Here is a 141095-nt window from a genome sequence, read left to right as displayed (position 1 = left end):
CTGGGAGGTCCCAAGAGATGACACGCAAACCTCAACACACCTCAGACTGGAAATATACAGCAAGAAAACCTTGTTTTCCACGGTTTGAAAACACCTGCTAGAAATTAATGATTCAGCTCATACCTACAATTAAAGGCACGGAAGAAAAGAGATTGGCTGAGCATCCCACTGCTCGCACGGGTCGCTAAAGCTACTCCTGCAGCAATGTTTCTGCCTCCGGTGGAGCAAACCTTGGCAGCCACTCACCCGTTGGCCCGGAGCTGAAGGTGTCCCTGAGCTGCAGCCCTCCTGTCTGCCAGGCTCCGTGCTGCAGAGTGCAGCCAAGGGAGCACTTACAGGAAACGTCTCCAGGAGTTTGCCAAAGCAGAAGCGTCAAGTGCCTTATAAATAAACGTGCATTATTGTTGTTGTTTACTAATCCAGCACAGCATCCTTGGATACTGTGCACCCATTAAGCTTCTCGCACATCTCCTGTGGTCGCAGGGAGACAAGTGGTTCTTCATTGCTAAACGCTCGCAGCAAAACTCCGGGGGGAAACTCCATCTCCAGGGCCTCGTATCACACAGTGTCTGATTCTGCTTGAGCTGCTGCAGACCCTCTCAGTTCACCACGTGCAGAAGCAAGGCGCAGCCCAGCCTCTCCATCCCTGCAAATACAGAGACCCTCAGTCCCAGGCTCCCCGTTTGTGAGGCTGCAGGGAGGGGGGCTCAGACCCACAGCCCCAAGAAGCAGCATTGCCAGGCAGCAGTTTTCTTTCTGGATGGATCTCGCAGCAGCGTGCCTTTCAGTAATTTCCTCCCTCGTTTAATAGGAATTTATTTAATTTTGTTTTGAAGATATGCAGTGCCGTTAATTGCTGTTCTAACATGTCTCTAATGATATATCCCTTCTAATTGTTTATTGCTACCCTACCTCTTAAGTGCTTGAATGCATTCACAAATACTAATCTGTTCTCTGCACAATCAGCTATCCCACTCAGCAAAGTACAGCGAAGCACATTTAAAATAAAGACTTGCATTTGTTTTGCTGAACTCTATAGCAATCTCCTTGCTAGCCACATTTCTTTGCAACTGTCTTTTAGCAGAGTGTAGCCTGACTTTGCAGATTTAGGCAGGCAAAAATAAAGCAAGCAACATTGCAAGTGACATCATTTACAGCATAATGTAAAAGCAAAAAAACACTCTTTTGAGTTCTGACTTTTCAGAGAGGTGCTTTGAAGGCTCGTGTACCCACTTCACAGGAGAACAGCTGAAGCCACGGGTGTGAGAGGCACCGATGGAGCATCACAACCCACCCGTGATGAACAAAGAGCATCCTACCTCATAGTGAGCCACGCGCTGGGACTCGGATATCAGCTGCGCGCTGCACACTCTGCAGTAACTTTCAGTGAACAACTCCTGGTCAATGTCAGAAGATTTCATCTGTTCACGGCAACAAAGAGAAGAGACAACAAACAGATTTAGTTCCAAAGCAGAAGAAGTTGTGTTCGATGGAGGTCCCTGTGGGCCAGAGGTCCTTGGCAGTGCAGGATGCACGCAGGAACCTTCAGCTTTCTGCCCACCATGCAGGCACCCACGGGTGTCAAACCCTGCTTTACAGCCACGCTGAGCCCCGGCAGAGCGAAAACCACCATTAGGAACTTCAGAGAGAGGAAATTCAAACCAAACCAAAACAAACAATTTGCAATTCAAGAGGGAGATAGAGGCCAATGCTTTCTGACTAATGCCAAGATAAAGCGTCTATTAATTCATAATCATAACAAACCCAGGCGCAATGAAGACTGATAATGTGGTTTTTATAGCATTTATTCTGCTGATTGGGAAGGAAAACAACACGACAATAACCGAGTTATGAGCTCTCATAGCAGGAGGCAGGCGGGGGAGGCCCTGCCAGCTGCAGGAAAAGCTCCTTTTGGTGCTCTGGATCTGCCAGACAAAAGGTGCAAACCCCGGAGCTCCCCTGCTGCCCTCACTCACTGATTCTGCAAATCACTGCTGGTTTTCCCCTCTTTCTTCCTGGATTTAATCTTCATTTACTCTGTCTGGAGTACTGCTGTATTGGGAAACTTTCAAAGACGCCAGAAGAACCTTTTAGGAGTACAAGTAGTGCTGCAAAATTGCATCAAAGGCAAAATAAAGTGGGAGAAACAACCTCTGAAACACAACAGATTGACACGAGGCAAACCAAAGAATCTCATTAAATCTTAATCCAGCAGCCAAACAGAGGCGTATCGCCTTCATCTGCATGCAGTCTGCAGCACTCACAGTATAAACTCTCACTGCGAAAATCAGAGTGAGTCAAAACTGCTCAGTGTTAGCTCAGCCCTTCCTGCTCTGATAACAGATCCCAGGTCTATTTTGCCTCTGAATTACAGCCATGTGAGTGGAGCTGTATCAACACCCCCCCCCCCCATCCCCTTTATTGCAGCACGGGCTAAACAGGCTTATCCAAGAACAAGATTTAATGTCTTTTCTCTAAGCAGTTAACTTCTGACTCGGAGATAGGATTTGTTAGCTTCAATATTGTCTGCTCGGTTTTATGCACCATTGTTACAACAGAAGGATGAAATGCATCCCAACAGGTGAATGCAGTGATTATGCTGACAACGTGAAAGCTCTGCAGCTTTGTGGAGTGATTCATGTGTCACTACTCAAGTTCCCTAATAAAGTCTCGCTGGAACAACAGACTCTAAAGTAATGCATCAGGAGCCCATGGCAGACTGTGCGAGACAATTAAATTAGTGTTAAAAGGTAACCGATCTGGAAGTCTTCTCCCTCAGTCACCATCCCCAGTATTTACACGATGTTTGGAAGTGCTGGAAATGAGGAATTACCACCACGAGATCACACGTGTCTGGCCCTGGTTCAGACCTCTGCTGTTTTCCCATGCACAAGCAAAGCCACAGCTTGAGGAGCGTCGCTTTCACCCAAAAAGCCAACCTCTGTGGCTGGCTTCCTGCTCAGCCTACAGCAGCATTCCCCTACCAGCACCCACCTGAACACACCGCCCTTGCAGAGCTACCACTAAATCCCAGATACCTCGAGGCTAAGTTTGAACTCAATGCCTGTTCAGAAAACAGACTCTTACCTGTCCTACATCAGCATAACAGGAAGGCAAAAATCCCCTTCTCTTTTCAATGTGCTTCTTCACTGCCTCTCTGCTGCCTGAGAGCATCTCCACGGAGCCTGGAGTGCCACTCTGAGCGCTGACACTTGTGCACACGGCAGTGTGAGCTGCTGGCTCTGGACACAGCTTTTGTGTTCATTGATTCGTTCACATTCCCCAAATATTTCTTTGATTTTCCATTCCAGGATAACAACTGCTGCTATGGCAGTTGTTATGTAGAAAGGTGCTAAGGGAACCTGCAGCCAAACAAATGAACACACACACACTTCTACATCACATAAACCACGCTGCCACTGCTGGAGGACACCGGGGACCCTGCACAGCAACTGCAGGACTACGCCAGCATCAGCTGGGACCCACCTGTCCCCTGCAGAGGGGTCTGCACTGCAGGCAGCCCCACTGGTGGCATCTGCTGCAAGGGCTCCGTCTGCAGCAAAGGCAGATCCCAGACACGAAGCCTGGGGGTAAAGAAAACAGTTCTGTTGTGTCACTCCCTGACCTAAAAACAGTGCTTGCATGTGCTCCAGAAAGGCCTTTCCCCCTCCCTCCCCTCGCTGTGTCTCAGACACATTCTGTATTGTTTTGTGGGTCAGTGCCAGCAGTGATTTATTAACTTCCTCTACCTGAGAGTGTCATAAAGGGAGTCCATCAGCAATTAATATTTATGCATTTCTAATCACTTAATTCCTTTTTAACTCTCCCTGCCTACCAGCACCTTACAGCTTGCAGAATTGCTGGGTTGGGACAATCCCCACCTGCACCCTTTGCCAGAAGGGATCCAGGCTGTGCCCCACCAGCACCGTGCTGGAGAAGTGCAGATGCTGAGCAAGGAGAGATCTGTTCCCTGCATGTTCCCAGAGGTTTTCTTGCTGAGAGCTGAGGAATTAATGTGCAATTTACACCCTGCCAGCCAGACTCAGCGAGCAGAAGCATCGGGCTGCACTGCATGGTGTGAGCACCCAAAACTCCTTGTCTGCTCCTCCTCAGGTGCAGATATGGGTGACGGGGCTCCCACCACAACCATCACCTCTCCTCCTCTCCCCACAGCGGGGTTTATGACTCGCTATTTCCTCATGTTGGCACTCAGGTTTTGGTGTTCCTCTCCTGCTCCGTAACCCCTGCACATATCAGAATGGCAAACTGTCATGAGAGCCCTCATTTTAAATACCTTCTGCCATATGGCCACGATTCTTCTCAGCAGTTTCAGTGACTATAACAGCTTAATGAAAATCAATTTGATGGGGCTGACTCCAGCTTTTGGCAACCACCAGGAAGATGCTAAGTTGCATTCAATTTTTAGAGGAGAGAAATCAACATCTTGACACCAGAGACATCTCAGTGCTCTTTTCCAAACGCAACGGTTCTACAATTCTACGACGTACCCAAAGCCACATTGCTTCTTTATGGAGGTGTGCTGCAGCTGCAACCCAGCAGATGTGGACACGTGCTGTGCCACGCTGGGATGTGAGCACCCAGCTCTGAGCCATGGATGTGGTGCTCCATCACTGCTCAGCGTGAATTTCTGCAGAGGCTCGTTTTTCATGTTGCACAGCCAAGCACAGGGAAGGCTGTACTACAGAGCACTGAATTCAGCAACTCCATTTCTTGCAGTCAAGAGGAGAAAAATGTTGTCCTTCATACCATTTACTCTCAAGGGCCTTAATCACCTTTCCCAAAATTAACTGCTTCCGAAACCCCTGCACTGAAGCACCAGAGAAGTGACAACTGAGCATGTGCACGAATGCCAGAAGCAAGCAAGCCAAAAATTAAATGCCCTGATTTTCATTTTATGAATTATTGGTGCCTGTCACTCTCTCTTGGATTAACATCTCATGTAACACTTCCTGTTATCTTCAGTTGTTTAATTTGTCTTGCAACAACAACAAAAAAGTCTATGCTAATAATTAATGTGCTTTCAGCAACTGTGTCACCGCACTTACAAGAAAGCATCTGAAGAAATGCAAAACACTGCCTTTTGAAGTGCTGTATTTCAACACTAGGACGGATGGCTGAGCCTGTTCCATGAGTTCAGTTCTCCTCGGGCTGCATGCTTTGGGGTTCAGCTTGCTCTGCTCCAAACCAAGCTGCTCTGTGCTCCTCCAGCTGTGCTGCACATCTGTCTGCACCCCTTCCGTGCTTCACTTCCCCTGCATCTCTTCCCTGGTTCAGGGTTCATCCACCACCTCCTTCCTTCTCTCCTCTCCAGCGTCAATTTGCCTCACTCCTGCCTTCAGTCTTTGATGCATTTTGACACGCTTTATTGGAGCTTTGAAAATCAGAACAAGATTGTGTGTGGCGTGAGCTGGAGAGCAGGAGAAATGCTGCACGTGTCTGCTGCATGTGTCAAAACACAGAGGAAAGGCTGAGGGGAGTGACACGGAGGAGATGGAACACGGACACAATCTCTGCCAGCCAAAAACCAGCGCTGCACAACTTCCCCATCCCCAGCAGCTCCGTGCTAGGAGCCACCTCAGCACAGACTCAGACAGCAATGGAGAGAGGGCGCATGCAGCAGAGAGCACGACCCAGTGCCATGGACTGCTGCATGGGTGGCAGAGGTGGGATGCTGCAAGGTTTAAAGGGAGGAACGTTGCAATTTGGAGAGCAGCTCGGTCCCTACAATGCGTGCAGCTGGTTATACCTACAAATTCTTTTGATTACTCACACTGCTACGGTGCGGCAGAATTTAATTGCGAACATGCTGACTTGAATAAAAACGTATTTAAAGAGAAGATTGATCTATTGTGACTGATTTAATAAAGTTGGTGGGAACAGCACTAAGAGCAATCGTATTTCGTGCCTCACTGTGTGCCCAGCACACCTCAAGGACGAGGCTTTGGCACCCGCCCCAGAGCAGCCTGGCTGTGCAGCTCAGGCCTTTTCTCAGCAGGGATGTGCCCAAAAGAAGGGGCCAAAGCAGCCCTCGTGCAGGGGCTCTGGGGACAAAGGGGCTGACGCAGCCAAAGGCAGCAGAAGGACTCACTCATATTGGGATGCAGGAGCGGATGGGGGCAGGAAAGCGCAGCCCTGGGGCTGCGTGCTGCACGGCGGGCATCGCGGGGCTGGCACTGGGTGCCCAGCAGGCTGGCACACTGCAGAGCCAGGGTTACCATGTGATGCTCGTGGTTGCTATGGAAACAGTAGTTTCTCATGGAAAACACGCATCAATAGTCCCTGTGCCTCCCAGAGCAGAGCGCAGTCAGCGCTGCCAGGGTGCGGGCACACAGGTCACGGGCTGCCCAGTGCTGGGTGCCAGGGCTGTGCTGCAGAGTGCTGTGCTGCTCAGCCCCCACGTGCAGTGCCTGGGTACCACCTCAGTCTCTGGGTAAGCAGGACCTACTTTTTTCCCTAATGATGTACAAAGCGGCAGGAAACGAGTCAAGCTGAATCCCGTGCCTGCAGCTCGCAGCCTCTGGTGCTTTGCATAATCAGTGCTTGTCATTCCCCATCAGCTTCAGCTCAGCAACCCAGGAGGCAAAGCCCTGTAAGGTGCCAATGAGCTTAGAAGGATCCTTTGGAGAACAAATCTGTCCATCACTGATGGGGATTATTTTAATACTGCATTCCTCGATAAAAGTCTGCGCGCCGGCCTCGCTGGCTGAGCTAAAGCACCTCTACAGAAAACAGCTTCAGCCTCAACAGCACAAACTCCACATCAGTTTAATGCCACCGTTTGTTTGAAGCCCAGCTGCTCAAGAAGCCCAGTGGCTCTGCCCAGAGCCCCCCCCCCCCATTGCTCTGACCCATGGACTCCGCTCCCTCCAGTTCCAGTCCACTGCTGTAGCAGAGCTTTTCATGATCAGTGAAGTGATTTAGAAACCAGACACCAGGAATGCAAATGCTGTGCATCTCAGTTCCCTCGTTAGCATGGGGTAGCTAAACCTCTGGCCTAATTTAATTGCACTTGCAAATTCCATGGCCTCTAAAGGGTATCAGCAGATTTCATTAAACTTCTTCCTATTATCATGTAATCTGTCAATTAACTTTGCATGCAACTGCAAACAGCAAGGAGATTTACCTTAAGTAAAACATAAAACATTCGAGTTCCCCCTAAAGCCTTTTCTTTTGCTTTGTCCACCATTGATTTTTGGAAAAGAAATCCCTGTATTTGCATTTGTGTTATTTAAAGAAGCCAGATCATCTCACACTCATCCATTAAAAAAAAACCCACAACACACCTCTATTCTCTCCCTCATCACCAGATGAGCAATGAGAAATGGTTAATCAATGCCCATTGTAGTATTCCTGGTGTGAAAGGGTCTGCAGAAATGCAAACTGTTCTGGTTTTGGCTGGGAGAAATAAGCTGCAGTTGCAGAAGGGCCGTAGCCAGGTGGGCTGCAGGTTGGCAATGCCTCCTGCAGACAAACCCAACACAGGGGCTGGGAGAGCCTCAGCTCTCTGCGCTGCCCAAGGACTCCCATTCCTATGTGATTTATCAGTGGCACCGAGAAACAGTGGAAAGGTATTAAAACAAGGTGATGTATTTTATGCAATTTTAGTTTTCAAAGCAGGGTTTGTAAATTCTCACAGCAGAGCGGCAACAGAACTCACTCAGCTTCAGAACAAAAAGCCCCAAACGCCAACCAGCCTGCATTACAGAAGGAGATTATGAAAATGCTGAAGAGTTTCGTAAATGTGGAACAGTGACGATACCTGCAGATGGCACTGAGCTGCTGATGGCACTGAGCTGCTGATGGCACTGAGCTGCCTGCACCCTGCTTTGCAGAGTTCTTCCTCGCTGTGCAGCAGAGCAGCGCCCTGCAAAGCAGCACCACGCACCACTCCAGCACCAAGGATGCCTGGTGGTCCCAGAGAGAAAGCAGCAGGCCCTGTGCATCAGCACACACTGATGCAAAGCCAAAGCAGGAGCAGCCCTGCTGCCAGCACAGGGGCTGCGTGCATGCACAAGACCACTTAGACATTTTTTGCATGGTGGGAAGCAACTGCCCCCCCTGATTGCTCTGATCCCTGCTGCTTGCAAAGAGAGCACGGATGCATCCAGGCATGGAGCAATGCACATGGAGCAGTGCACAGTACTCAGCCATGCTGCACTGAGCAGCACAGCATGCAGTGCAGCACAGCACGGAGGGCAGAGCTGCGTGGCTCCTGCTCACACCATCACTTCACATGTGCTTATTATATTTCTAATAATAGAGGAGCTCACCCAACATCCTGTACAACAGGGGGTTTGAGCTGATTAATTTATGGCTTTGGAAGTCGTGGGTGTTTCATTTCATCCCATTCTGGAGTTTCTGACAAGCTGCTCTGGGTGCTGCAGATCCAGCCTCAGAGCCTTTCCCATTTGCTTTATGTAATATTGAAACCAGTGTGCTCTGAATATTTGTGGGTCTGTAGCCGTGCCCTTTACGACAGCCTTAAATACCCACGTCTCACTTTTGCCACAAGTCCACCCCACTGGTTTTAAACAGCTGGATCAAACCGAGGAGCACTTTCAAGTTCACACTGCAGCTCTCTGCTTCTCCAGCGTTGGTATCGCCTTCCACATGCAGCTCCATTGCACCCAGGCCCATGGGCAGGTATGTGCTCTGACACAGATCATGCATGTGATCTATAGGTGGAGAGCCTGACAGCCAGGCACATCTCCCACGGGCGCATGGAGGCGCAAAGCCATCAGGCACTGCACAACAGGCCAGCTGTAATATTGAGGATATTCATCTCCAGCCATTCCCGGTTAATGGCACAAAACAAACTGTCAAGAAAAATGGGAACATGACAGTAAAAAGAACAACAAATGAAATCCTAATGCAATTAGAGAGCAATTAGGGATCTGTCCTCCGGGAGCATTTTGGAACTTGGGGTCTTTCTCAAAATCTGATCTCTCTGCAACTTTCTTCCTTTCTAATTAATAAAACACAACACGAGTGTCACAGCTCTCCCCAGCCCCCACAAAATGCCATCCTCCTGCTCTGTAGGAGCAGATGGTGGTGCAGGTAGAAGTGTTCACACCTCTGAGCACGAGGGAAACGCAGCTGTCAGCAGAATGAGGAGCAAAGGCAGTGGGAACAGAAATCTCACCCTGCAGCTGCTGCAAGGTGACCAAGGATCACACAGACCCAGCCATTCTCCTGTAAGGGCCAGGTGAGAGGCATGAGCAGAGAGCACAGCATGAGTGACCGCAGATAAAACATATTTCTCCTATGCACGACTTCTATAAAGGCCACAATCCATACAAGTATTTATTTAATTCCTCTTGATTTTTTAAACTGCCTAGAAATAAGCACCCTCAAATTGCTCCAGTATGTTGCAAAAGGAGCAGGACGGCCTTTGGGTATCAGTCTCTGCTCCATCCTGGCGTGGGGGACTTCCAGCATCCCCAGTGCCACACAACTGGCAAGTCTGGAGAGAGCAATCTGCATGCCCTTCATCTGGGGACAAGGGACACTGAGCTTGGTGTCCCCAAGAAATCACAACAGAACTGACAGGAAGGGGCAAAGATGCAGCATCCCCCTGAGCCCGCATCTCTCCAGGCTCATCCACAGGCTGCCTGAAGGTCAAAGCTGCTGAACTAACACAGCAACACCTGGCTCTGCTAAACCTCCCTCAGCAGATGCAAATACAGTCAATCCCACTGCAGAGGTGGCAGCGTAGCATGAGGGGAAACCTTTCCTTTGTTTCCTGAAGCTGCTGCTGTTCCCAGGATGGCTCCTTCCACGCCACGCAGCTCCTGCCAGCAAAGGGCATTTTGCACAAGTTGTAAGGAATCGCTGAACTTCCATATGGTGCCTTCAGGAAGGCAACTGCCTCTGCACTCAGCACCGTGCAATGGAGAGAGAGATGGATCCCCTGAAATGTATTCATTTCTGTACCCAAATTCACCTTTGGGAGCATCTGTGGCCAGGTTTTGGCCTAGAAATTGGCCCAGTTCTGATCCCTCGATGTGGTTCTGGGTTTCACATCCCACTGTGCACCTCGGGAGTTTAACCCAGATGTGGCACAGCACTCAGACAAAACCTGGCAATGCTGGCCTCTCTGTGCTCCTCAGTCCCAAAGCAGAAGGAAGGTAAAACCCACAACGAGACCAGCTTGGCCACCAATGCTCCCAAGGAAATCTCTGTGCACGGAGTGCTGTGCTGGTACCAGAGCGAGGTGTCGCATCAGCAGTGATCAGCAGCTGCAATAAACCCACTGCAAATGGGTATCAACAGGCAGGTATCAGCAAAACATCTCCCTACACAGAGGAAAGCTTTTCCAGAATGGTTAGTGGTCATTCAGCAACGATAGTAAGAAAACCTGTTGGGTGGATGTGCTCTGCAGCACACCTGAGGAAGCAGAGGTGCAGCACTACAGCTCTTCTGGGTTCCCCGTGGCTCCAGCACAGCAGGAAGAGCAGAAGAGGGCAGGAAAACTCGAGGGAGGATTGAGAGGAAAGCCACAACAGAGCAGCACAGAGCAAAGCGAAGTGACTTCTGAAAACACGCACACCCAGGTCGGGCAGGTAGAGATAGAAGAACTAAACTGTTATGCAGGAGCAAGGATTAATTACTTGGGGTGACTCAGAAGTGACTAAGACTGATCAGAAGAAATCAATCTGGGGGGAGGTAGAAAATCAAATCGTGTTTTGGGCAACATCCACCCCAGGGAGAGGGATGCAGAAGGCAGCGGGGCAGCTGCAGGGACAGCAAGAACAAGAGCTTTCTGACTGAAGGGTTTTTTGCTCTGGGGGGCAGAGAGCTCCGCTCTCACCGCTTCTGATCAAATATTGGGGGAAGACCCATTTTCCAGTTTCACCCTAAAAAGCTCCTGCACTTCCCTTCCCTCCTGTCCCTTCCTATGGGAGATGAGTCACTGTCTAGCAACCTTTATCAAAATACCTCTTACGGAATTGTCTATTGCAGTAGCAGGGATAGCAGAAGGAGACCCCCCACTCACCGCCCCTTTTCCCTGCACTGAATCCCTCCTGCCCTGCACCCCGTGGCTCAGAGCTGCTTATGTGTTTGCACAAGCACAAACACAGCACGTGCTTGTGTGAGAGCCAACGGCACAACCTGCAGAAAATGCAAACCGGGGATTTTTAACTGCCTACTCCAGGCTTTGCAAATCTTGTTCTGCACTCAGTCATGCACGCTAAGGTCATTCCAGTACTATGGGATGAAAAAGGAGCATGTGGCCGCCTGAAGGGCAGCACTAGGGCACGTTCCTGGTCAGGTGCTACCTACCAGTCCATGGATAGGGATCACCAACAATTCATACGTCCCAGGAGTCATCAGAGGAGAGCTCTCAGGCAGCTCAAATGGCAGTGCTCATGGTGCATGAGGACAGCTGTTCTGAGGCTCAGACCTGCAGACGGCTCCGGTGCAACACGTGGGGTCAGCTGACCCCAGGAGCACACCGAGCCCCCCCTGCCAGCAGCTGCTTCAAGTTTGCTGCTGCTTTTCCTGCAGGTTCTTCAACAGTGCCCGGCTCAGGGCTGGCCAGGAGCGGCCGTCCTGCTGCTCAGCTACCTCCCCAAAACCTGCTTTTGCTCTCAGAGCACTGCTGGCCTGGGAAGTTCTCCAAACTTTAAGAACAGCAGAGGCAATACGTTGGATTCCTGCATCTGCAGACATCGAGTCTGCAGTCGAAGGAACTTGTTTTTAGGGCTGTGCTGGGGAAAAGCCTGCACAAAGCACCCCTCATTTCTGCTGACCAACCAATGCAGGACAAAATCCCCACCGAGGCACCAAGTCGACTCTGGTCACCTCTGAACAGGTGGATGTTGCACTCCATAGCACCACTGGAGAGCATCCTGGCACCTGACAGGCTCTGGGTCACACACAATGCATGCCGGCCACTTCCAACCTCTGGCACAGCATGAGGGAAGCAAGCATTGCCAGCGGGCCCTGCATGCAGGCTATGCCATAGCAGCAGCATCAAAACAGCCCCAGCTGCCCCGTACACCTGGCACCGCATCCCAGCATCACCGCCCATCCCTCCCACTGCCTTCAGACGGGCGCTGTCACTGCACACAGCTCATTTCCCCATAAACTTTCTTCCAACTCTAAGCAGCAATCGAGCAACAAGCAGCACAAGAGCCGAGAGGAGGGGCAGTACCTTCGCGTCTCCGATGTGCAGAGGGTAACGGCCGCTCCTGCGGTGCTGCTGGGATAGGAGCGCGTCGGAGCCGCAGTCCCGGCTTTCCTCTCCCCACGAACAGATCTCTCAGTCGCCCAGACCAACTGTGCTGGAAAGGCACTCGGTTTCATCTGCTGGAGCTCCAGCTCCACCCCTAGCAGCAGCGATTGGCTCCGTGGTGCTCTGCAAGGCTGCGCTGGCCCCGGCAGCCTCCCTCCGGCTCCAGCTCCTGAGACCATCGGGAGCTTCCCTGAGCAGTAAGCAGAGGAGAGCAAGGGGATTGGGTTCATCCTCAGACCAACAGCTGACACGGGTTCCTTCAGGCAGGGCCCACACGATGCAGAAGCCAAGGAGCATTTGCTCGAGGCCAGCAGCAGATGAGAGCACGGCAACAAATGGGGGATGGAGAAACAAAGGGGATGCAGAGACCTGCAAACCACATGCAACGAGGGGACAACACCTACTGCAGCACCACGCACACAAGTCTGGGAGTCTGTAATGCACAGCCAGGTTTACACTGAACAGAGCTTTCTGAACCAGGCAATCTGGAAAGCAGAGCAGGCATTCATTCTTTTGTGAGGAGCATCTTCCAGGCACGCCCAGCTCACAGCTCAGGCTGAAAAACCTGGGCACCACAAGGCAAACACAGGCACAACCTCCTGCGTCTTTCCTCTGCCAGCACAAAGCCTCAGAGGCGCCGTCTCTCCTCCCTCCATTCTGCTCCTAACAAAAAAAAAAGATGCTGAGGACTGGCTGGGTTCCACCGAGCGTTTCTGTCCCTGTTTGGCAGTCTTGGCAGCACCGCCTGTGCCTGCACGTGAGTCTCAGCTGAAGCAGCTGCAACAGGGGCCAGGAGCTGCATTTTGCCCTGCCAGGACCTGCAGGCCATGCCTGGTGGGTGAGCAGCAGCGCTGGATGCTCCCAGCCCCTTCCTGCAGCTCCGTCTGACTGAGCCCCACCTGTTTGGTTTGGGAGACGATCAGAGAGCCCAGGATAGTCCTCAAAACAGCTGCTTATCCCTCTGCCTTCTCAGCAGCTCATAAATATTCTCTTTGATGCTGTGATAATCCCTTTTGTGTTTCGTAGGCCAATTAATTTGGAGACTTAGAAAACGCACACAAAAAATATCAGAAATCTGTTACTATTTTGATTTATATTTAAAACCAGATCTTCTCTGGTGCACAACAACATTACAGTGACACTCAGAGAGCACAGTGATTCTCATTTCTACACGAAGTGCCTCAAGAAGCTCAAAGCACCTTCTGCTGGCACATTAGGATGGGATCACTCACAAAGGTGGAGCAGAGGTGTTCCAAACCAATGGATTTGGGTTGTGCAAGAATCAGGCTGAGCCACGCTGCTGCATTTCTGCTGCTGGGTGTCTGGAACATTCACTTCAGTGTCTTTAAATCACCTAGAGGACCTCAGCACCAGTTTTTTTTCCATTCTGTCTGACAGTAACACTTTCACAAAGTGTTTGAATGCTTGCTGATCCCGCCTGGCTCTTTAGCTGCAAATGCTCCTCAGCATTTTTAAGCTTTAGAAAGTAAGCATGCTTAGTTTTTAAGCCATGTATCTAAGCATCCAAAACTGACACAAACTCCTCAGAACTGCCACCTGCTGAGAGGTGCAGGTCAGACACTGCTTGCAATGATGCAGCTGCCATTCAGCGAAGGGAGAATCCTTAAATCTCTTCCTTACCTCCTAACCCATTCCTCCAACAAAGCTGCCTCCAAGCAGAATTCCCTTTGCAGATGATAACAACGAATGTGAGTGATGCTGCACTGCCCTTCTAGGTGCCAGCCAAAGAGGCAGAGCTCTCCATAGCTCTCCCTGATAGGTTTGGACAGTCCTGGCTCAGACCAAAGCACAGCACTGGATAATTCAGTTTTTCTCCATCCCAGTGCACTGCCAGGACTGAGGAATATGTTTACTGGCCCTGAACTGGACTAATTACAGAACAACCTGAAATGCCTCAAAATACAGAGCAGGAAAACAACGGCTGTGATTGATTAATCGCAGTAGTGAAGCTGAAAGGTTTGATCATTCCCAAAAACACTTTAATATCTCATTCTCCAAAGAGGGAGAGGCTACTGCAGGCACAGAACAAAGCAGAGCTCGAGCCGGGTTCTCTTCCCCCCAGTGGCTCCGAGCAGACTGCGGTGCCTGCAGCAAGAGGAGAGCACAGCACTGCATGAGCAAGCACAAGGGCACTTTGCCCCTCGGAGCAGCCCATCTGGCCAGAGCCAGCCTATCCCTTCATCATGAGATGATCCCAGTGGGCATCATCTCCTTCTTCCCATTTCTCCTTGCTGCACACTTAAAGCAGCACCCTGCTGGTGCCACTGAATGGTGATGGGTCGGACATGTGTCCACTGCTCCATAGGCACCAGGACCCAGCAGCACCCAGCACAGCAGGGCACGTGCAGAGATCCCAACTGCAAGGCACATCTGACACTGCCAGGCTCGAGGTACAAAGCTCCCTTTGCTCACAGAGAGAAGCCAACAACCTCATGGGTGAATAACGTCATTTCCCTTCAAATCATCCTGCCCAGAGGATCTCACCCTTCCTCCTGCATGCATTACAACCATGAGGATATGAAATCCTCAGACTCCTTGCAAATGCTTCCCTCCTCTAGGACAAGATCCTTGCTCTGAGGAACCCTCTGAGCAGATCTTGTGCACACAGAGACCAAAGGTGCAGAGCACAGCTGACCTGGAATCCCAGCTCAGGGCCGTTAGCACTGCAGTGATCGAATTTTGGGTACCCAATGTCCTCTGCTCTCAGTGCCACTGAGAAAAATCTCCAGAAATAGATTTTTGTCACAGTTATAAGCACAGCCTCCTGTTGCTTTCATAGAATCACAACATAGCCCAGGTTGGAAGGGACCTCAAGGATCACAAATCTCCAACCCCCTGCCGCACGCAGGGCCACCAACCTCCACATTTCACAGCAGCCCAGGCTGCCCAGGGCCCCATCCAACCTGGCCTCCAACACCTCCAGGGATGGACGGGGCATCACAGCCTCTCTGGCAGCTGTTCCAGCACCTCACCACTCTCACAGCACAGAACTTCCCCTGACATCCAACCTCCAGCTGCCCTCCCTCCATTCAAACTGTTTCCCCTCGTCCTGCTGCCATCTCCCCTTGCACAGAGCTGACTCCCCTCCTGCCTGCAGGCTCCCTTCAGGCCCTGCAGGCTGCACTGAGGTCACCCCCAGCCTTCTTTTCTCCATGCTGAACAAGCCCAGCTCCTTCAGCCTGTCTTCGTGGTGGAGGTGCTGCAGCCCCTGCTCATCTCTGCGGCTCCTCTGCACCCTCTCCAGCAGCTCCCTGTCCTTCTTGTCCTGGGGGCTCCAGCCCTGGACGCAGTGCTGCAGATGGGGCCTCACAGGAGCAGAGCAGAGGGGGACGATCGCCTCCCTGTCCTTGCTGGCCACCCCTTTGCTGATGGTCTTTCTGCCCAGGAGAACAAAACCAACCCATTGTTCTGCTTCTCCTTCACACTGGGATTGCACATCAGCATTATGGCAACCAAGCAGACGTAACTCACAGCACCTCATAGCCACACCATCAATCTGTCCCCACTGCCACATGCCCCATAGCTCAGTTCTTCCCCCTTTCCCCAACGGTGAAAAAAATAAAAAGAAACCATCTCTTTTCAAAGTCATTTTGTTAATAAGCAACAGTGCCCAGATGAAGGGGCGAGGCAGAGGCACTAGATGGAAGGGAAACAGCCAAAATAGCAGCACCTGTTTTGTTTTATTTCAGAAGACCCAGCTCACAGCGCACTCACAGCTCAATGCCTGCACAGCAGAGCGTGTCAAAGGACACTGCACAGCCTGCCTGAGCACATCACAGCCAGGGCCAGCGAGGTGTGGGTCACCTTGTCAGGCAGAGGGGGAACATCTGAAAGTAGATTTATGCTGCACTTTAAAAATCTCTCGTATTGCAGTGAAACAATTGAGGTGTGGGAATGCTCTGCTGTCTGGGGAACTCAGAGCAAAGGCTGGAGAGAAGATAGATGGTGCTCCGCCGTGCATTGCAGCAACATCTGCTGCTCTTCTCAGTGCTCACTGCTTACCTTCCCTTCTTTGGGCTGTTCTGTATTGTCCACGCTTAGTTTTCTGAGCTGGCAAGCATGGAGGAGTTAAGAGGAGAAGAAATTTTAGGCAGAGGCACCATCATCTGTGCACTGGTTTGAGAGAACCTTGCAGCAAACTCTGCCTGAACTGGCAACTCATCTCCAGCAAGACAGGGCACAAATAAAGCAGCTGGCCCTCGCTCCAACACTGTCCAACAGTGGGATGTCCCTGGATAGCTTGCTCTGGTTTTGTTAGCTCATCCTCAACCACAGTTTTTAATCCAGGAGAAAAAAAAAAGGCTGAGCCCTGACTCTGGCAGAGCATTCTCAGCTCTGTGCATGAGAACTGCAGCGCCCAGGGAGCTTAAACAAAGAACCCCAAGGCAGTCCCAGCCTGAACCACTGGGAACAGTGCCATCCTCCTCAGACAGGAGATGGTTATTTGGAAATGTAATTTCCGAGGTCACCTTTCATCATCCAGGCAAACTGTGTGAGCAGCACAGAGCACAGGCACTGTTTTGCTGAGCTGAAGGCAGCGCAGGGACTTCCCACAGGGCACCGTCAGTCTCTGATGTGGGTTCTGCACTACGTTTGGCACCACGAGCCATTTCCCTGGCCCTGTATTGCAGGGCACTGCATGTCTACCTGGTTATAAATAGTTCGTAGCACTACTGAGCAAGAATTAATGACTTTTCTAATTACACCACATCAGTTGGTGACAGTGGGCTTAGCATTCCGAGCCCACTCTGCGTTGCTGTCTGCAGAGCATACCTGTGCATCACCTCGTAGATCCAAGGAATCTCAAGTCAGAAGAGCAGCGGATGAAGAAGGACGTGCTTTAGTATTAAAGAGGACAGCAGGAATCCATGCCTGCTCTAAGTTAACGAAAAGGAGCCTTAACAGCTTTGAGAGGCACCTCAGAGCTGTGCTCCCACAAACATCATCTGTGATTCTTTCCATCTCACATGGCTCTCTCTGCATATGCAGGAGAGCTGTTCCATATCAGCTTCCCAATTAACCCTAGGGTTTAAATTGGCCTTCCTTGTTTACAAGGCAGCTGCTCGCTTTGACCTCCTGGAAAGGAGCATTTTCCACATCTTGCACTGCCACAACTGATCCCTGTGCTGCTGCACAGCTGCTCACGTTTCAGCAGCTCACGGCAGACGCTGCATTTCTCTGCAAGAGCTATCAGAAGGGAAGGGATCAGGCAAGTTATTTTGTCCAGCCATCTGGAAACAATACAAGGCAATCCTTGCAACACAGATCCTGGTCTTTGTCAGGTTTCATTTAAGGTCTCCCAGGATAACAATTCTATCAGCTCCACAGGCAGCACCTTGGGCTGCTCTGTTACGGATGGGGACCAGAGCCATAGGAGTGGCTTTCCAGCTGATGACTTACATCTCCTCCAGCCAAAGCGACCCGACACGAGGAAACAACCAACCTCTGTTTCGTTGCCAAGGTTTCTCATTTTTATGTCTAAGGATGTATATTTATTTATAGTGCCCCATGCTATCAAAAAAGAGCAAAGGGAACAGCAGATAAGACAGCCCGGCAGAATTGTTTCTCAACAACAAAATGTTTTTCACTGTTTCCACGAAGCATCAGCAGCTCTTTAAAGTCTTTTTTATTACATTTCTGCCTTGGAATCAGAACCGTATTTCAAAGACGCTTTCACTTTGAAGAACAAAATGCAGATTCTGTTCCACGCCACCTGCAAACAGCAGAGCCGTGACCCACATTAGGAGCTTCCCACAGAGGAGGGAGCTCCAGGGATGAGAGATGTCCATTTAAAACACTTTAAAAATAAAAGGTCATGGGGAAATTGCTGCCTCCCTAATTATAGCCGTCGCTCTCATGTTACACGGCCACAACTCGGGTTCCTAATTTAAATTATCATCAAGCCTTGCTGCAGGCCCTGGAGCTTAATGAATTTTGCTCTCCGAGAGATTAAGAGCACATTCGTATCAGAGACAGCTGAGGAAAAACAACACAAGAAGCTAAATAAGGAGCAAAATCACAGCACATCCCCAGGCTGCCCTCCCTTTTTCACAGGGTCTTGGATTGATACACGATGCCCACGCAACATGCTTTTTCTTTTTTTCTTTTTTTTTTTTCCTTTCCCCATTTTATTTCGGTATTTGCATTTGTGGCTGCCCTGAGGAGCAGCTTAGAACCCAGCTTAGAGTTTAGAGCCCAGCCTAGAACTTAGAGCCCAGAGCTTAGAGCCCAGCCTAGAACTTAGAGCCCAGAGCTTAGAGCCCAGCCTAGAGCTTAGATCCCAGCTTAGAGCTTAGAGCCTAGAGCTTAGAGCCCAGAGCTTAGAGCCCATCCTAGAGCTTAGAGCCCATCCTAGAGCTTAGAGCCCAGCCTAGAGCTTAGAGCATAGCCTAGAGCTTAGAGCCCAGAGCTTAGATCCCATCCTAGAGCTTAGAGCCCAGAGCTTAGATCTCAGCCTGGCTGTGCCACAGAGAGGCACCATCCGACTTGAGCTGGGATGGAGCCTCCAACTGCTGCACCTGGTGCAGCCAAACAGGACGTGTGCAAATCTCAGAAGCAGCACCACAGCGCTCTCAGCATAAATCCTTTTAGACGTTATCACTTAGAGCTTGCAAAGAGCTGCTTCGAGCGTTTGGACTTCAGGATGCAAAAATTCAGGTGAATTCATCTTGCAGATCTTCTCTCAGCGTTTGCAATGTGAATAAATAAATAAATAAATAAATAAATAAATAAATAAATAAATAAATAAGGTCCAGAGCTGAGGAAAGAACGACTTTAGGAGCAGCGGAGCGGGGCTGAACGCGGCCGTTCGTGGACCAACGGCGACACCGCGCGGCTCCCGGAGCGTCGGGCGTTGGACCGGGCGGCACCGGGAGCGGCGGAACCAGGCCGTAGGGTTCCGGTGAGCGCTGCCCCCCACCGCACCGAACAGGGATGCAGCGCGGGTGAAACCTCCTCCCCAAACATCGATTCAGTCCTGGATCCGCGGCAGAGCTGAAAGCAGCAGCAGATCGAGGGTTTGTGGCTCTCTGAGAGACGCGGCGGTGCTTTACTAAGGATGGACTGAAGACATTTTACTTGACTGACACTGACCTTCACGTTTTGCATGCTGCTGTCCCCATCTCCCTTTAACTGACTCATGAAATTGCAGACAATTTGGCTTGCAGGCTGTAATCTGATATTTGCACTGAAGTGACTCTTTGAAAGGGTAGATAATAGCAGGACAAGGGGAAATGGTTTGAAGTTGAGGGAGGGGAGATTGAGGTTGGATGTCAGGGGAAAATTCTTTACTGAGAGAGCAGTGAGGTGCTGGAACAGCTGCCAGAGAGGCTGTGATGCCCCGTCCATCCCTGGAGGTGTTGGAGGCCAGGTTGGATGGGGCCCTGGGCAGCCTGAGCTGCTGTGAAATGTGGAGGTTGGTGGCCCTGCGTGCGGCAGGGGGTTGGAGATTTGTGATCCTTGAGGTCCCTTCCAACCCCGGCCGTTCTGTGATTCTGTGACACAGTTGGCCTGTCCAAATCCTGCCCATTCATTTGTTGAGATGCTCATCAAAGAGCTAGAGCTCTGCATCCCAGTTATTCTGCCAGAAAGAGCAAAGATGTGTAACATGGGGAAGGACAGCTGTGGGTCAAGTGATTGAGCAGGCAATGACCTCCTTTCTAGAAGGACCTCAGCCTGTGCCAAAATGGCACCAGCAGAGCTGAAGGATTGCTACACAGACACTGAGGAGGAGCCCAGGTGAAACAGAAGGTGCAATCACAGATATTGAGGAGCCTCGAAGATGAGATGTGGGTTGGGAATTGTGCTGGAGGGATTTGGGGAGCGAGTTGCCAGTGGGACTGATCTGTCTTCTCCCACATATCTCAGTTATCAGATGCAGAATGTCATCAGCACATGGAACAGAACAACCACACAGGAAAAACGTGGGGAAAGCAGATTTGCAGTTCTCTAACTTTATAAACACCCCCCCCCCAGTCTCACAGATCCTCTGAGAAGGCAGCAACCAGTTTCACAGGATTGGAAAAGCATTTTGAGCACAGAGAGGTCAGCAGAAACAATGCACAATTTTACAGTCATAAATAGAACAAGAAAAATCCACAGCCCGTGCTGCACTGGGATTTGTGCAGCCATTCTATCAAGGAAGGAAACAATAGCTTCCAACTTGCCAGCACAGTATGAGTTCCAGACTGCCACCTGGGAATGGTCACCGTGCTGTAAACAGCTACGGAGTGAGAATTACCCACTGTAAGCTTTCACCAGCAATCTGGGAGAGCAAACACACTGCATTGCTTCCAACAGCCTGGGGTAAAGAGCAAAAACAACTGTCGGTGTCATTGGGTTTGTTATCCACTCGAGTTGCACGTTCTGGGATGCAGGAGCTGCTCTGAGAGAAACATCTTTCCCTCGGCCCCAGCTCCAGAACAGACTCCCACCCTCACAGTGTGTGGATTTCATGCCTCAGCATAAAAGTGATAAATAGGAGCCTGTGCAGGGCACATTGAGTTCGGTTATTGCTGATGCACATTCCAGCTTTGGGAAGTCTTTGGAAGCCTGGTATTCATATTTCAGCTGAGATTTACAACCAGGAGAACAATGCTCTGCTATAGGAGGGCTTCGCTCGCCCACCCACACCAGTAATTCTCAGCAGCTTTTCCTTAGCTGTGTTCTGGCTCCCCACTTTGACTCATTGTCTATTGTCACACATCTGTCAGGCGTAACAAGGAAAGCTGTGTAATGCTTTACCCACTGCAAGGGAGTTCCTTTCGGCACTGAAATTCCAGGGCTCCACTTCCTTAACCCCTACACTGCCACACAGATGTTCAGAAAAAAAAACATTGTGAAAACCAAAGCAAGGCAAGCAAACACTTCTTTGCCTCTTTTCCAAAGCCCTCAGATGCAAAATCCCTTAAAAGGCATTAACGTACTTCCATACCACATCAGTGTATAACCAGAGCAGTGCAACGCAGATGCAGCTACAGACGGATCCTCAGTGGCACCTACCAGCTCTGCTCCCACCGGTGGCTTTCCATATTTAGCTGCTCACACCAGGGATGCTGTGACCAGCAGCAAACCCTCAGCAGCCACGTTCACATCACAGAAACACACAGAGTCACAGAATGGCCAGGGTTGGAAGGGAGCTCAAGGATCACAAAGCTCCAACCCCCTGCCACATGCAGGGCCACCAACCTCCACATTTAATACCAGCCCAGGCTGCCCAGGTCCCCATCCAACCTGGCCTCCAACACCTCCAGGGATGGACGGGGCATCACAGCCTCTCTGGCAGCTGTTCCAGCCCCTCACCACTCTCACAGCACAGAACTTCCCCTGACATCCAACCTCTGACTTCATCAGAGGACCCCAAGTTTTTGTGGGACCAAAGGCAGCACTGAGTTCCATTCCCCCAACACCGGTTTGCAGCAAGAAAAGGGATCCAGGAAAATGTTTTCCTGTGAATGAATTACTGCAAAAAGCTGGCTGCAAGCACAGTGTGTGCAGTCCAACGAGCATAAAGCTGAATGTTACCTGTCACAATAAATTGCAAACCTTTGTCTGTATGTTCTGTGCAGAGCTGGGGGGGGGGGGGCAGAGGACACTTGGGGTTCTGTTTGAGCTCATAACCATGAGAACTCTCCTAAAGGAGAGGAGAGACTGCAGCCCTCTGCTATTTGGGAAGAATAACACAGACAAGTCACAGAGCTTTTCTTAATGCTGCCATGATATACAAATAAGAGGCTTAAGTATAATTAGAGGTTGTGTAATCAGCAGGAATAAAGAAATATGTCGTAATTTATGCCATATTTTATAAATATCCTAACTGTTTAAGAAACTGAAAATGTTTTCCAAAGAAATACGTTAGCATAATGATTATAAAGCCCTTTAATGTGAGCAAGCTGCTTTCTGAAGCCAGTTTTTGACTCAGTTTCGTGGGCATTAAATAGAGTTAATTGCCCTCCTGCACAAGCTGGCTGTTAGCACATTCCAGCAGAGTGTGCATTTTCCAAAGCACCGATTCCAACACATTTCCACCCCGTGCAATATCTGCCTTTTTATGCACAGCACATAAAATGCACACATCTGGGCAGGGCTGCTGACGGTCGTGAGGCTTGGAAATGGATTGAGATATCAACTGTCTGCCCAGATGTTCTGTCATTGTTCAAGTGCAGCCCCACTGTGACCCCTCCAGGCTGCAGTAACTTCGGTGAGGGACATCCCTGCCCCACACCATACGCTTCTCAAAGCACAAAGCTCACTTTCCCTGCATGACACGCATACCGAGTCATAGATGAGAAATGCAAATGTAAACACAACACGATTCCATCAGGAGACCTTCCAGAAACAAAGCATTTCCATCTCTGAAAGTAAGTGAGAGCTCAGATTTGGCCCTCCAGGGTGAATATAGGGCACGCTTCGTAAGTAACACTAAAAATAATCAAAACGTCCCAGTTTGGATGTGGATTCAGGGCGCAGCACAATGCTCTTTCACAAGTGCCAAATCACTGCTGCTGCCACATTTTGCACAGATGACCCATTGCAGAGGGCTGCCCCAGAGCACAGGGCTCCTGGGGATTGGGTTTCCACATTAAATGAGCTGGTGATGAGTGAGCCCTCCCTCAATCCCAGCCTTCTCCCTAGAGCAAGGCAGAACCGTTTGAAATCTAATTTCCTCTTACAGATTTCCTGCAGCTGGGAGCGAAGCACACTGCTGAGCAAGCACAAGTCCTGGCTCCACACCACAGCCCCACCACTCAACTCAGGCATCTGTCACCACGTGCCCAGCCAGGCAAGAGGTGGTTCAACTCATCTCTGCTTCCCTGTGGCTCCATTCCACCTCTGTAGCTTCCAGACATGTCACACCCTGCTGCAATCCCCTTTCCTCTTGCAAATGAGGTATGATGCTGTCAGCACTCCCCACCCAGTCAGCATCTCATGTCTCTCATGTGCTCTGCCACAGCCAGGGATGTGCTGAAGACAGCCCTGTGCCCACTAATTGCTTTGACACGTGGGCAGTGGGAAGATGACCAGGCTGCACTGAATTCAGCAATTGCTTCTCTCTCCTTGGAATCACCTCCTGTCTCTGTGCCTTCACAGCAGCACACGAAGGACCCATTGCTGCAGGATACATCTCAAGTGTGACATCTGCTATTGCTATACGTTCCTAAATGCAACTGTTCCTCCAGAGCCAGCTTTTGTGCTCCTAAAGCACCTCTCTCAGCCTTCTAAAACAGATACGATGCAGTCAGCCATCGGAGCACTCTGTGCTGTTTCCAGTTCTGCTGTTGCTGTCCTTACAGTTGGGCCTGAGAAAGAGTTTGTGTTTTGGGTCCTGCAGTTTAGAAAGGACAACACTGCATCTGGCTCCATGCCTGAGTTAAAAGCTGCCCCATCCATCAGCAGTTTGGCTTCTCCTCCATATGATGGGCTTGATCTTGAAACCATCTGTTTCCCCTTAGCTTGCATCCAGCTTTCACTTGGACAGCAGAGTCCTTTCCAGCTACAGCCCCTGGGCACAGAGGTGGGAAATCATCTCCCTCTGTCCTCTCTGCAGCTAGAAAGTGAGTTTTGGCTGCAACTGCATGCCAACAAACCGAACAAATAGATTCTGAATTCTGTCAGTGAGGGGCTCTGAGGGTACTGGTTGTGTCTTGGGGCTTCTTTGGGATCTAAATCCTGGAAGCCAGCTCCAAAAATCCTCCTAATGAACTGCACAATACTGTGTACCCCTCGTGCCACGGAGTGGAAGGAACAGCATTTCCTGCAGGCATTTCTCATTCACTGGGACAAATTTAGACCTGGCATGAGCCAGTGCAGTGCATAGAAGAACGACATCAGAAATCACCTCCCACGCTGACAGCAAGTGCAGAACTCCTGCCCAGCCTGTGGGGTCACCACGTGGCATTGCTCTGCTCTCCCAGCAGCTCGCAGTGCCAAGTTGACAGAGCAGGTGAGGTACCACATAGCGATGGTAACAAAAACCATCTGCCACGGAAGTGTCTGGAGACAGCAGCCAACTGTCAGGCTCGGGATAAGCAGCTCCTAGAGCACGGAGACGAGATAGCTGCATCGCTGGGAGGGTCCTGCAGAGGTCATTTTGCAGGAATGGATACGGAGATGTTTGTGTTAACCCTTTGGTGGATATGAAATCGCACACGGTTAAAGCCCTGATTATTACCAGCAAGCTAAACGTCGTCCAACAGAGCTCCTGGGGCCACATCCTCACCTACCCCTCACCCCGCATCTCCTGCCTCGAGGATCACAGAACCATAGAATCACAAGGTTGGAAAGGATCTGCAAGATCATCCTGTCCAACCTCCCATCACCACTGCTACCACCAGCACTAAACCAGATCTCGCAGCTCCTCATCCAGACGCCTCTTGAACGCTGCCAGGGACGGCGACTCCACCACCTCCCTGAGCAGCCATTGCAGTGCCTGAGAGAAAAAGTTCTTCCTTATATCCAACCTAAACCTCCTCTGCTACAACTTGCAGCCATTTCCTCTGGTCCTGTTTGTTGCCTGGGAGAAGAGGCCAAAGCCCTCCTCATCACAACCTCCCTTCAGGAAGCTGTAGAGTGCAGTGAGGTCTCCCCTGAGCCTCCTCTTCTCCAGGCTGAACAACCCCAGCTCCCTCAGCCGCTCCTCATGACTTGTGCTGCAGATCCCTCACCAGTTTCCCTGCCTTTCTCTGGACACGTTCCAGGGCCTCAATGCCTTTTTTGTAGTGAGGGGCCCAAAACTGAACACAGGACTTGAGACACAGCCTCACCAGTGCTGAGTACAGAGGGATGCTCACCTCCCTGCTCCTGCTGGCCGCACTATTTCTAATGCAGGCCAGGATGCCGTTGGCCCTCTTGGCCACCTGGGCACACTGCTGGCTCGTGTTCAGCATCAACCAGCACCCCCAGGTCCCTTTCCTCTTCACAGTCATCCAGCCTCCTGCAGCGCTGCATGGGGTTGTTGTGGCCAAACGCAGGACCCAACACTTGGCCTTGTTGAACCTCACCCCCTTCACCTCAGCCCAGCGATCCAGCTTATCTGGATCCTTCTGAAGGGCCTCCCTATCCTCAGACAGACCGACACCGCCTCCAAACTTGGTGTCACCTGCAAATTGAGGGTGCACTCAGTGCCTTCATCTAGGTCATCAATAAAGATATGAAACAAGATGGGCTCCAGTACCGACCCCTGGGGGCCACCACTCGTAACGGGTCACCAGCTGGATTTTGCTCCATTAACCACCACCTTATAGCCAGGATCGGAGCGGGACGCCGTGGGGATGCGGGCAGCACCAAAGCCGCCAGGTGGCAGCCGCAGCCCGCGTGCGGGGCTCAGCCGCATTCCTTCCCGCAGCCCCGAATCCCCCCGGAGCTTTGCGGGATCGAGTCATAGAGAAAACCGACGTTAAACGCGTTTTGCTCAGAAGGCGAGAGAGGGGAATCATCACAGAACGGCCGGGGTTGGAAGGGAGCTCAAGGATCACAAATCTCCAACCCCCTGCCACACGCAGGGTCACCAACCTCCACATTTCACACCAGGCTGCCCAGGGCCTCATCCAACCTGGCCTTGAACACCTCCAGGGATGGACGGGGCATCCACAGCCTCTCTGGTCATTAATTAGTGTAGAAAACCTGCTGTGAAATTACCAGTAAAAAGATCAATGTGAACCGATCAGATTTGTTGCTTCTGGGCCCTGCTGGATGCCAGCTGGCTGCAACACGTATGCTATCCTTCTGCACCTCTTTTTTTTTCCTTTAAAGTAGCATGAAATATTTATTTTGCTTTATTTTTGTAAACAGGTCGGTGATGCTGAACAGAAATAATTGCGCCAGTGAATCACAAATCAACGTAGTGCAGATATTAGACACAAGACAGCCCAGACTCATAATGCCTCTGGCTGTCATCTGAGTCCTGGGGGATTTATGACTGCCAACACAAATAGCAGATTCCTATGGGAGTCCCTCGGAGGCTGTCAAGTGCTGCGGCTGGGAAATCTCCTCGCTGTATTTACTGCATCAGCCGTGATTGTGGGCAGGGAACGAGGTGGGCAGCACTGCACAGCCTCTGCAACATTGCCTGCTCAGGAAGAACAGCTGCAGCCCCACCAGCACAGAGCATCGTCTTCATGCTCACCTCTTGCACCCTCTGTCTCCACCGGGTGCTCAGCAGCAGCTTTCCCTTTCCCCTGCTCTTTTCTTCGGGTCTCACTGCACTTTTTTGAATCCTAATATCCCACTGCTTCAACACGTCGGGGATTTTCAACATCTGCTCTCAGAAAGGCGCTGCCATTTCTTGCCTACCTCGCAGCATTGCTGCCAGCATCTGCACTGCGAAGCTTCTGAGCAAGGACTGGCCCGGCGTTGGCTTCAGCCTCGCGTAACAGCACCGAAAGAGCAAAGAGAACAAAAGCCCTTCGGTGCAAGCACATTAAATTTCCCTTCTTTGCTGCCGGCATCCCAGCACTGGTGGCATTGTCCTCAGCCAGCAGGTGACAGCAGACACTCCCCAGGTCCTGCATTGCGATGCAACGACTCTGGGCTGCACTGCAAACACTTTTTAACCTCCAGATGCATTTGGGCTCATCCAAGGGGCTGCTGCTGGCTCAGAGCCCGGTGGTTTGGCAGACACCGTTGTAAAGAAAAAGAGGAGGGGGGAAATGGTGGAAAAATGTCCCCTCCGGTCCTTGCGTTGAATTAAACCACATGTATATTTTTAAAATACAGTGCAAAGGAACAACTCTCCGGCACATGTTCAAGAGCAGAGTCTTATTTCAGAGATTTCAAAAAATTAGTGGCTGAACGCTGAAACAATATAGCCTTTAGAGGAAGGCATTTGGAAATGATTAAAGAGCCTGAACTCGTGCGTCCCAAATAAAATAAATAAATAAATAAATCAGTGCCTCACGTTGGTAGCAACTGTCAGATACTAAAAAAAAAAAAGAAAAGAAAGAAAATCAGAGGAAGGGGAAACAAATCAAACTCAATCTTGCATAATGCAATGCTCCCAACCAAGGAGAGACCGCCAGCCCCGGGGGGGGAGGGGGGCGCGCAGCCCCGTCTGAGCATCATGCAGAGCCCCAACGGAGCTCCCAGCAGCTCCAGGGGCCGAGCAGCGGGGATGGGAAGAATCGCACCTCGAGCCTAGCAAAGCTGCTACCGCCTTTGGAGGGGAAGGGGAAATAAAGCAGCCCTGAGGCCAAACACTTAGCAAACTAATTGCTCGTTAATGATCTTCCAACTAGCTCGTGAAAAGGGCTTTGAATTTCCATCGCTCCGCGCATCTGGGCCAGCAGTTTAACGGCACATCAGCGTGTGTGAAACCTGATGAACGGACTGCAGATAAGGGGAGATTTCCCGGATCCCCGCATCGCTGTCTCGCGGTGCCTCGACCCTGCTCGGAGATGAAGATTCCTCTGCATTCCTCCTTCCAAGCCCAAGTTTCCACTAAGATAACAGTGAAATCCAGCTTTTGCCTTTGGTTTTACAAGCTGGTTTTCAGCCACTTGGAGATTTGGAAAGCTGTAGTGCTGCTGGGAATGCATCATCCTCATCCTACAGACACAGCACTGCCCCAGTTGGGGTCTGGGGGCTCCTGGGCCGCCCACCCCATCCCAGATCCCTGCAGATACAGGGGAAGCAGTCAATATGGAGCGATGCCACAGCACAACCCTGCCAGCCCAGGGTTGCTCTGCACGTTGGTCACAAGCTGCACAGACAGGAACTTCCCCATGCCTCATGTCTGAGACCTTAAGGACAAAAGAGGCGTTTAGAATTTGCTTCAGTAAGGAAGAGACTTCGGTTAGGTGACCAACATTGGGGAGCTTGAAATGAAACCAGGCTGTGCATCATCTACAAGGGACAAACATCCTCAGCATGGGGAGCTGGCAGCCCGTGTCACTAAGCAGCCCGGGGGACACACAGGGCAGAAATGGGATCCAGCTCTGAAATGGCCCCGGCTGCACACCCTGCCACGCGCTTCCTCCCTGCCTTAGCCAAGCTTGGCTCCTTCAGCAACACCCAGAAACGCATGGCATTTTAGAAATGAGGCCAGGATTTTCCATCCTTCCCATTCCTCTGCTCTGTTCCCAAGTCTGCCCGCACTGCTTGCTGCTTTGCTGGCTTTCACTGGGCCAGGAATTTTAAATGAAATGTATTCCTTTGTACGACGCGAGGAATTATGAATCGATAAAGACTTCCCATTATCGTTTAACATCTACCACCCCGATCCTTCAGCATGGCTGTACCTTAATTGCAAGCAGATGTCTCTCTCTGCTGACACATTAAATAGAAGCAGGAAGGCCCACTGCTATCTCCCATCAACAATTTGCACAAGAGCAGCGAACAGATTTTCTAAGAACAGAACCACTGCAGGAGAGGGGAGATTAAGTTCCTGCAGACCAGACTCGGAGCAGCACAGCAAAACAAGGCACAGCCTGGGAAACAATGAGCCCTAACAGCCCCTAATCTCAAATAACCAAAAGCTTTTGTGAAGAAAAATGAATTTGCTGAAATTAATACTGCGTGAGCGCACCAGAGAGCTTGGAGGTGGAGGCAATGCAGTGCAGAAATGACACAACTGGCAGCACCACGTGCCAGCTCCATGTCTGTGCCCCATTCAGTGCCCACACAGGGCAGGGAAGCACTGAGCACAGGGACGTGCTGCCTGCTCCCACCTTCCCCATCAGCCCCATCCCACTGCAAAGCTCTGGGGCTGAGCAGAACCAGGGAATTGTCAATAGAAGTGAAAGTGACAGGGTGTTTAGCAAACATTAAACCCAGAAAGCTTAAAAGGTCTTTCAGGATTATTAAATAAACATTTAGGGTGAGTGAGAGGGAAGAACAGGGAATGGTGAAGAAATTGTAAACATTGAAGTAGGCAGTTAGGGGCTACAGTAATTCAGCTGGGCAGCTCCGTGCTTAATAATTAAAGTCGTATCACATGTAATTACCCCTCAGCTGTCTGGCAACCATTAATCCAGGGGGAGATTTTCATAAACATTTAGCTCAGTATTTTTTTTTTTAGACCATTTAGCATGGAACATTCAATGCATCACCTCAGCAGCCACCCCTGGTTGCTCCCTCACACCCAGGCTGGGTACTGGGGATGCTGAGATCTCACCCATGGGTGCCCAGCAGTGGCGCTGCAGGTGAGGAGGGCAGCGCAGCCACCAGCACCTCACATATGGCCACACACTGAATTACCCTGGAGCTGCCACCAACATGCTCTGTCCTCTCACAGAGTCACAGAATGGCCAGGGTTGGAAGGGACCTCAAGGATCACAAATCTCCAACCCCCTGCTGCACGCAGGGCCACCAACCTCCACATTTCACAGCAGCCCAGGCTGCCCAGGGCCCCATCCAACCTGGCCTCCAACACCTCCAGGGATGGACGGGGCATCACAGCCTCTCTGGCAGCTGTTCCAGCACCTCACCAATCTCACAGCACAGAACTTCCTCTGACATCCAACATCCATCTGCCCTCCCTCAATTCAAACCATTTCCCTTGTCCTGCTGCCATCTCCCCTTGCACAGAGCTGACTCCCCTCCTGCCTGCAGGCTCCCTTCAGGCCCTGCAGGCTGCACTGAGGTCACCCCCAGCCTTCTTTTCTCCATGCTGAACAAGCCCAGCTCCCTCAGCCTGTCTTCGTGGTGGAGGTGCTGCAGCCCCTGCTCATCTCTGCGGCTCCTCTGCACCCTCTCCAGCAGCTCCCTGTCCTTCCTGTCCTGGGGGCTCCAGCCCTGGACGCAGTGCTGCAGATGGGGCCTCACAAGAGCAGAGCAGAGGGGGACGATCACCTCCCTGTCCCTGCTGGCCACCCCTCTGCTGATGGAGCCCAGAATCCCATTTGCTTTCTGAGCTGCAATCTCTCCAGATTAGTGATTTACCCTGACTGTGCAATGGCAGAGGAGATTGCCCAGGCTGGGTGCTGCTCTGTTGCAAATTGCATTGGCTAAAGGAATTGCAGTTCATCATTGGTGCACTTTAATGAAGTTCTGAGCACTGCATGTCAGAGCCATGCATGTGCTTGCTCTCCCAGCAAAGAAAAATACCTTCTAGCAAATCAATCTCTCATCCACGTTAATAACTCAGGAGTTTGGTGGGGGTCTCACTGAGCAGCAGCAGCACTGTGACCCAGGTGTGGTTCATCCAGCCACAGCCCTGCTTTCCCACATCTCCTTGCTGGAGTGAGGACTTGGCACACATCTCCAACAGAAAAAAAAAACGTTACTCACAGCATTTCCAGGCTGTGCACATTTCTGCAGAGACCATTTGCTGGCCCCTCACAGCTCCCTGGATCCTAGAAGCTGTGTGTAGCAGAGCTGATGGCCCTGCAGGCACCATCACCCTGCACTTCAGAGCTGGGCACACCATTGCCCTTACATTGCTACCAGGACAGCTTGTGGCCAGCAGCCAGCCCAGAGGAGATTCCAGCCTTCACTGAGAGGGTCTTGGAACAGAGTTCTCATTTTCCAGAGACTGGGAGGCTTCTGCAGCTCAGCCAGCCAACCTGATGGGCCAAGCCACGGCTCCTGGCACAGCTCTGCCCAGGGAAGCCACATAGTGCAGAGCCACGACCCCATGCATAGAGCACAGGAGCCAGCCAGGCTCCCAAAAAGGGCATTGAATCCCAAAAAGAGCATTGAGACGTGACTTTGTCACCTCCAGACTAATAGGGGGGTGCAACTCAGCCGACAGGTGGGATGCTCAGAGGCTCGGATGGGATTACTAGAGAAGAAATGACAATAAAACGAGTCTGAGCCCTCACAAAACAGAGGCTTTTACAGCACTTGTTGTGAACTCTGAGAGATTTTTCCCTCCCTCAATCTGATAGAGGACTTTCTCTGCACTGAGGTTGAAGCAGAGCTTCCCACGTCTGCATGCCCTGCGGCTCAAGGCACACTCAGAGCAGGGAGTTTTGCATCCCTGTATCCTTGATGGATCTGTTTTTTTCCACAAAAGCGTCTGAAAGGAAAGGAAGTATTTCTTTCCCACTTCCTGTTCTGTTCTTCATCGTGGCACGTTACAAATCCCTTGTTTTCCTCTGTGCATCTCTCCCAGTCTATGGTTTGTGTGGCTACGTGCAGCAAGGCACCCTTTGCTTTAACAGAGTTGAGGCATAAACACCATTCCCCACTGTGGAGACATCCACACGTCTCCTTGCCACTCCATGTAGGACTTCAGCCCCTCAGCAGCACAAAGAGGGGCAGTTCTGTGCTCAAGTTGCAGCACGTGTCCCAGCAAAGCTGAAAACCACCAGAGCAAAGGAGGGCTTTGGTGTTACACCGTGCCCAGACAGCACTGCAGATAAACACAGGCAGCATTTCCCTTGCAGACGTGTCACCAGACTGCCTGAGCAGCTGTGGTGCATCACCTCCCCATCCTGCAGAACGTTAATAGAGCTCCTTGTCAGACACACCAGGCTGGTATCTGCTCTTCTCCAGGAGAAACCGTCCCTAATTGCTCACAATCTCCAGCCCTGTGTTCCCCAGCAGGGGTCAAAGAAGAACACAGATTGCCAAGGACAAGAAATTAATTGTAGGATGGAAGATGACTTTTGTATAGCAAGAAAGCAAACTGTATTTATTTAGAGCTTAACTATGAACTGGAGACCAGAAACTCAATTAATAGACGATACTCAACAGAAAGAATGCTGGAGCAAATAAGATAAACATTACTGGGAGGATAAACTGAGTCACAAGAGGATGATATTTTGTTTTATGCAAGATTCAGACAAGGCCAGGGCAGGCTGCTGGCAAGGCTTGAGCATCCTCATGCTGCCAGATCAGCTGTTTCACCCTCACACAAGCTAGAAGCAGTTTTCCATGGGGCACAGCACACAGACACAATGCAGTCACTGCTGGGCAATCCTCAACCACCCCCAAGCTTTCTCAGCCTCCCTGCATTGTGAAGCCAGACTGAGCTGGACACGAGCCTGAAACAAAAGTGCATTCAGGTCAGCATAACTCCCCTAACTTTGGGTATTTCTTTGCACCCCCAGCACTCTGCTGGATCTAAGCACACTCCCTACTTTACAGTTACATACATGCATGTGAAAAATCTCACCCCAGATTATTACACAGCAGAACTCATAAAAATCCTGGTTTAGAATGAGCATGCTGCACAAACAGAACTCGTAGCAATCAGTATTTAACCAATTATGGCATAACTCATATGTTTGAGCTGCTCTTACCTGCTCTCATGGCACCTCGTGCTGTTGCTGATATCCCTGGCCAGGGGCACTGGAGGGCAGGAGCTCCCTGATTTCTCCACTATCAAACCTCCCCTCCACCTGAGACCAACTGCAGGCTATGCTCAGCCCTGCTGGCTGTTTCTCAAAGGATGGGTGACTGCTCTGATTGGAATAACCTGAGAGCTGGAGCCAGGGCTGACTAATGGGGTTTCAGGTGTGTGCCTGCTTTCCTTGCTACCAGTGACAGCAACAACATTTTCTAGGAAATAATTCCTCAGACAATGCTGTTTGCTGTAAGGAGCTCATTGCCTTTGCTTGCACTGGTGTGAGCTAGCTGGTTTGCAACAGGGGTATTAATGTACAGATAAAGCAGTGTCTAGAAGCAGCACTTTGACAGCACTTCTCTGTCTCAGCACTGTGGATGTGCGGTTTAAGCTCTTGCATCTCTCCTTGCCAGGCAGTAGTGCAGATAAGCTGTGTCTGTATAGAGACAGTGTGCTGAACCCTTGAATGTCAGAGTGAGTAATGCAACTGATACGGAAAAGGCAACAATAAAAATAACTTTGAAAGGGAGGAGGAAAAAAAAAAAAACCCCAACATTTTATTGAGAGGTTTTCTTGCTCCAATCACAGAAGAGAGAGAACAGAAGCCATAATGTGTTTATATCAACCACAAGTTTAAAACAAAGCAAAACAATCAAGTACAGATTTCTTTGTCAAAATATACCATGAGAAAAGCAAGCAGCGCTCTGCTGTAATGCATTGTGCTCACATGAGAGGTTCCCACAGCAGCACAGACTCCTCACACAGCTCTGGGTTGTGCCTGCTCACAGCACCCACACATCTGTGCTCTTCTTCTACGCTGTCACAATTGCATTTGGAGCATTTGTCCTTCAAAACCTATTTGATGTGTAGCTTGGGCTGCTCCCCCCGAGCCTCGCGAGCAAATAAGGAATGTGGAGTCCTCAAAGCCCACTGCAGCTCTGTGCCCTGCATGACCCCCACCTGGCTCTCACACCCCCAGACCTATTTGCAGAGTGCATGGGCTGCACTGCAAGATGATTTCTGGGTTCTAAGAGCAGGGATGCACCGCTGGGGAGCGTTAAGTTTGGCTGTGAGAAGCATCTCCCTCCTCTTGTCCAAAAAGCTGCAGCACATCCAGCCCAGACATCCCCAGCATCGCATCACGTCCCATTGCATTGCACTGCAGCCACCTCTGACAGCACCAACGTGGGACAGAAAACGACGTCTCTATAAAAACAGGGAGGGGGAATCACGTCGTTGTTGATTAATTTAGCAGTTTTAGTTAAGAGTCGATTGATACATAAAAGACAAAGCATAAACAACAGATATGAGATTTGAAAATAAATGCAAGCTGTAACATCAAAACCAACAGCTGAAACCATCTACCGTGAGCACACTGCTGTGGTTGCAGTGCTGAACACCTTCACCATGTCTGAGGCTTCCAGCCACACCATGGAAGCAGATGCTGATGTGGTTCTGCAGCTTCAGCCTCGGCGCTGTGGGCCTGGACTGCAGCCCAGTGCTGCTCCACCCCCGGGTTGGGGGAGATGGGAGCCCAGGGGGGCACAGGCAGCAGCTGCAGCTCTGATTTGGGGCTGCCACACAAGGTTCTAAATTAACGATCTAAAATTACATTAGAGCAAAATGTAAATATATATCCTGTCTACAACACGATGTTACGTCAAACTCTTAGTGCTGTTATTTTTTTATTGTTATTATTCAAATCCTCCACATACAAAGAGAGCACAAGGGATGCAATGATGCACAGGGGCTCCGCCTGCTCCATCTGCACAGAACTGCTGGCAGATCCCCCAGCAGTTTGGCAGGAGGGTGGTACAACGACCATCCAGGTACATGGAGACGCCCAGTGCACCGTGTCTGAAACATCACACACAGCTCAGCAGCCCTGAGCTGCTTCTAAAGCTTAGGGTGGATGTTTTTTGTGGTTTTGCTCTTTTTTTTTAATTCACTGATCAAGTACATTATCTACAATGATTAACTTTGCATCACAGTAACAATGCTAATACACGCTGTGGTCTAAGACACTTAGTGGGATTTTCTAAAGAGTTCACATCCTAAATCCATCTCTCTGCTAGTTCTGAAGCAGCATTCATCAGGGTGCTCAGCATATTTAGGGAGTTTATCTACAATAAAATCCATGGTTCGGTCATGAAAGAAACACACAGCGCTCCCGAGCCAGAGAACAATTCATTCACCAGATCTGAGCAGAGTTAACTGCAAAGCTACAGGATTATTTCAAGTTTTAAGACAGTCATTCTCTTAAGAGCAATCATGATTGATGAGAATGATGAATAGAAGCGGGATGGTGTAATTAATGTGGAGTAACGTGGGACTGTGCAGAAAAGAACACGTCCAATTAACAGAATAATGAATTTCAGCCTGGTCAATAACCATTTGGATGCAGTATTCATTGTCTTTCATATAACGACACAACCTCACGTTAATGTGGTATTTTGATGACAGGAAAAAAACAACAACAACAGTACAAACAAAGCCAAGCTGTCATACATCAAAACCTGGACACCAATCAGTCCCAACTGCAGGAAGAGGAGCACAGAGAGGATGCAGTCCTGTGCTGCTCCACAGGGATCACTCCTTGCCCTTCTGCAGTGCGATATTTTGCTGACGGCCTGAAGAAACTACGAAATATTGGTGGTAAAATGAGCAAGGACACGAGCCAGCAAGCAGAGCCTTGCTGAGGAACACAGCCAGGTATGTGGGACCATGCAATGGTTGGGAATGAGACCCAGCAAATCAGGGCACCGTGAGGTCCTGGGCTGAGGCTCAACCCAAAGGCACTCAGACTGGAATAATGATGGGTTTGTATTTACCATGAGGGCAATTAGCTACTAAGAGGTTTTATCAGGGGTTCGATGGATGCTGCTTCACTTGTTTATTAGCTTGTCAGGATGGAATGCTTTTCCAATAGGCTGGCTCTGGTCCTGTAGGAATTAACTCAGGTGCTCCTGCAGCCACAAATACAGGTGGTCACGAGGGTCACGTCCAAAATCATGTGGTCTCACAGCCCTCTGCATCTGATCGTTGCTATTTCCATGAACTCACAGCAATGGGTCTTTGGCTACTGCAGATGTATGTGGTTCATGACCTCAGGGTCTGCTCAGTGCTCACTCTGGGAAATGCTGGCATGGGGCAGGAGGTGGGGCTGGGGGAGCTCTGAGGATGAGGAAGAAAGGGGGGGGGGTTTGGCCCCCATGGGGGTCACTTGAAGACAGATGGGAACGTTGGGCAGTCCGGAGCTTTCACCTTCTTCATGAACTTCTTGAACTCTTTGTTCTTCTTGTCCCACTTGTAGATGGCTGTCAGAAGGTGCTGGGTCTTCACCTGGCGGCCCATGATGAGGAAATGGTGGCCAAGGTTGTCCAGCTGGTGGCAGGGGCAGTCAGCCCCATTCTTCAGGAGCAGCACCAACTTCTTCAGGTTCTTCTTGCGGATGGGCCCCAGCTTCAGCGCCTTCCTCTTCCGTGGAATGATCACTTTGTCCCCGTTCTCCTTCTTCACCTCCTTGATGGTCATCTTAAGAGCTGAAAAACAAGCCAAGGAGAAGGGGGGAAAAAAAAAAACCAGAAAGTTCTCAGCACAAAACAATTTTAATTGAGAAGGAAATTTGTTCAGCAGCACAACGCATGCTTTGCTAGCAAAATGTTAGCTGAGCAATGACAGAGAGACTCTTAAGAGATCAACTCAGCTCCTCAAACATTTGCTTTCAGGCTCTCCTGCCCTCAGGCAGCTGTGGAACACATTCTGAACACTGAGTATTGCTATGTGTGAGCTGGTGGGGACCTGGGGAGCAGGGCCAATCCCATCCCATACCAACAGAAGAATTCTCCTCTTTGGATTCAGTGCCTTCCTGAGTAAATAGCAACCCAAATAAAAGAAAATTAATGCTCATTTGCCATGACCATGAACAGGAATTCAGTAAGCATGGGAAAAATGATGGAAATGTGTTGTACATTAAAGTACCACTTCTGTGCCATTTGGCTCTGTCTCGTTTTTGGGGAAAAGCACATGTGGCCAAAAATGACTAACATATTTCCATCATTTGGGAATTTACTTCAGAGCCACAGATAAATAATGCTCAGATATGTGATTGTGTGCTGTCCCTTCCCATTTGATTCTCAGACGTGTGAGCAGCAGGTAGCAGAGCAGAAGCCATGGGCTCTGGCAGGGGAAAGAGTCCCCTGCATCACTGCCCCTTGAAGTTCTGCCCTGCTGGAACTTGTAGCAATAAATACACGTCATATTCAGGTCACCACTGCAGACACACATGGCAGCAGGACAGCAATGACAGCCTCAAGAAGGCAGCACAGTCTGTGTGCTACCCTCGTGCTCCCAGCCACTGCACTGGCAGTGAGAATAATGGTATTTGTCTGCCCACATGCCAAAAAAGGCTGTTGTGCTTGCCAAGAGCCCTGTTGTGTTATACTATTACTGTACAGGAAAGCAATCCAGGGCTGGAAACTAAAGGAAAGCTTTCTTTCTATCTGCTTTCCAAATCCAGGATGCTCAGGGAGCTAGAGATGCAAGCTTTACAGAGCAGGAGAGACCAGAGCAGCTCCATTTGCACCGAGCCCTGAAACAGCACAAGGCACAGGAACACATCACTGAGATCACCCCTACCCCAGGTGCACCCCAGCCCACACCACTTGGCTCCATCCCAGCGCTCCCCCACACGTAGGAGCCCCACACCAGCACCCCCAGGGGCAGGGAAGGGAATGTGAGAGAGTGGAAAGCTCTGCTGTTCCTGCAGCCTCATTGCTCCTTCCTTCAGGAATCGCACAGAAGAAGGAAACCTGCCAGAAGACACATTAGGGCTGTAACTGGAGAAGGGTGCAGGCAAGGAGCTGTCAGTCAAGGGGAAAAATAAACAGCATGTATTGATTGTACTGCAGTCCTGGTTCAGCAAGAGCCCGCTGGGCAGGATCTCTCAGACCTCAGGGAAAGGGCAGAAACGATAAATACACCCACCAAGAGAAACAGAGAGCAGCAGCATGCCAGGGCTGCCCAGCTCCGAGCTGCTACAAGCAGGCAGAGCACCAACAGCACAGCCCAGGGATGTGCAGGAGCCCTACAACAAGGGCACCATGTGAACTGGGGAAAAGCGGCGAGCAGAGCCCACCACCAGCTGCCCCTCACAGTACACGTAGTTTAAACATTTACAGTACATGTCTGGCTGTGATGAGGTTCTGTAACCTGTCAGCTGCCGGTGTTTACCTTGCTGGATGTGCATGAGAAACCTCAGTTGGAGGGGACGGGAGTTTATGTTAGTGCCAGATAAACAGCTCTCCATGAGAAATCACCCCCACGACAGTAACCCCTGAAGACTAAACAGAGATCTAAGGATCCTGTGGTGGGAGAGCACTTCCTGGGGCCGATCCATCGCTCACCAGCTGCTCCCCACTGCCAGGCATCCCCACAGCATCCTGCCCACATCCTTCACCCCAGCTCCCAGCACATCAGAGTGGCTGGAAGGACCTCTCCTCAATGGAGGAGGAAGAACGCAGAGGCAGAAGGAAGAAGTGCCAAAGGCAGCAGCTTGAAACCTACACCACTGAGAATCCATGCAAATGAACTTTTCCACTGCTATTTATTCTGGTGACAAGAGAGGAAGAGGAGAACAAAAGGCAACCCAAAATGCAACCAGCTTTCCATTGTGAGGAAAGAATGATGCCTCACACGCAGCAGACACCAGTTATGTCCTGCTCAGCTGCTCTGGACTCCTCTCCAGGAAGAAGTTGTCTCGTTTTCACAAGAAAACTCCTGGGCCACAGATGAGGAGCTCAGGACAGGCAGCTCCCAGCCACACTGAATTCTTGCACTCCGGGAGCACGCACATTCCTGAGGAACTATTACATGGGTGTTCCTGTGGATGCTTTCCCCCGTTAGAAAAAAGTCTGCTCTGAACTTAGGCCTTTTGGCATACCAAACCTGCAGGCGTGGGGAATTCATTTCCAGCAGAAGGGGTAAAGCATCAGCACAGAGCAGGTTGGGGTTTGCACAGCGCACATTCAAGTGCTAATCCCCCCGGAATGCACACCTTGCTCAATGCTCCTTTAATAGCTTTTCAGGAAAGTTACAGACACCAGCAAGGATGTCAAAACTGGTTAATGCTGGGCTTGATCTGAAAAAGCTCATATTTTTCCCTGCAACAGCTTTCTTTGGTTGTTTCTTTGTGGTTTTTTCTTGTTTTTAATGAAGCTCTGTTTCCCTATGATTGTCTGACTCACTTATGAGCCATAATGGATTTAGGACACAGCTTTCCAATAGCACTGCATTTTTTCCCCTTCGCTTCTCAGCCTTAAAAAGGCAAGGGATGGGTTTTTGGGTTCAACACCCAGACTTGGCAAGAAGAGCAGAATTCTGCTGAGACCCGGGGGTGCCGGCAGCCTGGGCAGCAGACACCCAGAGACACCTCCCTGCTGAGCTGCCATGGGGCCACGCAGCTCCAAGACCCCACTCCCCACCAGACACATCCCACACACTGCTGCCACCACGCATCAACACTGACATCTAGAGGCATGCTTGCCCCCAGGCTGCCGCAGACAATGAGACTGTACTGCTGACCCATATCGACCACAAGGGTGGTGGGAATCCAGTGGTCCAGGATCCAGCCTACGCAGAGCTGCACTGCCCTGCACAGTCCAGGAAGCCTCCCAGCACCCCAAAAACACCTCCAAGCCCACAGCAAGGCAGCCACCAGCTGGCCCGGGTAGCACAGTGGTTGCTGAGCAGCTGTAGCACCCTGTAGTGCCCTGCTCCCTGCACAGGGAGATGCCCTTCCAGCATCATGTACCCAACCTGCTGCAGCAGGCACAGCTGGAAGGGAAGCAGGATGCTCTGCAGCCAGGGCACCAAGTGCCTTCTCCTCTCCACAATACAGAGCCATAGTAGCAGGAATGCTTCCTTACCAAACTCGCTGGCACACAGGTGCTCAACAATGGCCTCCGACTTCATCTCGTTGTCGCACGGGGGACACACAGTGGTTCCTGGTGAGAGGAGAGAACAGGTGATGAGGAACGAGCCCAAGAGCACCACAGACCCAGGAGGGCCAAAAGCAGCCTGAAGCCCTGCCCTGGGCTGTCAGCAGCCAGCTCAGCAGGGCAGCACCTGCCTGGTCCCAGCCCCAGCCCCAGCTCAGCCTCCTGCCAGCCCTGCTCCCCCCAGCCCAGGTGCAGGCAGCTGCTTGCAGAGGACAGGGTTGACACAGAACGGAGCTTTCAGGGCCAAGCTTCTGGCTGGAGAAGCTGCTTGCCATAGGGCATGGTGAGCAGCCTGCTGATGCCGTGTCCCACGGTGCACCAAGCTGGCACACAGCACATGCAAAGGTATGGCAGGGAAGGCTCACACAACAAGGGTAACCACCCCAGAGCCAGACAGGGTTCAGGACACGCACAACCCAGCTCATCAGGAGAGCTCCTCACATCCAGAGGATAATCAACTGCTTCCAGGTTCCTGCCTCCAGCCAGCAGAGACCACCCAGCAGCACAGACAGAGGTTTGTGCTACTGACGGATGAATTTATTGAAGCAGGGAGATGCTCTCAGTCCAGCACAAGGGCTCTTTCCCACACACAAGAGCTGTTCTCTGGAGCCACGCTGCAGTGCAACGTCTGCCAGTCTCCGCAGGCAGAAGGAGCCTGGACCTGCAGCACAGCAGCTACCAGCAGGAGGGTATAAAGCCGCACACCTCGTGCAGACCACAGTGCTGCTGCCTCGTCCACAGATGCCCCGTGGGACTCCCAGCTGGACACTCATTCCTGTGCAGTGCTTCTCCCCTCCCACCACCCATCCTGTTTTGTGCCAAACCCTCATTCATTCCTGGGGTCAGAAGCCTTTATTAATCACATGTGTAGAGCAATTGGACTTCCAATTGTCCCGGTTTGCCAGCAACAAGGTAATCCTCACTGTGTCCAGGAGCAGCCCTAGAAATGCCATTCTTGGTGTGCCTGAGCTGGGTGACATCCCCTTCCAACACCCTACCAATGCCATAGCCACTTTACCAGCTTAGCTTACAGGGACACGGGGAGAAGACAGTTTCTGGGACATGATGACAGCCCAAATGCTTTATTTTTTAAATGAGCAGTCAGAATCTTTCCATACTGTACATTTAACAAGCTCATGGCAAGAGGATGCTGGCGGGAGGACCCCACACTGTCTGCTGCCAGGAGGAGAGCAGCTGTGCTGCAGACCACCCGATCCCATACCCTGGGAGCAGAAGGGCATACCCCTCATCTTCAGCTTATCTCATAGCCAAAGAGCACACCAAGAGGTCGAGCCCACACAGGGCAGATAGCCAGCAGGAAAGCCACCACAGTGCCAAACCTACAAGCTTTCCAAGCTCCGACAAAAAAAAAAAAAAAAAAGTAAAATAAAACTCACTGTTCCCTGGTGAAAAGTCAGGCTTTGTTTGAGCTGCGTGCGTTGCCCCAGGGATGCTGTAGCATACCCACAACGTGAGCTGGGGCTGCTGCTGTGCACCCTGGGCAGCTCGGGGACCCCAGCCCAACCCCCAGCATCCTGAGAGCACCCAACAGTCCGAGCTCTGACACCTCCCAGCCTACAACAGCTGGGACAGAGCCCACGTTCTGTATGTGACAGCTTCACTCTGAGGACTGTTTCCAGTTTTTCTCCCTGCTGACCATTTTCTAATGCCTGGCTTTAGAGCTAGCTTACTCCAGGGGCAGGGAGAAGGAATGTGTAATGCTATATTAATCTGCAACTCCCCTGATGCATCCTGTGGGCCTGCAGGCTTTACTGCCTAATGCTTAAGGAGAAAGGAATTCAGCAGGTCAGCTCTTTGAGAGGCAGAAACAAATTCCAATTTTAAGGTGTTAATGGGAAAAAATACTGAAAAGACTCGTTCTTATTAATGCCCTGAGAATGGGGTGGGGGGAGGGACACTGCTGGGCTCTGACCTTCTTTGAATCAATAGGAAACACCCCAGAGCCTGAAATCCATGGGGCTCCAGGAATACACACCAGCAGAAGTCTACACACTACAGCTGCAGGCAGCAGAGGGGCTTTGCTGTAACAAAGTCACTGCAGTGATGTGAGTGACAGCGTGGTACTGAACACCGTGCTGCTGCACAGCACCAAAAGAAAGCAACGCTGCCCCATCTGTCTAAACAGGCCTGAAAGTTCATCGCAAAGACGGCTGTTGAACCACACCAAGGAAGACTGGCAGATGCTGCTTGCTCACAAGGGTGACCCCAGGTCTGGAGCTACTAAAGCCTCTGAAGATATTGACCTGCACGCAGCCCAGAGCAGGGGCAGCTCTACAGGCTGCAGTTCTGCTCTGCTTGGCTGCAAGTCCCTGAGGAATAAAAGCAACCTTTGTACCTGTTCACAAGACACAGCAGCAGTCTGGACCAAGGGTCTGGGTTCACCCAGAGCAGAGATCTTAGAGCCTCCCCTGAAAACAAAGAGCTCCTTCCAGCAATTGTTTCAGTGAGTGCTGTGCAACCCTACAGCCCCTGCCTTCTCCCTCTGCAAACACCTCTCAGTAGCTTTACAAAGTGCTTTAACACAGAATGCTTACCTTACACCAGAACATTCATTTGATTATTTTAAAAGTTTCCAGCAACTAACCAGACTCCTTGCAACTCACTGTGGGCAAGCTGGTCTGATACAGGCAGACTCATGGAGCATGATGGAGAAAATAAGAAACACATCCACTTTCCCCAGTTGCTTCTTGATGGGAAACCCTGCCTGCAGCCTCCCTCCACCATACAGCCCCCACTGGGAAGGCAGGGCTGCTTTTCCTCCCGTGTGCCTCCACTCAGGCAGGCTACTGAGCCTCAGTGCTGCCTGGGAAGCGTGGTGCTCTGTTGGGACCACTGCCACCATCTACTCCAGCCAGACATTCCTGCCATGTGTAAGCACACATCCCACTGCAGCTGAAGAATGGTCCCACAGCAGCCAAGCATGGAAGAGAAACACTTCTCAGGAGAAGAGGGATGCACAGATTACAGCACTGCAACTCCCCAAGCTCCACCTGCTCCACGATTACTGCTCCAAGAGTGGCAAGGAGCAGGCAGCGCATCCATCCTGCTTGGGGACAGGGATACAGCCTTTCTTGAGCTGACATCTGTTCCCCCTCCCCCCCAGCTCTGACCATGCCTTACCTTTAGGCCTGGAGACTTCGGTGGCATTGGGAGCTGTCATGGCAATGCAGACATCATCCTGTGGGAACTGGTCACATTTGAGCATCTCCGGCCAAAAGAAGCCAAAGAACTGCATGACGGGCTCACAGGAATCACGCACAGCCTCGCAGAGCCAGCGGCACGGGTAGACCGGCCGGTCCAGGCAGACGGGAGCAAAGAGGGAGCAGAGGAAGACCTGGGTGCCCATATGGCAGTTCTTGTTGAGCAGCGGCACCCAGCTGCTCGCCTGGTGCTTCACCTCGGCCATGGTCTCGTGGTCCAGCAGGTTGGGCAACACCATCTTATCATAACCCACGCTGTGACACAGCCTCAGGTCGGCGGGGATGGCCACGCATTGGTGGGGTTTGGTGTAAAAGCGACCCCCAGGGTAGGGCCCCAGATCGGACTGGTAGCTCACGTAGTCGTACTCGCTGGCCCCGCCGCACGCCAGCAGCCCCGCGGCCAGCGACAGCAGCGCCCGCAGCTCGCCCCGCACTCCGCCCATGGCCGCGCCGACGGCCGCCCCGACGGCACCGCCCGCGGCACCGCCACTCCCCGCAGCTTCACCCGGATTCCCCCGCTCTGTTCCCAGACACCCCTTCCCGGGACTCCCACCCGACGTTCGGCAGCCCCTCCCGCCAGACGCCCGTCGCTGCCGCCGCTGCCCCCTCTCAAAGCCGCCCGCTCCCTCCCCAACCCCGGCCCCACTCTGGCCCCACCGCCCCGCGCCGCGGGTTTGTGAGCCCCCGGCAGCCAATCACGGCGGTACCGCCCGCCGCGCACTCGTCCTCCGATGTCAATCAGCGGCACCGGGAGCCAATCCCACACCGGCCCGGCCGCCTCTGCACCGCCCCAGGCGAGCCCCGACGGCGCCGCGGTCCGGCGGAGGAGCTCCGTGCCTCGGAGCGAGCGGGAGGGCGCCGCACCTGCGGCACGGCGGAGGGGTGTTCGGGGAAGGCGAAAGCACGGGGAGGCTCCCTTAGGCTTAGGAAACGCGTGAGCGCGGCCGCAGATCCTGCTGCTTCCTCCCAGGGAGAGCTGGGGGTGCCAGGGGCAGTTGTGGCACGGAGCTGAAGCAGCTCTGCAAAGCCCTGGTGCTCCTAAGCAGCTTTTCCAAGATTGTGAATGTTTCTGAGAGCCTGGAGCGGACCGTGCAGATCTCATTTCCCTGTGGACAAATTCCAACCCAAACTACGGTATTTGCAGGAAAAAAAAAAAAAAAAAAAAAAAAAAAAAGAAGAAGGGGGGGTGGAAAGCAGGAGAAAGAGTAGGTCTGTTTCTTAAAGAGGAATTACGCCTGGAAGCATGCCCACAGTGCTGGAGCCATGCAGCAGCAGCACCCAGTGCTGCCCCACCATCACACGTGGGCACAGCTGGGCCCCTCGGTTCTGGGCTTGCAGCTCAGCCAAGCTGTGTGCAGGAGTTGGGCCATCAGGCAGTCCCTGTGCTCCCCTGAGCCCCTTCCCCTGGCCCTACGCTGAGCTCAGTTACTGTTGCTGCTTTCTGCTGAAACAGCTTGCGATATTAAAAGCAGGAACTACACCTCATTGAGAGGTAAATGGAAGAGGTTCTGCAGCCTGCAAGCGTGAAAGAGCCACTTGAGGCCCAGTAGAAGAGAGCAGACTGTTAGCACTGCTAATGAAGTGGAGAATTCAGTAGTAAACAAGAGAAGTCTTCGCCGTAAGGTGCCAGTTACTGAATGAAAAGCAGTGGGATGGAGCGGGCTCTTCCCTGCTGCTCGGGCTCAGGGAATGGCAGTAGAACCCTGATTGGTGTTTGCACGAAGAAACAGCTGCAAAATGGGCTTTTCATCCCTGGGGAAATCCTGACATCCTAGAATTTGCTTTTACCAACATCAATTTAGAAACACTGAAACATCTCACAGAACATAGAACATATTGCAAAGTCCAAGCAGCGTGTTGCAGTGTAGCACAAAACAGGACATGGATCTGCTTAAGGCTGTTTGGCTGCATTTCTCTCAGTAATATTTATTCACAGCCAAGTACTGTGCCTGCAGGCACAACTGTCTGGTCCCTGCTCTTCTGGGTGCTCAGAACCATGCTCTGCAAGCAACGCTCCATTTTTAACTGCAACAGCACCAGAAAGTCTTAGAGCTCTCCATCAGAGCTGCTTACACCCACCTCAACAGAAAGAGAAACAGAACCATTCCAGAGATGCACTGCATCACATATCCAGAGCATCCATGCTGCTCCTTGGGCTGGCTGCATCCTGAGGCACAGCAATGCATCTCCCAGGGCTGCCCACCCCAGCTCAGCCCTCCCCATCCCAGCAGAACGCTGCAGGTCTGTTGCTTTGGTTCTGGAGCATCCCACAAACAGCACGGACAACTCCATCCTCAGCCTTGCAAACAGTTCTGCTTGGCACCCTTCTGTATTTGATAGCCGTATTCATGGCAGCTGCACCTGCATGGTATTCATGAGTGAACTGTGGGCTGAAATAGAACTGCCTCCAAAAGAAAAAAATCTAGCAGCTCTGGTCTAGACCACTGCATTGCATAACACACGGTATGAGCAGTATATATAGCAGTGCTCTTTCAATAAACCCTTTCCAAACTGGGCATTAACTTTTCTAAATGCCTGTGCAGCCATTCCCATTCACAGTTACGTAGCCCTCTGCTGCTTCCTAAGTTTCTGCAGTGTCATTATTTGACTTGACTTTACAGCCATTTATTGTTGCCTCTCCCAAAGGGGCTGGCATATCCTTGCTGAATAACAAGATGCCTTGCAACATGCACCCTTTTGGTTATCCCGAGTCCTCCCTGCCCTGTGACAAGCCCAGCTCAATTAACCATGCTTATTTCGGTCTCTGTTGTTTGTCCTGCAGGCTGTGGGACCCTGCAGGACTGCTTGCTCTGCTGCTTGGGTGCTCCCATCCCCCCTGCCATGGGCATGCAGTGTTGAAGGCTCAACACGGCCAGCACACTCTGGCAAACTGCAGCCCCTGAGCTGTGCCCACTGCACCCCATCCCTTCTGGCCCCGCTGCTCTGCCCACAGTGCTTGGCTGCTGGGACTGGAATGTGCCTTTCCCTCCATGTTGTCCGGGAACAGGCAGGCATGGGATAATAGAATATATTAGCCCTGAGCCCATTCAGCCCCAGGCTCTTTACGAACAATGGCTGCTAACTGAGCTGATTTTTGCCAAATGACTGCCTTTCGTGCATGAGCAGCAAAGTGGAGCCCCCAAATAGAGTCCCATGCAACAATCCAATGAGCGCTATTGCCCAGGGCCCATTGTTCCACTGCTGCATTTGAGGGCATGGAGGAGTCGTGGCCTCGCCTGCCCTGGCATTTCTTCCCCAGTTTCCCACCACTGTGCCTGTCCCACCCCAAGCCCAATGGGGCAGTGGTGACACAACAGCCACCAGCAGCGAGACAAGGCTGGCAGCAACTGTTCCATCCCCATCTCCATCCCCATTCCCATCCTCAACCCCACCCCCATCCCCATCATCTTTGTTCAGGGACCCTGCCGTGCCACCTCCTGCAGCAGGGCAGCTCCTGGAAAACGCAGGGAATATTTGCTTTAGCTCAGACCCCCCTGGTAGCCAGAAGTGATAGCCCCTGCTGGGGTCAGGCTGCCATGGAGGATGTTAGCTTTGCTGTGTTTGTTTTCTGGTTTTGCTCAGCAGATAGCTCAGAGCTTTCATTAGCCATGAATGCACCCTCACCTTCGTGCCTGGGGAGCTGCACACAGAGTTCTGCAGCTGGGCAGCCCTGTTCTGCTGCCCACATGGAGAGGGCATCCCGGCATGCAGCAGCCCATGCCCAGCTGGGGTCAAGGCATGTGCAGTTCCACTGACATCTCCTGTTAGTGTGAAATTAGCACCATTAAATTCTATAACTAAACACAACAAGCAAAGGGTTTACTAGCTGAGATAACACTTAAAGAACTCCAATGGCACTGCTGAAAACTCTGACCGTCTGCCCCTAATCCCAAGAGGGAACCCATGGCAAATATTTACAGGTGCTTATAAATATTTATCCCATAATAACTTGCTGCATTACAGCACATTTTTCTCTAGGAGGCTCAGCTTTGCCCTGGACCAGGTGCAGGCTGCTGTAGCATATATAAAGTTTGTCTCAATAACGTGCAGCAAGTGCTGGCATTCAATAAAATAGCAGCAGCTGAGCAGCTCGTGTGAAATGCACTTCAAGTCATTTCTACCCAACAAAAGAAAAACGTGGCTCGGCAGCACAGGTGTGCAGCCACCTCAGTGCAGTGTGAGCCCTTCTGTGCTGCCAATGCCCAGGAGGTCAGCAGGGAGCCAGAGGTTTGCAATTCATCCCCAGCTTTTCCCCAATAAAAGCTTCTCTCTGCTCCTTCCCAGCCCTCCAGCAGCACAGCAAGGTGGGGCAGCACTTTGCAATCCTCTCTCCCCCAAGCAGTGCTCCTCATCCGTGTGGAGCAAACCTGATTTGTTCAGCAGCAAAGAGAGCCCAGCAATTTTGTTGTGGTGGTGTTCTTCCATTTGTTTGGAAACCAGACACTTATTTTCCCTCTAATAATTTATTGAGCTGTCTGTCCGTTTATTTATTTATCTTTCTCATGCTTGATGATTTGCAAGAGCAACCAGCAGCCTGTGGTTTGGAAACTGTGCTTCAGCCTCCCTAAGCTGAGCTACTAGAGATGGAGCTCTGAACTACTTTCTAACATGGATAAACAAACAGCATGGAAAGGCTCCATTGTGTATATTCTAGGTTGCTATTTTCTTAACCCCATCTCATTAAGATGGATGGAGTTTCTGCTTATTAGTAATTTGGCAAGTTCTTCTTTGTGTACATTCTGCACTTCTCACTAATGATGCTCTGCTTCAGTGATTAACAAAGGAGACTTCCAACCCAGTCAGGGAAAACACAGCCCTGCACTCGGGGCACTCGGACAGAAACCTGATGTTCTGGAGATGTGATTCGTGGAAGACATGAAACTGCAGGGAACCCAGAAAGGGAAAAGCTGTGGCCATAAAACCTCTCCTGACATCCAAATAATTTTGACCTAAGGACATTGGCTCTTTGATTTACATGCACAATTGCAGAGCTGACAGGGCCTATAACAAAGTGATTCAGGGCCCTTATGCTGCTGTTCTGAGACGTGTCCAATGGAGTTGGAGTTGGCACTGCTACCGTCTGGATTTACAGCTGGCCATTAAAGCATGTTTACAAGCCTTTAGTACAGTGTACACATCTGGTAAATCATTGATCGAACAAATAGCTCCTGTTGTCATGCTCTCACTGTCAGATTTTTGCACCTTACCCAGCACAGATCCATCCGCACCAGAATCCCCCCATGCCCCTGCGACCACATGTCCCAATGTCAGCAGACCCAGCCACCAACCACACACCTTTTCAGCTCCGTGGCACACGCTGGGGCAGGAATGGAAAGAGGTGCATGAGAGAAGAGAAAGCAAGCAGGAGATAAATCCTGCAGTGGTGTAGAGCGAGCCCCAGGAGCTGCACCACAGTCTCATTGTGCTGCTGTGGGATCATCTGTCCAGCTGTGCAGTGATCTGTGGCCAAACCCTGCCTCCTTGACCACACTGCTGGGCAAAGGCCAAAGGGTAAAGGGCAAAGCGGGGCAGCAGAAACAAAGCTGGGTCAGCTCATTCACGCAAAGCTTTTCAAGAGGCTTTGGACGGATGGACAGACAGACATGGGAGAGCAGGTTGTGCCATGAATAGCAGCAGCAACTGCTGTGGCATCCGCGCTGCCACCCCTGCATCCATCTTCTGTCCTGGTCCGTGGTGGTGGAAACTGAGCCATGCATGAATGCAGCACAGAACTGCTCTGAGCTGAGGCAGATTCTCTATCCTGGGCCTGCTTGCACATGGGCAAGCACAGCTGCCACAGATAATTTTGAAACAACAAAAAAATGCAGTCAGATCGAACTGTTAGCCATAACCTCTGAAGACAGCAGCTCATTAGCCCCAGTGTCAAATCCAGCAGTGCTTGAATCCACTTCACTGAGAGACTTCCAGATCGTCGTGGAAGCCGAGGTCTTGCTCAACTTTCCTGAATAAAAGCTTTTCAATTTTGCAGAGAAGTGCCTGCAGGGCAGCAGCAGCCCTGCTCCTGTGCCTCCTAAAAGGGGTGGGAAAATGTGCTGGCCATGGCCCAGGGCAGCAGTGCCTGGGGTGCAGGGAGGAGGTGGATGCTCCCCCCAGCCCTACTGCAACCCAGTTGGGAGGTGTTGGTTTGAGGTGGGTTTTCTGGGCCACAGCAGCCTCCAGATTTCAATTTTCTTAATTGCAATGTGTCCCGGAAGGATGAGAAGAAAACAGCCTTTTCCTTCTCCCATAAATAGTTTTATGGAAGATTTTAAGACAGAAGTAAAGGAGAACCTCTTCCCTTCTCCGCTACACTGTGCATTTCAAACCATTTGCAGAAGGGAATTAATTAACAAAGCAGCAGAGCCCAGAGTTGTGCAGCTCTGAACAATGGAGATCCGAATTCTTCTCCCTTACCCGAGAAACACGAGCCCCAAATCCAAGTCCATAATTTTTTTTTCTAACCCGAGTCATTTTCTAGATTGATGGAGAAAATCTATAGCAAACATTTATGACTTTGCAATAAATAACCCTCACAGAAGGCAGGAGGAGCTCTGGCGAGTCTCAAGGTAACTTTCAGTGAGTGCCAGGGGTCAGGGCAGATCGGGATACGCAGAGTACAGCCTTGGGCTCATCTGTTTTGAATTACTGCTATTAGCCAAGCAAGCAGAGCTCTCAATGGAGCGGCTGTGCTGTGATTCCACGCCGTATTTTACTTCTGCGGTGGGAGAGGAGCTTCGGGACTTCGGATCTGCAGGCAACGGAACTGGGGATGCGAAACGGCCCCGAATCATCCCGAACCTCGCAGTGCACGGACGGGGCGATGAACGCCGACATTCGCCGTCGGAGAAGTTCCCCGAAAAGCAGCACAACCTTTGTTTTGGTCGTTAAAGCAGGAAGAAAAAAAAAAGAGGGAATCCGAGGAAATGCTTGAAGCGATTAGGTGATCTTAACTCCGAGGCGCTAAACAAATGCAAAGCGGTCTCCCCCCCCCCCTCATAAGCAACCCCCCCAGCCCCTCGTGCGGCTGCAGAATGTAATCTCATTTCTAAACACACAATTACAGAAAATAAAAAGAAAAGAATAATTAATTTCTGCTTCCTCATGCAAATCCTCTGACCAATCATTTAGGGATCAGGGGCAATTCAGCTTCTTGTGCAAATTCCAAGCTGAAAGCTTGGAGAGAAAAAAAAAAAGCAAAAAAAAAAAAAAAAAGCAAGTGAATGGATTTACTTTTCTAAGAACCAGAATTAACAAAGGTTCCATTTTCCACGGTTATGTGCCTGGCCAGACAGCCCTTGCTGACAAGCTCTCAAAAAACATGTGTTGGCCTGTTGAAAAGGCCCCAGTGTTGACTGACAGACAATCGAAGTGACAAATTGTTTCATTGTACTTGGCAGGGAGAGCGCGGCATTAGATAATTACAGCGAGGGGGGAAGCGGCAGGTCGCAGGTCAGAAGACACGTCTGACCCCGTTTTCTGAAAGCCCTGAATGGAGCCTCCTTCGGGAGAACTCCCCTCGCCCGGCGGTGATTAAGAGCTAACGAAGGCGGAGGGCAGCAGGGATCGCCCGTCCCGACGAGGGGTCGGGTCTCAGATGGCAGCATCGCAACCGGGAGATGCGTTACTGGCAGCGCGGATGCAAAGCGGCAGGAGGAAAAGCTCTTCTTTTTAACGCAGCAGCCTTCAAACTTCTCGCTTGCTCCATCAGTAGGTGCGTGGAACCTCATTCCAAAATAATACGAGGCAGATACCTCTGTTTTCGGGTATTCACCGTTCTCGTTTTTGGGGGCAGACGTGGATTATTTGGCTGGAAAGCACTGCAAAAGCGTTGCGTGGCTCCTGCTCAACGACAGACATTTCACTGCCTGCAAACCCCTCCAAACTGCTCTCCAAAATGCCACTCTCTGAACTTAATTCGAACCATACAGGGAGCCCCGACGTAGAATCTTTCAGGCCTATAAAATGAAACAAATTGCCTTTGCGAGCATATCTCCCAATCTGAGCCATGCCTGTAAATTCATTTTGTCCTCTCGGATCCATACAGCATTAGGTGGCCTGAAAGGCTCCTTTGTTCCTGAGTCCTCCAGTCCCTTCCTGCAGCCCAGGTGCTGCTCTGTGTCACATCAGGATGGAGGAGGCCCCAATGGGTCCCAGCAGCCCCTCGGATGCACCCAGCAGCCCAACACCGAGCGAAGGGGAACAGCAGCAACGTTTGGTGTTTCTCACAGGAAGGATCTGTGGATCCAGCAGCCTGTGGATCGCAGCTGGTTTGATTTACCACTAACAAACGCAAGTCCTGTTCCTCCCTCTTGCTTTTTCTGTGTAACACTCAGTGCGGTACCCAGCAGCACAGGTTCAAATTGCCTCCCTGGGGCATAGGAACCTCCTCCTGCCTACATGTGCTCAGTGTCCCGTGGGAACACGGCAGCCTGGGACATGCCAGGGGTTGGCAAACAGCTCCTCCTGCATTGCTCCTCCTCACCCCAAGGTGCAGGCCATGGAAACACCAAGGTCTTGAGCCTGGCAGACCCAGTTTCTGCCCCTTGATGAGGCAATGCAATTTTCTTTAATATTTCGTGCACACTCGCTATGCAATTTTAACCTATGATTCAAAGATGGTGGATCAGAATAAGCTGTTGAAATTATGAAAAGCTCCTCGTGCTTATGCTTGGTGTCATAAAACACTAAAACAGTGAATGGATCTTTCAGAAGGAGACACATTACATGGTTACCATTTCCAAGTTCAGCACAGCAAACCCAGGAGGTTCCCTCTGGTCACAGCATTTGCCAACTTTTTATTCCAAAAGCTCAGCAGCGGATATCTTTACGTGAAGATCCAGACACCCTGAAAATATATATCTTTTGTTTCTATGAACTCCAGTAAAATCGTAGTTGGATCAAAGTTTGCATTCAAAAGCACATTCTTCTAGAATATTTTATATGCGCATAAAACATCTGAGAAAATTTTAACATCACGATCTTAACTGTTTTCACATTGCAAGCAGCTAAAGGTTAAGGAAACGCACTCCATCTGGTGCAGCATTTGTAAGCAGATCATTTCTGAGTGCACTTCAGGCAGGCAAGGGCTGCAGGAATGGGGCTCAGCCCATGTCACACTTTGTCCCCACGCTGCTCCAACTGACCGGGCGCTTCCTGCAAGAAGGAGCAGGGGTTGTTTGTTCAAGCAAACCCATTAGGTGTTTATTAGTCTTCATTATGGAGTGCTAGAGGGTTAATTAGTTCAGGCTGTTCCTATGGGGGGAGGCACAGAGATCACAGCAGCTGATACCCGGGTTCCTGGGACACTCACCATTCAGACAGATTTCTGTTCTTATTTTTATTTATTTTATTTTTATCTCCTCCCTGAGCAAATTAAGGGTGTCATTATCACATTTGCAAACTGCTTAGCACAAAGAAGAGCCCTCCTCCTGGCCAGACGGGTGCCTCTTCCTCAGCTGCCACCCCTGGGCTTTGTGCTGGGGACAGTGACAGTGCTGTTTACTGGCTTTTATCATTGCAAAATTGTTAGTTTTGTTTGGAGCATGACATGGTGTCTGCTTATTATGCTCTGTTAAAACTAAACAAAATAAATCATTCTTGTATTTGTTTCCTCTGTGTTGATTTGTGGCGTGGTTGGCAGGGGACAACAAATGCTTCATAAATCTCTGCAAGGCATTGAACCCTACAGATCAGAGGCCATGCAGCACTCCTGCCCAGCACTTGGGGCTTTGGAGATTAGGAGTGATGGAGAATGCTCCTGACCACCAGCATGTTGCCTCAGCCCTTCCATTAAGGCCTGAGTTCATCTAGTTTCAGCTTCCAGTCGACCTCAGTATATACACATTTTGCCTGCTTTGATCAGAACTCTGCTCCCTTTGTAAATAATTCCATCCTGTGGGAGAGGGGCAGCACGGGGCCTCACAAGCCTCAGCCACCTATGCTACCCGACAGCTGCAAGCCTTTGTACCAAACTCCAAGCCAGGCACAACAGCTACAACCCACCTCCCCATGGAGGGCTGAAGTCACCTTGCATCAGCCAAGAGAAATCCAAATCTAAAACTGCTTTGCTAGAAAAGCAAGGCTGTGTTCTCCCTGCTTATGAGGCAGGGTCCATGCAGTTCCAGCTGTCGCTGGTGTGCAGTGCTGGCATCCTGCTGTGCACAGGACATGGCAATGGGCAGTCCCAGTGTCCCGATGGACTCTGTTGCTCCCAGCTGAGGATTAAGGGTTAATGTTTCCTGCTGCTCCACACTGAATACATCCTGGTCATCAAAAGTTCTCTTGCAGAAAAAGGACAGCCCTGCACCACACTCTGATGTGATGTGAACAGAACAGACTGACGAGGCCAACGTGCAAAATGGAAAATTGCAAATGCTAATAAACATAGGATTGAAGGAAGGCTTGAAGCTCTTGGGGTGGCCCCAGCTTCCTCCAGCTGTGTCCTTTATGCAATCCATGTGCATCCCTGCCCACAGCCCTCCCGAAGCCTCCTAGACAAAGGCAAAACCCAAACACAAAAATCTATCTTTAAAATTATGTGGTGTAGGATGCAGACAGTAGCTCAAGGCTATTTACAGCATGGAGGAATGCAGCAAGAAAGCTTGGCAACTCTTTGCTGTATTATATTTTAAAATAATGAATACAGGCATGGTGGAGGAATGCCACTGTCCTGCATGCAAAACGTGAACGTGTGTCCCATGGTGACACCCAGCACCCAACCAGGCCATGTCCTGCAGCTGGGGCACTGACTGTCTCTGAACCCTCGTGCTGGAGCCTCATTCTATGACCCACATCTGGAATTACAAATGCCCCCGCAAAGATAATGTTTGAATTAACTTTGCCTTCCATTTTTTTTTTCCACGGCATTTTTAATTGGTAAAAAACAAAACAAAAAACAACATTTATTACCGCAGAGTAAAATTCTACGACCGTTTTCATCCCGCCTCGCAGCCCGCAGCTCAGCGCACATGTGCGCATTCGCGGGGCCGGGAGTGGGCGGTGCCAGGAGAGGGCGGGGCCCGGGATTGGACGGGGCCGGGAGTGGGCAGGGCTCAGGATTGGACGGGGCCGGGAGTGGGCGGGGCCGGGCTGTGCCACGTGATTTCGAGGCAGGGGGAGCAGGGCCGTACCATGCCAGCGTACGTTAAGGGGTGTGCACCACAGCGGCGCCATCCGTGCGGGGCGTTGGCAGAGGTCACGAGAGCAGTGCCTCAGTTGTGATTGGTGGAGGAATCTCCGCGCAGCCAATAGGAAGCGGGCAGCGAGTGCTCATGCGTGAGCTCGCCGCTATGTTTCGCGGTGGCGCTGGCGCATGCGCGCTGCCGCACTCTGGGCCCGATGAGGCTACGGCGCATGCGCACAACGTCGCTTCCGCCTTTTTCCCGGCCCGGAGCTCACCGGACGCCTTTGCAAGTAGCCTAAAGCGAGCGGCGGCGCCCGCGGGAGCGGAGCGAGGCGGCCGCGGTGCGATGAGGCCGCAGCAAGCGCCCGTGTCGGGCAAAGTGTTCATCCAGCGAGATTACAGCGGTGGGACCCGCTGCCAATTCCAGAGCAAGTTCCCGGCCGAGCTGGAGAACCGGGTAAAGCGGATAACCGCGCTTTATTCGTGCTGCCCCGCCTTTGTGCTTTGTGTCGCTTTATGGAGTTTGGCTGAGCGGCCAGCGAGGAGTTACTGCTGATCTCTGGAGCTGCCTGGTTTGCTTTTTCGTGCTCTTTTTTTAGTCTAGCTGCCCGTTGTGTATGAAGTAAGCTGCTTTTGCTATTTTTCCACTTGGTGGAATTGCAGTCGGTTGTTATTTAACTGCTTTGCGTTCAGGTTGTGTTGGCATTCGCGCTTGATCTGAGCAGATTTTTGACAAGAAGTTCGAGGTCTGTAACTCACAGCATCCTCCGGACTTTACTCTAAATGCAGTGGCTGTTTAAAATGTCAGTAGGTGATATTTCTGTGAGGAAAGACAGAGAAAGTGGAAATAAAGCTGTTATTAGAAGATATTGATGAGTTCTGGAGTGTGAAAGGTGTGATGACTAAATCTCATTTCTCTCTCAGATCGATAGGCAGCAGTTTGAAGAGACTGTCCGAACACTGAATAACCTTTATGCTGAAGCTGAGAAACTTGGGGGCCAGTCGTACCTTGAGGGGTGTCTGGCCTGTCTGACTGCCTATACTATCTTCTTATGCATGGAAACACATTATGAAAAGGTAGGTTTGCTTTGTTTTCCTTCTTTCTTAAAAGGAACTATATCCTCCAGACTTCAGGTGATTTATGTCCTGGTAGGTTTTCTGTGACTTGCACCATCACTGTATAAATTCCACATAGACTCTAGATCTTACTGCAGGGTGACTTAACAGAGGAGAACCACAAAGATAAGGGGGCTGCAGCACCTCCACCACAAAGACAGGCTGAGGGAGCTGGGCTTGTTCAGCATGGAGAAAAGAAGGCGGTGGGGTGACCTCAGTGCAGCCTGCAGTGCCTGAAGGGAGCCTGCAGACAGGAGGGGAATCAACTCTTGGAAAGGGGAGATGACAGCAGGACAAGGGGAAATGGTTTGAAGTTGAGGGAGGGCAGCTGGAGGTTGGATGTCAGGGGAAGTTCTGCGCTGTGAGAGCAGTGAGGGGCTGAACAGCAGCCAGAGAGGCTGTTATGCCCCGTCCATCCCTGGAGGTGTTGGAGGCCAGGTTGGATGGGGCCCTGGGCTGCTGTGAAATGTGGAGGTTGGTGGCCCTGCGTGTGGCAGGGGGTTGGAGCTCCATGATCCTTGAGGTCTCTTCCAGCCCTGGCCATACTGTGATTCTGATGCTGTGGCAAGTCTGTCTGATACATGAGCAGTGTAACATTTTCTGTATATTGAGGAATAATGTCTCTAGTGAGAATTCTGTCTCTAGTGGGTACTTGTGCTCTCATGCTGCATTCTCCTAATGTTGTTATATTTGTGGTATTGCTGATCTATGGCTCTAAGATAGGGAAACCTAATCAAGAACCCTGATTTAATAAACTTCTGTGCTGTTCTACTATCAGGTTCTAAAGAAAATTGCCAAGTTCATTCAGGAACAGAATGAGAAGATCTATGCTCCTCAGGGCCTCCTTCTGACCGACCCCATTGAAAGAGGACTAAGAGTTGTATCCTTGAGTGGTTTCTAAGATTATTTCCTAATTTGTCAGTCTACAATATGCAACCTGTGTCTCTGTTAACATGGCATTCTCTGGTCATGCTTGGTCTGTAATACTGCAGAATACGTGATCAGTTTGGTCACTCTCAGCTATGTGTTGTTCTTTAGTCAGATATTTATACTTCTGTCTGTTGTGTAGCTTTTCCTGAGATCTAGGAGAAGACGGCAAGGTTCACAAGCTCTTTGTGTGCAGAATTTTGTGTTCTTGTTGTTGGGACAGTCCTGAGCTGCATAGGTGACTGGTCTCATCTGACAAGGCAGGTGTGCTGTTCTGTTTGCTTTGTAGCTCTGAAATTAATCTTGGAAAAAAACAGCTATGAAGCAGGAAGATCAAACGTTCTGATATCCTAATGATTTTTCACTTGTGTTTTTGTAAACTTCTTATAGTATATTTCCCTAACAGCCTTTCTGCACAGATTGAAATTACCATTTATGAAGACAGAGGCATGAGCAGTGGAAGATAAAACTGTGGAGTCTCAGGTACGTATCAGCATCACAGTAGATGCCAACCTCAACTTTCCTTTTTGTGCTCAGACTGGTAGACTTTCTCCAGCTGAAACAGAATATTTATCCAACTTCTGTGTGTAATCAGTGGCTTTCTACTGAAGTCTTGGGTGGTGTAGGTTTTCTGAATGTATAGCAATATATATGATTAATTTTATGCTACCGAACGTGAAGCCACTTCAAAGAATAGCAGATTTAACTTTAAACAGTCGAGATTTGAGTTTGGTAAAATATGCATAAACTTAACTTGCACTGTATTAAGCCCAAAATGGCTTTCTGTATTTAAAGGATTTTTTGGCTTTTTTTTTTTCCCCCACGAAATTTTTCTGGCATAAGTTTCTGAACAGACAAATATAAGACTTTGCTCTTAAATCTCGACTTCAAAACAAAGCACCATTTAAATGCTTATTTTGGTTTTCTAAACAAATTTCAGATTGATAATGTAAGAGATGAAGAAATACTTAAGAAAATCATTGGTGGCACTGTGCTAGCAACTGTTCTTCCTGTACTGCTGTGAAAGATGCAGCTTTTCTTTTTGAATGTTTTTAGAGGTATCTTGTGGCAAGCAAGTTTTAAAAGGTTTTGTGTTTCAAGCATCCATGAAATCAAGGTCATAACCCATGTTAAGAATCCCTGAGTAATTCTATGATTCTGTTTTACCTGGAAATCAATTCTGACATGTAACTTCTTTTCTAGCAGACAGCTCAACAGTGGACTTGATGTATCAGTTCCCCTACCTCCTACTTTAGAGCATCATTCCTCTTTCTGCTGCCAGATCCACAGTGCCATTTTCTACAGGGACTGACTTCCTAAAACTACTCCACGTGGTGTGACCCAGCTGGTCAGCATACATTTTGTGGCAAATTATTGAGCAGTGAGATCTCTCTTAAGTTTCTCAAGAAAAACCAGAAGTGGTGAAGCTGTGTACTCCTCTGACAGAACCGCTTTGGCCCGACAGAAGTCTAGTCATGTAAATGTGGTGCAGTTCCTCCCTACTTAAACCTTTCCATACGTCGATTGGGCTTTGGAAACCTACGAGGTGGAATGGAATTTTCCAGAAGAAAGGCTTTCCCTCAGGTTCAGTATTTCAGTGAGGGGATACGTGGTGCCTCTTCCTGGTGAGAAGTGACTCAAAGCAACGAGAGTTTTAAGCATTGTGTGCTGATTCTTGTGGAAAACTAGAAGGCAAAGAGTTTCTTGTTTTAATGTTTTGGTTATTCCTAGAAGAGAGGGAGGAATAGCTGGACTTTATTCTGAGTGTTTTTTCTACTGCTGTGTATGTGCTGTTGTTGTGTCTGTCAGTGCTGATCAGAAGAGGGAGTCTATTCATGGATAAAACAGGAAGTACAATAAAATGGATGCCGAACCAATAAACGTAACTCTTTCCCTACTCTGATTAATATGTGAAGTGTAAAACTGTTTCTTTATGAATTTATTATAACTTAGAGGAAAATGCTGATTCGACAAACTTAGCTGTTGTGTGAGATGGTTTCTTAACTCTTGTCTGCTGGCACACTATTGAGAAGTAGAGCTGTGCATTATTTCGTATGTTTGTGCATTAACATTCCTCAGCAATACCTAAAAGCACGGTTCCTTAAGGAAAGGATGTTTGGATTTCAGTTCTGAGTGCCATTATCCAATTGTGGAAGGATTTCAAGAACTTAGAAACTGAGAAATTGTACAGAAGTGATGTTTTTGGCTTTTGGTGGTGCTGTAGGTGCTACCGCGTCTGAAATTCCAGGCTTGTTCCTCAGCCACTGGGTTCTGTTTGTTTGTTTGTTTTCTTTTTTGAGATTGAATATTCTCACTGTATAAAACTTGTTTTTTCTAAACTGTAACAGTGGTTGCCTTTCATGTCTGTTGCAATACTGGCAGAAGTACTAATGGATCAGTAAATCTTTTCTTAAACTGTGTCTGTGTCATGTTCAGTAGCGCTGTTTTTGAAACGCCTTCTCTTCGTAGCGCGAAATTGGGTAAAAGCCCGTTCATAAGGCCGAGCGGAGCCGCACCGCACTACGCCCCGCGGCCGCCATTTTCTTGCTCTTTGCGCCGGCGCAGTGGGAAACATCCGGGTCACACGGCGCGCCGGCACAGTGAGGAACATCCGGGTCACGCTGAGCGCCTGTGGAGAGAAGAACATCCGGGGTCACGCGGTGCGCCTGCGCAGTGCAGCTGCGGCTGTTGGGATGGCGGCAGCGGGCGGTGAGGAGCCGGACTCGGATGATGGTAGCGAGGAGCTGGTGCTCACCCCTCTACAGCTCATCCGCAGCCTGGAGCAGGTAGTGCGGTCCAGGGATGAGCATCGAGGCTTCCTGGGGACCTTTCAGACGATCGGCAGCTGGGGCTGTCCGAGGAAGGCGCGGGGAGGCTGATGGCGAGGCCTGTGGGCTTGCTGGGCGGAAAGGGGCGACTCAGGGCCGGGGTCCCGGCTCCCGCTGCACGATAGGAGCTCTCTTCACCTTTGCTCACAGCGTTCCTTCTCCTAGGCCTGGCTGAACGAGAAATTTGCCCCCGAGCTGCTGGAGAGCAAGCCTGAGATCATTGAGTGCGTGGTGGAGCAGCTGGACCACATGGTGCGTGCTGCGGGGCGGGGGGAAATGGGGGGTGTGCTTCTGAGCCTGTGCAGTGCTCGTTCCTGAGGAGAGCGCTGGGAAACGCCATCAGTTTTTATTTTCCTTATGTGTCAAATGGTTGTCTTTCTCTCTTTTTGTTGTTGTTTGGTGTTTCAGTCTTTTCAGTTTCCTTTGCCTTTCTTTGCAGGAGGCAAACCTAAAACGGGCAAAGAAGGGAGACTTGAAGGTCAGCATCCACCGCATGGAGATTGAAAGGATCCGTTATGTGCTCAGTAGTTACTTGAGATGTAGACTTGTGAAGGTAATACTGTACGGAGCATAGAAAAGGTTTATTTCAGGAGTGATTCCTAGCCTGTTTTAATGATCTCTTCCCAAAGAATTTCAATCCATAGGCACACTTTTCTGTTGTCGAGGCTCACAGTATTGCTGTGATGTTCCGTTATAATGGCATGTTTTTTTTTATCTAAGCCAAGGTATGTGATCCTCCTGGGTCCTGTCACATACACATATATCTGTGCAGCTTGAAGACCCCAGCTGACTATAGTGTTGCCAAGTCAGCAGCAGGTATTTGAGCAGGCCTGTGTTTACTGTATAATGTTCATGGGAGGATCACTTGCCAGGGAAGTCTGGGGGATTTTAGGCACTGAACTATGGGAAAGTTGGGATTTAATCTTTTCTTTCTTTTTTTCTTCCAATGACAGATAGAGAAATTTTTCCCACATGTGCTGGAGAAGGAGAAATCTCGAGCCAAAGGAGAGCCTTCCATTCTATCACCAGAGGAGTTTGCCTTTGCTAAGGAGTAAGTGGGCTTTCAGTCCATCTCCCTTCCTTTGCATGGGGTACAGAACTTGCCCTTTTGTTATACTGAACAGTTCTTAAGCCTTAGACAAGGTTGCAGTAAGATTCAGGTGTTTAGCTTTCCTTATGGACAAGGAAAGAAATAGTTTTCTGAGTCTGTGGCATACTTAGCATCTGAGCCAGTTCTGTCAGTGGATTGCTTGTAACTAAATGACCAGGAGGTGTCACCTTTGGCACTTTTGAGCAAATACTCTCCAGGCAAATTTGCAGTTGACTTAATTAGTGGATGCTCCAATGTTGTGGGGTTTTGTTATTTTTTTTTTCTTCAGGTACATGGCAAACACTGAGACTTATCTGAAAAACGTAGCCCTAAAGCATATGCCACCCAACCTGCAGAAAGTAGCCCTCCTAAAATCGGGTGAGTACAGGCAGACTACAAGCACTCAGGAAAATTACTGCAAATGAGGTGTGGAGAAAGCTCTGTGCTCATGCTTGCCGCCTCCATCTGCTTTTTTCTTAAGCTGGGTCAATGCAAACTACTTCTTAACAGAAACGTCTGGCATTCCCTTTGTTGGCAATGCATTTGCTGCCCCTAATACTACTTCACTGAGCATTCTGCAGAGGAACAAGAGTGAGTGTTGAGTCTGTGCTCTGAATCTGTTGTATCTGCAGTCCCGAAACCCAACCTGGACTCTTTCGTGTTCTTGAGAGTGCTGAAGAGGCAGGAGAACATCCTGGTTGAGCCAGAGACTGATGAGCAGAGGTAGGTGGTTCTTCCACGCCCAGAGCATATGAACAAGACTTGTTTCACAAAAGCAGCTTAACACTTTGCACCTGCCTCTTTCAGAGAGTACACCATCGACCTGGAGGAGGGCTCACAGCACCTGATCCGCTACAAGACCATTGCCCCTCTGGTGGCCTCAGGAGCAGTGCAGCTCATCTGAGCGAGTGGTGAGCTCTGAGGTGGGGTCGTGCTGCCTCCTGGTCATGGCCCAGGCCCAGGTGATGGGGGGGCAGAGCAGGGCTGGGCTGGGTGCCCCACAGGCTTGGAGAGGAATGGCTGAGTGTAGTGGCAGGGCTGGAAGGTGTATATTTGAAAGCATTCAAAGCATTTTGCATCCAAGCCTGGGGTTCCCAGTACAGGAAGGATGTGGAGATCTTGGTGTGGGTCCAGAGGGGGGTCACTGAGATGGTCAGAGGGCTGGAGCAGCTCTCCTATGAGAAAAGGTTGAGGGAACTGGGGTTGTTTAGCTTGGAGAAGAGAAGGCTCCAGGGAGACCTCACTGTGGCCTTCCAGTACGTGAGGGGAGCGTATAAACAGGAAGGGAAATGGCTGTTTACAAGGGCAGATTCTGATAACACAAGGGAGAATGGTTTTAAACTGAGACAAGGGAGGTTTAGGTTGGATGTTGGAGGAAGTTTTTCACCCAGAGGGTGGTGAGGCACTGGAACAGGTTGCCCAAGGGTTGTGGATGCCCCATCCCTGGAGGCGTTCAAGGCCAGGCTGGATGTGGCTCTGGGCAGCCTGGGCTGCTGGTTGGTGACCCTGCACACAGCAGGGGGTTGAAACTCAATGATCATCGTGGTCCTTTTCAACCCAAACCATTCTGTGATTCAAGTAAACGAGCAAGGCATCTTCCCCTCTGTGTTTCCAAGGGTCTTATTGCCCCCCATGTAATCAAGGTCTCGATTGCTTGTGACACACTTAGAATACAGCCAGGCTCCTTTCTCCCAGCTTTGCTGAGTGAGGGCAGTCACAGCACTCACAGGGCTTTGGCAGAGCCCTGCCATGGTCCCTTTGGAGTCCCAGGGGGTGGATGAGCATAGACAACATTTCTTGAGATCTCAGACTGGTTTGACAGCAGATGTGTACAGAGCACTTATATCTTCAGAGACGAATAATGCCTTTGTAAATGCAAGGATACACTTTTTTAAACCTTACATATGTGTGTTCATTCTTGCCCCAGTTCAGCGTTGTTTGTGAAATTAGGCTATCAAGTGAAAATTGGCTGATGGAACGGTGTGGTTAACTTGTGTAAACTCCACCTTTCCCCATCAGCTTTGATCTCATCACAGCCTGTACAACCTTGGATGTTGTGCAAGTGCCCAATTGCTCTGAGGTGAACTGGAGGGATTCTTCTGCGCCACCTTTGCCACATGATCCATTGAGCAAAGAACACACATGAAGGTATTTGCTGGCAGAGCAGATCTTGATTATCATGCGAGGAGCTGGAAGGATTAGGAGCAAATTAAGGATGGAAACTGCAACTCGGAGCAAAGAGAATGTTGTGAGCAAGCAGGGGAGAGCCCTGGGCTCATGTGAGAGATGCTTAACTCCAGCTTGTTACCAGCAGTAAGAAGGCAGGTTGGAGAGTTTACCAAGTTTTTTATCTTCTGTCTTTCTCAAAGTATTGCCTGGAAGATGGCCATGAGCTTAGGAATTCAGTTTGTCTGCTCTGAAGGATAGTTATGCAGGCCAAGCAGCAGGTCTGTCCTTTATAACATCTCAAGGCAGAATTTACCTTGCAGATGGAATGAACTTTGTTCTTGCCATGAACAAAGCAGCTTCTGTCCCAGCGTGGACCACAGTTGTCCACAATGCCTTCTAACTTGTCTAGAGAGAAGTTACACTGATTGTATTTCTTCCTGGTGCTCTGGCAATAGTAGCACTGTTCTCATAAAACATCTACCTTTGCCATTTCAAGTATCTCAGATTTGCCTGCACTGTAGGCCTGGATTTGGAATTGCTTCCAGGCCTTTGTGCTGATAGTGGCTTTTCTTACATGGTCCAAAGAATGAGTGCCTGCAGGAGCCCTGGGCATCCATGTTTTCTCTGATCAGGCTGTGACTCATTACAGTTGTGATGGAAGCTTTGGAAATGTCAAACAGCATTTGTAGGTTTGTCACAAACCTTTTTCACCAAGCAACTGATTCACATTTAGTGGGTCTTGATAATGCCCATGTGCAATTTGTATTGCATTCCACTGTTTTGTTACACGCACAAGCTTTGCATAAAACCAATATCAGAGCAGATTCTGCACTGAAGATTTAAACGCTGTCATTTCACCTTTTGAAATTCCTGGATGTTGATCAACTCCTGCAAGGGGAATAAAAGGCTTTCCTGCTTTTCTGGCCTTTTCTGACCCCTTTCTTTGGGCTGACAGGCTTCAGGGAGATTACAACACGGTTACAGCTAATCCTCAGGTTTGAAGCTGCCTTTGTCAGTGAACTCCAGGGCAAACAGGGTCTGCATGATCAGCAGCTGAGGACTAGAAGAGCTCTGAGGAATTCTGTAAGCTTGTGCTTTCATGCTGCTTGGAATGGTAACGGAGCACAAGTCTGGCAGGGCTTTCCTAGAGCAGTCTTTTGCTGCAGAGTGAGAACAGAAATCGTCTTGATTTTGGCCTTGCCTCCTGTGCTTTGTGTGCTATTCACATTACTTCTTGTAAGACCAGCATGCTGCCCTTGATTTCTGCAGCAGAGCATTCAGCCCTGGGTGCAGGGAAACTTGGATCAACAGCAGCAAGTGCAAAGTGACAGCAGAGGGCATATTCTGGAAAGCTTCACTGTGTGGTTGGTTAGGATGCCTTGTTTAAGAATTGTGGTGACCAATTTCACTAAAATGGAGTAACTGTAATGATGGGCTCAGGATAAAGCAGCTTTCTGCTGCGTGTGCTCTGAAGATCCTCTTTCCAGAGAATGTGGGGTTCTGCTGCATTCCCTGCTTGTAGTTTTGAGGGTGGAAACTGCCCAGTTACTTTGTGCTGAAACAAATGCTGGGATAAGGGAAACAAGCTGTCCCTTCATGTTGATTACATGGGGCAAAAGCTCCTTTTGCCCTGCATTTCCTGATTCCCTGCTGGTACAGCCTGGTACCTGTCAGGTGTGTGGACAGACAGGCTCTCTTTCCTTCAGGACAGGGCTTTCCTTGCACCATACTCTGTGGGGAACAGGCTGGTGCTGCTCTGATGCTCCCCTTTCACTGCCAGGCAGGCAGGGTGTGACGCAGTGCATTTTGCAGTGCGAGTGGCTTTGCATGTGTGGTTTATAGTGTTCCTAATGAATCCATTTAGATAAAGTGGATTCTTTTTTAAGTATAGACGTTAAGAGGAAGTTGTGTTTAATCCTTAGGAATCAGTAGCACACACCTCTGCCCGGCCCTGAAGAAAGGGCTTTGGATTGTACCCTGCTCATGCCTGTAGCTCAGGCAGCTTCTCAGAGGTGACAAAGCCCTCAGTCAAAGTCATTCTTAATCTGCTGCTGCAAAAACATGCTCTAGAAGAGCTGCTTGGAGAATGTCTGTAAGACTTTCTCCTTAGCCCTGTTTAGTTTGGCTGAACAGTTGTCCAGGCAGCTTGTACTTGCCCTGCTACTGCACCTCACGTGGCTGCTGCAATGTGACCGTCAGGCCCCCATGCCCTGTTCTAGAAGCCAAATCTTCACCAGAGCTGATTTTTCCTAGAATACCTTGAGCATGGCTCCTCTCTGGAGTCTTGGAGCCAGCAAAATTACTGCAGGCTGTGCAGGATTTTTCAGAATGGCTGTTAGGCTGCAATCAGTCAGGCTAAGAGTGAGATTCAGTTTCAGCCTGTCTGAAAATGCTTTTTGTGTCCTTCCATGACTGAATACCTGAGATACCTAAGGGACTGGATAACGTTTCACTGCTGACACAGTGCTTCTGTTGCCTCATCTGCATTGGAGGAAGGGGAAACATCTGCAACTCTGTCAAGGAGGAGATGCTTTTGGCTTGTATTGTCAGATGGAGGGGAAGAGTCATTCATCCACCTTAGTGTGTGCCTGTGATGAGAGTGGGAGCAGCTTCTCTAGGGGCTGCAGTAGAGATTGGACTGGAATGTCCAATCCAATGCCTGTTCTCTGTTCCTTGCAAGGTGTTGGTAACTTGGGTTTGCTGTGCAGTGAGCTCTAAATGCAAAGTAGATGGGTGGTGAAAGAGATCCCAGGGAAGGCACTGGTTGTGAGTTGTGATTTCACAGTTGAAGCTGGATCTGCTCTCCTGAGGGCAGGAGAAATGTGGAGTAAGTACTTAAATTAGTAGGAACCCTTTTCCATGTCACTGTTGACTCCCTCAAGTCACTGAAGGGGAATGCATGCCGTCAGCCTGAGAGAATGTGAGGAAGGAATGGTTCTCAGAAAGCAACAGGTGAGAGCTAACAAATTGCCTGCACTATATGTGACCACACATGCAAACCTGTGCAGTTCCTGCTGTGCAATCCATCACAGCAGTGCGTGGAGACCCAAGCATATTTTCATGTGGGCTTTCTCTTTCACTGCCCTGGCTCACCCTGCTGTGCTGCTGCTGTGTGTCAGTCTTTCCCAGAACTGAGAAATATCTGACTTAAAGCTGATACGAGGAACCAGTTGGAAATTCTGCTGGAAAGGTTTTGAGTAGTCGAAGGTCCAGAGGCAGACAGGTTATGAAAACCTGAGGAGTAGCCTTTAGTTATGTCAAAAAAAAAAAAGCCAAAAAAAGTCAGTTTGCTGCCATGCCTCTGGGAGATGTTGTTTGGGTTTGGAATTTGGGCAGGTGCAGCCACAGTTAGCTGTTGCAGGGGGTGAATACAATGTGGCTTGTCCTCCACCACCCCTTCCTGCAGGCCCTGCAATTCAAGTGTATCTGGATCCTGGTTACCCCCAGTGTGTTCTGTTGTGCTCCTCCCCATGCAGGAGTGTCTGACCAGCAGTGACCTGAGTGCCACACATCCCTGTAGGGGAGAGTAGAGCTTTGGCTGTTTTGTTTTGTTTTTTCCTGATGTATTTTATGGACTGAGGTCAGGGCTGAACTCTAGGCTTCTCCCAGCCACACACACAACTCATGTTTGCTTCTACCCCTTCAGAGCGAGAAGCACCATCCTGCATTGTGCTGAAGCAGTGACAATGGAAAGCTGTGTATAAATACTGATAGATGGGTTGTGTCATGAGCTGATCAAGATCTGTGCTGTCAGCAGGAAAAATCAGGTCTGCTTAACCTAAATGGCTAGACAGCTCTGGAGAGATTAGCAGGTAGTACAGGGCAGGGGTGATCTGACTTAGGTGACAGTCTTTTCTATCAAGGAGTCACATGTGAGCTAAACAGTGAAGGTGATTTTGAATGTGAGTGTCAGGGACATCACAGCGCCCTGTTTGTCAGTGCAGAGGGGTAAGAAGCTTCTGAATTGGGTTTCGATATGAAGCACCTATGAAGACAGGCTGAGGGAGCTGGGCTTGAGTAAAGAAGGCTGCGGGGTGACCTCATGGCAGCCTGCAGGACCTAAAGGGAGCCTGCAGACAGGAGGGGAATCAACTCTTGGAAAGGGGAGATGACAGCAGGACAAGGGGAAATGGTTTGAAGTTGAGGGAGGGGAGATTGAGCTTGGATGTCAGGGGAAGTTCTGTGCTGTGAGAGCGGTGAGGGGCTGAACAGCTGCCCAGAGAGGCTGTGATGCCCTGTCCATCCCTGGAGGTGTTGGAGGCCAGGTTGGATGGGGCCCTGGGCAGCCTGGGCTGCTGTGAAATGTGGAGGTTGGTGGCCCTGCATGCGGCAGGGGGTTGGAGCTCCATGATCCTTGAGCTCCCTTCCAACCCTGGCCATTCTGTGATACAGAGCGAGTCCGGAGTCTGGGATTTTCTGTGCTTTTAGACACCGTGGAAATAGTTGTTTCAGAGCAAGCACTTGAAGAGAGACGCATGAAAACAGTTCAAACCTCCCAACGCTAAAGAGGAGCGAACTTTTCTTCCTGTAGCTTCTCGCGGCTGGGGGGGGGCGGTCCGGCTGCGGGGCTCCCAGCGTGCGGAGCCGCCGCGGACGGGCGGGCGGTGGCGCCGCTGTGCCGGGGGAGCTGGGGGGGAGGGGCGGAGAGGCAGCCCAGACTCTCATTGGCCGATCCGGAGCGCGTTCCCGACGCCTATTGGCTGCCGCGACAGCCGTGGGGTGTCCCGGCCGTGGGCGCTTCCACGGCTCCATTGATCGCGCGGCGCCGCCGGTGGAGGGAGCGGACGGGACGCGATGAGCTGCGGCGAGTGAGCGCGGGTGGGGCGGGCGGAGGGAAGGGTGCGGGCTGGGAACGGGGCTGCGGCCCCAGCTGTCCGGCAGCCAGGGCTCATTGCCTGACCCCTCTTCACCTCTAGGCTTTTCCAGGTCTATAGCACGCGAGCTGTCACTCCCCCAGCTATGCCTGTGGACCTGGCCATGCGGCTCTGCCTGAGCCGTTCACCCCCTATTCGCAAGCTACTGAATTCCTATGAGGAGCTCCGGGGCAGCCGGGGACGCAAACCGCTCCGCTCCTGTCTGAACCTGAAACAGAGCGCAGATCATGAGCCTGAGTGGAGGGAGAACACCAAGAGCTCCAAAAGTCAGAAGAAGAAGAGGGTGGTATTTGCTGACATGAAGGGGCTCTCATTGACAGCTGTCCGATTCTTCTCAAAGATCGAGGAGGACCTCTGTGATTTGCAGCATGCCCTGTCAGACCTCACCTGCTTCCGGCCCAGGTTTCGGGACTCGCACTCGGAAGCAGGCAGGTATGTGCTGGACTTCCCACAACCCTCTGCAGACTATGCAACCTTCCGCAGCTGCCTGCTCAGCAACCTGGTCTGCCTGGAGAGCTGCCTGATCCAGGACCATGCCCTGTCTGGGACAGTGAAGGTCAGAAATATTGAGTACGAGAAGAAAGTCATTGTCCGCATCACCTTTGATGGCTGGAAGAGCTTCCGAGACATCTCCTGCCAGTACATGCATAGCACGTATGGCTCAGCAGATACGGACACCTTCTCCTTTGAGCTCTCCCTTCCCAAGCCTTCTAGCTCCTGCAAGGCCACAGAGTTCTGCATTTCCTTCCGCTGTGGGCAGAAGACCCACTGGGACAACAACCACGGGAAGAACTACAGGATCTACCACTTGGGTGTCATACGCTTACCCTCCCATGCTGTGAAGAGTGCCAAGGGGGCCCGGGAGCACCTTGGCACCTCCCGGGCCGCTGCCCTCGTCCTTTCTCACCTGCAGAGCTGGCGCCATTCAGAGCCCCAAGCCCCGTACTGGTAGGGAGGTGCTTTGGAGGGGGCTGTAGGTCCCTTATGTCCCTGCTTTGGTACAAGGGCCCTGGGGGAGGATGGGAACAACAGCATCAAGTGCTGCTCCCAGCTCTGTTAGCTTCTCCACGAGCCTGCCTGGCTACGGTACAAGCAGCTGCTGGGCTTCAAAGCTGGGCCCCGCTACATCTTAAGCTGGGAGCCGTTTCGGTGAAATTCCTGCCGGTCCATCCTCCAGGCAGCGCTAGCACGAGAGAACAGGAGTGACAGTGGCGTGAAGCCGGCCGACCCCGCGTGTGCTCCGGTGCGAGCCTGCGGCGCGATCAGCGGGACAAGTGCCTTCGTGCAGGCGGAGGGAGCGGCTCGGGGCCGTCGCGGCGAAGCGGAGGCGGATGCTGCAGGCGGATGCTGCAGGCGGGACGTGGGCGTGACGAGGCCGCTCGGTGCGCCTCGCTCCGGCCGCGCTGTTACGGGAGGCAATAAAGTGACGGCACGGTGCGAGTTCGCCTCTCATTTCGGCGGCGTGCGGCGCCCCCTGCCGACAGGGAGGTTTGCCGCGGTGCTGCGTGCGCGGCCCCGCGAGAAGCGTGATGACGTCAGCGCACGCGGGGCGGAGGCGCGGCGCGCACGGTGCGTGGCGGGGGCGGAGCCGGGCCCGGCGGCAGTGGAGGCAGGTGAGTGCGCGAGCAGCCCGGCCCGGCGCTGCTCCTCCTCCTCCTCCCCCGCCGTCCCGCTCCGGTCCCGGCCGCGATCTCCGTCCCGCTGCGATTGGCGGAGGAAGCGGAGAGACGGGGCCGGGCCCGAGCCGTCCGCGGACCGTTAACCGGCTTCCGCGTTACGAAGCGCGGCCTCCTCCGTGCCGCGGGCCGCGCCGTATCGCCCCGCTCGCGGTGCGAGCGCCCCGCCCCTCCGCACCGGCAGCCGCTGCCAGCGCGCACGAAGGTCGCCGCCGGTCCCGGCCCTGCCCGGATTCGCCGCGCCCGTGGGCGGTGTCCCGTAGGCCGTAACAAAGCGCTCCCGGCCTCGGCTGACCGCGTTGGGTGGAAGGGCGCGGCTTCAGACCCCGAGCGCGGGGCTCCACGAGAGATCGGGGGCTGCCGGGCCGTGGCTGCTGCTGTCGGGTTGAATCGGGCACCGCACGTGGCCGCTGGCTCGTAGGGCCGGGGCACGGCGGGGACGCGGAGCTGAAACGTGAAGCTGAAACGTGGAACTGAACGGCTGGCGGGGCCGAGAGCTGCCGGGGCCGGGCCGACAGTGAGAGCTGTGGCCGAAGGACGGTCACGTTTGTGGCTGCAGAACTGCTGCTGATAGAGAATAGTTTGTGAAGGTTTGTAGAGGTGCAGTTTGTGTTCTTCTGAAGCAGTAACGCCGCAGTGCCAGCAGCTGCAACACTACGTACAGGGGAGCAGAATGCTATTCCCACCTTCATCCTCTGAGTTCAAGCACTGTTCCATCCCACCCTTAGGCTGACACCGTGCCCTCTGGCAGCAGGCAGAGATAATATCTGGAGGGAGTTCTCCCCTCAGCAGTCGCTCCAAGCTGTGCTGGCCTCATGCAGACCTGTTCTGCCAGGTCATCCCCTGCCAGGGCTGCAGTGCTGTGTTGACCTTTGACTGCTCCCCGTGTCCCGGTGAGTTCCACCGTGGCTAATCATCAGCAGTAATTCTCCCCTTGGGCTAACTTCCTGTCATGCATTGTTTGTAAAGCTGCCCTGTGTAAGCAGTAGGTGAGCCACACCCCAGGAACCTGTGTACAGGGGTAGAGGAAGTGATTCCTTCCCAGGAATCCAACACACAGCTGGCTCCCTGAGCTTGGATTCCTCTGAAATGAGAGGGGTGCTGAGGGCTCTGTCATTCAGAAGGGTTTTCTGCTACTTCATTGGCTCTTTTCCTGTACTTGGGACCTGTTTAGATACACTCAACATCCTGTGCTCTGGAGTGGCTCTGGTCAGAGCCACTCAGTACGAGATTTGTCTGGGAGGAAGGCACAGGATGTGTGTCTGATGGTGTGAAATGGAAGCTGGAGTACCAGTCTGAGTCTGAAGTGTCTCAGGAGCTGCTTGGAGTGATGTGTCCTCAGCCTGATCAATGCCCTCATGCTTTCAGCACCCACTGTCCTTGGCCTCCTGCCATTGACGTCTCTGAGTTGCGTGACTTGCCTGACTTCAGTTTCTCTTTCCTCCTCTAGTGCTGGTGACATGTGAGTGCCTGGTCTACCAAGAAGCCAACGCACTGTTTGGAGAGCTTTCCAGGGACACGGGTTTCATTTGAGTCAGTTACAACTCTTCAACGTGAGTGGATGCCAGAAGCCTCTGGAATTAAACTTGTTACAGGCGTCATGTGAGGATCTGAGCCAGTCTCTGTATCCTGGAAGGAGCAATAATAGCTCCACATACAGTAGGCTCCTGCAAGTGCCAACTCCCTCAATTTCCTCCAATGCAGGCTCAGAGATGGACTTCATCTTGTCCCCGTGAGGAGACTCTGCATACTCTCAGAAGCCTGAGACGAATTCTACTGCCAGTGTCTTCAGAAGCTGCTCCTCAGGAGGACTTGCTCAGCAGTGCTGTGGGAGAGCCTGTATTCACACAGCTGTTCCAGGACGGTACTCACTGCAAACCCATGGAAGAACCTGCCTGCATGCTCCATCTTCTTTGAGCTCCTTAACGTGCACTGTTTGAACTGTTTGGGACTCCTGGCAGTATTTGCTTGTTTTCCCAACCTCTCTCCTAGATACTGTTCGTTCCCTCTCTCACAGAGCCCAAAAAGGATGTGAACTTTGGAATGGGGTCTGTGAGCAACAGCGGACTCATTGCACGTGTGAGACTATTACTGAATAGTAGGAGGACTGTTTAACTGCTGCAGGCAGCCTCCCTGTTTGGCTGCAGGGTCGCAGGGCACCAGCCTTGCTTGGGCCCTTCATCATGTTCCTCCTGCTCCCCTTTGACAGCCTAGTTGTCAATCTCTTGGGAATCTCCATAACTGTCCTCTTCACTCTACTCCTGGTTTTCATCATTGTGCCAGCAATTTTTGGAGTCTCCTTTGGCATCCGCAAGGTTTACATGAAAACATTATTGAAGATTTTTCAGGTAAGTCACGTTTTCAGAATTTTCTGTGCTGAAGGATGTTTACAGGGGTCTCATCAAGTGTGTTAATGGTAGGAGGAGAAGCTTTTCCCATTCTGTAGAGCACAGCAGACACCAGGGCCGGGAGCATGGTTTGCTGTTAATGTGCTGGTGCCAGATGACCTGCTGCAGTCACCTCAGCCAAATGCAATTTACTGGATTTTTGTTCACAGGTTGTGTTTTTTTTTCTCTGTGGTGAAGCTGCTGAGTCTTCAAACGAAGCAGTAAGACAGCATAGCCCATAAGTATGCAAGCAGTACAGCAGTACCAGGGGATGTGCTGGGAGGAGGTGTGTGCTTGGCCACGTTAATGCAAGGCAGAGAGCTGTCACAGTTTGATATGGAAGGAAGCCAAAAGGGGTGTGAGATGTGACAGAAAGGAACAGCAGTCAGCGTGCTGCTCATCTCCAGTATGTTTGGACGAAGCAAAAGCAGACAGCAAGGTGGAACTTCAAGTGGCTGCAAGCCCTGGGCAGTCTGTGGCCAGAACACAGAGCTCCTGAGTCCCAAAGTGCTGCCTGCTTATCTGCTGAGCCCAGCAGTCACAGCTGGACCTGCAGCTCTGAGGACAGCAGCAGCACTCCTTGCTCCTCTTGGCACGAAAAAGCCAAGTGGAATTTTCCATGTTGGGGTCATGCTGTTCCCCTGGCTGCCTTCAGCAGACTTATTTCTGGGCCATCTTAGCCAGCGCCTCTCCTTGAATCAAATCCCTGCTGAGAGCAGAATTTTTGCAAAGCTCCCAGTAGATAAAACCCAAACCAACCCAAATCAACCCAAGCCTGGCAGCTCAGGGAAAACGAATAAGACAGCACTGAGCATAGCAGGGAAGTTTCAGGCTTTTCAATGTGATGTCCAAACTTCTGCAGTATTCAGTTAGCTAGGAACAGAGCTGGTCTTCTCTGGGAGCATCTCTGTACTGGCTGGCTGGAGAGGGCAGCCCTGCAGCTTGCTGTTTTCAGTGCTTTGTCCAAGTCCTCCCAAAATTTGTGGTGTGAGGGGGAAGACCCAGTGCTTTGTGACGTGCTTCATTATCGCTGGTGTCTGAAGATCTGGTTTTTAATTTAGTGACTGAACAGAGAGAGAAAAAAAAAATACGAAGAATTTTGGCTTATCTGAAATGGAACATTTTGTTTTACTGTAATTATTTTTCCTTTCTTTCATTCGATGAAGGAACGTTTAATCTCAGCACATTTTGGTGTTCAATTTTGCAGGCATTTTTCTGAGAAGAAATCTATTTCAGCTTTTATCAAAGAACCTTTGTGGTGGGAGAGAGGAGCTCTTTGGCAGAATGTCTCCTAGATTGACGTAAAGCTCAGTGGCTGGGTCTGGTCATTCGGAATTGTAAGAGGAGTATCATTCAGAAGAATATTTTTCAAGTTCTTGAGGCAGGTGTTGCAAACACAGCCCAGGAGGCAGCACCTCAGTCTGGCAAGGTGGGGAGTTGTGGGGCCCAGGGTGGCAGCCACACACCTGTGTTTGTGAGGAGGGAAATCTGCCTACTGCTTCCCACGTGGCAGGCTGGGTTTTCTGCCTCTCCCATAGTGGTCTCTACTGTGGGGCTGGCAAGGAATGTGCCTTCTGTACAGGCTTCCCCCCTTCTGTTGGGTCAGAGCTTCTCTTTTGCCTTCTGGGAATGGCAATGTCTGGACAGTCTTCTGCAATCCTGCAGTTCCTTGTACTTGCAGAGGAGGCTGCCAGATGAGCTAGAAGCTCCACCCCCAGTTAACATTCCCACATCACTGCTTTCTCATCTTACAGTGTCATGAGTTGAGACTGGGAACCCTGGAGTTCTCAGCAGTTTCTGCTTCTTCATGGATGACTGATGGAGTAACTGAGGGTTACTCAGTCTTGAGGGTGCCTGCTGCTGCTATTTTGGACTGACTATGAACTGAGAAGCAGTAGGGAGGGATCCCATCTCCTCATCAGGCTGGCCTGATGTGCTTAGCAGCAGCCTGAAAACAGTCTCTGCTTTGAGTTTGGAGGAATTCAGTAGTGGAAAATAGTGCTGGTTCTGTTATCTGCTTGCTGAGCTACATCACCTTCCAGGAGGGCATGCAGGATGGAGGTCCATGTGGAGGCTGTGCAGTGGCAGCCACGTGCAATCAGCAACAGCCTACAGGAGGCTGTAGAAAGACTTTCTGGGCCATCTCACCACTGAATACCATTCCAGCTTCTGGCACTCATTCTTCCCCTGGAGCTCTGCTGTGCAGAATGGTACACAAGCGTGTGCACAGTATGTCTTTCCTAAGTGCTGGTCACCTTCCCATTACTCCTCCTGTTCCATTTCTTCCCAATCTAATGTCTGCTTCCATTTCACTTCAGCTGCATGTTCATCACTTACAAAGTTCTGCATGGAAGCATCCTGCTTTCATCTCATTTGGTACCCTTAAGCACAATCTTCTCCAGAAGCCAGCTGTGAATCAGGAATAGCATCAAGTGGAGCTGCAGGCTTTGACAGTTCTGTTTGCTGTGTGTGTCTCTTGCAGTGGGCAACACTGAGAATAGAACGTGGTGCCAAGGAGAAGAACCATCCGTTATACAAGCCCTATGTCAATGGTAAGATCCTGCCCTTCTTGGGCACATCTGAAGTTGATATTTCTGCATGGTAAATGGAGTGTTTTTGAGAGCTGAAGTGTGATGGATGCCCTCTCCACATAGACAGATTGGCAGTGGATGTGGAAAGGTCTGGTGCGTGAGGCACCCAGGGCGTTTCATGTCTAAGTAGTCGGGAGGGCTGGAGGAAGGAAGGGAGCCTTGTGTGGGTCCACAGAGATCCCCCTGGCCCTCAGCTGTCATTCAGCAGGCCAGTCACACTTTGCTCAGAGCTGCCTGTGGCTCGTTGCAGGTATCATTGCAAAGGAGCCAACATCTCTGGAAGAGGAGATCAAAGAGATCCGTCGGAGTGGCAGCGGCAAAGACCTGGACACCCCTGAGTTTGAGCTCTCAGATATCTTCTATTTCTGCCGCAAAGGCATCGAGACCATCATGGATGATGAAGTGACCAAGAGGTTTTCAGCTGAAGAGCTGGAGTCCTGGAATCTGCTCAGCAGAACCAACTACAACTTCCACTACATCAGTCTGCGCCTCACTGTACTCTGGGGACTGGGTGTTGTCATCCGCTACTGCTTCCTTCTGCCCCTCAGGTGGGTGCTGCTGCAGAAACCTGTGACCTGTTCCTGGTGCAACTGGTCCCCCAGCTCACAGACCCTGCTTGATGTGTCTGGGAGAGACAGGTTATGTGATGGGCAGAGCCTCTGGCCTGGATTTGCTAGCATGTAGCTTCTGTCTTTCTGCAGGATAGCCCTGGCGTTCACTGGCATCAGCTTGTTGGTGACTGGTACTACAGTGGTGGGATATTTGCCAAATGGAAGGTGAGTTGGCCTTTGTAAGAAGTGATGGGCAGCTCCCTGTGCTGTTTGAGACCTGATAGTTAGGAAAGTTTCCTGCAAAGCCTGTCTCTTCTGCGTGCTGCAGATGAGGCAGGGGGTCCTGTCATCTGTAGCCTGTCAGGAATGTATATGTTACTACTTTAAATAAAAGGCCTAGATGTGAATATTAAGCCTGTGACAGAGCTCTTAGCCCAGGTCTCTGCAAGGAGTAAAAACAGAGAAGAGCAAAAGCAAAAGTTTGGTTTTCATGAGATGTGAATCAGTAAGCAAACAGCACAACCAAACAGGAGGGGTGTTTACGTGGGCACGATGTGAAATGGGATCTCCTGACCTCACACAGCTGGGCTGAAATGGCCCCGATATGAGCAGCTGGGGCTGATGCTCTCTGTTCTGGGTGCAGGTGTAAGGAGTTCCTGAGCAAACACGTCCACCTGATGTGTTACCGGATCTGCGTGCGTGCCCTCACAGCCATCATCACCTACCATGACCGGTAAGGCAGTGCTGTCTGCTGCAGTGTCTGTGCCTCTTGCAGGCCTCACTCTTCATCCTTCTGCCCTAATCTGTGCTTTTGTTTTGCATTTAGAGAAAACAGACCCCGAAATGGAGGCATTTGCGTGGCCAATCACACATCCCCCATTGACGTGATCATTCTGGCCAGTGATGGCTACTATGCAATGGTAAGGTCTGCACCCCAGCTCTGCCTGCTGTTGTGTTGCTTGCTTTCCAGCAAGCTTGACCTCCCTTGGTGCTTGCTGCATCTTTACATTTAGAGCCTGGAACTTTTCCTCTCAGCCTTACAAGGACTGGGGTAGAAAGATGAACTTCAGCTTAGCAACAAAGCTATAGGAGCTGCCTTGGCCTGCGTGTGTCCCCAGGTCTTGTAACTTACATTTTCTCACCCTGTTCAGGTGGGTCAAATCCACGGAGGGCTCATGGGTGTGATACAGAGAGCCATGGTGAAAGCTTGCCCCCACGTCTGGTTTGAACGTTCTGAGGTCAAAGACCGTCACCTCGTTGCCAAAAGGTGTGACAGCTGCTAGCTGCAGGGGGGCTCTGGAGGCTGGGAAAGGGTTGGGGGCTGCTGTGTGGATTGCCAGGACAGCTCCAGTGATGATTGGTGACTCTCTTCTGTTTAGGCTCACAGAGCACGTCCAGGACAAGAGCAAACTGCCTATTCTTATCTTTCCGGAAGGTGAGTTGAGGAGTGAGGCCAGGCAGGCACCTGGTGGAGGAAGGCACAGAAGCCTTCCTGTCTCAGTGATGTTACACATCTTGTGCACATACAGAGCAGGGTTTGGAGTGTCAGGGGCAATTGCTGGATTGCCTGTAGGTGTATAGCTTAGACTTCTGAACTGACCTGCAAAGATTGTGCTTGTCTCTTACAGGAACCTGCATCAACAACACGTCCGTGATGATGTTCAAAAAAGGGAGCTTTGAAATTGGAGCCACAGTTTACCCTGTAGCCATCAAGGTATGAGAAGGCAAACATTTTTACAGCAGAAATAGTTTCCTGCTTACAAGGTCAGCATTGATAACCCAGCATTGGCACTACTGGGTCACAACGGCCTGGTCCTCAGACCGTGGGATATGGGGATGCTGAGCACTGATGTGCAGTGGGGGAGGGATGGCCCATAGTTGGATTTGATGTAGAACTCGGAGCCTCGGGGAAGGTGCATCCATTACCTGACATTCATAAGCTCTCCTTCCTCCACAGTATGATCCACAGTTTGGAGATGCCTTTTGGAACAGCAGCAAGTATGGCATGGTGACCTACCTCCTTAGGATGATGACCAGCTGGGCCATTGTGTGCAGTGTGTGGTACTTGCCCCCAATGACCAGACAGGTAGGTAAGGTGAACCTGCCCTGTCTGATCTGCTGCCTGTTTGGCCTCATGCTCTGTCTGAACAGTGTCGTTTTCCTTCAGTGTGATGAGGATGCTGTCCAGTTTGCCAATCGAGTGAAGTCAGCTATTGCCAGGCAGGGAGGCCTTGTAGATCTGCTCTGGTGAGTCTTGCCAGACATTTCTCCTCCCAGCTCTATTCTTTGTTCTTGGGTCCTGATAACGTGTTTGTAAGCTGCAAAGCTAAGTTTGTGTCTTGCACTGGGCAAGTAGACCTGTGTAAAAATGGGGATGCATGTCCAAAACTGCCTTTCTATGGTCAAGACCAGCATTTTGACTTCCGTTCTGTGTGTTGGGCACCAAAATTTCACTCTCTGAATGCAGCTTGCTCTGGGATACCCCAGTTCTTACTTGATGTTGTTCAGCAAAGCATTTTGAAGGTTGAGAACCTCCCTTGTCAGGCATTGAGATCTTTGGAGCCTGAGAGGTTGAGGGTCCCTGCAAGCAGCATGGTGCAGTGGTGCTGGATGTGCTGAGCACTGTGCAGGGCTGTGTGTGATATTCTTGGCAGAGCATGAGGTGAAAGGAGCTGCCCCTGTGTACAGTCAGCCTTCAGTATGCCCTGTTAACCTAAGGGACAAATGCACTCATCGGGTTGATGTGGGAGTTCCAGCCTGCTCAGAGCAGCAGTGTCAGTGTGTTCCTTTAGCTGCATTGTAAATGATTCTTTTTCTAGGGATGGAGGTCTGAAGAGGGAGAAGGTGAAAGATACATTCAAGGAGGAGCAACAGAAACTTTACAGCAAAATGATTGTAGGCAACCATGAAGACCGGAGCCGCTCCTGAGTCCTCTGTCTCCAGCACTGTCTCCAGAGCTCTGCCTCCAATGTGAGCCAGGTCTTGTACGAAGCAGCTCCATTTCTTTGGACTTTGGCTACTCCAGAGCTGTTTGGACTTACTCCTTCATCTACTGGCTCTTCTTTCCAGGAGGCATTATTACTGCCTAAAGCCTTCAGGCCTTGGGCAACTCTTGGCACAGATGCCTTCTTGTTACTGTTACAGTAAAGCCCCTTGCAGGGGCAATATTAAATGAAACACTTCTGGTGTCATATGCTTCCATATGGTGTTTACAGGCCCAGGGGGAGGGCTGGTGTGTTGATGTGCATGTGTGTCAGTCACAAGTCTCCCACGGCACAGAAACTGGTGAGCTGTGCTCAGATAAGCTGCCTTGACAACCAAGGGAACCTTACAAGCCTGTGCCTCTCAGGGCTGCAGCACAAAACGCGTATTGCTGCTCCAGCCTCCAGGCTCATGGAGCTTTTCCCTGCCTCAGGTTCTTCACACTGAGCCCCCCAGTTGTGCCCTGCTCTGAGTGGCTTTGGGGAGCCACAGGGAGGATGCCCAGTGCCCCCTTGGTGTCCCTGCACTGAGCTGCAGACAGGCATGCTGCACTGGGCTGGGGACATGAGCATCACTGCTCATTTGGGGCAGGTTCTCCAGTCTCCCTTCGCCTTTCCCCAGCCACTTCTCCCTGAGCACTGATCACAACCAGCGCTCCACTTTTCCAGAGGGATGGGGCATTGCTTTTAGCTGTGCAAATAGCTGCACACAGAGGCAGGGGCTGTGCCAGGAGCAGGCGTTGCCATGCTGGGTGCCCATAATACCCCTGCATCCAGAAGCTGCAGTTGCTTGCTGGTCTGCCTGCAGCAGGGCCCTGGCTCTGTCACGGGTGCAGTGGTGGCAGCAGCAGTCTGTGGCTCCTGGCTGCTTCCATCCTCGTTGTGCTTGGGGCCCATCTTCACTGTCCTGCTGCCGCTGGGATGCTGTGCAGCAGGCTGGGCAGGTGAGCAAGCACGCATCCATCTTTCCTCAGCTCCCCCTCCCTTTGCTCCCAGTCAATATGTCTCTCTCCGATGGGAAAGTTAATAAATTTAGCTCTAGATTAAAAGTATTGATCATTTCATTTGTAAGCGATAAATAACCGGGGGGAGCGTGGGGCAGCCCTTGGGGTAGGGGCTGCCGGCCCTGGCAGCAGCAGCCATGCAGCCCGTTGGGGCTGGGGGCCCTCATATGCATTCTGCCCAGATGCTGGCATTGATTTGCTATTAGTCTCCCCACACCACCCAGTAGCACATCATTCCCGGAGCCGCTATTAATGGCCTTTTGATAAATAATCACTTGTAAGTCAATAAATTTTTATTAAACAGTGTGGCGCTTTGATTTATGAAAATCCGACGGGGTTTGTCTGGGAGAAAAGGGATGTGGAATTGAAACGGAGCTGCCATCCATCTGCCTGCCAGCCCACCCTGCTCGAGCTCCAGAGTAGTGCCCAGTGAGGAGCACAAGGAGGACCTGGGACGCAGCGCTGGCTCTCACCATGGCCTGGGCTCTGTGAGCCCTGTGAGCTCCGGTGCTGGCTGGAACATCCACAGCAGCCATCAGCCTTGCCACGTGCTTGGCACCATCCGTTGGTTCTGGCTGCAGGGCTGCAGGACGAAGAGAGCTGGAGGTGGGATTAATCCTGCACTGCAGCCCCGTGAGCAGCTCTGCAGCTCAGGTACAGCCGTGGGATGCTGAAGGCAGCCAAGCTGTGGCTGCGATTTGTCACTCCTGGGCTGCAGCCGGCCCTTTGCCACCTGCTTTATTTGTCTCCCAGCACTGACGTGGCATCAGACAGGTGTTAAACTACTTAATCACTTTAAAATTGTTTTAATTTTCTGTTTTCTATTGATCTCCACAGCACCAATTAATCAGCTCACTGGACCAGGCAGTTAGTACATTAAAAATTGTCAGCCACGTCGAACAGCTTAGAAAATGTCAAAAAAATATCCCAGCAGCAGCCTCACACTCTGGCCACGCAGAGAACGCTCCTGCACTGCAATGCCCAGGGATGGTGCATGACTCCACAGCCCTGCAGCAGAGCAGCATCAGCTCAGAGGAACCCAGGGGCCGCGTGGTTGGGGTAGCATTGCACCTCCCATGCTTGCTGGGGTGGTTCAGCCTTCCCCAATACCCCAGGATGTGCAGCAAAGCTGTCCGGGATACCTGCAGAGCTCAAAGTGTGGTGGAAAGCAAGGACCTGGAGTTGTGTGCGTGCCTTGGGGCTGGGCAGCTGGAGGCCCAGTGTCAGCCTGCAGCATCCCAATGCCATAAGGGAGCATCGGGGGCTGCTGTGATGCAGGACCTGCACTGTGCAGGTGGGGACGTGGACACTAATGCTGCCTGCAGCTGCCAGAGGGGCCCCCAACAGCACCTCCGCTCCCGTGCCACGCTGCCAACCACTGCGCAACGGCCCAGCAGCACCTTATCATTGCCTATTGATTTCTCCACCAGGACACCGCAGCACTGTTTGCTTGCACTTTGTCAGCTCTCGGCGGCCCCAGCAGCAGCCCCTTGGCACCTCAGGCAGCAAGGACAGGTGGTGGCCCTGTGCCATCAACAAGCAGAAGCTGAGCCAGTGGGAGCTGGGAGGGGGGGACATGGCCCCAGGAGTGCATGCAGCCTGCACCGAGCTGGGTGCAGCATGGGGGGGCCCCCACAGGTTGGCAGCAAACAAGCCAGGGCTATTGCTGTCGCATCAATCCTGCAGCCCCGACAGGTGAATGGGCTCTCACTCACACAGTTAAGATAAATGATATTTATTTGCTGCTAATAGGTTCCAACAAGAGGCCCTAACGAGTGACTTTTGGACAGCACTTCTTGCTACCAGCACACACCCAATCTGGGGAAACTCTGGTGGACATTCCTGCCCCATACATGGACCCCCAGCCTCAGCCCCTTCCCAGCCCAGCCTTTGGGGCACCCCGCATTGCAGACCCATGTGGGGCAGGGGCTTTTATTTCACTGCTGCTGTTCCCAGACCCTGAGCCCTGGGCAGGAGCTGCAGTGGGGGCACAGCAGAACCCATTCCCAGTTGCTCAGCCACTGTGTGTGCCCAGCCCCAGCACAGAGAAGGCTGCACGGTGCTTCCTCAGCAGCAGCCGAATCTTCTCATCGTCAGAGTCAGGGTCCAGGGGCTTGTTGTACTCATCATCCTCGGTCTCAGAGGCTGCCCGCTCTCCACTGGAGCCCCCCGCCCGCTGCGAGGAGGAGGAGGGCTCCAGGGCACTCTTCTTCCTCCATTTGGTGCGCCGGTTCTGGAACCAAACCTGCAGCCCAACAGGGCTGTTAGCAGCCGCCTGCCACACGCCCCACACACCACACACCCCCCACTCACCTTCACCTGGGACTCAGTCATGCCGAGGGAATATGCCAGCCGTGCCCTCTCTGGCCCTGCCAGGTACTTGGTCTGTTCAAATGTCTTCTCCAGAGCGAAGATCTGATGCCCCGTGAAGGTCGGACGCGTGTGCTTCTTCTTGTGCAGGCTGTCAGTCAGGTGTGCAGGGGCTTTGGGACAAGGGCAGTAGGTGAGCACCGGACTCGTGGCTCTGGGCAGCCCAATCCCCACGCCCCTTTATGCCGCTGCTCTCCTCCAAAGTAAAACAATATCCTGGCTCCACAGCTTCGACCTCGTCCCGGGAGAGCCGTGTTGCCTCCAAGGCTGGGCTCTGCACCTCCTGCTTGGGAGCAGAAACTATTTGCTGTGCTGAGAAGGGAACAAGCATTAGGAGCAGCATGTGACTGTGGAGCCACGCTGCACTGAGAGCACTGTGCCCATGCCCCCCACCTCCCTAGCATGCAGTGGGAAGGAAGTACGAGCTGATCCATCTGCTCCGTGAGCATCACCTGGAGAGGGGAACAGGGCTGCAGGTCACTGAGCCAAAGCCCCAGCCCCTGGGTTTTCTGTGGGCTCCTAACGAGCTAGTGCCTGTGCTCACTCAGCACAGTCCCATCATGGCAGCAATGTGCTCCTCAATGTCCCTGCCAGCTGCGTGCCAGCCATGACAGACCTTGTTCCTGGCATTCACCAAGGGATGCTGCTGCCAGGGGTTGGGAGTCTCTGTGAGTAGACGCTCTGCCTGTGCTCTGCCTAAGCTCCCCAGCCGTGCCCCCCCAGCACATCCCCAGGTGTCAAGCTGTGCCTCACACAAAGCAATGGAGGAGATGGGGTCCCACCAGCTGCCCACCCTCTCCCAGCCCCGTACTTACGGCCACCGCACTGCCGGCTGCCCTGCCAGTCGGGTGCCTCTGCCCAGCAGCTCCTGCCCCGTGGCACGTAATCGCTGCTGGCTTTAGGAAGGGCCCCCACCTGTGGCCCATAATAGACGCCTGGGGAGCTCAGTCCGTTAAATCCACCTGCGTGGGGGTAGCTGGGCAGTAGGCTGCTGTTTGGAGTCGCTGTGGGCCGGCCGAGGATGTCGGAGATGCCGTGTGGGGTGCCGGCAGCCAGTTGGGCACCCAGCCCTGGGGGACCCAGCTTGTAGAAGGAGCTCTGCACCGAGTACTGGCAGACAGGTGCCTTGGCCTCAGGGAAGGGGGCCAGTGAAGGGCCGCTGAGCAGGAAGGTGCCTGGTAGGTTGGTGTCCATGGCTCCTGGACTGCTCTCAGAGGCTGGCACTCCGAGGGCATGATGCGCAGCCCATCCCGGTCGGCCTTGGGGCTACTGGCTCGCAGCGTCCACACCAACTGCCACGGTGCCAATGGGCAGCCGAAAGGCTGGTGAGCTGCCCCAGGGGGGCCAGGGCCACGGCAGCAGGTGGTCACTGCCTCGGTGGCAGCTGCCCCCGGCTGACCCCGCACCCGACGTGGCACCGGCACCGGGCACTCAACTTGGGCTTGGGAAGAGGCAACATTTCTCTGATAAAGATGAGGTCTATTAGAATACGGCGCTCCCATTGGCCGAGTGGTTTCAAAGGCTAGCGCCCATAGGCCGGATCCCCGCAACCTCGATTCTAATTGGCTACGTTCACGGGCAGCCCGGGATTGGCTCTGCTCAGACAAATCGTGCTTTGAGAGCCGGCGGCGAAGAAGCCGCCGCGGGGCCCGGGCTGCGAGACGCTGCGTTGCAGCACCACGGCCGCTGGACAGCGCCGGGCGGACCGCCGGGGGGGGGGGGGGGAGGAAGGGGAGGGGGTGACAGAATCACAGAATGACAGAAACACCGAGGTTGGAAAAGACCTCCAAGATCGTCCAGTCCCACCATCACCAATAGCACTCACTAAACCACGTCCCTCAACGCAAAATCCAAACGTTCCTTCAACATCTCCAGGCTCGGTGACTCCACCACATCCCTGGGCAGCCCACTGCAGTACCTGACAGCTCTTTTGGAGCAGTAATATTTCCTAAAGTCCAGCCTAAATTCCCCTGGTGCAGCTCGAAGCCATTCCCTCTAGTTCTGTCACTGTTACACGAGAAGAGGCCGACCCCCAGCTCGCTACAACCTCCCTTCACGTAGCTATAGAGAGCAATCAGGTCTCCCCTGAGCCTCCTCTTCTCCACACTGAACAACCCCAGCTCCCTCAGCCATTCCTCATCAGCCCTGTGCTCCAGACCCCTCACAGCTTTGTCGCCCTTCTTTGAACCCGCTCCAGGGCCTCAACGTCTTTCTTGCAGTGTGGGCCCAAATCTGGACACAGCACTCGAGGTGCGGCCTCACAGAGCTGCGTACAGGGGACAATCACTGCCCTGTTCCTGCTGGCAGCACCGTTCCTGATGCGAGCCAGGATGCCCTGGACCTTCTTGGCCACCCACGCACACTGCTGGCTCGTGTTCAGCCGCACCAATCGACACCCCCAGGTCCGTTTCCTGCATGCGATCTTCCAGCCATCACCCCCAAGTCTGTGGCGTTGCCTGGGGTTGTTGTGGCCAAAGTGCAGGACCTTGCATTTGGCCTTGCTGAACCTCATCCTATTGGTTTCAGCCCAGCTTTCCAGGCTGTCCAGATCCCTCTGCAGGGCCTCGCTGCCCCCAGGCAGATCCACACTTCCAGCCAACTTGGTGTCAGCCGCAAACTTCCTAGGGTGCACTCAGTGCCCTCATCCAGGTCACCAATAAAGATATTGAAGAGGACTGACTCCAGCATTGACCCCAGGGGGACACCACTGGTTGCCAGCTGGATTTGGCTCCATTCACCACCACTCTCTGGGCCCGGCCCTTCAGCCAGTTCCTTATCCAGCCAAGAGCGCACCTGTCCAAGCCACGGCCTGCCAGCTTCTGCAGGAGAATGCATTGGGAAGGAGAATACTGTGAGAATGCACTCCCCCACCCCACATCCTGCAGGGCTCAGCTGCCGGCTGGGCTTCACTGCAGCACTCAGCAGCCTCCACCTTCCCCTTCCCCTTGGAAAAGCAGAGACGAGACGTGATCTGTGTTAGTTTCTTTATTAATTCATAGTCCGATAGCTGGTGTACTGGGATATGATCTATACATCAGGGGCTAAGACAGGGAGATCCAAAAGGCTTGTTTCCATAACAATTAAAAAAAGGAAATAAAAGTAATTTTTAAAACTTCTAAAAAGCTTCTAGTGTGCAGACTGCAGCATTCTCTAGGCTCAATGTTGGGTGCAGCCTCCCCCTACCAGCCCTACGAGCAATCTGAGCGCAAAGCAATGTCACTGCAGGTGCCGGGCACAGTTGCAGCACAGCACATTCCCTAAGGCGTAGACTAGGCCAAAGCACAGGACCCACACACAACTCTACGGTGATGCTACAGGGTCAGCTGTTGCAGTGGGTCTAGGTAGGTTATTGTACACAGCAAGGGTAATGGATGGAGTCTGTGCCTACTTTGAGGTGGGGTGAGGAAGGGGTTGCCTTGCTTTCCATGGCTAAGCTGGGCCATTTGCTTTGCTGCATCTGGGCTTTTTATCCAGATTGCAGCAGAGCCAGAGACTTTCCTGGCATGTGTGCACCCACTGTGAGACAGGGCTGCCCTGCCTGAAGCTGGAGGTGGGCTTGTTCTGCATGTAGCCACGGAGAGCAGCATCAGGCGCTGCTAAACAAGTCCACAGCCACCTCTGGGGAAAGGGCAAGGGGGTCTCCACACCACCATGCTACAAAGGCCAGGCCCCCACATTGCTTAGGTAAAGGAGAGAGCTGGGGTCACAGATCTACTGCTGTCTGCATCCTGTCCTTCCAGGGTCAAGTTTTGTAGCAGATTCAACCTTCTGCACATCTCAGTGCTGCCTGGGCAGCCCTGAGCACCACGATTCTCCTGCCAGAACAGCTGCCCCAGCACTGCCCTTGCTTTCAGGGTGACTGCTTAGCTCGGTGGCTGCAGAAGGCATTCACTTGGCCAAAGTGCAGCCACTCAAGGAAGCAGCTCCCCCCATTTCTGGGATTGGTCCTGGGTGGGCCAACATCCACGGGGTCAAGGGTCTGTGCTCATTTGTGCCCTCACAGGGAGGCCAGGAGGCCCTGCAAAGTAGTGCAGGGCTTCTGGCTCCTGCCAGCTCCTGGCCCATCTCCTGAGCAGATATTGTGCTGAGTAGAGCTAGGCACAACCCAGTGCGTGGCACAAGCCTTCCCTGCTCTCACTACCTATCCTCCCTGGGCCCCAAGCACCTCAGTGCAGGCTGCCAGCCTCACCCCAGCTGAAGCCAGCACAAACTGGGGCTTGCACCATGGACCAGCCCATGGGGCTGCCCCCGTGGGCCTCTCTCTTCAGGCCAAGAAGGGACCAGACTCAGATGGAAGGGCAGGACAAGACAATCTGCCACCCTGTCACACCTGTAGGCTCCCAGCTCTATTCACCAGAGCTGCTCACATACTCCAAAGGCTTTGCCCATCCTGCAGCCTGAAGAGGTATTTGGGAGTGGAGCTGTTAGTGCTTTGTACATACTGCTAGAGTGTCCCTAGGTGTTTGCATAGTATTTATTGGTTCATATACACAAGGCTGATTGCTGTACAGTTTACACTTTCAACATAAGCAACGAGCTCAGTGCTCGGCCCAGAGCCCTGCCCTGGCAGGAGATGCTGCACATGCTGGGGAGAGGAAGGGCAGCCCTGCATCAGGCAACACAGCACCCACAGCCCTCCTCTCTCACATCCCCCTGTTGCTGCCCTCCCCCTGCCCCAGCACTCACTGAGAGGGATAAGAAGCGAGTCCAGCAGAGGCAAGAATGGTGACGGGGATAGAGCCCCTCTTCTCCTTCAGTGAGCAGCCCCAGCCTCCTTCCTGCCACTGGAGCACTGCACAGGGATGTAGTGACGCAGGCGGACGTGCGAGGGTGGATTCTTCTCCCCTCTCATTTGCTGCCAGTCCAGCTCTGGCCTCCCAGAGGAGCTGAAGGATGCCCCTTGTGCGTGCTGCTGTCTTTAGGCTCCTGATGGCAGCAAGGCAGGGACAGGGTCCCTCTGTTTGCTGGAAGTACTGTAGCTCATGCGTCTTGCAGTCAGTCAGTCATGCGGATAGGACGGTAAGTATCTCGTACAGAAATCATGCCATTAGCCTATTGAAACATGTACAGCCAGCCCTGCTTCCCTCCAATCTCTGTCTTCCTCTCCTCTCTTCTCAGGTTGGTGTGGAGATCAGTGGTTTGGTGTTGAGGTGAGATCCTGGGGAGACACAGAAAGACGCAGAGATGGGGTCACCAGGCTCACGTAGTCCCAGCCTACACTTGTTCCAAATGCACCCGTTCTGACCACCCACAAGATGAGTTTTACAGCAGGGTGCCAGAGAGGCAGCATCAGAGCATCGATGAGTGCCCTGCCTGGAACCCTCAGCAATGGCACAGATGGTAGCAGTGGTGCCACCTCAGATGCAGAGAGCAGCAACAAGTAGGAGCTGAGCTTCACCAAAGCCAGAGCAGCAGTGGAAGGAGCTGGGAAGGCTGCTGTACAGCCTGGGACAGACATATCCCATCCATTGGAGGCCAGCCCTGTTTCAACAAGGGTGACTCACTGCACCTTGTTCTCACAGCAGCATGGAAGACCCCATAAGTTGTTAACACATTTCCTGAGCTGCTTTTGCATGCTGTAGAAAATAGCAAGAGTAAAGCAGCAAGTAGACTGCCTCGAGTGAGGCTGGCCCAGGGACTCTCTATGGACAGCTGCAGACAATAGACACTGTCTGTATGACCATATGTCCACAAACACAAAGGTCTTGACTATATACCACAGATATCTCACTAACAAAAATTAGAAATTGGAGAGAGAGAGAGGAGACAGACACCATCATGCACATACATCCCTGCTACCTTTAACCCAGCAGTACAAAGAGCTGGCACAAAAGGAAGAGCAAAGGGGGGGGGGTTACCTCCAAAGAGGCCATTTGAGGGGGGTCAATGCTTCCCCCTTTTCAGACTGGCTCGTTTCACTATCTGAGCCCCCATCCTGCTCCCGGAGACCTCCAGTTTTGGGACACGCACTTGCACCTCCTCCTGAGGGAGCCACAGGGACAGGAGGCAGGACATCACCCAGGTGAACAGACAGACACAGAGAAAAGGACAGGAGAGGGAAAGGCTGAGTCAGTCAGCAGAAGACACCAAGCAAGAAGACTGGTGCAGGGGCAAGAGCAGCCCCTGGCAGCCTTAGGAGGGAAACAGGTGGGAGAGGTGAGCAGGAAAGAAGAAAGGACAGAAGATGGAGGAGCCCTGGAGCCCACAAGTCCTGCAGAGGCAGTGCTGGCCCTGAGTAGGGGACTTGCAAGGCACAGCCATGAACCACACCATACCTTGGCCCCCAGACCGTCCCTCTGTAGGATGGAGTACATGAAGTGATCAGCCTCTGCCTCCAGGTCTTGGGGCTCCTGCAGGGAGCCCTCCAGGATCAGATCCTCACGCTCCTGCCTGTCATCTGTGTCATTGGGGCCCAGATGACGCACCACCTTCCGGATGACCTGCGGAGACCCATGCAGCCTTCATCACTGCCAGCCCCGACACCAGCCCACACAAGAAGACACAGCCAGCCCCAACACCATGCCTTCCTTCTTGCAGGTCTGGCCCTCAGCCCCGTGCACACCACCCCCTGGCAGAATCTGTGGCTGGAGAAGAGCCACGACAGTAATTAGAGAAAGCAGAATGCAAGCACCCTGTGCAGGGCCCTGGGCTGCAGAGAGGGGCCACATGGAAAGAGAGAGGAGGAAGACATTGGAGAGCACCCTACAAAGACTCGGCCCCATTCACTCACCTTCTTGGTGATTATATTGCCTTGTTCATCTGTGAACTGCTCCTCAGTTACATGCTCCCCAGGTAAATGGAGGACTTCGTTGCCCTGGAGGGACAGGAGGAAGAGTATTTCAGGGTGCAGCAGAGCTCTTCAGCACGCAGCCCGGCACACACACAGCCCCAGCCCTGTCTCTGCTCTCTGCTGTGCATCCCAGCACTGCTCCCTGCCCATTACCTTCACGAGGACACGCCGGCGGACGACTCTGGTAGAGAAAGACTCCTCGTCGTCCGCCAGCCCCTGGCTCTCCCCGAGCTCCTTGTCCAGCTCGCGGTGCGCATGATTGAGCAGGAAGCGCACAGAGCCCCTGACGATGTACAGGACATTCTGGCAGCTGACCAGGAAGAAGGCCAGCAAAACCACGACAATCAGCAGCTGGACCAGGAAAGACCACATCCTGCCCCTGCAGGGTCGTGCATGTGCCCCACACCCCCTCTCAGAGCCCAGCCATGCTGTCGGTTGTGGCGGGCAGAGCTCTGGGCACAGGAGCTGCCCACAGGTCTGCACGTCTCTGCAAAGCACTGCTGTAATCCTAGCTGCTGCAGATCAGCTGCCCGGGGCGGGAGAAGGGAGAAGGCAGGTGGGGTGTCCTTTGCACTCACAGCTTCTGTCAAAGTCATGGGATTGGGACTGCAACAGCAACACCCGTCTCCTGTCAGGCAGTGACAGGGACAGCCATGACCCCCTCCCCAGCAGCCTGACAGGGCAGAGAGCAGTCATCTGTCACAGGACAGACGGAGCTACACGTGGCACAGAGCTGAGCTCTGCTGTGTTGCAGCTGCAGTCCTGCCGTGCCTGCTTGGGGGCACACGCCTGCTCTCATCCCATCCCTATCAGATCCACATGGCCATGGCGGGATGCCCATCACCCCTCCTGGCCCCCAGACCAGCTCTATTTCTGGCCCAGTAAGCTGTCAGGCCAGCGGCCAGGGCAGATACTCAATAAGGAAGCAAGCAGAGGGCCTGCCTGAGTTATAAATGGAGAGCAAGAGCTCACATATTGAGTGTGCAGCATTCTATTCTGGGCCAAGAGGCACCCCAGGGGCCAGGGCAGCAGTTCTGCCGGGACTTCTTGATCTGGTGGTGGGCAAAAGGCTGCATCCGCTGCTGCTCTCAACCTCACCTGCCCAAAGCCGCGGCTGTCGGGCTCCTCTGGCCAGCCGCCCGCGGGGTGCTGGGGCTGCCAGTCGCTGTCCTCTGTGGAGCTGACCCGCATCAGCTCCACGTCCGGCGCCAGGACCTGCTCTTGCTCCTGGCCCTGCGCCCCAGCAGCCACGGTGTGTGCTGGGCCCAGCCGTCGGGTGACCCCCTCCTGCCAGGAGCCCTCTGTCAGGTCCTGTAGGCAGGAGATAAAGGAGCCTTCTGCATTCCAGTCCCTCAGCCTGGACGCCGGAGAGGGACAGGGAGAGAGAGACAGAGAGAGAGAGGCAGTCAGCTTTGTTGGAGTGTTGCACCCAGAACACCAGCTGACAGCTGGGCACAGCTGCACCCCGCCAGGCACAGAGCTCCTGGTGCTGCCAGTGCCTGGCACAAGCGGCATACAATGCAGATGCACAAAGGGCACGGGCCTTCTCCCTGCCACGCTCTCTGCCCATCCAACACCCCAGTCTGCAGGCTTCCGGGCCATGCCTCGGAACATCACTGGGCTGTCATAGCACCAGTGCTGCTGTGAAGATGGCAGAACAAAGCCCTGAGATGGTGCTGGGAGGCACAACCCACATGCAGGGCCCGGCTGTCTGTGGGGATTTCCCCTGGGTGCTTTTCAAGGAGCCCCCAGAGAGACTCCAGAAGGTTTACAGGCACTCTGCTCAAGCCACTGCTCTGTGCGGGGTGCTGGGCTCCAGAGCTGGAGGTTAGCAGGGAAGCAAGCGAGGTTGGGAAGTCATTGCAGCTGGCCCAGCACAAAGCAGTAGCTGGCGAAGCTCCCCTTCCACTGCCCCCCTGTCACTGGGACCACCATACCTGTCTGCACTCCTCTCCACTGTGTGGCTCACAGTCGGCGATGCCACGATCCTGGCTTGTACCTTCTGCTGAACTGAAACAAAAGAGACTTCACCCTCTGGGTTTTGCTCTCCAGTCCCCAGCTGGCGGTCCCTGGCTGGCGTCTTCCCTTCTGGCCTCTGCCCTTCCTCCTGCTCTAGCAGTTCAATCAGCCCATTCATGGCATCTGAGTCCACTGTGTCATCCTCAACTAAGTCCATAGAGCCCATGTGGTCTGGGCCATGTGCGTCTGTCAGAAGTTGCCCTGGGAAACGACCTTCGCTTGTGGCATCCGAGTCCTCAGCCTTGCTGCACTCCAGAGAGGAGTCCTCAGCCGTCACCAGTGAAGGGGTGAGCCCTGAGGACCACACCTGCATGTCAGACATCTCCATCAGGGCGTCCTGCTCGGTGGCGGCCATAGGGATGGCGTCCATGATGGCCACCTCGTTCCAGTACTGGTCAGCACGCAGAGGGGATGGCAGCATATAATGCAGGGAGGCAGGGGAGAGCAGCTCGTCCTGCAGCGAAGCATAACCTACATGGGCAGACAGAGGCGATGTCTCCAGCAGCCATCTCACACACACACAAGCACAGCGGGGCGAGAAGGGAAGGAGCCTCTGGGAGGTGCGCGCTCACAGCGGCTGCTGCCTTCACGCAGTCCCTCCTGTCCCTGCGAGTGCCCCCGTGCCTCACTCTGAGTGCTGGGGCTGGGCGGCCCCTGAGGCTGTCCATTCCCCTGGTGAGGACAGGCCTGGGGACTGGTGATGCCCCATCCCCACTGCAGGACATGGTGCCCTCTCTAGCACCCTGCTCTACCAGCCCCCAGTCCCTGCCCACAGCCCCCAACCAGCATCTGAAGGTCAGCCTGGAGCTCAGGTAGCCAGGTGCTGCAGGCACCAAATTCCCAAAGCTGACCCATGAGCAAGGAAGGATGATCCTGGCAAATGTCATGCAGCCCTGAAGCCCTGCAGGATGCAGCCAGGGCCCTATAATCCCACTGATGTCCTCAGGTCTATAAGCAATCATCGTGTCCTCATGCACAGCCCAGGCACACCAATAGAGACTACAGCCAAGCCAAGCAGTCTCAGGCATGCAGGCAGCAATTCTTTTTCCTTTGCTGAGCCACAAGCTCAGCCAGGGATCGTCAGGAGCAGCTGGAGCACAGTGTTCAGCCAAGAGCCCCCAGCCTCCCCAATGCAGGGGGAAAGTAGTGCAGGGCCGCTAAGGGAAGAGCATGACACAGCCAAGAGAGAAGCAGTCCTGGGTGACATGCAGCTGCTGGAACAGGACACTGCTCCCAGAGGGCTCAGCTGAGGTGGAAACAGTGTAGACAAGCAGAGGAGGAAGATGAGAGAGGCCAGGGTGAACTCGGAGGTGACAAGAAGTGGCCCCCAGGAATGCCCACATCTGGTGGCAGTAGGTGGCACATTTAAGAGAACACAACAAGGGCAGATACGAAAGGGGAAAGCGATGAGCCAGAGCTGCATGGGTGGTGCCTGAGGGCAGGACAGCAACAGCCCCATCCCTGCCCATGGCACTGGCTCTCCTGTGGGACACGTGGCTGGTCCTGCTCCCAGGCACAGCCATGGCTGGGCACAGGTGATGCTGGGAGCAACAAGCCAGGTGCATCCTGCACTGGTACCTCAAGAGGAGGATGCCCCATGTGTCTGTTCTCCATGAAGAGCAGGACCAAGGTTCCCATAGCACAAGTCCCCATGGAGAGACTGCAGCTATCTGCAGCACCTGGTGCTCACCAAGCTCCTAGGGGCAGTGCAGCTGACTTGGGACAGACATCAGCCCCACTGATCCTAGCGACACTGCTCCTAGCCCCTCTGGTATTCCCTGCACAGGACATGGGGCTCACCATTCATCTGGGAGGGTGAGAGTGAATAGTCCCTGTCTGTGTAGCGCCAGCTGCCCTTCATGCTGCGGCTCTGCCGGCCGGAGCCCTCCAGTGTGCTGACGATCTCGCTGCGGTCAATGTTCCTCAGCGCCGTGTACAGGTTCTCAACTGCAGGGAAAGCCAGTGTCAGTCAGCAGGCAGGGCAGGCTGGCAGTTGTGGCCATGCCCCAGCTGCCCTCCAGGCAGGTGTGCAGGAACCAGTGGTCCAAACTGAGCCAGGGAGCCCTGAGCACACACATATAGGCTGCACGCCCAGCCCAGACACCATCACCCTTGTAGCGGGAATCAATACTCACTCTTGACACCCTTGCCCTCGCGGCTGACCCAGAGGTTGAGTAAGGCTATGCTCTGCTCCAGCAAGGAGTTAGGGTTCTCCACACGAATCCTGTTGATGTCATCCACCCCGAACTGCAGCTCACGTGCCAACTCTGGGAGAGACACAGCATCTCAGCATCACATCCATGGGCAGCTCCCCAGACAGCATAAAGCACATTCACGCCACCCTGCAGCATCTTTTTAGTCTTCCTAAGTGCTGAGCTTCAAGGTGCACTGAGCATCCATCAGCTGAGGACTCACCTGCCCAGCTGAGGCCGAGCTGCTCTGCGATGTCGATCATCTTCTGGTCTGCCCTGTCAGTGCTGCTCAGAGAGCCTGGAGGAGAAGAGGGGGTCACAACTCCAGCTGTGGTTTGGGGTAGGAGTGAGGTGCAGGCTGCAGGGGCTCAGCATAGCCCCGCAGGCAGGACCAGAGAAATTCCCTGGGAACAGGAGGATGCCACACACGCAAGTGCAGTAGGGTCATCCCAGCCCTTCCTCCTGGGCTGGGCACCCCTACCCTAAGCAAAGGAGGTGAGATGCTTGAACAGACCAGTAGGCTGCGTACCAAAACTGCTCTCACTTAGGATGCTATATCGCTCCCTCAGAGACAAAGGTGTCAGTGTCCTCCTTCGCTCCTCAGTGCCACTTCCCTGCAAAGTGGGGACAAACCAAGGGGTCACCAGCCAGAAGAGAGAGAAACAGCTCAGCCCTGGCACCTGCACAGCCCCAGCACAGCATGGTGTGGCTGCTTTGAGAAAGGAGAGCTGACCTTAGTGCAGGGTGGAATGCTGATGTTGAGGTGACAGAGCACATGCTGCAAGTCCTCATACTTCATGGCCTTGCGCAGGAAGGACAGGGAGCCACTGGCTTCTCGGCTGCTGTCCCGGACCTGCACACCAAGCACCCAGGTGGGGGGTTGGAACAGGGCACAGGGTCCCACCACAGTCCAACTCTGCACCTGCCATTACCTTGATGGGGAGGGCGAGGCGGTTCTCCCGGAAGGACTGGAAGAGGAAGGTGCGCGACTGCGTGGCCTTCTTGACGGGCACCAGGTTCCCTGAGAGCTCGACATGCAGAGGCATTCCCTCCACCACCTGCAGGGGGTGAAACACGGGATAGGACCCTGCACAGAGCAGCTTCTTCCTTCTGTCCTCCAGGAACGTCGCAAGAGACAAACCTCAATGTCCCTGCTGCGGGCCACCTCAGTGAAGTTCTCGTGCTGCTCCAAAGTCTTGTCCACCTTGTCATCAGTCATGCAGTAGCAGCGCAGCCGGCCTTCCCGTCCATCATTCATCTTGGCAAATACCACAAATTTGGCCATGTAGGGCACAGCTGTCAGTTCCTTGTACAGCATGGTGGCAAAGTGCACAGCCTCAGCAGTGCGCGGGCAGTCAGCCAGCCAGAACCTGTGGGAGGGGTGGATCAGTGTAGGGCACCAGGGGGGAAAACAGCACCACGTAGGGTGTGAAGGAGCTCCAAGTGTGGAAAACCCATCCAGGGCAAGGATCTTCCCCAGGACAAGAACCCCATTCAATTACATGCTCAGCCACGACTCACCTGGCAGACACATTGGTGGTAAAGTTAGCACACTCCTTTTCATAGACCAGCTTCGTGGTGCCTGTGATGTCTTCCCACTGAGCTTGTGCTGTCCCTCCTGCAGCAGCAGAAAGCAGGATTAAGCACATTGCTTTCTCGCTGCAGCGGATCTGCTCTCCCCGCTGGACTGTGCAACCTATCCTTGGCTTCCAAAGCTGCATCCCACCTCGGCTCATCCTGTTACCAGCCCACTCATGCACCTGGCCTCACCTATCACAGAGCAGAGCAGGCGCAGGCTGGTGGTGTCACCCTCGCCACTGTCTCTGGGATTGTCCTTCCAGGATGGGGGCAGAGGGATGCGGAGGCCAATGGGGCGGTGGAACTTCCTCCGGCGAGGCTCCACTGTGACGATGGGGCTGAAGGTTGCCTGGTTCCCCAGCAGCTTGGTCACCAGATCATCAGGCACAGGCTGCGCCTGTGGGCAGCACAGGTGGGGTGATCGGGGCCAGCTCTCTGCAGTGCTGGGGTGCAGCTGGATAAGCTGCCTTTTCCTGCCTGCTGGTCTCCAGACCAGGCTCTTCAGCACCTTACCTGCAGAGCCAGCCTCACTTTCTTGGTGACAGCGGTGTCTGGGAAGGTGGCCTGCACCATGGGCACCAGTGTGCTTTTCAAGCACCCTCCCTCGGGGCCAATCATGTCACAGTCCTGGCAAATCCGGGACATGACCACGAAGTAGAGAGGAAAGTCAGTGGTGATGATGCGGCAGACCCTCTTCTTCTCCAGCTCCTCTTGGCTCTCCAGCTCTGCAAGTGCAGCACAGTCATCAGTGCTCCTCCACAAACCAAACCCATGACATCTACCTCCTCTTTGGCTGCACCAACCATGCCACACTCGGTTCCATACCACCACCTCCCAGTGCTGGCCATTCCCAGGACAGCTGCAGTTCTGGCTGGAGTGTCAAGCCCCCAGCCTGGCACGCTCACCCTCATCCATGCCATTGAGCAGTTGGTCCATGTAACCCTCCTCATAACGATTGCGGTGCTCCTTCCAGACAGAGCCATTCTCACTGCGTAACACCACCAGCTCACGGTCCCCTCGTCCGTAGGAGGCAAAGTGAGGAATCTCCACGATGACGGGGCTGCAGATAAGGGAGGAGGCGTGCTTACACCATGCTGCAAAGGCCCACCCCAGCATTGTGCTGCGCTTGGCCAAAGCTAGGACATCTCCTGCACAGAATCCCCACAGACAGCCAGCAACAGCCCCTAGAGGAGCCCAGATCTGTCCCTAGCCCAAGGGATGGCCCCATTCCCTTCCATGCTCACCTGAGGAACTGGGCGCCAGCGGGTCCCAGTGCAATGATGCGGCTCGCCAGGCCCTCCTCCTCAGCCAGCGGTGGGGGTGCAGGCAGCTTCTGAGGCTTCACCAGGCGGCAAGTGATGCGGGTGGGTGCAGCACAGGCACGGGGTGGGATGATCACACGCAGCCCGTGGTGCCGGCTGCCCCGCATGGAGCCGCCGCGTGCATCCACCATGAAGCTCACCAGGAACCTGCAGCGGGCAGAGGCATAGGCAAGCAGTGCCCCGCAGCCAGCTCACACACACAGTGCTGCTTTGGGCAGGCACTTACCCTGTGTGAACGGGGCTGGCCACGGGGCTGATGTTGTCTGAGGTCTCGGTGGCCGGGCTGCTGGGAATCAAGGAGTCCTCATCGAACTCCTTGGAGGGCTGTGCAAAAGCAGGGAAGAGTCCCAATGGGCATAAGGTCCTGGCTGGTGGTGCTGGGTCTGCTCAACCCTCTGCACTCCTGCATTCTGCCTTGGCAGCCCTGTACCATCAACCCATCCCCTCCACCCCCGACATTTTCGCTCTGGGCTGACAGAGGAGGGATATTCCCCCAACAAGAAATATACTAGAACTGTGTCACACTCACCTCCTGTGGGGACACCGAGGGTGCGTGCAGCAGGCTGCCTTGCTCAGCTTCAGTCTCCACAGATCCCACCTGCTCAGGCTCCTCTGCCCTGGTCACCACAGTCTCAGGGGGCACGCAGGGGACCTGTGGGACAGCTACAGACTCCTCCCTGGCAGGAGAGAACAGTGACAGCCACTGCAGCAACAGGTCAGGGCCCCCCAGGCTCCAGCCACCCCCGAGGGCCACCAGGCACAGCAGGACCCTATCAGGGAGCTCAGGGATCCTTGCCCACAGTCATGCTTGATCTGCTGGTACCCAATGCCTGCAGCTGTCCCTGCCCTGCTGGCATCCCACCCCAGCACCAGGCTGGCCCATGCCCTGTTCCCACTCCCTCCCCACCATCCAGTGTCTCGTACGTTTGCTCCAGTGTTGTCACGGTCACAAACTCCAGCATCTCCCTCTTGACCTCCTGCTCCCTGGGTTCAGGTGTTCTGGGTTTCGGTGCGATCAGCTCCTCCTCTGAAACCAAGAGCTGGCTCAGCACACAGAGGCAGCAGGACAAGGGAGCACAGCTGCCCAGCTTTACTCCCATCCCTGCTCCCACCACTGGCCACACGCATTCATCCCCTGGGTCTCAGCAGTGGGAAGGCTCTTCCCTCTGCCAGAAGCCTGGGCTGTTAGTGTGGCAGGAACTGTGGCATCTGTTAGGAGCCAGCCAACCCAAACCTCACAACACTCAAGCACAGAGCCAAGCCTGCTGGGGCCCCCCACCACCAGGCGGGGCTGGGGCCATAGAAAGGACTCACCAAGGCCACCAAGTTCACCCACACATGTCTCTCTGGGGGCATGAGCCGAACCATCCTCACCTGCCACCCAATTAACACCTGCTAAGGAATCCACTGGGGCTGAGCTCATGCTAGAGCCCTGCTGGAAGGAGCCCAGCACCTCCCAATGTAGGGAGAGCCAGAGTGGTGAGCAACACAGGGACCTTCCAGTGCTCCACTTCATACCACCAAGGCCAGAGTGGCACGGGCTGGCTGTGGGCAGGCTCCAGAGCTTACAACAGGAGCAGGCTCCTGCTGCTGGGAGCAAGGCTGATGACAGCCAGGGCTCCATCTGCTCGGGGATAGTCCCCTTCATGCAGTCACACCACAGCAAGCAGCATGGACGCAGATGGGCAGGGCAGGATGGCAGGGCCTGTGCTGGGTAGCACCAGCCCAGCAGCAAGGTTCAGCAGATGGAGGCGGCGTGCGGATGGTTAGTGGCCATGGGGTGAAATGGGCCATTGAGCTGGGGCACAGGGACAAATTTCATACCCATTACTGTGACATGAGCAGTGCCTGCAAAGTAAGAAGAGGCAAAAGTGAGGTCTTGGTGGGAGGGGGTAGGAGCAAACCAGCTTCAGGTGGGCTGTGGGCTGGTACCACCCGGGGAGCGAGGCATGGTGCGGTGCTCAGAGTGCCCAAGTTCTCTCTGCACACCATCCTCAGGTCTGGGCACCACCCTCCTGCACAGCACAGGGGAAGACCAAGCCAGGAGGTGGCTGCTGGGCTTCTGCTTCCTTGTTGCGAGACCCCAGTGGGGCCAAGCAGCTCCCCACCCTGTGCCCATCCCCGGGGCTGCTAGCAGACCTCTAAGGGCATGACCCAGCTCCAGCCTCTCACCTTCATCCTCTGACACATCCAAAATCTCATCCACAGTCTCTGGGAAGCTCATGCGGTACTTGTCACTGACTGGCTGTGGAGCAGAGGGCAGTCAGAGCAGGACAGCACACAACCCACAGCCACCCACAGCCCCTCTCCACAAGCCTGGGCACTCAAGCTGCTCTTTGGCAGCCCACACCCTGATCTGCCTGGGGCCAAGGCTGGCAGACCCTCACTTAGCTGCTCCCAACCCCAACCCTTCTCCACAGGATTCTGCACCCAGCCAGTCCCGTGCCCAGAAGCTTACTGGGATGCTGGTCTCCTCTGTGACAATCTTGAGCACATCTGTGACGGAAATGTAACCGAGGCGCTTCGCGATGGCCAGCGGAGTGGTGCCATTCTGTGCAAGGGGAGAGGATGTAAGGGAACCCAGGCATGTGCCCAAGCATGTCACACAATGAGGAAATGCAGGCAGTTTGCCCTACTCACCGTGCTGATCTCGTTAGGAGAGGCACCGTGCTTCAGCAGCAGGGTCACCACGTCCGTGTGGCCCTGCTGCGCTGCCTGGTGCAGGGGCGTGTAGCCAAGCTGTAGGGAGAATAGAGATTGCTGCATCAGCTTTGGGGAATGCTGCCCCACAGATGCCCCCCAAAGCTTCACACGATGCTTCACATGGGCTGCATCCTGCTTTCTGTGGTTAGTAAAGGGCTGTATAGGATCCATAGTGCGCCCCAGGGGCACTACAACAGCTTCCAGCCATGGAAACAGGAGGACTTGGAGCAAGGTATAGGGGTTGTAGTGGCACAAAACCTTTCCCATTAACCTGCACACTGTTCCCCAGGGTCCTTTTAGCACAGAGCATCACTGTACCTTAGTTTTAGCATTGACATCAGCCTGGTGCTGCAGCAGAAACTTCACCAACTTGATGTTCCCATAGTGGCTGGCTACGTGCAGCGGGGTGTAGCCCATCTGAAAGACAAGATCAGGTCTCAGACTGCTGTCAGCACTGCTCCTGGGCCTTCTGGCTTGGGTATGTTGAACTGCATGGGCCAGCCCCAACAGCTGAAGGATGGGGTATGTAGAAGTAGTTCCCAAGTGCTTTTCACCCCAACCATGGCCAATGCACTACTTTACCCTCGTTGTTGCATCCACTGTGACTCCGTGTTTCACCAGAACGTCAGCAACTGGTACATGTCCCTCTTGGGCCACGAGATGGAGAGGAGTCAGGCCACTCTGCAAAAAGAGCATGTCACATGCACAAGAGAAGTACTGCAGCTCGACCAGCAGAGAGAGCAAGTTGGGTTGTAAATACAGCAAACTGCCCAACCTTACGTTATAGCCAAGGCACTGCTATTTGAATGCAGGGAGGCACTGGATCTGCTACTGCCTGCCAGCCTGGCAGGAAGCACTAGCACAACATACCTTGTTGCCTAAGTTTCCATTGGCTTGCTTGGAGAAAAGCAGTGCTACCATGTCTGTATGCCCCTCCTGAGAAGCCAGGTGCAGAGGGGTGACTCCCTGAACAGACTCCGCATTTGCAGAAGCACCATACTGCAGCAAGCTGCTGGCCACCTCCATCTGGTTCTGCTTGGCAGCAATGTGCAGAGGGGTGTATCCGTTCTGTGGGAAGGGACCATGGCAGCTCTCAGCACCCACTGAGCAGATCTGCCTGGACAGGAAGTACCACCCCATCTCTCCAGGCCAAGTCTGCCCTCCCAGGCTGCTTCCAGGTCTCAGGGATACAAGCTCACACTCAAACCATCTCCCTGACAGCAACTAATCCTACCACTGAAGCCAATCCTGCTTCCCTAATCAAGACAGTGAGGAGGCTCCAAGACCACCTGCTTCAGGTCTGGTTAGTGTCAGCTGTCCTGGGGTTTTCTTTACATGAATTTCTAGCATGCGGCCACTTGGGGCTGCAAGAGTCAGGACAGGCAGGCACTACTAGGACTGCCTGGTAGAGGTGTGGGGCAGAACCCACAACATACAGGATTAGTATTCAGGCAGAGGCTGCATGGCCTTGAGCACTGCTTGTGCTGTCATTTGCCAGCAGAGAAGCAGACGCCCTGTGCCTGTGATGACGCAGGCTGCCGTGACGCAGACCAAGGGGAGATTGGCACCAGCACCAGCTGCTCTGCTGCCAGCCCAGCAGCCCTGCCAGCAGATGCACGGGGGAAGAGGGGAGGTAGCACCAGCAGCCACTTGTCTGCCGAGATGCTGCAGCTTCTGCAAACAATGTGAAAACCAATTCTGCTGGGCTGATCCATGAGGAAAGGCTCCTAGCGCTCTGCCAGAGCGCAGGATGCTCACAAGCTGCTGGATTTTCTGCCTTCACAGCTTCCCAGCTGCATGGAAACATTCATGTGTGGTTTCCCAAACTGCCAGACCACAGCACTGCTCAGCAGGTCTTGCTATGGAAACACATCCCCAAGCAACAGCCACTAGGCTGCCAACAGGGAATATCCCTTAAAGCTATCCTGCTGGAACCGGGTGAGTGCTCAGCATCCCCATGGGCACAAGGACAGGCCAGCACAAGCAGCAGGTGTGGGAGCTATGGTGGGACTGGCAGGTGTCAGAGTTGAGGGGTGACACAGCACGGGGCACTGTCAGCATTGGCTGGAGGGTACTGGGCACACACCATCCTCCCACCCCAGGGATCCCATCCAGTTTTACCCAGGCTGAGCTGTGTGGAGAGCTCCCCTTGGGAAGCAGGAGCTTGACGATCTCCAGGTTGTTGTGGTACACAGCTACGTGCAATGGGGTCAGGCCGTTCTAGAGAAGGGAAGAGGGCATGGAGCAGTGAGATAGAGTCTCAGCCCATACTCACCTCTCTCACAGCCCCAGAACAACCCTCACCTTCCCCGCTGCATTGGGGTGAGCATCATGCACCAGCAGCAGCTCTGCCACATCCACCTTCCCATACTTGGCTGCAACGTGGAGAGGGGTAAATCCTTTCTGAGGAGATAGGCAGCCCATCACTGGGTGTAAGGGGATGATGAGGAGAATGCAGATGCACACTGCAGCACAGGAGGCTGTCCCTTCTGGGATGGGGACACTGTCCTGCCAGCCCTGCCAGCCATTTTTCTGCAGCATGCCAGCAGCCTACCTTGGTCATGCAAGTCTGAGAGGCTCCCTTTTCTAGCAGGGCCAAAGCTGTGTCTACATGCCCCTCTCTGGCAGTGATGTGCAGAGGTGTGTGCCCTGCTGTGGTGGCCAGGTTGGGGTTGGCACTGTTCTCCAGCAGAAGTCGGACCATACTGGTGTGGCCAATGCGTGTAGCACAGTGCAGAGGAGTCTGGTCATCCTGTAAGGGAGGCAGAGAAGCTGTTGCTTGCGGGCTTGGACTCACTGCTTCCTTGCAGCACTCCTGCTGCTTCACAACCCCTCACCACAGGGGCCTGGACAGGTGAGAGCAAAGAACTCAGCACTGGGTGAGCACATGGGAGCTCCTGCCTACCTTGGCCTTGGCGTTGACTTTGGCTTTGTTCTGCAGCAGATACTTGGCCACATCCATGTGCCCAGCTCTGGCTGCCATGTGCAGGGGAGTCTCCACTTTCTGCACCATGGACAGAATAAAGCGGTGAGGCCACAGGAGGGGACATGTCACCCATTGCCCAGGAACAAAGAAAGCAGGGTGCAGCTCCTCCACTACACCCCACCACAGTGAGCCCCAATGGCTCCAGCCAGGCCAGCACTCACCACGTTGGACACATTAGGAGATGCTCCACGCTGCAGCAGGGTTTTGACGATGGGCAAATGCCCCATGAAGGCAGCTACATGCAAGGGGGTCAAGCCAGACTGTGGAGAGAAAGCAGCAAAGAGTCATGTTGAATGGCCTGACACAGAGGCAATCCCCCCATTCTCTCAGCCTCTGGGAGCCCCTAGCTGAGCCAACAGCAATGCACAGAACTTCTGCCCTGCACGAAACAGGCAGCGGATGCCACCCGCAGAGTGGGTCTTGAGCTGCAGTTCTCCCCAGCCACAAGGAAGATGTTGGGGGGCAGCAGGGCAGCAGTGACCCAGCCCTGCTGTGCATGGGCAATAACAGAAGAGCTGGGGCTGGGCTGCAGCTCACCCACCTCCGTGACAGCGTCAATGGAGGCTCCTGTCTTCAGAAGCAATTCCATCACCCGAATGTGGTTCTTCTTGCAGGCGATGTGGAGAGGCGTGAAGCCATTCTACAGACAGAATGACCATCAGTCAATTGCAAGCACATTCCCTCTTCCGCTGCCTTTTTCTTTCTCCACTCCCAGCCCATTTATCCTTTTCTTGCCCACCCTTCCTGGCTCACCAGGGCTCTGGAGTTGGGCTTGGCTCCCTTCTCCACCAGCAGTTTAGCCACACGGTGGTGGCCACAGTGCGCGGCTACATGCAGTGGTGTCAGGTGGTCCAGGGTGATGTCGTCTATCTCAGCACTGTACTGCAGGAGTAGGCGCACACAGTCCAGGTGATCACCCTGTGCTGCCATGTGGATCGGTGACAGACCGTTCTGTGAGCGGGGAGCGGAGCCTTAGGGCTGAGTGGAGGGCACTGGGCATCCCACCCAGCCCTGCTCCCTGCCATAGCTCTGAGCAGAAGGATCAGGAAGCTCTTTGCCTCTTGAGGGCCAAAAGTTCGAGCCTGGCCCAGCTACAGAGAGCATCCAGCAAACGCATGCAGTTTGTGACCCCTACGCTGACACTGAGCGCAGTCCCACAGGCACCTTTGTTTTGGCTTGAATGGGAGCACCATGGTCCAGTAGGATCTCTGCAATTCGCACATGTCCATTGCGAGCTGCACAGTGGAGAGGCGTCAACTCATCCTGGGGAGAGAGAAGGGTTCAGAGGCTCAGCAAGGACAGGGAAAGGCAAGGCAAACCCCAGACCAGAAAGGAACAGAAACTTGGGACTTGTTTGCAAAATAAGATCAAAACTGATTCTGCTCTCAGCCCCCAGGCTCAGCCCACCACCCAAGCAGCTTTCTCTCAACCTGAACACACATCACTAAAAAACCCAGTCCACCCCCTTAGGACATCAGGGACTGTGCTCATGCCCTAGCATGACATTCCCAGGGTATGGACTGAGGAGGGCATTGCATCAGTGCTCCCTGGACACAGGAAGAATGGAGACAGAGATGGCCCATGCAGTTGCCAGTGGTTTAGAAAGGGTCTCACCTTGGTCCTTGTCTCTATCTGGGCCCCACGGTCCAGCAGCAGGCGCACCATGATGATGTTGCCTCGTCGGGAGGCTATGTGCAAAGGAGTGATCCCATTCTGGCAGAAGGAAGGACAGCTTGTTACAGGAAGCAACCCCTCCTCTTTTCCCTGCAGGGCTGCCAGGAAGCACGGGGCAAACAAGGGACAGAGGGCACTGGAAGGCTAAATTCCTTCGCAAGGATGGACAGGTGAGAGGCAAGCACATGCCCACCCGTGGCTGAAAGCTGTGGATGCCATAGGAGCCACCCCACATGGCACTCACCTGGGGTGTGAAGTTGACACTGGCTCCACGATTCAGCAAGAGTTGGGCCACACTGAGATTCTCATAGTGGGCTGCAATGTGCAAGGGCGTAAATCCAGTCTAGGGGAAAGAAGGGGGATCAGCCCAGCCAGATACATGCTCCCTGCCGAAAGGATGGATATATACAGCATACCAAGCTGCTGTTCCCCCTGGGAGGTGGGAAAGCTGGCAGGGACAGGGTGGGAGAGCCACGCACCTTGGAGAGGACGTCAGCATTGGGGTCATTCTGCAGCAGCACGGCGGCTGTGCGGGTGTCATCGTTGCGAGCTGCGATGTGCAAGGCGGGCAGGCGGACCTTACCCTTTGTCCCATAGTTGATAAGGTGAGCAACCACATTCTCATGACCCTGCTGCAGAGCCACAGCTAGCGGTGTGAAGCCATCCTGCCAAGGAGAGGCAGGTGAGTGGGGAGAGCCAAGAAGCCACGGCAGCACCTGGCGCAGCCTCAACAAGTAGAGCTGCGGAGTTCTCCCCAAGGATCGTACCTCTGTGGCTACATTCTGGTTGGCTCCATTTTCCAGCAGGAACTTGACAACTTCCAGGTGGTTTTCCTGCGCTGCCATGTAGAGTGGTGTGAATCCCTTCTGCAAACAGAGCCATACACATCAACACAACCCTTCCTCCAGCTCCTTGAAGAGCTGCACCCCACCAAGCTTACAAGTAGGAGGGGGACTGACTTTTTACACAGTCTGACAGTGGTAGGACAGGAGAAATGTCTTTAAACTAAAAGAGGGGAAATTTAGGTTAGATGCTAGGAAGAATTTTTTTTGCTCAGAGAATGGTGAGGCAATGGAACAGGTTTCCTAGAGAGGCTGTGGATACCTCACTTCTGGATGCATTCAAGGCCAGGTTGGATGGGATGCTGAGTAGCCTGATCTAGTGCTCTGCAACCCTGTCCATGGCAGGGGGGTTGGAATTAGATGATCTTCAAGGTCCCCTGTAACCTAAGCCATTCTATGAACACCCACAACCCCGGTTCATTGTCAGGGAGCATCTTTCATGAGTTCTTCCAGGAAGAGTTCAGTGTGCTTGTGTGTGCTGCCATGGACTCCCACCAGACACAGACCATCTCCTCACCATCTCCACAGACCAGACACTCACCATCTCCACCCCCAAACTTCTTTCCCCATCACTCACAGACTTGTGGTCCTTCAGAGATCGGGCAAAGCCACCCTTGTCCCTGAACAGGACCAAAGAGACACTAAAGGGCTGCTGCAGAGCCCTTGCTGGGCACAGCTCTCACCACATGGACATCACCACACACATGCTGGAGCTTTGCCTACCCCAGCCTGGATCACTGTACCTGAGACTGAGCATTGACATTGGCCCCATAGTTCACCAGTTCCCGGACCACGTCCTGCTGTCCAGCGAGGGCAGCGATGTGCAGGGCTGTGTTTCCTTTCTGAAAGACATCATCACAGGGCAGCACTCAGGGAAAAAGACAGGCCAGATGTGCGTACAAACATAGGTGTGAAAAGGGCTGCTGCCATCCCAGCCAGTGCAAGGCAGTGGGGCCGTGCTCTGCACCCCATTCCTGCTACAGACACATTTGCTGGCTAAGGAAGAGGGTGACTTCATATTTCTTATGAGGTCACTGGCAGCCAAAGTTGCACGCATTGTCAGGCTCTGCATATCTCCAGCACCAGGAGGCAAGCAGGGGAAGGGAGAAGGGAGCGCTGAGCTGGCAGACCTCAGGCAAAAGCACAGAGCACGGGAGCCAAGGCTTCCCAGTGGAGCTCAGGGAGAAGCAGACTGAAAGACACAGACTTCTCCCTCCAGTGTGTGCCCTGGGGTGGTGAGGGCAGGACACCAGGCTCTGCTCTGCATCCCAAGCCTTGCTAGGGCACAGAGGTGACATGCCAGCCACTGCAGCTTCCACAGCCTTCCACACACTACCAGAGGCTGCTGGTTGTCCAGTCCTGCTGGCTCATGCCTTTGTCACAGAGAGAGAGAGCCACACCTCTCCGTGATGATGCAGGGAGAGAACTATGCATTATTTATGGAGCACCAGCAATGGCAGGCTGTAGAGCAACGACTGAAGAATGTGACCAGACTCCTTTGTTCTCACCTTGGTCGTGGTCTCCAAAACAATCTCCTTGTGCAGAAGCTCCACCACCATTTTCGCGTGGCCTTCCTTGGAGGCCAGGTGCAAGGCGTTCAGCCCATTCTGCAGGGCACAAAGAGGGGGCATTAATCACAGGATGAGACTGATGATCTCTGGGAACCACCCTGGAGCTCCTCTACGGACCTGGCTGCGGGTGCTTGCTGTGTACTGAAGGAGGTGCTGGCTGCCAGGAGCAGAAGTCACTGCTCTGCCTTTGAGCCCTGAGCAGTTGGCTTCACGCTGCATGCAGCCCCGTGCACTGAGCTGCTGACTAATGCTGGAGGTTTCCCTGTGACATGCAGCCCTCGTGGACTAATTCCTATAGATGGGTGTCACCATGGCACAGTGGGTGTGCATGGCTTCACAGGTACTGTTTGAGCTCTCCTTGCTCACGACGCATTCCTGTTGTCAGCTCCCATCTCCGCTCCAGTGACTTCCCAGGGCTCCCTCAGATCTCCTGCCCACAGCCACACCTGGCACAGCCAAAGCCCTCTGGATGGCCCAGAGTGAGGATGCACACGCTGTGTAAGTGTGGCCTTGCAGGCTGACCCTGCCAATTCCATCCCACAGCCCATGCTCAGCACCGGGGCTGCTTTGCTCCTCCAGTACTGAGCTGCAGCAGAGACTCTGGGGAAGCACTGGTTGTGCAGCTGCTCAGCTCTGTCAGATCCAGGAAGCTCTTGAACAGTTCAGGTGACTGCTTGGGAACACTGCTTCGGGTGCCCCAGTTCAGCCCTCCTTTTCCAAGCTACATATGAAACCACAGTCCCAGGAGCAAAGGGAGCACAGCCCCTGAAGAGCACCCTTGGAATATCCTTGTGCTGTCAAAAGTGGGGGGGTTAGGCCTGCCAGCACCCCAGAGGCAGTTGAGAAAACTTATGTTCCATTATTTCCAATTTCCCAGATGTGAACAAAAGGGCTGAGATATTTACTGGCAGAGAGGTTAAATATTTGCAGGCAATTTCAAATGGCACTTTTTTTTTTTCCCTCCACAAGGGAAAAGTGCAGCACTTCTCCCAGATGGATGCACTGTGCTTACTCACCCCTGTGCAGCTCTCATGTGGCAAAGAGCTGCCAGCTCCCCAGAAGCACACAATGCTGCCCAAGCACTCCACCCCCCAGCCATCTGCTTTGGTTTATGGAGGGTGCTGGAAGGTCACTTTGCAGGATTGCTTCATCCCCATCTGAATACAGGTAGGGGAGCAGAACATGCCAGGGCAAGCTCCAGTTGCAGCCTTCAACATCCCAGTTAAACTCACAACAGCTTCCAGAGGGGGTTTATCATAGCACAAAAAGGTCTTCCACTTCTCTCTTGCTCAATCCAGCAGCCTTCCAAGATCACAGACTCTTTTCTACCTCTCATGTATGCACAGATAGCAAGTCTACAGGCTATCTCAGCACACCAGCTCCAGCATCTCCTGGAGCTCCAAGCACAAGGGGATGGCTGCCAAGGGAAAAAGAAGCAAGAATGCTGCAGCTCTTGGACCAGGGCACAGCTGCACGGCTCTGCACCCACATCTTGAGAGCTCACCAGCTGGGTGAGAGCCACAGATACAGCACATGCTTTTTCCCTGTTATACCCATGTAACAAGATGCAGGGAGGACAAAATCATGAACACTCAGCTGCTCCCCTCGCACATATGTCCTCTTACGCAAAGGATTCATAAATAACCTTTTGAAAGCTGAAAGCCATTGAGGAATCGTTATTCTCCATCCTTACAGCGATAAGCACAATGTTTACTGAAGGCTGTTTCCCAGAGGCCCATCGATATTTCTGCCTCAGGAACAATGCAGGTTGTTTTGCAGGTTTGCTTTGGTTTGATGGCTCTTCTGACCCAAAACCGCCATGGGATGCACTTGATCTGAGCAGTGCTGCACTCCCTCACCAATGGCAAATGCTTCCCAGAAGCCTTGGGCGCTGCTGCCAATGCAACAAACTCAGCTCTGCAGAAAAATGCTCCTTCGTGTTGCTGTACCCTGAGTGGACCCTGCCCTGGGTTGTGACCCAGAAAAGATTCCTGCCCACGCAACCATGACTGCTGGGTTCTGGCAGCCAGCTCAGCTCTGCTTCTCCTCAGCTCCAACTCCTCATTGGTGAGGACAGCACGCATGGATTCAGAACACAATAAGGATACTGATGCAGATGGCAACCATGAAGAAGATGGCAGGATGAAGATCAGATGGCATGTCAAGGTCTCTGCACTTGTGTAAGAATACAGGGCCTGTGGGATAGGTCTGACCACATATATCCCTCCTTATTCTATACAGGACATGTGAGGTTGGACCTTTCCCACAGGTCTGATATTCCTCAGAAGGAAACCCTAAAGTGCCATCTAACCTCAGGGAGATGGCAGGAACCAGTGCAAAGGCACCACTGAAAGGAGCACCTCATTCTGTTGCAGCCACGTGCTCCCCAGCAGGATGTTAAACCCCCTCATTGGCTGCAGGAATCTGGCTGGAAGCAGGACTGCTCCCAGCAAAGGGGGACTGCCCCTTGTGGGGAAGAAATTGAAAACTATTTCATCTTCAATGGACTGAAACACAACATTTTCTATTTCTTCTCCCCACAACACCCCTCTGGTTTCAATCCTGTCCTTGCCCACACAACCCCAGGACAGGAACACCTGGATGCTGGTTATGCGCTGACAATAACTGGGAATGAGGAATAAAATGGGCACCTCATGAGTTTTCCCCAAGCCTCCTCTAGCATCCTAGGGAGGAGAAAACAAGGTGCAACATGCCCCAGCTGCCAGCAGAAATCCAGCATATCTGCACAGCACTGTCAGTCAGAAAAGAAAAGGAGACAGCAACATTTCCTGGGGGAAAATGTCTGCAGCAATGCACCGGCCACTGCAGTGCATAGATTGATGGGTCTGAACCACGCTTGGTTTGGAAACTTGATACTGAACCAGAGGAACATCCGCTTGTGCTACCTGCCAAGTCAGCCTCCCCAGCATCACTGATGCTCTGGAAAGCAGCTGACAGTGCCGTCTGCCTGTCTGTCCCCCAGCTCAGCCCAAGTCCCTTGTGTCCCTCCCTGCAGCACCTACTCGGATTCAGGCTGAGTCGATGCATTTGGCAGCTGCACAGGTAACAAAATGTTCTGTCAGTTATGTGCAAACCATTCCTCTGTGCCTGCAGCTTTCCTTTCCAGGGGCAGAGCTGTCCCTGCTCTGTGTTAGAAGGGGCTCCACCTGAACAGCACCTCCTGAGGCACCACACTGGCGTTCTGCAAACATCCCCTGTTTTTAAACACCTCCCACCGTTTTTAAACTTGCTCTGCCCACTTATGGTCTGCTCTGTACCAGGATCAAGGCTAAGCAAGCTCCCTGGGGCCTTTCTCTGTCCCTCTCCCACGGAGCAGAATAAGGAAGAGACAGAGTGACTGTCACCTCAGCCTTGGGGAGCCACAGCATGGCAATTTTCACATAAGCTAGCAGTGATACCAGAAACCTCATGGGTTTCACCTACCTGATTACAGGTGTTAATATCTACCCCATTCCTGAGATGATCCAAGGCTTTGTCCAGATTCCCAGATCTTGCAGCTCTCAGAAAACTGGTCGCAGCATCAGCCTTGGGGAAAAAAACAAACAGCATGAGGTTTGGCATCATACTTCGTGCTCTCCCATCAGCAATATGGGATCATCCCAGTGCTTGGCTACAGAAACCCGGTGGGAAAGAGGCCAGGCAGGCAGAGATGGTCCTCATCAAACAGGACAAGGCAGGGCTGGGAGTGAGGCTTAAGGGAAGAAAAGCCTTTGGCCAGGCCAGGGAGGAGAGATGTATGGATCTGAGCAGTGCTGGTAGGGCTGGGAAGGTGCTCTGACAGGATTGCTGCAGCCTTTCTAGGCACAGGAAATGCTTTCTGTCCTGGCTGAGAGATCAGCAATGGATAATATACTGCAGAGTTGGTTGTGCCTGCCTCTGCTGTCCTCCAGAAACCAGTACAGGAGTCACAGTGACAGTGGCGACAACCCCAACTGTGCACATTGCAGCCAGGAAAGTCACAGCAAGGCAGTGCCACCACCCCAGGCAAGGCACAGCAATAATTTGTATAACACTATTAAGGCAGCAAATGAAGACAATGGATGGCTCACCAGAAGCTGGAGAACAAGGTGGAAATGCAGTGAGAGCTCTGTGTGGCTGTACCTATGAACTGGTGCCTGCCTGGTAGGTCTAGCCCAAAGGGCTGTCCACAGCACAGAGCCATGAGACATCCATGGCAAAGCAGCAGGACACGCTCCTCTGTCCTTGGCTCCACTAGAAAATCAGAGCCCCTTCCTTAGCACTTATGCTGGGATTGTCCAAGAGACCTCCTGTGCTATGTGAGCATACATCCTGCCAGCCTCAGCCCTCCAGTTCCCACTGCCCTGGGGTCATCAAGCTCGTGGGGCCAGCACTGAAAGCAACAGAGCCTTGGCAGCAGACCCGGGCAGAATGGTGCAGGTGAAGTGTTCAGAGCTCCTGTCTTACCAGCCTCGGTCATTTCAGCTCAGAGATGGAAGCAGCACTGCTCAGCTGCCTCCTGCTTTCCTCCATCCTTCCCTCATCCTCCTACCCAGAGAAACACAGCCCAGCACACGGCCCACTCTCCTGCTACCCCTGCAGAAAGAAGGTCTGCAGATGGGTGTCCCAGCCCCCAGCAGTGCAAGTGCTGCAGCTCTGCCCAGGACAGAGGGACGGGCAGTGGAGGGCAGCATCGCCATGCCCCGTGCTGGTGCAGTCTCTGCACGCAGGGAAACACGTGCAGCTGGCATGCTCTGCTCTGCCAGCTGGCACCACAAGCTGCTGCTTCGCAGCACAACCCGGTCTGCCTGGGAGGAGCCCCCACATTTGAAGCTAGGCTGCCAGCTTCACGGAGGGCTGCAGGTGCGTTGGAGAGTCAACACGATGCCTGGGTGCACTCTGCTCATTCAGGCTGATCTGCTGGGAAAGGCAGAGCACGGTGCTGGTGCTGCCCTTAGAAGTGCACATTTGCACTCAGAGCCCTGCACGCTGTCTAGGGTCAGCAGGAAACGCCGATAGCTCCAAGAAATGGTTAAGTGCAAAGGGCTTTTCTAACTCCAGCTCTTGCTGGAAACTTCTGCATCTCAGGTCGAGCCCTCAGCTACGCTGCAGGCATGGCAGCTTCAGCACAGACCTACAACAGCAACCCCCTTGGAAGTTCAAAGCACAGCTCAGCCAGACCTGGGATCCCACCCACAGGACACGCATGGAGCTGTAAAGATTAATATGGTAAAACTTGACACGCTCCAGCAGCGAAGCACTTCCAAAACCTTGGTACACCCAGCAGCAGAGACCACAGGCAAGAAGCAAGCAGAGAAGCAAAGCAGAGGTCTCTTTGGGCATGAAGGAGAAGCGCATTGTATACTCACAGCCACGTCTGGACCAGACTTGCCCTTTCGTGCTGCCATAGTCCAGCACTTCAGCTGAAACCTGAGCCCGGTGTCCCCTCTTCCCCTCCTTGGTTATCTACTCCCCAGCTTTAAGAGAGCCAGTAAGTTGCATTGCATTCTCTCTAAAAATACCAACTCCCTCCTCGCCCCAACGCAGAACCTGCAGGGATCGCCAGCCACTAATGGAATTTGTTCGTTTTCTTTCCATTACTGTGTCAGACAGGATATTTAATAGCAAGATGCCTGTGGAAAGCAGATGCTTGCTGCCAAGCACAGAGAACAGTCAGAGCTGCAGGGACTACCTCGAGAAGAGCAGAGAGGAGCAGCCCCACAGACATGCTGAGGAGCATCTTGCAGGTAACACTACCCTGGAGGAGAGGGGTGGAGGGCCCTTGCACATGGCTGAGGCGTGGATGCTGCAGAATGACTGCCCTTCTGCTTCCCAGAACCAGAGAACTAATGGGTGCCGGGCACCAGCAGCCATGGGATGGAGACACAGCTCAGACAGCAAAAGCAGACGGCAGATATCTGCAGTCATATTCTCCTCTTAAAGTCCCTGCATACACTGGGACTGCCTACCTGGCATTCGGTCGTACTCTTTCACAACAGCTGATTACACTGGGGTGTCACAGGCAGCCTGACAGCATGAGATTAGCCAAGGAACTAAAGCATAGATTGGGTCAATGCCATCTCCTTTTTCAACAAAAGGGAACAGCAAGAAATGCAGAGACTCCATGGGCATAAGTACGTATGCATATCAAAAAGATGCATGCGCATCCCAGGCAGCACAACACAAATGCTCCTTAAGGCAGACACACACATTGCACACTCGCCATCCACAGCTAAGCACAAAGTGCAGCACAGACACGCTGCGTGCACTCGCTAGGCATTTGTGCTCATACTGCTGCCTGCACCCACAGTTGCTTGCTATCCGCCTGCCCTAGGATATACAGCAGTTGCTTCCAGATGAAAAAGAATGCCCCCAGTGGTTTTACTTTTCTTTTTTTAATTTTTTTTTTTGGCAGCTTGCAGTGTTTCTCTCCATTTTCCTTCTCTTTCCCAGCCATTTTTCAGGAAGGAGTTATTCCAAGCTGAGGAGGTAAACTTGCTTATTTGTCACTGTGTACCTCTCGCACAACTAAGCCCCACGTATAGGCGTTGTGTTCCACAGACTTGGGGATCTTCAAGCTGTGAAGTGGCAGGATGCAGCTTCCAGCACTTCCCAGATCTGGACTTTGCAAAATGCTCCAAGACCTTCTAAAGTGAAAAACACAGCTCAGTGCAGCTGTGCCTCTCCTTCAGTTTCTCTTCTTTCAGGCAACAGTCATATTATTTCTCTTTTCCAGCCTTGATGGGAGACTTTCCTCAGTCCTTATTCACAGGGTATCACCACAGCCTGATGACTGCTCCTTCACCCCAGCAGAAGCCTGGGTCTGACCAAGCTCCTTGCACTGTAGCTGTGGGCTAAGGCAATATGCAAAGGGGATGTTTTGCCAAGCCAGAGGTTCAGGCTGGATTTTGCTAATCTTGCTCTATTTGTCTCCTGCACACAGTCAAAGTCTTCTCTAATCTTTTCTGGCAGTGCCATCACTCTTACTCCCACCTAGGGAGGAGCTCCTTCTGCAAATTATTGATAAAGGAAAGAAGGGTCTCAACATTGCCTCTTTCTATGGACGGGGGCCATGTTTGTCAGGAACACCCTGTGTAGAGGCTGTTAAATGTAGCATGTTGATGATTCCCAAGAGCAAATGAGTTCAGAGGCTCACGCTGCTCTCATGGTGGTTTCTGGGCCATGAGGAAGGAAGCAAATTGTCCTGCTGTTTCAGACTGGCAAAAGGCACATATGCATGCTGCTACACTGCTCCATGTGTGCACCATGCCTGGGCCTTGATCAATTTGCTTTCTTCCAGGCCAAGCTACTGAAAATCATTGCCACTGAGGAGGCTCAGACAGCAGGCTTTGCTACAAGAACAGCTTCCTGTGTGTGCTCTGTAGCAGAGGTCTTCAAAGCAACTACACCACTGCATAGGTTTCTATCTCATCAGTTTATCACTAAAGATAACTGCATCTTCAAACTTTTGCCACTGCTGTATTCTTTGGAAGCCACGTTCTCCTGCCAGCAACTCCTGCCCTGCATACTTAGTGGCATTTGCAGCTCCACTGCTCTAATGCTCCTGAAACCCCACCTCTGGAGCAATATGTGCCACTTTTTCCCCCGTATGCATTAGGAGTGAAGCCAGTGGAGGCATCTTGAAAACCAGGATGAGCAAGCAGTTTGTGAACAGCAGAGAAATAGTAACAGAAGAGCCAGATGCTGCTGCTAAGGGCAAGGCCTTACCTGGGGATCCCCCACGGGGGCTTCTGACCCTGCTAAGCAGATGCACTCCCTCTGCCTGGTCTCAGGCTGCCAAATGCTCATGGAGGTCCAGCAAGGACAGACGAATTGTGTAAGGTAGCACACAATGCTCCAGCAATGCACAGAGCCCCAGCAGCAACAGGAAGATGCAAGCCTGACTCCTGCACTGTGGCCACGTGTTACAGAGGGCATCCTATCCAGACAGTGCATAAAAGGTCCAGACCACATCCCAGGAGATGACCCAGTCACTGTCAGCTGTTAGTACCAGGGCACTGTCAGCACTGCCAGCTGGGAAGGAAGTACAACAACCCTTGCAATAGCCTTTAATTTGCTTTGACATTTCTTTGCTCTTGTGGGCATATGTCCAGCAGCAGGCATGGTCCTCAACTTTGAGGTATTGTTTCCAACAGAGAGAACAATGTAGTGCCTTACTTTAAGCAGTTCTCAGCCTAAGGACTTTTTTCAGGCCAGAGCTCTCCATGTTCTCCCTACCCTGCAGACATCAAATGCCCAGGTCAGCGGGTGCTAATGGTGATCCTTTCTCCTCAGATGAGAAGAATATGTCAGTTCTGGAAATAAACTAAAGGCAGATACTAAGATTAAGTGCATTTAGAGATGGCCCCTGGGGTCTCTCTAAAAAGATAAGGGAAGTTGAATTGGATTCAACTTGGAATGCCCAGAAACAGAAACCACACCATCTGATCAGCAGGAACTTTCTCCTCTATCTACATTCACAGAAGCTTGACACGGGTGGTCCCTGCAGTGGAAACAAAACCTACCAGCAAGTTTCAGCCTTCCTGGTGGAAGAAAGCATTTAATAGTGCACAGCATCTCCAGAGAGGCCACAGGAGCGAAGCCTCAGGCAGGCAGCCAGAGCAGCACAGAGAAGAGACTGCCAGGCACATACTGCAAACTCAGATGAAAGAGAAAAGCAAGAACACTGGGAAGAGCTCATCAGATGAAAGGATAAATCCATATACCCAAATTCTACCCTCCCACCATCTTCACTCCTGCGCACGCGATTTAGGAGAGGTCTGCAGATCTTAGTAGAACTTAAAGCATCAAGAGGTCATCTCTAGAAACCATTTGCTAAGTGATTTTGCTCTCCTTTCATGCATCACCCTGAGCAAAACCTTTGTCCATGCTCATTGTTGCTGAGTGGAGATTTCACAATACCCCAGGCCTCCCCAAGGCACAGAACACCAGAAGCCATGGCTGATAGTGCTGATAGCAGCAGTGATCCCCAGTCATGAGAATGCAGGGGTGCACATGGCTCTATGATCTGGCAGCAAGAGAATCAAATAATGCAGAAATGAAAGATCTGCACAAGTTCCTGAATCAAGGGGCTGTTAATGCTGGTAGAGAATTTGGCACAAGTGGCAGAGCAGAAATCCCAAAGTGAAGGAGGAGGGTCCCCATCAGGTTTCTGAGAAGGGATGCAACTCTTCAATTAGTTTTTGAGCTTTGAAGTTAGTAAAGTGGGGGCACGTTTTCAGGTGCAGTCGCAGTCATCGGGCCCCTCTGTCAGGCACAGTCCTCCATCCTTACAGTATCACAACTAATTAGCATTTGGAAAGCCTGTTTTTATGCACTCTGAATGGGACAGGGTTGTTCTGGACTGTCACTGGTGGTGTAGCTCAGGGCCAAATTAACTCTGTCCCTGCTGAGCACATTCAGATGTAGACAACTGGTCCCTTTCCTCCCACCTCACATCCCCTTTGCTAGATGCTGAAGCTGGAAGGGGTTCAGGACTGTGAGGAGATGGATCTCTCTTTAATCTGCAATGAGCAAGTACTAGGGAGCTGCCCCTGCATAGTGAACTGATCCTTCCTGATAAGGATCCCCTGGTTCTATGAAAGTCTGCCTGCCTGTCATTTCCCAGATAGTACTAATGGAGTTTCTAAGCAGTAACGTCAAGACCTTTTCTGAAATTTGCAAACCACCACTTGTCAATGAAGTCCAGTGCTGAGTCCAGCAGCAGGGACTGGACAGAGGAATAGGGAGCTGAAGACCAGGACATTGTTCCTCTGCACAGAGCCAAAGCAAAGCAAGAATTAGCACAGCGAAGGCTCCTGCCAGCTGGGGCAAGGCGCATCCAGGGGAAAGCTGTCACACTCCTTTGATGTTAGCAGGAGCCTCTGCTCTCTGCACAGCCTGAAAAAGAAAAGCTATTTTTACCTCGTCAGAAAATACACAGACTGTGACTGAAGACAATACACCGGTGCTTGTCACTCAGGAGCTACACCTCTTCTTACAACACAATAGGATTTACAGCTGTGAGAGATGCAGCAGCACTGTGACTGCTTTTTATCTCCTGCTTTCCTACTGCACTGCCTTCCCCAGCCGTGCCATGGCTCAGGCAATACGTGCAACAGACAACATCAGTACAAGGGAAGACAGGGACATGCTTTGAGGGACTGAGGCACATCCTGCAAACCAGCTTCCAACCTGCCCCAGGCTCTGTGCAGTGCCATTGCACGCAGCAGAAGCCAGAACGTGCCATCAAGGTCTGACTCAGTGCCTTATGGAAAAAACTTCTCTCTCTTTGCTAGTGTTTTGAATCAACTGTTCCTAATGTCTGCAATCTCTTCTGGCTGATCTTTTCTACCTCTGCTTCAGCAGGGCCAGCCCACACCTGCTTCCATGAGCAAAAGTGCTGAGGATGAGGCTTCCTGCTAGGATGGAGAGGCTGTGAAGGATCGCAGCACATGTGCATGGTTGCAGATTCACTGCTAGCAGTGTGCAGCCAGGCTGCCTGAGCTCAGTGTAGCCTCCAAAAGCCATGCAGGGAAGAAAGCATTGACAGGAAAGTACCTGAAGCACAGCCTGGAAATAGATTGTTGCCAACTTATCCCCGGTGAGGACATGCAAGCAAAAGCTGTGGCAGCACAGCCACCTGCTCCTCAGCAGAGCTAATAGAGCACTATGCCTAGAGAGAAACGTCATCCTGTGCACCTGTCCCAGAGCTTCGTGTGGGTGAAATAAGGAAGGTGATAGCACAGAAATCAACGTGTACCACTGAGAGGAAAACAAAGAAAAAAACCCCTAACAGCCCTCACTTGAGGGCACCCCCATCTCTCAACAAAAGCAGCAGCAAGAAAGACAAGGTGAGCACAATACCAGGGGGACTTAGGAATTCTGGATTTAATGCCAGACTCCATTGCTGAATCCCAGCATGACCTTAGGCAAGCTTCCAGCAGCCTAAGAAGGGCAGCAAACCCCTTCTACCATTCCAGGGCCCATTTAGGCTACCATACTTTGGGGACAAGGGCCCATTTTCTCTGGGGCAGACATAAAACTATTTAAGTGGCCTGGATGCACCTAAACTCCTGAATGTAAAAAAAAAGAACAAAAGCCCCCAAAATAAAATAATAATAATAATAACAACAAAACAAACAAACACCACAAAACCAAAGCAAATAAAAACACCCCTCTTCGAACAGACCTGACTGCTCTCCCCCTAGTGCAGCCCAGCAAGCCCCTGACCATGGCAGAGACTTGCCCAAGTACTCACCCTCAAGTAATGCAAACATGGCATTGCTGCAGGAGAGTCAGCTCACCCTGGGCAGCCAGGGTCTGCAGGTCTGATCAGCTCACTGATGCTGAATGCTGCAGCCAAATAAATTGTGTGAGCAGCCAGACTGGAAGCGTTATCAGCAGGACTGAACCCTATCATCTCCACTCACATGTGTCTGCTGGAGTGGCAGGAGGCACTTTCCCTCCCAGGAGGTAATCTCCCTGCCTGCAGCTGGAAGATTACAGCTGCCCTGCACGCAAGCACTCAGCCTATGTTGCACCTGAGGCGTGCTTCATAAACATGCCCCTGAGCTGTAAACAGGGAGGAGCCCGCTTACGTGAGCCCTGTTCTTCAAACAGCAGAAGGGAAGATGGAGCTTCAGAAATACAAGGCAAAATGAAATAATCCTGTGGCCTGAACCACGCTGGTTCGCTCGGTTTGTGCTGCGCAGAGCCCAAACAGCTCATTGGTTGCTGCAGACCTTGGCTGGGGCACAGGTCCCAAAATGGGGGACACTGAGATGGAACTGAAGTGAGAGATGAATTCTGGTGACAGCAGCTCCAGGCCCTTCGTAGGGCCTGAGGCTCGCTGCAACGCAACAAACGCGCCCCTTCCCCCCTTCTACCTGCACAGCAGACTCCTGCTCCAGCATCCCTTCAGGAGATCCTTGCTTGCAACAAGAAGGCAAGGGGTCCACAGTGGTTGGTGCATGCCCTCTCTGAAAGACACGCAATGGAGTCACACCAGTTGTCCAAGGAACAGCCCTCTTGGAGTCCACTCCCATCCCACCCTCTCCTCCTGCTCACACAACACAGAGCCACGCTCACCTGGCACTCCGTGCATTCTTCTGCCAGTGCTTTGCTACCCTATTTGGGATCCTTGAAGAAGCCCTGGGGTGGTGCAAGGCAGCCATGCAGCTTAGTGCCTGTTTCTAGCTAGCAATCAGCAGGTCCTTGATACCAATTGCAAGTTCAAGAACTTTCTCCACTGGAACAAACTAGCAGGGCTGTGACCTGATCACACCTGGAAGGGTCTGGGCATCACATTGATAAACGCAGCTTGTGTCACTTTTCAGTTGCAGAGGGAACAAAATCAGCTGCATTCCTCTAGGGAATTCCAATAAAACAGACCAGCTCACCACTGGCTGAGCTTACACCAGTTGGAGCAGGAAAAGAAAATCAAGAGAATCTGTTAGGATAGAAAAATGCTTTGCACTATGTAGAAATTGAGATTTTTTTTCTTACTGAGCCAAGTCCGGGTTGAAACATTAGAGCAGGAATAGTCCTTACCTCAGTCCAAGGAAATACATCCCCCTTGTCCAGTGCAATTCAGTACTTCACAGGAAGTGTGGGATCCCTTAAGTGTTTGACCTATAATGAACTCCTCCTCCCATTGAGGCTGAGCTCAAATGTTAATTATCAGAAGGATGAGCAATGTAACTGCTGCCTGGCACACTGCATTTGCTCTAAAATGTATTGCTGCTCTGAACCTCCAGGCAACATCGGCCATGTCTCAGATCCTGCTGTTTTTTTTCCCCTGTGTAACACATCATGAATGCAAATATGAGTCCTCTGAAGATAGAACCCTACCAGCCAGGGCTATGAGTCTATCCAGAGCTACTGGCTCAGCATAATGCAAACTTTCTGCAGGTTCTTTTCCATGAAAACACTTCAAAAGTCTCAGGCAATGCTTTAACACTTACCTGTTTTCAGAGCTTGAACTGAGATGGGCTGGACTGCTCACTCCCTGGGATTTTGCACAGTATCACACAGTACACCTATGTGAACACCTCCTTACAGGCCTCTGAGACTGCACAAGTCAGCATCACATTGCATGTTCAGTTAGCTAACACAGAGCTAAATCAGAGCTCTGAAAAAGGAAGAGATTTCAGTGGATGCAGTAGAAACAGTCTGTTAGAAAGTGCAAACCAACGTCGAGAAAAAGCATCCAGGACAAAGAGTGAATAATTGCTGTCAGCTCTCTTGTGCCCCTGTGTGAAACCCCAAGGACTTCAAGGAGATTTTTGCCAGCCAGGGCTCTGATGTTGTCACAGCACTGTTCCCCAGATGCTATAATATCTATCATACAAGGGAAAAACAATCTCTCCTACCGTCCTGTGACAGCACACAGCAGTCCTAGTGCTTCAGTGCCACGGCATGACAGGTTTACACCTGAGATTGAACTCCAGCACCAACTGCAGACAGAGGTGGGACACAGAGAAGTGATCTGTGAGCAGTTAGGAGGAAGGGGGGATCCCTGAAGAAAACTGCTCCTACAACCACAAAAAGTTTGGGGTTTTGTTTGTTTGTTTGTTTTTTGAGAGATACGGAGTCCTGCCTCTGACCTTTCCTGAGAGCCTCTGGAGAAGATCTTCAGCTGCACTATGATGTAGCTGTGAAGGAATGCAGGGCTCCTTTCTCTGCCTTGTTATCTTCCATGTAATTAGAGAAGGGATCTCCGGGCACCACAGGCTGCTGCCAGTCCCTTCTCAGCTGTTATTTTCCTTTCACTTAAGGGAATGGAGAGTGCATGAAGCAGAGTATCTCACACACATTGCCTTGGGGAAGAGTAAATACCTCTCTTTAGCAGTGGGCTTCAGTTCTTTGAGGATACAGCACAGTGCTTTTGCTCAGAGAATGATGTACATCCTTTCCTGCATTCAGCATCTTGAGAAACAATGCTAGGACAGGTCCAGGGCTGAAGTCACTGAAGGGAAGTTGCCCTTCCAAGCCATCACTGCAGCCTCCTGGAGCAAGGACAAGTGTGCAGCAGGGTTTGTTTTATCCAGCACATCCCCTTTCTGCTTACTGAGGACAACAGTCCCTGTGCTCCAGTCACCTGCTGAGGCTCCGAAGAGCAGCCAGCTCCCTGGCTCCTCTGGTCAACAAGCTGTTATCTTAGGAAACATGAATGCAATTTTAAGGCTGAGTCAGGCACAAAAGATGAATAATTTAAATCCTTAGCAATTCTGTTGCTGTTGCCCAGCTGTGGGTAATGGAAGGTACTGAGCTTCATGCAAGGAGAGAGTTGCAATGAAAACCAGTGCTGCTGTCAGGCTGCTTCCTTCTGCTAGGAAAGAATAGCCATGATGCAGGCATAAATAAGCAGATAACAGCACTCTGCAGTGCTGAGCCAGGCACTCTGATGCTAGGAGCAGGCAGTTCTCTGAGCATAGCAAGCTTGCTTTCCTGTGGCATTTGTTGTTTCTGGCATCTGTCATTTCACAGAAAGTCAGTGCGAACTGCTGGTGCCTTCCCTCTCTAATGTCAATTCCTCGGCTTACAAAGTGCTGGAATCATCAGCCATGGGCCAGAGGAAGGGCATGGAAGGGGCCACACTGACACTTGCTCTTCAGCTTTCTGTCAGAGCAGGAGCTGTGCAGTGTTATGTGATGGAAGAGGAACAAAGATTTGCTTTTCTCACATCTTCCAGGCCGTGTTGTCATGCTGGTTGCCTCCCCATCCTCTTGTGTGTGTGAGAGAGAGAGAAAAGAGGAAGATACTTGTTCCAAAATCAGTCTAAAAACCTGCACCCAGAAGCATGAGGCAGATTAAAACTTGCAAGAAAACCACTGGACTGCATTTGCAAAGCTGAGCAGCAGGTAAGTATAGGTAATCTTTTCCCATTGTACCCCTGGATCAAAGAAATCTTTCATGGCTTTCCATAAGTTCAGAACTGTTTGAGCTGTGGAATTCACAAAGGAAATCCAGAAATGCAAATTGAAAAGAGCAGCCTGCCCTTTTACTCCAAGAGACAAACTGCCTACTACCAGCATCACTGCTGCTTGGTTCTTAGAAGAAACAGTCTGAGCATGACATCAGAAAGTTTGGGCAGCCCTTGCCCCTCATTGCATTGACACTGATCAAACAGAAGGCCTCACTGTGTGTCCCTTTGACATTTTACGATACGAGCCGTAAGATGTTCTTTTTGCTCCTCATTTGGATGAGCCAGGCAACGCAGCTGAAAATGTTATCTGACCAATTCATCTTACGCTCATTCATGCACAGAAATCTCAGAGACTCAGATTCATTGAGTGCAGACATGAAAGAAGTGCAGAATTCTCACATAAAAGCAATATCCATGGACTCTTGCCTATGCTACAGCTTAGCTCTGCTGTCCTGGCTGCACAGACAGATAGAAAATGCTCAGCAGCCTCTGCATTTGCTCCCCATCCATTGGACCAGAAGACATCTTGCCCACAACATTAACAACTGCTGTTGTTTTTGTTGTTGTTGTTTTAATTTTTTTTCCCTATGCTAAAGGCCAAGCAGTTCTGAGAGCAAGGAGTATCACCTAACTGAGCCTGAATTGGAAAAAAACAGCTCTGGGAAATCAGCTTGGCATTATGCCCACAATGTGGGCCAAGGGCAAATCACTTCTTAATTACTGCTTTAGGTACAAGTTTCTGCTTTCACTCAGGCGGGTGCCGACCTGAAAGACATAAGGAGACCCTTATCAAGCTGCTGCTAATTAAGCCCAGCTATTGATCCTATTGAATCCAGTGATTCTGCTGTAACAGCAAGATTACAGATCCACCGAGATTCCCAAATGTTATTATGCCTATTTGGGGATCTCAAGATGGACAAACATCCAGCATTGAGCTGTAATGCATGCCTGGAGGCAGTGCAGACTGACATCCTGTGAGAGCAGATGAAGGCACAGTCCCCACCTGGCAAGATGCACTCTGCTCCTTTTGGCAAGAAATTTCTGACTCTGCTGCTCAGCATCAAGGGGAAGAAAAACCTTTTGCTGTACCTCTACTCTCAGCAGCCACCTGGTCTTTGAGGTCTGCAGTGCACCTAAATGCCGTGGTCCCACCAAGATCCTCCTGTTCTGTTTGATCAGATCACTTCAAGCAATTGAACAGAACTTAGAAACCATTTCTGTAAACCTTTTCAATTTTCAGTTCTCAAATTATTTTCTTCTGAGTTTGTACCAGCAAGAAAAGCCTTCAATCAGCGCTTTGTGGTGTATGCAGTCCTGTCACCAGCTTTGCAGCAGTCCGACAGGTGTCAGGAGCTCTGCACAGAGCTCAGAGGGAGTTATTTTGATATTCAGAGCAATAAGCAAAACAAGCTGTACACCTGTGATTTGACACAGAAATGCTCTAGAGTTTGATGAAAGGCTCAAATATCAACAGCAAGGCAGGAAGGTTTGCACCAAAAATTGAAATAATTCCAATCAATATTCATGCCACAGTCAGCTGCAACTTGTACAGCTTTTTCCTCTGAATAGTCATGGATTGCAGCTGGGCAAAAATAACGAAATGAGGATTGATGAGAGACATGGTGGCACTGCAAGTGCAGCACAGCCATTTCCAGGAACAGCTGTGTGTGTGACAGTGCTGTGCTGCAGGTTAGCATGAGGGGTGGTTACAGAATCAAGGCACAGTCGTAGGAAAATAAGTCATGGGAAACCTCCATCCTCTTCATGCCTCTAATGGATTGAGGTTAGATGCTCCCCTCCTGGGAGGTGGATGAGCGATATTGACTGGGTTATGCCATCATCAACAGAATCCACTCAACAGAGTCCACATCAAACACAATCCATTGCCAAGAATATTTGTGAAAACTATAGAGTACTACTAAAAATTTTTTGTTGCTAATATTTAGTCCTGGGGATTGTTTGATGGAAAGCCATTGAGATTATGGTGAATATTTGTTCTGCAGGAGCTCGCAGAGCAGGATTTGTCCCTGCTTTTCTGGCTCCCATGCAGAAAGAAAAAAATCCCAACAATGCTAACTGTTCTTCTTGGAGCTCAGAGCTTCGTGTACCATCAAAAGCAAACTCTGCACTCACAAGGTCACTCCTCTTTTTTCTACAGATGCTGTCCAGAGGGACTGTGACAACATTAACATGCTCATCCTGGCACAGAGCTGCCCTATAAAGGTGCCCTATATAGGTGGTCCCCACCAGCTTGCAGTGCCAGTGCAGAGCAGACCCCAGAACAAAACCTACTTGAGAAGTGGCTTCCTACTCCTTACCTCAATCCCAGAACTTAGAAACACGTTGTTGAGCCTTTGCTGATCACCTTGCTGAGTAAGCTAAGAGGCCAAATGCTTCCTTGGACTCTTTTCCACTCATGTTCTGATGACTGTGCATCTTGTGGGCATGACTATTCCAGATACCATTGATTCATCTATTTCCTCAGCATCCTTGGCATGCCTGCACAACATGATATGAGCATTACAGCAAGAGCAGCAGCTCACACCAGTGTGCTGCTCACAGTATAACAGCCAGTTGTTCTCCAGTTACTGCAATGCTCTGAAGAACCGTTTGGCAGACCTGCAAGAAATCCACTTGAAATCTTGAACCTCATGGGTTCCATTTAAGGATAATTAATGAATGATTCAGAAGAGATGTGCACACCTCTGTTGTATGCCCACAGCCCTGTTCTCAACGATCAGCATTTAGGATGATTTCATCTCTCAGTATCTTTTCCTACGGTCTAATTCAATTACATAAGATGCTTCTGGATGACAGAAGAAGAGTCCCAGAAATAGTCATTTGTACATGATTTTGGGAAGGGAGCAATTCTGTAGAATAAGCGTGAAGATAGAGCTCTACTGACCTAGCAGAGCTAATGAGAGTCTCACAATTGTTCGAAACTTGAAGGAGATCAGCTATTTTATTTCTCCCAGTGGACATCTTTCACTGAACACCTGCAGTATCAGCACTTTTCTCTGACCTCAGCTACAGAACTTTGCCCCTGAGAGCTCTGTCAGCTACTATATGGGAGGTGTGGTGTATTCACTGTTGGAAAGTGTCACAGAGTTATCTCTAGATCTGTCTGTGTCTGTGATGGGGGGACAGCAGGCCATAGGACCACAGCCCAGAAGAGATGGGAGGATGCTGACAGTTTACAGGTTGGTTTGGTCCAGCTGTGACTAATGGGGCAGGGAGACCCACTGACCCACACCCCAGGAAAGGGGAAAGGGGACAAGGGGGAAGGGTAAGGAGATGGGAGATGGGCCTGAAAACAGAGCAGATCTGAGGAGGAGAGTTAATTTACTAAATAAGATATCGGAATGCAAGATAACACTATAGGATAGGATAGGATAGGATAGGATAGGATAGGATAGGATAGGATAGGATAGGATAGGATAGGGCAGGATAGGATAGGGCAGGATAGGATAGGATAGGATAGGATAGGATAGGATAGGATAGGATAGGATAGGATAGGATAGGATAGGATAGGATGGGGATTGAGGCTAATCAATCCCAATCTCAAATAAAATGAGAGAGAGTGTGTCCAAAACTGAATGCCTTACTCTAGAGATGAAGGCAAGATGGTCTGAGCATGCATAGCTGATATGAGCAGCAAGAAAAGGAAAGATCTTGTGACTTGTGAGTTTCGCTCTGAATGCAAAGTGCTTTTGCACTCAAAAAGCATTATTTTGGAGATGTAGACAAAACACATAGCATCAGTTGGAAAGCCCATGTAGGAACACAGTGTCCTCAGTCGCTCTAGGGAGTCTAGTCTAGCCTAGGAGAAGCAGAGACTGCTGGAGACTGCTGTGCTCCTGGAGGCAATGGAAACAGAACGCATCTTTTGATGCACATGAGTTTGGAATTAATTCAGCTGATTGCAGAGAAACTTGCAATGATGCCATACCCACCACAAACCACATGACAGCATTATCTCTACCACGTCATCATCTCCCAAAGGATGCAGCAGCACAAGGAGCAGGAATGGCAACTGAAATGACCTCCTTTCCTTCATTGCACCAACCAGCAAGCAATTCTGAGGCTATAACTCAGCTGACCTACTTGCTGTGCAGCGCAGCATCCTTCTCTCCCAGACCAGAGGAAGCTGAGGTGGGCAGTCCAGAGGCAGAGGTCTGCATCACAGCACCCCAAAATGGGGAGACAGCCCCTTGCACTGAGCAGATCTATGAGGATGCTGGCCGTGGTCAGCAGTCCCCTCTGCCCCAATGCACCCAACAGCACCATCCCACCCCAGAAACATCCGAATCCTCTCAGCTGCTGCTGCCATGGAAACGCCAGAGAGAGGCTCCGCCAGCCTTTGATGTGCTGATCTGTTTAAAGCATGCAAAATGCAATTCAGAAGCTGGGGAGCTGTGTGGGGTGCATCTGGCTGCCCTAAAGATGGAGGCTCTCTGAGGAGCAGGGATTAATGCACGATGGTGGGCACCGTGGCCATCCGCTGCTAGAGCAGTCACAGCGTGCTGCTCTCTGCCCCGGCTCACACACTTAACAGAGTTTAATATTTAACATCAGACAAGCTGCTGTTTCACAGGGTAATTTGAGTTATTAATAAAAAATCTGCCCTAAATAATTCAAAAACAAGATGCTGTTACTCCAGTTTATCAGCACTGGCAGCAAGTGCTGGGAGCTGAGCACCAGAACAGTGCTGGCCACAGAGCAGTTAATGAGGAGCCTGGAAAAGGCTGCTGCAGCGTCAGAACATCAGTGGAGCCAAGCAACACGCAGCTTAATACCATCCCCATCTCCTGTCACATCACAGGCAGAGAAGTAGGAAGCAATTCCCAATGAGGAACAAGGGAAACACAGGACAAGCAGGCTGCTTGATCCCCTCTCCAGGAGCTCACAGAGATCCCCTGCCTTGAAAGGGCATCTCCAAGCCCAAAAAGCACTGCACAACTGCATGCCTTCAAAGATGCATAGTCTTGTAGCATGTAGCACTACGGTTCCCTGAGGATTTGCTGTCAGTAACAGACAATGTGAGCCACCATCCCCTGCATCCCAGTGTACCCTTGGTGGGCACCCAGATTGTAGGGGTCCAATGCAAGCCAAGGAGCCCTGAAATGTGAGGGCACAAAGGAAGATTTCATTTGTTTGAGGGGGTTTCATGGCACACTTCTAACAGAATATGCTTTACATCATGAAAAGCAGGCACCCAAAGTGGTCTCCTACAGAAATAATGTCTATGTCCTGCACTCTGCCATTCCCAGCACATTCATTTTAATGACATCCTAAATTCCACAGCTGCAGCTGAAAGCCCCCAGCTCTGCAGTCTCTTCTCTTACCTTTTTGCAATCTATTGTACCTTGGAAGCATCTTCCAAACAACATGTTTGTATGCATGTTTGCTCGTGCTGACCTTCAGAACCATAGTCAAAATTAGGTCCTTGTTTTCATGGTTCAGCACCCAAAAAGACTCCCTGAATCTCTACTGTTTCCTGGTAGCTCACAATCACATCGTCAGCATGCCCTACATCTCTTAATGTAAACACAAACATGATTAGTGCATATTTTTGAGGTACTTTTTGCCTTACACCCTCACGTTCTCCCCGTAACCTGCTGGCAGAGCTCAGCAGTTGGCAGCACAGAGCAGACAGCTGGAGGAGTGGAGCTAACCGTAGTGGTTGCAGCTCCAGAAAAAGTACAAAAAGCACATTGCTTTCTTTGGGCTGGTTTTTTTTTTTTGTTTGATTGTTTGATGTTTCCCCTGAAATCTCACAAGAACTACAGAGGCAATTCTGAGGATGCTGAGCTCCTTTCTTTATCCCAACAGGTCGCGATAGATTCTTTCCGCCAAGAGCAATCTACAGGATCGTGTGATATTTCTGAGCCACCTTCCTTTGTCTTCTGTGTGCAGGGTTGCATTTATTTGCAGCACAATGTGTAAAAACACACCACTGCTTCAGGGAGGAAGCCTGCAGACCACAATAGCCAACATGCAATGCCCCTTTCCAATGCAGACTTGATCTCCCTGCTGTATAAAGGAAGTGCTTCACTACTGCAGTTGTGGACTGGTTGCTGGCTGGTCTGAGATGCATTTCTCCCTGTTGACCCTATTGATGGGGATGAGTTCAACAAGTTATGTGGAGGAGCTGTGCTGATGTAGTACTGATGGAGAGCAGATATTTTATACTTTTGCCTTGTGATGCTGTAGCTGCTTTTACTGCAATCTTAGCACTGCAGCAGGCTTGACGGGCGGCATTTTTCCTGCTATGTGCAGATAGGGATCAGCCTGCTGGCCATCACGTTGTTTTTTTAACAGGAACACGTTATTGTGCATCAATGCATGGCCAACCTGTGTGTGAAGAGAGCTGCCATGCCATGCTTCACTGAGCAATTTCTGCTTGGACCAAATCTAGCGAGCTGAGCTAATCCTGCCAGGAACAGAGCTGGAGAAGGGAAAAGATGAGAAAATCATAGCCTGCAGGACAAATATAGACCCTATGAAGGCATCTCTTGCCCAAGAGCTGAAATATTGTCACGAGAAAGACAGTGGCCCACAGATATATTTTCTATTTCAGCTTTTAAGTTGAGAAGCAGAACTGTAACCGTCCCCACTAAAGGGAAAACAAGTACAGCATAGCAAGCCAGTTAGATAAGTTTTCCCTTTCTGAGAGCTCTGCAGCACATTTCCCATCCCCACACCACCACTCCTCAAGCTCATCACCAGCCTGAGGTCTTTCATCCACCGCAAGGAAAATTAGGAGCAGAGAGAAGCAGCTGAAAAGGAGATCCATGCAGAGACTTGCAAGGACAGGGAACGGAATGATTGAAGTTCAGCATCTTATTTAAGAACAGACTATTTACTCCTATAACGAAAACCATGGAAACAATGAACAGCAAAACATTATTGATTCAAACATCAGAGTAAGAACCTAGAAATGGAAGAGGCGTGCTTGTAATTACAGCGCCCAGTGACAACTCACGCCAGTCATCAACAAAGCAGAGCTGATTCCCAGGCAGACCAAAGGAGGACACCTTTCACACTCTCCCCTCCCCATTCAGAAGACTGAAAGAGCAAGTTTAGTTGGCACATGGTCTCTGCCTAAGGCTTGACAGTGAGAGAAAGGTACAGCCCAAAACAGCCCTGCTCTTCTTGTACGAGAGATTCTGAAGTTTTTGAGTATCATTCAGAGCAACTATGCTTTAACTGACAACACAGAGCTGGGCTGTGGAATAGCATCTACTGCTCAGTAGAGCAGTTCTCTCCAAGCAGAGCAATGTGAGCATGCTAAGGCACAGTGCTTTGCACGAGAAGCAGTGCCTGCAGCTGGGGACAGAAGACATCGAGTTTAATTGCAACGTGTTTGGAGATGGAAAGGTCAAACGCTTGGAAAACCCAGAACAACACTTCCCACCACGCTCACCCAAGGTTGGGAGACCCTGTGTGGGGACCATCCACAGACAGGGGCAGCTCCCATCCAGTTTCTGTTTGGAGATGCTCAGTGCAAGTAGGAAGCGCACTGTCAAAGCTGAAACTGTCCTCAGCTCACCCCACACCTGTCTGTCTCATCCACCAAGCAGCACTCCTCATGGCATTTATCTTATTCTTTGCTTTGTGCTGTAATCAGCAAGTCCTGGGTAAGACACAGAGCTCCCCTTCCAGGCATGGCATCAGGACGGAATTAAATGGACTCTGAACACACAAAAGTTTTCCTGTAGATTATTCAGAATCTTTTGTTTTCTGAACAAACATCACTGTACGAAAAGTAGAAATATGTTTACTATTCCTTTGCAGTGACCACCAGATGAGCTGAAGATATAACATAGTTTAAGGTATGTTCAAGTAGTTTAAGTATAAACACAGTTTGTACTCTGCAAAGGCTTTAGGCACTGTGTTCTCTGCATTTCCCATAGCAGACGTCCAACATACAGATATGAGCACACACTGCAGGACCTGAACAGTCCCGTTACCACACTACAGTAGAGGACTGTAACCATCACTTCTATTTGGTGTTGGCTTCTATTGTACGTTTTTGCTTAAGTAAGAGGCTTCTCAGTGACCTGAGCAGGCAGACATACAGACAGACAGACACGCACGCACTCTCTCCCTCTTCCCTCATCACTGTATAAATATAGAAGCCTCATCTGTTTTCTGAATGCTCTCCTGCTGCTGCATTCTCTCCCTCCGCCTCCCCAAGACACTTTGGTGAATACCTGCTACTTTTGTTTCTACTGTAGATTTCTCACTGCAACATTCCAAAGTCCTAGATTTAACACAGTCCCCTATATTTGCAGCCCTACACAGACCTGTATGGCTCCGGCTTCGTGTTTCAGCCACTCAGCAAAATTTGGTTTGCAAATAGGAAGGGAGCTTGGATTTTGCTGCTGTTTGCAGCACTGTGGCTCAAAACATGACACAGTTCATCTGTGAAAGGAAATGTGAATTTTCAGATGGTTCTGCTGTGCAGAACTGTCCCTGAGATGTCAGAAATCTCCCCATGTCCGGGAGGATGCCCTCTGCACACTCAGATTTGAATGAGACTATCCACTCCAGGGGCAGTTTTCAGAACCCACCCTCATGGCACTCTGAGAGCTGGAGGTGATGGCTGCTACAGAGATAGAAGTAGGGCAGAGAACCCAGAAATCTCTGCAATCCTTGACCCATCCTTTCATCATGCCTCCAGTGATGCTGCATCTTCCCAGACCGGCGAAGTGACTGTACATTTCTGAAGAACACTGACATACTTAGGCAATTAAAATGAATTAGCATAATTCAGACCAAACTTCTAATTTTAGCTCTCTGTAAAGCTGCTTTCCTTCGAGCTCACATCTAGCCTGCTGTGCCTCAGCTGCAGCACAATAGAAGCAGCTTCTTATCATGAACAAAGCGAGCTGCACGTGCTGCCAAGCTCAGGTCTGTCACAGAAGGCATCCTTGGCCTCATCCCCTGCACATAGGAATTGCTCTGCTTGGGCAGACCCTTGGGATGCTCCACACTGCACAGGGGACCAGGCACAGAGGACAGGGCGCACTTAAAAGACTTTGCACCGGAAATCGATTTTGGAATGCTGCAAGGTTTAAAATGTTGCTTGCCTCGTCCCAGTATCTTGATATCTGGAGGGTTCACCAAACCTGCATGGATACCGTTATTACCTGAATAATTTAAGAACCTGCAAAGCAGCCGTGTGGAATGGCACCAGCTTTGTCTGCGTGCCTCCTCCCCCCGCCGATGCGTGCCTGCAGCAGCAGGGGCTGCTCCGACCTCCCATCCTTTCCTTCCAGATGCCTACATTCAGCTCATGTTTTACACGCCAGCCACTCCCCCTCCCATCACCGGCGCTGCAGTTCCTTGTCTGGAAATGTCAGGAAAGGACAGATGCACAGGCTCTGAAATGCCTTGCTAGCTCAGCAGTGCACACGCTGTTCTTCACTTACAACTGACTTGAGTTTTTGTGTGCAATTTGGGAAAGCAGTCAAACACGGCCCATTATACATCAGCTCCCTTTACCTGAGAGATCAGCTGAGCACCGCATCCGCCAAGAGCCGAGGCGGGCAGTGAGAGAAGTAAAAGGAACCGCTGCTGAATACGTGTTCTGGTTTTTCTAACTGGGCCATCTGAAAGATCTCTTGGGCTGCGCCCATTGCAATGTCACGTGCTCAGCCACAAGCTCCTGTAACCTCTCTGCTGTTGCAGGAGCACGGAGGGAAGTCTAATTTCTGCACTGCCATTTTGATTTCTGCACGTAAATATGACACACCCTGCCCTCTGCCAGCCCTCCTCCCATACTTTATGTCATCACTGGAAAGAAAACCTGAATGTTAGGAGGACAGATGCTCCCATTACAACCAGCGTATGCTGCATTACAAGCTAATGGAAGAAATGCTGGAGGGTGGTTGCGAGTGGCAGCGAGTGAAATTTGACAGAGTTTAGTCAAAAGTAAGTTTGAAAGAGTCTCCTCTACCTTCTGACTCCATGCCAGAAAGAAACAGAGACACAGAAAGGGTTGGAAGGGAGGCCTCAGTGGGTGCTCACAGAGCCCAGCACAGCGCTGATGCTTTCTCTCCTCCTGACAGCTTTTCCATCCGCACAGCACTCCAGTGGCAGGTCAGATCAACAGCATCAGAGGAAGCTGTCATCACACGCAGCCCCCATACTTCCCAAGCCAGCCTAAAACACAAACTAAATATTTATTACGCTTCTACAAAGTCTGAATCTCCTCACGGTGCAGCCGGCTGATGTAATCCTCCCCAGATCCTGACAGGACTTGCTTCCCCAACAACCTTGACAGTGCTCGGAGGGTCACAGTTACCTTCTTGTCACACAAATCAATTCCTTGTTGGCACACTCGGCAGACAGAGGCGGGGATGTAAATCCTCCACCACTGCGACATCAGTCGGTGCATTGGATCACCTTAAAGGAGCTCAGTTTTGCCCCAGTCTATCAGCAGCTGCGATACAAAACAGTTTCCCAGCTTTACACCCTGGACTCTTACAGCAGAAAAGGTTCATCCTTGCACTGCTGTCTCGAACCCAGCACACACACAACACACACAAAGATTTAAGATGGCACTGCGATTGCAAAGTCCTTTCCTAAGCCTAGATAACAGCTATATGGCTAATGACTGAGCCCATTCCTAGAAACACACTCTAATTCTTTGCCTACACACTACCCTGGTTACATTCACAGTGGTACTTCCTTGACTCTCAAAGGCTTTGGTTGCCCTGATACTCCATGCCCCTCCTCACTTCCACAGCACAGCATCAAGCTTCAGGCAGAAGATAACAGTGGAGTTTCTTCTGACTCCTTCTGTGATGTATTTGAGTATAAGGTAATGAGCACTGAAGTATTTCCTGCTGCAGCACGTAGAGGAAACTCTGCACCAAGCACGGGTTGCTATCTGATAGCAGGGAGACATATGCCTTCAAAGTAGTCTGTTTTGTTTCCTGGAAATGGGCAACTAGGAAAACAGCCAGAAGTTTTATGCTGAAAGTTTCTCATTAGGAAACATTTTCCTTTAGCATTCAAGGCTGTATTGTGTGAGATACTGTACAAATTCAGATTGACAGACTGTCCTAACCTTGGACAATTGCAAGCCAAAGGAAATAGCAGTGAAAAGAGAAAAAAAGTGGCTTAATTCTCCTTGTTCAAAGCAAACAAAATAGAGGCAGCAGTGCAGGCGCTGGGCTCTGTTCTGTAGAGCCCAAGCAAAACTTACTCTGAACGTACTGAGAGGGTGCATCACAGAACACACAACAAACAAAACAACAACACAAAAATGGCTGGAAATGCTGCAGAATGCAAACCACTCGTGCCCCAAGGCATAGACAGCATCAGCTTGCATGGAGTTAGAAGCAAGTTGTTCTGTGGCCTCCACTGCTTTGTTAGCACCTCTTAGGATGACTGGTTGTCCCTCTGCTACTGACACCAATAAAGTGAATTGCAGCAGTGGGCTCAGATACAGACCAAGATATAAACATACAGCGCTGTGCAAACTCAGGGCAAACAGTCTCTGCCCACAGGAGCCTGTGTTTGCATAAAGAGCAAGAGACAACCAGCTGGCACATGTGGAGAAGTGGAAGGATCCAGTAACACAACGTTTTCAGTCCACACTGATGGCAGTGTGAGAGTATTTTGACAGAGAGGCCTCCTGTGTGGATATGTGGTAAGCTGCATGCAGACTTCCAAGGCACCAGCCAGGCACCCAAGCTAACATGGCTAACATGGAGACCCCCTCAGCTGCTGCTGCAAAACAGAATGAGAAAACTCCAACATGTTCTGGTAGCCCTTGCTGTGGTGCCAACACAGACTTGTGCAATAAACTGCCACCACTGCAGACACTCAGGTGGTGGGAAGCAGGGGATAAGAAGGGAGGACTTTTCCTATAGCAAAATCTCCTGGTTCACAGTAGAACTCCTTAACTGCTTTCTGATGGCATAAGAGACAAGCTGCTCTGTAGAAGAGTAAAAGGCCCTGCAGGGAAAAGCTGTGAGCCTGCATGCAGTAAGCAGTTATCACTGAAGAAAGCGATGTTTGACTTGCCAGTGTGGTAGTTAAAAGGCCCCATACCCAGTGACAAGCTGCTGTCTACAGACTTTCTATCTGTCTGTTGCTCTTTCCAAATTCACTGTTCTCTGCAAACACAGAGCCCTCCTGGGCTGCCCTGGTCAGACATCCCAGTGCTCAGCCCCATGCAAAAGCATCCCTCACCCCAGCTTTGGTCCCAGAAGAAATGGAGGGCAAGCAGGGGCTCTGTCTGTCCTGACTTTAGGCTGAGCTGTGAGGCAGCCCAGCTTCCCTTCCCAAAGCATGTTCCCTGAGCATAATGCTTGGGAAAGGAAAGCTGAAGCTCAGGTACTCTGCAGTGTGCCAGAATCCTGCTGAATTCTCCAAGAAGACCTTGCACCATGTCCCCCATGCTGTGACAGTCCTGAATAGTGCACTGCAATGCTTATGGCTGCAAGATCTATTTCATCTGCCCAGGGAGGTGGTGGAGTCTCCTTCTCTGGAGATGTTCAAGACCTGCCTGGATGCCTACCTGTGCGACCTGCTGTAGGGAACCTGCTTTGGCAGGGGGGTTGGACTCGATGATCTCTGGAGGTCCCTTTCAACCCCTACAATTCTGTGATTCTGTGATTCTGTGATCTCAGAGAATCAGAGCCCCTGGGTTTATTCAGGGGAGTTTTGCCACCTTCATTGTTTATGTCACTGTCTTGGCAGTAAGCATAACTCAAGTCTCTCACAAGGAGCTGACAAGAAGGTCCCCCCTGGTCCTTTCCACCTGAAGAAGCCCAGATACTTTACAGAGATCCTTGGATTTCCCAGTCCATCACTGAGACATGCTGGCACCGTGATTCATGGTGAGGGGCAGAAGGGAATAACACGGTTTTCTCAAAGGCTCGCAAGGGATGAGCATTCTCTTCAAACAGGCATGAATGAAATTGGGATTCCAGTGCCCAGGACTAGCCCAGACTGCCTAAGTGGGCACCTGTCTGGCAGTGGGGCAGAAAATAAAACTCTGAGGGCTGCTCAGCAGTGCCTGCTCTGCTCCATCAGCAGGACTTCTCTCATGGCTGTGCAGAAGCAGCCGTTGACACATTCTAAGCAACAGAAGTCTGCTGTAAACCTCTTGCTCACAGGAGATACACAGCAGTCTCAGACTCTTTTGCTAAATACAGAGGAGAAGCCCCCTAAGACATCTCTGTGTTGCAACCTCCTCTCACACATACCCTGGATTACCCTTGGTGTCACCTCATTCCTCTTAGCCTCTCTGCACTGGTGTATAGCATAGACATCAGGCCCTGTTGTGAGAAGAACAAGAGATCTTCAAGCAGCAGCAAAGCAATCTTAGCCACACATCTGCTCCTGCGGAGAGCTGGCAGCAAGAAAAACTGACAGTGGCTTTCCAGAAAGGTGCTACAGCTCAGAACAGCAGGCAGAGCCCAGGCTCCTGCGTGCTGATGTCGGCAGAGGGGACAGGCACCTTTTCTTGCTCTGGCCCCCTGCTGCCTGCGAGCGTGATGCCTTTGCTGGGAGGGATGAACCACATCCCCCTCACCAACACTGTCTGTGCCACGCAGCAGCAGCAGAGCACTCGGTCCCTGCACAAAACTGCTCCTTCTCCCCAGGTGGCCTGCTGTCACTGTACCCTGGGTGCAATGTCCTGGCAGAAGCAGGGCACAGGCAGAATATTAGAAACACTCCTCACCGGAAAAAGGGGCAAGTGTCACCTGCTCCTTTGCAGTCTCTGGGAGACTGCATGAAGCTGAAAGACAGAAAATTTATCCCAGAGATCAAATCCATTACTAGCAGATGATGAAAGGACTTGGAAATAGGCTAAGTGAGCCTTTGATGCTTACACAAACCCTTTGCTTCCTCTCTCCCTTCACCCTCCTTTTTTTCTACCCCCATCCCTGCACTGTCAGGATAAACAGCAGACTCCTGGCCCCAAAAGTTGTCTTCTGTTTTGTAGGGACTCTTCCTTGTGTGCATGGATTTGTTCTGGGAACAGAGTGCCCCTCATCATCTCCCCCCCTCCAAAAGCAAACAGCACCCACTGCCACAAGAACAGGCATCTGAATATAGGGCTGCTCACCCCAGCATCACTGACCTTTTTCTTCCGGTCCCGAGAGCGATTTCTGCGCTTGCGATTGGATTCTTCCTTCTCCTTCTGCTCCTGTAGAGCCTGAGCCTCGATGTCTTTGATTTTCTTCAGCTGCTTTGCTGCTTGAGCCATGGCTGGTCAGACTGCAGCTGCTCCAGAGCTCGCAGCGGCACTTTCTGCACAGCGCACTCCTGTTCCTGGCCAGGAAGGTCCCTTTCCAGCTCGAATGCTGTCGACCCAGATGGATGTGAAACCAGTAACGAGAGGAAGATAGAAAGCAGACAACAAGCCCCAAAGGACAGACGGTGTCTCCGGCTAATTGCTAGATGGAGTCCAGAACACCTTTATAAAGCATTAATAATCCCAAATCCAGCTGTTCCAGAGGTTCTGTGCACCATTGCAGCAGCCCCTGACTGCACTGGCACATCATGCAGAACCCTCTTGATGGGACAGGGCACCGGGCTGTGCTGTGCTCGCTCCCTCACTGCCTCTCCTGCAGTATGAAAAGAGATGCAGGCAGCTAGCCATAGGAAGAAAAATAACTCTCAGCAATTAATGCACGATGACAGCAGAGAAGCAGAGGAAAAGGAGGCCGCTGCATTTCATCTCGACTTCTGTTCTCTCCGTAGCAATACATTGAAAGCAGTAACCTGCATGTAGTCAGTCGGTGGCTCTACCACTGCAGTGCTGCTGAGGCAGGCACATATTCCAGTCTCTCCGATTCCCTCAGTCACTCTCTGTGCAGCGGCCGATGCGGCTGGTTGTGATTCCAGCTCCTTTCAGGGGGAGCAGTAGGCGATCGCTGCGTTGCTTAGAAGGCAGGCAGCATCCCTGCTCAGAAAACAGTCAATGCTGCAAAGGCTGTGCCAAACGGTGGAGCAAAGTGCAGCTTAACAGCATCCTTTTCTGCTCTCATCTCTTCACTGAGTGAACAGCGACGGGAGGGGAGGGATCTTGGCTGTGAATGGGAGACAGAAACCAGGGGCTAGGTTTGCTCCTTGACTACACAGCTGCAGAGAAGAAAACCAGATACCCCAGCTCCTGCCCCACAGACATCAGCAGAGGATCCCTGGTCGTGGCACCTGGAGGCAGTCACCTCTTCTCCATGCTCATCTGACCATTTTACCTGCAGCCTCCCTTCCAAAGCAAAACAAACCACAGGTTGGAAGTCAGGGATTTAGCTCAGAGATGTAATTTTTGTTCCTGCAGATTGCATCAGCGCAGGAGGGGTCCGGGCACAAACTGGGGTCTGCACTTTTATCAGTTCCATTCTCCGCTCTCCCTCTGCCCCCAAAATGTCACCCATCTGCAAACTTATGGGCAGAGCACTGGGAGCATCATCTGCCCAACATACGCTGCAGGTTTTTGGCGTAGCTCATCCTATTTTAGACAGAAAGGTCCCTTTCGTGTCAAAAGATGGGGAAGTAGGGTTTAATGTCAATTCCTTAGCAACTACCTGACAGACCCTTACAGGTTATGTAGAGAGATGGGAAGCTGAGAAATGCAGAATTAACTGTAGATAATGTAGGTCACTTTTCTGGCTAAGTTCTCCTGCATTTCTTTTCCCTTTGAAGTCCTTCCAATTCTCTTGCTTTACCCACAGACCAAGAAGAGTCCAAAGAACAGAAAACAGGTTTATGTATCTGAGTTTTTTTCAGAATGTGATGGGTGAGAATACAGAAAAGGTTTACGGGGTCCTAATAAAATCTAAGAACAGGAAATCATCACATTTTACAAGTCTTTTCCAAGAGCAGCTTTAGTTCTTTGACCTGAACCCATATGGAGAAACACAACTCTCAGGTTCAGATAGAGCTACACATCTTCATACATCTTGTGAATATGCACATAAAAAACAAAAAAAGACAAACCAGAATTAAATAGAAACCACACAGCACAACGCTCCATAGGCAGGAGATGCCATGTGCACAGCTGCAACGGTCAGAGGCACCATATTTAAAACAACTAAAGGCCAGAGGCACCATATTTATAACAACTAAAAATCTATACTCTTTCCATTTATGTCAGAGCTTCCAGGCAGTGCTTTCTCAGAACATCATCTCTCCCTTTCTGCCTCCTTCCTGCACCATCATTTGCTGCTCGGACTCATCCAGCCCTGCACAGGATTTCCTGAGGACAGTGGTCACGTTTGCTAACACACTGAAGTGTCTGTCTTACAGCTGGATGCACAGAGAGCATCTGCAATGGCCTCTAAAGGGACTATTTTCAGCTTTCCTTTGTCTTCAGAGTTTCTACAATCACCCGCTGACCTCTTGCTGTCTGTGCCAGGGCAGGTCTGAGTGCTTGCTGAGGACCAAGCTCTGCAATTTGCTTTGATTTCGACAGCATTCCCTCTTAACACAAACCAAGAGGGGACAAGGACAGTTCTAAAGTAACTGCAATCTTGCCTAAAGTAGGATGCAAAAAATGACCACAGACATTGATTTTGAAACATCTATTTTGAATGCTGACAGCATCATTTCAGAGACTAAGTTAAATGGAATTCATTCTCTCTGTTTTATACACAAGGTTGTCCTTCTCAGAGGCTTGCAAATGCAATATTCCAAGTTGTGAAGCACTTGCCTTGGGTTGATATTCAGCTTTTGTGTGCTGGTGTGTGGTGCATGGTTGATAAAGTGACCATGGAGATCTGCTATACATGAGGAAGAGCTCATCTTCTTCAGTGTTCTTGCTGTTTCAGACTGGAGCCAGGACTCTGTTCAGGGACAGCAAGAAATGTTGAGGAAATACAGAGGAAAGAAGAAAACACTTTATGGATCATATTCTTGTTGCTGCTTGTTCCTAGTGGAGAAATACAACAACACTTCACAGAATCACAGAATCACAGAATGGCCAGGGTTGGAAGGGACCTCAAGGATCACAAATCTCCAACCCCCTGCCACACGTAGGGCCACCAACCTCTACATTTGATAGCAGCCCAGGCTGCCCAGGGCCCCATCCAACCTGGCCTCCAACACCTCCAGGGATGGATGGGGCATCACAGCCTCTCTGGCTGCTGTTCAGCCCCTCACCGCTCTCACAGCACAGAACTTCCCCCTGACATCCAACCTCCATCTCCCCTCCCTCAATTCAAACCATTTCCCCTCGTCCTGCTGTCATCTCCCCTTTCCAAGAGTTGGTTCCCCTCCTGTTTGTAGGCTCCCTTTAGTTAGGCTCCACTTCAAAATGGAGAAATGGAGGATGACAATACACAAACCTCCTCCTTCAGCTGAAAGACACCACCTGCACGTAGAGCCAGCACAATACTATAAAAGAAGATTTTAAAGAGCCTTATTTAATTATTTGACACAGAGCACTGTATTTAACACTTTTTCCTTGAAAACAGAATATCTGTACTCTATCTCTGGTACCTCAGTAACAGATTGGGATTCTACCATGTCAGACAAATGGCAATCATCAACAGTCCTGTTGCAAAGAGCTCACAGGATAAAGGGTTGGGCAAGGGAAAGCAAGGAGAACCCTTAAGGAAATGGTCACACAAATGAACAAGGCTTCTATATGCCAATTCAACACACAGCTGCCCTGCAGAACAGAACCTCGTGTGAGGGAAGAACAGAAACAAAGTCCTGTTTGCCTACAAGGTGTTTCCAGGAATGAAGCATAGCTGGAGTCCTGCTCTGCTCTGAGGGAAGAACAGTTTGTGGAAAGTGCTGAGGTTCTCTGTAATAGGATTTTACATTCAAACTCCAATTAGGTATTTTTAGCCAAACTCTTCTGGTTGACAAGCTGCAAAGATAAAGGATGCTGCAGGCCGCACCTCAGCCGCTGTAAACCAAGCCTTGTTCAGTCCATCTGCATTCCCCATTGCTGCAGAGGGAGGATCTCAGCACAAATCACTCTCACTGAGTCGGGAACTTAATTTAAATTGTTCTTTTTATCTGTTCTCAGCTATCTCACTGATGATCAAAGCCTTTCAATTCACCTCTTTGAAATCCCGGAAATCTTCAAGGCCAAAGCTTGTATGTTTGCTGTGTGTTGCTTTCAACATACGGAGCCCTATGTGTTGTGTTGCTAACAGACGTTTTGGTCCACATACCAGCTAATCTGGAGCAAATCTGTCACTGCTGAATGGAACTGTTCTGTGTTCACAGCGGGATACCTGGCAGTGGCAGTGCAGAGCACGCAGTAGCAGCTGCTCACGCCATGCTGTAAGATGCTGATGGTTCTTGTACTGCCTGATTTAAACCCTATTTTAGCGTGGCAACTCTCCAAAATCAAACCAAAACCAAAACAAAGCAATCACTCACTTCTGTAGGCCTTCACTGACAGCAGGACTTCGATGAGATATTGAAAAAGATCTCCTTGTTTATGAGTCCCAAATGTGGCTATCATCGAGTCGACCCACACAAACAGCGTTTCATTTATTCCCTTTTCCTTAAAAAATAATAATAATTAAAAAAAAAAATTAAAAAAAAAATCCAACATCAACAAACAGGGTTATTTACAACGAGGCCCATTTGAGCAAATAATGTTTTTTATAAACCATCCTTCAGCAGCAATTATTTATCATCTAATTAACGCCGGGAAATCACATTTCTGTGATCTTGTTTATGGATTCCCATCAGCACTTATTTTTGTTCCAAGCCTAAAAGCTAGAGAGAAAGTTATGGATACCACAGACCTGTTTTTTCTTAAAACAGCTTCAACTCCCTTAAGAACTGAGAAGCACGCCAATGTTAATTATCATTAGTGCTGACCCAACCCACACCAAACTTGGCCACTTAAGCATTGTCAAAGCACTGCAAAGATCTCCAACAAAGAACTGAAGAGCATTTCAAAACGGCGCGTGTCACCATCGTTTGCTACCAGATGAAGGCTTAGATTCGCCCTCCCCATCAGTTTATGATAGGATCTTACTGAAGGAGATCATGGTCTCATTTCGTGGCAGTGATTTGCCATCATCACTGTGAATTCTAGAGTTACCTAAATCAACAGAGTGATGTTTTGGTCCAATCGCTGCAGAAATTTGAAGTAGTGGAGAACATACAGCTGTTCTCCAGTAGTATTTTACTTTCAAAATTTGCATTGCGTATAAAAAATGAGAGGAAACGTCTGAAAATTGGAGCTAAATAAAGGCGGACATGTTGTGGTGCAGAGAGCTGACAGAGCAGACTGCCCTGAGCATCACGTACAACAACTTCTGTCTGTCCTCACACAGCCAGAGCTGCAAATCTGGGGGGAGAGATGTGTCAGCTTAAGGGACGATGCAGCAAAAAGAAACGCTTCATCTCCATGAGGAGACAGCAAAGCACGTGCCTGAATTTTTGTTCAGAAGTTAGTGGTTCTCAGGTTTGACCATCACACAGCTGGCCTCTTTTGCAGGCAGCGCTGTGACGCCACGGCTGTGCAAAGGCCGCGGGCTGCAGCCGTGCAGCCATGGAAGCTCTGCTGCCGTGCAGCCATCTTTCCTCCTGTACTCAGCTCTGTGAGGCCGCACCTCGAGTGCTGTGTCCAGATTTGGGCCCACACTGCAAGAAAGACATTGAGGCCCTGGAGCGGGTTCAAAGAAGGGCAACTAAGCTGTGAGGGGTCTGGAGCACAGGGCTGATGAGGAATGGCTGAAGGAGCTGGGGTTGTTCAGTGTGGAGGAGGCTCAGGGGAGACCTGATTGCTCTCTATAGCTACGTGAAGGGAGGTTGTAGCGAGCTGGGGGTCGGCCTCTTCTCGTGTAACAGTGACAGAACTAGAGGGAATGGCTTTGAGCTGCACCAGGGGAGATTTAGGCTGGTTAGGAAATATTACTGCTCCGAAAGAGCTGTCAGGTACTGCAGTGAGCTGCCCAGGGAGGTGGTGGAGTCACCGAGCCTGGAAGTGTCGAAGGAACGCTTGGATTTTGCGTTGAGGGACGTGGTTTAGTGAGTGCTATTGGTGATGGTGGGACTGGACGATCTTGGAGGTCTTTTCCAACCTCGGTGTTTCTGCGATTCTGCTCCTCTGCAGCCGTGCAGCTCGGAGCTCTGCTGCCGCCCGGCGCTGAAGGCGGGCAGCGCAGCTGTCGGCAGGCGCCGGGCGAAGCTCTCGCGGCCGCGGAACGAACGCGGTTGACGAAACGGAGCTGCTGCGCTTCGCTGAAGCTTCGGGCGGCTCTCGCGGAGAGGAACGGCGAGGGAACGGCGCTCCCGGGACAAAGAGCAGAACGGAGCTGGGCGCTCAAATGGATGGGGAAAAAAAAACAAAATCCACGTGCACAACAGACATCCAAAATGGCTCAACATAATTTATTTTTTATGTTAAAATGTACAGAGTTCTTTTGAAAGTACTTGCTAGAAAGGGGAAAAAAAAGTGATATTACATACAAGTAGAGGAAGGGAGACCATCCAGCCAGGAGCATGACATGGAGAATTACAAAGGCATCTAGGCACCCCTTCCCCTTAGCTTACAAGTCACCATGAACGAAGTACAAAGAGATTACAAAACAGGAAAAGCAAATATAAACAGACAGGAATAAACTCAGCTTCATTTGTACATGCGGCTTTTAGAGGCATCTGGAGCTCCTATTCACACACTCTAGAGATCTCTTTAAAGAGAATTTTTTTTTTTTTTCTTTCTTAAAATAGTTTTTAATATTCTACAACAAAGATAAAAAATTTTGAAGATGGAATGAAATGAAAAAGCTCTTATTTTAAAAGGCATCAAAGTCACTAACAGTGAGATTTTTTTTTTTTAATTTCTTTTAGAAGATTACCCAAGTTATCTTGCTAAAAATACATTTATTTATTTTCTTTTTTAAACAGAAGTGAAAAAATGGTAGGTACCAATATTACTGTGTTGGATAATTTCTTTTTATATATAGAAAAGAACTTCTTTTTCTACAATAGTTCTACAGTCACAAAGGCTTGTGGAAAAGGGAGCTGCCCAATTGATTAAAAAATAAAATAAAATAAAAGTACAAAACCAAACCAAACGTAACAGCAAACAAACTGAACTCACGGCCCTCGTCTCAACAGCTTCTCCTCCTGTCTCAGACCCATTCCACCCCACCACCCAACCCCAGCAACCAGGAAGCAGCGACGCAGCTGAAGATCTAGGAAGGAGAGGGCAGCACGGTGTGCTTCCTACGTGGGTTATTTGGAACTGGAATAGTATATACAGAGAAATGGAGTTCCTACACAGCCTTGTACATGCTCAAAAGGAAAGAGGAAGAAAAAACAAACAAGGAAGTCCTTTGAATTCTGCCTTTTACGGTTAGCAGTTATTGGAAGAAAGCCCAGTTTAGTGCATACGAAGAAACCCAACTTGTAGATTCTTTTGGTTGGCTTTTTTTTTTTTTTTTTTTAAACAAAATAAGAAATTAGTCTTATTAATGTGTATTTCTGCTTCATATACAATAATAATAATAAAAAAATCATCTCTACATTGAGGGGTGTCCCTTTTTGAACTGGGTGACGTGCCAGCAGGTGCTGTCTCTATTGCAGAGCAGTGCAGCCAAAAATGAACACAAACTGGATTATGCAGTAATGAACAGCAAAATCCTGCCACCTGCATCCTGCTGCGGTGCTTGGACTGTTTCACTCCTGTAAAACAGGCTGACTCCCTTCGTTTCCCACACGAGATCAAAAGCGTGGCTATTCTGACTAAATGGTCTTCAATAGTGGAAGAATCAGGGAAACGTTCAACGTGATTCCCCTCAACAGCAGCACATTCACAACTGCCTGTGCCACACCAGGAATGGAAGAGCGACAAGGACACCACAAGGCTCTCACCAAGTCACTTAAACATCCATTTTATCTTGCAAGATAACTGAAGTAGAGAGACTACGAGGCAGATCACTGCAAACAGATGCTTTTGAGTTCAGACCGCTCAAAGGTTCAGAACAAGACCCTCAGCATTTCCAAGTACACACTAAAGCAGAGTTTGGGATCTCAGAGTTGTGGTTGACTTGCAGTTCACCAGAAGAGCCTGCAACCCTTTATTTTTTTTTGTCCAATAATCATCCTACCCTCCTCATGACTGCACGATGGTTACGAACAGCTCATAGA

General features: G+C 51.5%; 7 protein-coding genes and 1 pseudogene across 8 annotated transcripts in view; 4 read left to right on the top strand and 4 right to left on the bottom strand.

The window, feature by feature from the left end:
• ZMAT4 (zinc finger matrin-type 4) overlaps positions 1-1421 on the bottom strand; it is a gene marked incomplete at both ends in the record, with an annotated part of 20437 nt that extends 19016 nt beyond the window's left edge. The window contains one exon of the mRNA XM_079547514.1: positions 1320-1421. Within this exon, the coding sequence (XP_079403640.1) occupies positions 1320-1421 (102 nt within the window). The remainder of the gene's footprint in view (positions 1-1319) is intronic.
• A 34302-nt stretch (positions 1422-35723) lies between these two features.
• On the bottom strand, positions 35724-43166 carry SFRP1 (secreted frizzled related protein 1; the record flags this gene model as incomplete). The annotated part of the gene is made up of 3 exons (XM_079547382.1): positions 35724-36046; positions 39431-39508; positions 42644-43166. 3 exons carry the CDS (start codon positions 43164-43166, stop codon positions 35724-35726), a joined length of 924 nt encoding a protein of 307 aa, XP_079403508.1.
• An 11025-nt stretch (positions 43167-54191) lies between these two features.
• On the top strand, positions 54192-56355 carry GOLGA7 (golgin A7; the record flags this gene model as incomplete). The annotated part of the gene is made up of 4 exons (XM_079547534.1): positions 54192-54302; positions 54770-54922; positions 55740-55841; positions 56308-56355. The coding sequence occupies 4 exons, from the start codon at positions 54192-54194 to the stop codon at positions 56353-56355; spliced, it is 414 nt and encodes a 137-aa protein (XP_079403660.1).
• A 2226-nt stretch (positions 56356-58581) lies between these two features.
• On the top strand, positions 58582-60710 carry GINS4 (GINS complex subunit 4; the record flags this gene model as incomplete). The annotated part of the gene is made up of 7 exons (XM_079547421.1): positions 58582-58674; positions 58882-58968; positions 59156-59269; positions 59670-59767; positions 60096-60184; positions 60439-60529; positions 60614-60710. The coding sequence occupies 7 exons, from the start codon at positions 58582-58584 to the stop codon at positions 60708-60710; spliced, it is 669 nt and encodes a 222-aa protein (XP_079403547.1).
• A 6188-nt stretch (positions 60711-66898) lies between these two features.
• Positions 66899-67801, top strand: LOC306956016 (protein phosphatase 1 regulatory subunit 3C-B pseudogene; annotated as a pseudogene). Its single transcript has one exon. The product of its transcript is annotated as a protein phosphatase 1 regulatory subunit 3C-B pseudogene (transcript).
• A 2907-nt stretch (positions 67802-70708) lies between these two features.
• GPAT4 (glycerol-3-phosphate acyltransferase 4) lies at positions 70709-76982 on the top strand (the record flags this gene model as incomplete). Its single annotated transcript, XM_079547467.1, has 12 exons — positions 70709-70873; positions 73395-73464; positions 73754-74051; positions 74205-74279; positions 74698-74787; positions 74881-74974; positions 75206-75321; positions 75434-75489; positions 75683-75768; positions 76012-76140; positions 76222-76301; positions 76874-76982. The coding sequence occupies 12 exons, from the start codon at positions 70709-70711 to the stop codon at positions 76980-76982; spliced, it is 1368 nt and encodes a 455-aa protein (XP_079403593.1).
• A 3071-nt stretch (positions 76983-80053) lies between these two features.
• On the bottom strand, positions 80054-81603 carry NKX6-3 (NK6 homeobox 3; the record flags this gene model as incomplete). The annotated part of the gene is made up of 3 exons (XM_079547362.1): positions 80054-80284; positions 80353-80522; positions 81225-81603. The coding sequence occupies 3 exons, from the start codon at positions 81601-81603 to the stop codon at positions 80054-80056; spliced, it is 780 nt and encodes a 259-aa protein (XP_079403488.1).
• Positions 81604-86292: 4689 nt separating this feature from the next.
• ANK1 (ankyrin 1) lies at positions 86293-133230 on the bottom strand (the record flags this gene model as incomplete). Its single annotated transcript, XM_079547429.1, has 44 exons — positions 86293-86391; positions 86685-86849; positions 87140-87223; positions 88298-88556; positions 89137-89689; positions 91019-91165; positions 91354-91485; positions 91634-91708; positions 91955-92024; positions 92144-92263; positions 92343-92468; positions 92552-92780; positions 92932-93028; positions 93181-93385; positions 93502-93713; positions 93894-94048; positions 94233-94457; positions 94537-94634; positions 94840-94987; positions 95235-95337; positions 96135-96158; positions 96483-96555; positions 96769-96861; positions 96951-97049; positions 97332-97430; positions 97596-97694; positions 97884-98081; positions 99135-99233; positions 99318-99416; positions 99568-99765; positions 99919-100017; positions 100161-100259; positions 100541-100639; positions 100753-100950; positions 101164-101262; positions 101614-101712; positions 101918-102016; positions 102153-102338; positions 102441-102539; positions 103259-103357; positions 104024-104122; positions 107531-107632; positions 115954-116046; positions 133105-133230. The coding sequence occupies 44 exons, from the start codon at positions 133228-133230 to the stop codon at positions 86293-86295; spliced, it is 5979 nt and encodes a 1992-aa protein (XP_079403555.1).
• Between the last annotated feature and the right edge of the window lie 7865 nt (positions 133231-141095).

Source organism: Tetrao urogallus (genome assembly GCF_951394365.1).
Source record: "Tetrao urogallus genome assembly, chromosome: 27".
Lineage (NCBI taxonomy): Eukaryota > Metazoa > Chordata > Aves > Galliformes > Phasianidae > Tetrao > Tetrao urogallus.
This window is presented reverse-complemented; position numbering and strand designations above follow the sequence as displayed.